At 39.1% G+C, this 141,766-nt stretch overlaps 16 protein-coding genes, 2 long non-coding RNA genes and 4 pseudogenes across 23 annotated transcripts; 2 read left to right on the forward strand and 20 right to left on the reverse strand.

Annotated features, from left to right (window-relative positions):
• Positions 1-2,677: 2,677 nt before the first annotated feature.
• LOC113057382 (uncharacterized) lies at positions 2,678-4,542 on the reverse strand. Of its 5 annotated transcripts, XR_003277813.1 has the most exons (5): positions 4,519-4,538; positions 4,250-4,340; positions 3,201-3,248; positions 3,016-3,108; positions 2,678-2,903 (listed from the first exon to the last, which is right to left on the reverse strand). It is a non-coding gene; the product is annotated as an uncharacterized LOC113057382 (long non-coding RNA). The 5 variants fall into 5 exon arrangements; XR_003277811.1 differs by having other exon boundaries at positions 2,680-2,903; positions 4,250-4,542; XR_003277815.1 differs by lacking the exon at positions 3,201-3,248 and having other exon boundaries at positions 2,680-2,903; positions 4,519-4,537.
• A 10,033-nt stretch (positions 4,543-14,575) lies between these two features.
• Positions 14,576-16,539, reverse strand: LOC113057384 (uncharacterized). The gene is made up of 2 exons (XR_003277816.1): positions 15,434-16,539; positions 14,576-14,824 (listed from the first exon to the last, which is right to left on the reverse strand). It is a non-coding gene; the product is annotated as an uncharacterized LOC113057384 (long non-coding RNA).
• A 7,062-nt stretch (positions 16,540-23,601) lies between these two features.
• On the reverse strand, positions 23,602-28,674 carry LOC113057385 (p53 apoptosis effector related to PMP-22-like). The gene is made up of 3 exons (XM_026224765.1): positions 28,374-28,674; positions 26,411-26,551; positions 23,602-24,839 (listed from the first exon to the last, which is right to left on the reverse strand). The coding sequence occupies exons 1-3, from the start codon at positions 28,576-28,578 to the stop codon at positions 24,628-24,630; spliced, it is 558 nt and encodes a 185-aa protein (XP_026080550.1). The 5' UTR covers positions 28,579-28,674; the 3' UTR covers positions 23,602-24,627.
• Positions 28,675-48,478: 19,804 nt separating this feature from the next.
• On the forward strand, positions 48,479-51,671 carry LOC113057386 (proteasome subunit beta type-1-A-like). The gene is made up of 6 exons (XM_026224766.1): positions 48,479-48,678; positions 49,142-49,249; positions 49,836-49,917; positions 49,998-50,127; positions 50,234-50,340; positions 51,377-51,671. Exons 1-6 carry the CDS (start codon positions 48,575-48,577, stop codon positions 51,560-51,562), a joined length of 717 nt encoding a protein of 238 aa, XP_026080551.1. The 5' UTR covers positions 48,479-48,574; the 3' UTR covers positions 51,563-51,671.
• Positions 51,672-52,795: 1,124 nt separating this feature from the next.
• Positions 52,796-53,598, reverse strand: LOC113057387 (heat shock protein 30-like). Its single transcript, XM_026224767.1, has one exon. It carries the CDS (start codon positions 53,512-53,514, stop codon positions 52,879-52,881), a length of 636 nt encoding a protein of 211 aa, XP_026080552.1. The 5' UTR covers positions 53,515-53,598; the 3' UTR covers positions 52,796-52,878.
• Positions 53,599-54,605: 1,007 nt separating this feature from the next.
• LOC113057388 (heat shock protein 30-like) lies at positions 54,606-55,492 on the reverse strand (annotated as a pseudogene).
• Positions 55,493-56,472: 980 nt separating this feature from the next.
• On the reverse strand, positions 56,473-57,387 carry LOC113057389 (heat shock protein 30). The gene has a single exon (XM_026224769.1). The coding sequence runs from the start codon at positions 57,247-57,249 to the stop codon at positions 56,614-56,616; it is 636 nt and encodes a 211-aa protein (XP_026080554.1). The 5' UTR covers positions 57,250-57,387; the 3' UTR covers positions 56,473-56,613.
• A 933-nt stretch (positions 57,388-58,320) lies between these two features.
• On the reverse strand, positions 58,321-59,605 carry LOC113057391 (heat shock protein 30-like). The gene has a single exon (XM_026224771.1). It carries the CDS (start codon positions 59,115-59,117, stop codon positions 58,482-58,484), a length of 636 nt encoding a protein of 211 aa, XP_026080556.1. The 5' UTR covers positions 59,118-59,605; the 3' UTR covers positions 58,321-58,481.
• A 606-nt stretch (positions 59,606-60,211) lies between these two features.
• On the reverse strand, positions 60,212-61,109 carry LOC113057390 (heat shock protein 30-like). The gene has a single exon (XM_026224770.1). It carries the CDS (start codon positions 60,990-60,992, stop codon positions 60,357-60,359), a length of 636 nt encoding a protein of 211 aa, XP_026080555.1. The 5' UTR covers positions 60,993-61,109; the 3' UTR covers positions 60,212-60,356.
• An 881-nt stretch (positions 61,110-61,990) lies between these two features.
• On the reverse strand, positions 61,991-62,962 carry LOC113057392 (heat shock protein 30-like). The gene has a single exon (XM_026224772.1). The coding sequence runs from the start codon at positions 62,853-62,855 to the stop codon at positions 62,220-62,222; it is 636 nt and encodes a 211-aa protein (XP_026080557.1). The 5' UTR covers positions 62,856-62,962; the 3' UTR covers positions 61,991-62,219.
• Positions 62,963-63,161: 199 nt separating this feature from the next.
• On the reverse strand, positions 63,162-65,165 carry LOC113057393 (heat shock protein 30-like). The gene has a single exon (XM_026224773.1). It carries the CDS (start codon positions 64,717-64,719, stop codon positions 64,084-64,086), a length of 636 nt encoding a protein of 211 aa, XP_026080558.1. The 5' UTR covers positions 64,720-65,165; the 3' UTR covers positions 63,162-64,083.
• A 644-nt stretch (positions 65,166-65,809) lies between these two features.
• Positions 65,810-67,031, reverse strand: LOC113057394 (heat shock protein 30-like; annotated as a pseudogene).
• Positions 67,032-68,890: 1,859 nt separating this feature from the next.
• LOC113057395 (heat shock protein 30-like) lies at positions 68,891-70,663 on the reverse strand (annotated as a pseudogene).
• A 574-nt stretch (positions 70,664-71,237) lies between these two features.
• On the reverse strand, positions 71,238-72,452 carry LOC113057397 (heat shock protein 30-like). The gene has a single exon (XM_026224776.1). It carries the CDS (start codon positions 72,015-72,017, stop codon positions 71,382-71,384), a length of 636 nt encoding a protein of 211 aa, XP_026080561.1. The 5' UTR covers positions 72,018-72,452; the 3' UTR covers positions 71,238-71,381.
• A 654-nt stretch (positions 72,453-73,106) lies between these two features.
• Positions 73,107-74,321, reverse strand: LOC113057396 (heat shock protein 30-like). Its single transcript, XM_026224775.1, has one exon. The coding sequence runs from the start codon at positions 73,884-73,886 to the stop codon at positions 73,251-73,253; it is 636 nt and encodes a 211-aa protein (XP_026080560.1). The 5' UTR covers positions 73,887-74,321; the 3' UTR covers positions 73,107-73,250.
• Positions 74,322-74,977: 656 nt separating this feature from the next.
• On the reverse strand, positions 74,978-76,052 carry LOC113057398 (heat shock protein 30-like). The gene has a single exon (XM_026224777.1). It carries the CDS (start codon positions 75,755-75,757, stop codon positions 75,122-75,124), a length of 636 nt encoding a protein of 211 aa, XP_026080562.1. The 5' UTR covers positions 75,758-76,052; the 3' UTR covers positions 74,978-75,121.
• Positions 76,053-76,849: 797 nt separating this feature from the next.
• LOC113057399 (heat shock protein 30-like) lies at positions 76,850-77,933 on the reverse strand (annotated as a pseudogene).
• A 784-nt stretch (positions 77,934-78,717) lies between these two features.
• On the reverse strand, positions 78,718-79,792 carry LOC113057400 (heat shock protein 30-like). The gene has a single exon (XM_026224778.1). The coding sequence runs from the start codon at positions 79,495-79,497 to the stop codon at positions 78,862-78,864; it is 636 nt and encodes a 211-aa protein (XP_026080563.1). The 5' UTR covers positions 79,498-79,792; the 3' UTR covers positions 78,718-78,861.
• Positions 79,793-80,605: 813 nt separating this feature from the next.
• Positions 80,606-81,477, reverse strand: LOC113057402 (heat shock protein 30-like). Its single transcript, XM_026224779.1, has one exon. The coding sequence runs from the start codon at positions 81,365-81,367 to the stop codon at positions 80,732-80,734; it is 636 nt and encodes a 211-aa protein (XP_026080564.1). The 5' UTR covers positions 81,368-81,477; the 3' UTR covers positions 80,606-80,731.
• A 4,745-nt stretch (positions 81,478-86,222) lies between these two features.
• On the reverse strand, positions 86,223-89,772 carry LOC113057403 (glutathione S-transferase 3). 2 transcript variants are annotated; one of them, XM_026224781.1, is made up of 7 exons: positions 89,418-89,772; positions 88,067-88,180; positions 87,791-87,842; positions 87,571-87,703; positions 87,340-87,481; positions 87,134-87,259; positions 86,223-86,745 (listed from the first exon to the last, which is right to left on the reverse strand). In XM_026224781.1, the coding sequence occupies exons 2-7, from the start codon at positions 88,151-88,153 to the stop codon at positions 86,614-86,616; spliced, it is 672 nt and encodes a 223-aa protein (XP_026080566.1). In that variant the 5' UTR covers positions 88,154-88,180; positions 89,418-89,772; the 3' UTR covers positions 86,223-86,613. The 2 variants fall into 2 exon arrangements, with proteins under 2 accessions (XP_026080566.1, XP_026080565.1); XM_026224780.1 differs by lacking the exon at positions 89,418-89,772 and adding an exon at positions 88,982-89,122.
• Positions 89,773-90,383: 611 nt separating this feature from the next.
• Positions 90,384-102,813, forward strand: polh (polymerase (DNA directed), eta). Its single transcript, XM_026224782.1, has 10 exons — positions 90,384-90,613; positions 90,836-90,970; positions 91,676-91,902; positions 93,697-93,869; positions 94,658-94,761; positions 94,849-94,968; positions 95,093-95,216; positions 96,746-96,811; positions 97,628-97,791; positions 100,261-102,813. The coding sequence occupies exons 1-10, from the start codon at positions 90,477-90,479 to the stop codon at positions 100,877-100,879; spliced, it is 1,869 nt and encodes a 622-aa protein (XP_026080567.1). The 5' UTR covers positions 90,384-90,476; the 3' UTR covers positions 100,880-102,813.
• A 941-nt stretch (positions 102,814-103,754) lies between these two features.
• Positions 103,755-115,185, reverse strand: LOC113057405 (GTP-binding protein 2). Its single transcript, XM_026224784.1, has 12 exons — positions 114,862-115,185; positions 113,903-113,929; positions 113,428-113,612; positions 112,411-112,519; positions 112,122-112,319; positions 111,142-111,316; positions 106,880-107,099; positions 106,666-106,801; positions 106,192-106,250; positions 105,771-105,942; positions 105,488-105,652; positions 103,755-104,672 (listed from the first exon to the last, which is right to left on the reverse strand). Exons 1-12 carry the CDS (start codon positions 114,997-114,999, stop codon positions 104,484-104,486), a joined length of 1,773 nt encoding a protein of 590 aa, XP_026080569.1. The 5' UTR covers positions 115,000-115,185; the 3' UTR covers positions 103,755-104,483.
• Positions 115,186-141,766: the final 26,581 nt, after the last annotated feature.

Genomic DNA, 141,766 nt, shown 5'->3' on the forward strand with positions numbered 1-141,766 from the left:
ACACCTGTCTTTGTTGAATGTTGTGTTTGCTCAGTTATTGTATAGTTCAGTGTTCAACCATGAGTGTAATAAAGAATTCACTGCGTATGATCAGAGTTTCAGTTTACAGGCTTCTCTAGCATCTGTCTCTCTGGAGTGAGCGGGTCAGAAAGCCTCGGTCTAGTGGTGTGATGTCAAAACTGAAAGTGTCTCACGTGTCTAGCGCCCGAGAGGCTGATACTGGGAAGCGGTGTGATTTGCATGGTCACGTCATGCTGCGAGCCCTTCAGTGCCCTGACTCATCCTCCAGCAGCGATCTATAGGATGGATCCCGTAAATTTCATCATCACGTAGTTCTGATCTCAGCAGCTCCACAGAGTCGCTGCTCAGGGGGTGCCCCGAAAAAACTACAGTCTTGAGTCGGAGTCAAGTCAGTTAAAACTACAAGTGTGTGTGGACTCAGAGAAGCTATAGGAAACATTCAAGGGGAAATCTCTTTTTCAGGTGTTTTTTTTTTTTTTTTTTACTTTTCAGTAAGTTATTATTTTGACTCATGATTAAAAACCCACTCATCCTTCGCACTGAAAAGCTAGACAATGTTCAAATGGCAACAATGGTGAAAATTTAATATTATAGACGTGAATGGAATTACCTGACAGATTATTCTGAACATTTAAAGCCATTTTATTTCATGGAATCTCTATAGATGTTGACATGTCTGTGACCTGCTGTAACTCAGGAACAGCTGAAAACCCCTGCTCTGTCTGAAGACCCTTCAATAGCTCAGATAACCACTAACTGGATCTTGATCAGCTCAGAGTAAGAGACTTTGAGAGGAAAATGATAGGTGAATTTTGAAAGGGATTTTTTTTTTATATTCTGTAAAAGTGATATATTTATAGATGAATGACATATCGCAAGTCCTCTTTATTGGTTTATCTAAAATCTTAGATTGAGACAGGATGTGCACTACAGCTCAACTGAAGTGTGTTCTTCCTCGGTCACAGTGTGAAGATGAACTCAGATACAGATATATTACCGATCTCACACTCATTTGATCTGTTTATTTATTATTTTTTTATCTAGTTTTAAGGTAAGTTATGGCCACTTTCTGAGTAAACTGGAATTCATATCATCTGTATTTACCTTAAAAATGTTTGTGTTTTGTTCGTTTATTGGCACAAACACCAAATCGCAAATCATCTTTGTGCTCGCAGCAGCAGTTTTGCTTGTCCATTGACGTAAGTAAAGGGAAAATAAAAGTGGCGTGTTTTCAGCAAGTCAACAGGTAGATCACATGATCAACAGATGATGCAGAGAGCCAGGACTGGAGATGTCTGCCATCTAGTGTTCAATGTGTTCAGGACATTCATCCCTTCCTTCAGACTGATGGATCCATCTCCTCTTGTAAAACTCTACAATATCTAGATTTGTTTTAAATTTTTATCAAAAAAATTATATTCTTCTGCGTTTGATAATCTTGCGGCTGATTTCTTTTTGATAAAGTAGCTCCCTTGATTTCTCAAATTTCGGAACACAATAAAACAGTTTGTGATGTGCCACTCACAATGAGAGAATTGGATGATGATGAAGTCCCCTGTAAATAAATCTCTGGCCCTGATGACCTACCTTTTGAATCTTATAAAGTCTTCTGGGGTCACATTAAAGGGTTAGTTCACCCAATTATACAAATTATGTCATTAATAACTCACCCTCATGTCGTTCCAAACCAGTAAGACTGTTCATCTGTTTATCTTCAGAACACAGTTTAAGATATTTTAGATTTAGTCCGAGAGCTCTCAGTCCCTCCATTGAAGCTGTGTGTACGGTCTACTGTTCATGTCCAGAAAGGTAAGAAAAACATCACAAAGGAGTCCATGTGAATGAATCCATCTCTGATAATATGGGGTTGCTATTGTTTATGCATTAAACTTGTGGTCACAAGAAAAACATGTCATTCCCTCAGCACTGCGTCTCGAGGCCACGACATACCATAACGTTCCTACAAATTAATATCCAGAGGTGGGTAGTAACGAGTTACATTTACTTCGTTACATTTAGGCCTACTTGAGTAATGTTTTGGGAAAAATCTGTACTTTTACTTCGTTATTGTGGGCGACGCTCCTCTCGTTACTTTATCTTAATGCTATAAATGTCAGTGAAAATGTTCTATAATAATGTAAATGTTATTTGCTCTTTTTCTGAACAATGAAAGATTAGTGGCAATATTTATATCACATTAACTTTCAATGTTAAATTCACATTTAATATAAAGTCAGTCGTATTAAAAAATATGTTATGGCATGACACCTATATTTGTTACTTAAGTAAACAGACAGGGTTTTATAATAAATTACATAAATTGGAGTAAAGGCTGATGAAATATATACATTTATACACTGTAAAAAAAAATATGCCTCTCCAACATAAAAATTTCTAGTGACCCGTTGCACCTAAAATTTTTAGTTGGCCCAATTTAAGTTGCGGAAACCAACTTTTTTGTGTTGTGCTGACTACCCCTGCATGTAGACTGAACTTGAAATAGAATGTTGTGTCAATTAAATATTTTCTGTTGACTAAACATAGCTTGTTGGGCCAACAAGCAGACTCAAATTGAAATAAAATGTTGTATTAAATATTTATTCTTGGTCAAAATAGTCTATTTTTCATTATTTCAAATAAATTACACACTAGGCTTTGATAAAAAAAAACATTTTATTTATTTATTTAAATACATATGAATTTGCCTGTTAGGCTCAAGTAAAATATTACACAAGTATTCAACCAGTGCCGAAACAAACATCATGAGGGAATTTGTGAAGTCTCCCAGATTGTCCATGACAACTTCCTCCTCCACTAGTTGGTAGAACTGTCAGTCACTTCATTTTCATGGCCTTTGTGTGTGGCCCCAGTGCCTCAGTATCCTGTGAAACACAATAAATGTCTTTTAGTGTCAGACTGAAAGCATAATGTCTTATGCAATCACTACTGCATCACAAACAGTAATACCATAATAAAGATATTCAAATTAATTACCTTAATAGTCTTTGAAATTGAAGCTGGCTCTCTCAAGTACAGGGGAAGACCACTAAGAACAGCAGACCTTCAATGAGTAGTTAGATCTGTGGTCTGCCAAAAAGACCATCAATAAGACATTATTAAGTCGCTTAATTAACAAAGGGGTTACACATATACTCTACCAACAGTTTAGGATCACCTACTCTTTTCACCATTGGGCGTCATTTCAACCAACTTCATGAAATAGTTTCCTGAAATACAATCAAGATTACAATCTGAGAGGGATAATCAGCTAACAAGTGCAGCAAGTCTACAGATCCCTTAAAGAGATACTCCACCGAAAAATGTAAGTTCTGTCATCATATGTTGTTTCAAACCTGTATGAATTTCTTTCTTCTGCTGAACAGAAAGGAAGATATTTAGAAGAATGTCAGTGGGGTATCCCTTTAAGACTGTTTGAATAACATTACCAGAGTCTACTTAGGTTAGATACTGAGAGTGGTTTTCTAACAGTCCTAAAATAGGTCTCAAACATGCTGTGCGCACGATGGCTGTTTTTTGTTCAGTCATATTGACCAAAAGCATGTCAGGTGACTTTCATGAGGCTGATCAAGATTAACCAATGGTGAAATGAGTCAATTCTGCCCAGTATGTAGGTGCTGGTCAAACGGAGCTATATGATAGGAGAAAAACAGCTTAATACTACACCAAAATATTTCTCTCTAATGCATACATGTTGATCTCAAGGTCTTAATCAGGGAAGTTGACTGCTTTGCCCATTTTGTTATCCATACCAATTGAAACAATAAAATAGCACCATAATCAAAATCTCAACCAAGGTTCCATGTACACTCCATGTAAATAAGATAACGTAAACAATACGTGTGGCATCCCACAAGCAAAAAAATAAGCCATCATCTCTGAACGCCATTTATGGCATACATTATATTATGTATTTGCGGGATTTGTACATGTATTGTAGATCATCAAAATCAAGTATACATTGAACCTTTTTGACAAATTCTGATCATATAATATAATTCTATTGTTTACATAATGAGCAATGGATAAATGTCACAAGACAATTATCAACTCAACTGCCAGAGACCTTGAAATTAAAATGTTGAGTTTTGCAGTTAAGTTTTTGTGGATCAGTGAGCTGTTGGCAGTTTGTTCTCTTAAACAGGTATCAGTAAATTATGTTACACTGTTTAACACTGTTATATCTTATACAAAGAAATGATTAATATACCTGGGCATTCAGTTGTTCCAGAAGTTCATCCAAGTTGTTCCACCTTCCCAGTCTTGCTTTTGGCTCTGTACATCTTTAGCAACCCCTGGGACTTGGGTAAAGTTGGTTTTATATTCAGACATTCGGACTTCCGCGTTCAATAACTTTGTTAATATGCACTTGAAAAAGACACTTTCGGTCAAGTATCATTACCGACCATGATGAGTACATATCAGAACACATTTTTATGTCGAACTCGACGTTTTAAAGACGCTGATAAACACGCTTACCTCTATGGAGTGTCGTGACGTCATCTCCTATCTGAGGGACTATCTACAAATTACGTGTTTCTATTAAAAATAAATAAAAACACAACTGTTTTTATTTATTTGCCTGCAAATGAATAAGAACTGTGTTGATTTGTTGGTTTTAACAATGATATGATTTATTTCAATAGGTTTTGAAAGCATGGGTCAACTTCTCTGAAGCAAGTTGGAACATCTAGTCTGGACACTACAGAACATACTAAAGCCCATGTCTTGCTGTTTTATTCACCTCTGTTTTTCTGATTTTAAGTATGATAAAGACTTAACAGTGTAACAGTGTTCTCCAGGTGTTGAATGAAAATGCAAAAAGGCTGAACTCTTTTATGTTTTTCTGTTTTATGACATCTTTGTTTAACATTAAACTCACAATTCATGTGCATTGATTGATGTTTACATTCCTGCAGAAATGTCACTTTGCCTGGTACTGAATCCATCAGATTATTGACAAGTACTCAGAAATCATGACAGCAAACACGATGTTGATTTTGGATAAACATTTCTAAAACTATGGCAAAACTTTCCTCAAGATGGTTTATAAGAATTTGTGCTTCACCTATATATTAAATTTGTACCATCACTGTTTTTATGGGTTTCCACAATGACTTTTCCACAATCCACTTCAACAGCTTTTGAAAGAAGGAACCTAGTGCTAAGTTGCAAAATATTTATTTGACTCTCAATTACATACATTAAGTCTTTAATGTACAAGTATTTAATATATATGTTCAAAAAGTACAGTACCATCACTGTATTCAGTTTCTCTATTTACACACCTTCAGTTCAATAACTTTTTAAAGGAGTCTCAAAACAAAACAAGCTGCTAAATAATTATCTGACCCTCTTCGTCATATCAGGAGTACTGAAAGTACAATTATTTGCTCTAAAAGATACATTTGCAGCGTCCCTGTATTATACTGTATGTTTTTCTTCATAGAGACACCCCCTTCAGTTCAATAACTTTTTTAAAGAGGCTCACACTGTTACAAAACAAGTAGCTAAATAATTATCTGACCCTCTATAACATATCAGAAGTCTTGAAAGTAAAAGTTTTTTCTCTAAAAGATACATTTACAGCATCTCTGTATTATACAGGTCCATCACAATACATTAGAATTTCGTGGAAAAGTTCATTTGTTTCAGTAATTCAACTCAAATTGTGAAACTCGTGTATTAAATAAATTCAATGCAGACAGACTGAAGTAGTCTTTGGTTCTTTTAATTGTGATGATTTTGGCTCACATTTAACAAAAACCCACCAATTCACTATCTTAACAAATTAGAATACTTCATAAGTACACATTTTTAGTGAATTGTTTGCCTTCTGGAAAGTATGTTCATTTACTGTACATGTACTTAAATACTTGGTAGGGGCTCCTTTTGCTTTAATTACTGCCTCAATTGGCGGGGCATGGAGGTGATCAGTTTTTGGCACTGCTGAGGTGATATGGAAGCCCAGGTTTCTTTGACAGTGGCCTTCAGCTCATTTGCAATTTTTGGTCTCTTGTTTCTCATCTTCCTCTTGACAATAGCCCATAGATTCTCTATATGGTTCAGGTCTGGTGAGTTTGCTGGCCAGTCAAGCACACCAACACCATTGTCATTTAACCAACTTTTGGTGCTTTTGGCAGTGCAGGCAGGGGCCAAAAATGATTGTGTATCCTAGTGAACCAAACTGAGAGACCATTTTGAAGGCTCAGGAAACCTTTCCAGGTGTTTTGAGTTGATTAACTGATTAGCATGTCACCATATTCCAATTTGTTGAGATGAAACAAGACCAAACAATGCAGATGAGGTGAAGGCCACTGCCAAAGAAACCTAGGCTTCCATATCACCTCAGCAGTGCCACAAACTATTCACCTCCATGCCACACCGAACTGAGGCAGAAATTAAAGCAAAAGGAACCGCTCCCAAATATTGAGTACATGTACAGTAAATGAACATACTTGTTGTACTAATTTATTATTATTATTATTGGTCCTATTAAGAATTCTAATTTGTAAAGCTAGTGAATTGGTGGGTATTTGTAAAATGTGAGCCCAAATCATCACAATTAAAAGATCCAAAGACTTAAACTACTTTTATTTTATTTATAAATGTAATCAATACACAAGTTTCACAATTTGAGTTGAATTACTGAAATAAATGGACTTTTCCACGACATTCTAATTATTGAGATGCACCTGCATGTTGTGCCTTTAGATAGACACCTTCCAGTTCAATAACTTTCTACAAGAGGCTTAGACGGTTACAAATTCTTGAAATACAAGTATTGGTCATAAAACATACATTTGCAGCATACCTGTTTCTTCATAGACACACCATAACTTCAATTCCAGTTCAATACCTTTCCAAAGAGTTTTTACATGGTTACACCACAAGCTGCTAGATAATTATGTGACAATCTTCAACATATCAGAAGTCAGGAAATACAAGTATTGGCCATAAAACATATATTTGCAGAATCCCTTTGTTTCTTCATAGACACACCATAACTTCAATTCCAGTTCAATACCTTTCCAAAGAGGCTCACACGGTTACACCACAAGCTGCTAAATAATTATGTGACAATCTTCAACATATCAGAAGTCAGGAAATACAAGTATTGGCCATAAAACATACATTTGTTGCATCCCTGTGTTGCTTCATAGACACACCATAACTTCACTTCCAGTACAATATCTTTTTCAAAGAGGCTCACACGGTTACAAAACAAGCTGCTAAATAATTATGTGACAATCTTCAACATATAAGAATCAGGAAATACAAGTATTGGCCATAAAACATATATTTGCAGAATCCCTTTGTTTCTTCATAGACACACCATAACTTCACTTCCAGTTCAATACCTTGTTAAAAGAGACTCAAACCATTACAAAACAAGCTGCTACATAATTATGTGACCCTCTTCAACATATCAGAAGTCAGGAAATACAAGTATTGGCCATAAAACATACATTTTCAGCTTCCTTGTGTTTCTTCATAGACACACTATAACTTCACTTTCAGTACAATTTCTCTTTCAAAGCGGCTCACACGGTTACAAATCAAGCTGCTAAATAATTATGTGACCTTGTAGAACATATCAGAAGTCTTGAAATACAAGTATTGGCCATAAAACATACATTTGTAGCATCCCTGTGTTGCTTCATAGACACACCATAACTTCACTTCCAGTTCAATACCTTTCCAAAGAAGGCTCACACGGGTACAACACAAGCTGCTAACTAATTACGTGACCCTCTTCAACATATCAGAAGTCTTGAAATACAAGTATTGGCCATAAAACATACATTTGCAGCATCCCTGCTTCATAGACACACCATAACTTCACTTCTAGTACAATATCATTTTAAAAGAGGCTCACACGGTTACAGAACAAGCTGCTACATAATTATGTGACCCTGAGAAACATATCAGAAGTCAGGAAATACAAGTATTGGCCGTAAAACATACATTTGCAGCATCCCTTTGTTGCTTCATAGACACACCATAACTTCACTTCCAGTACAATACCTTTTTAAAAGAGGCTCACACTGTTACAAAACAAGCTGCTACATAATGATGTGGTGATCTGGTGACTGTGGAGGCCATTACAGTTAAGTGAACTTATTTTCATGTTCAATAAACCAGTATGAGATAATTTGAGCTTTGTGACATAGTGCATTATCAGAAGATGGGTACACTGTTATCATAAAGGGATGGACATGGTCAGCAACAGTAATCAGGTATGGCATTTAAACAATGCTCATTTGGTACTAAGGGGCCCAAAGTGTGCCAAGAAAATATCTCTCTCACCATTACACCACCACAGTGTATTTTCGTCCACACAGCTGCCGCTCAATGGACAATCTCTGTAAACTCTAGAGAAGGTTTCACGTGAAAATCCTAGTAGATCCACCTTTTTTTTTAAATACTCAGACCAGCCCATCTATCACCAACAACAAAGCAAGTCGTCTTCACCTCATCTAGATTCCTAAATCTATTGAGTTGCTGCCATGTGATTGGCTGATTAGCAATTTGTGTTACCATGCAATTGAACAGTTGTACCCAATAGAGTGGCCTGTATATGTACTGAATGTGTGTGCTGTCTTGCATGGAGATTATGTGCCACTACTGGAAAAGGTTGGCCATAGACATTTTGCTGGCATCAGGTATAAAGCACTTTGAACAAACAGTTTATTTCCATGTTAGACACACAGAGATTAATTATAATCCTATCTACCTTCTAATAATTGCAGTGTCAAAACAGGTGTTTTGCTCTGTATGTGGAAAATCAGAAAAAGGCCAAACAGAGGAGCAAAGCACCAGGGTATTCACTATGCCATTTCTGCCTGTTGACTTCATATGTAAATTGAAAACAAGCGTTTTTTGGTAAGCTCTTATAGGAGCTTATGCTGAAAGTGTGTTTAAACAGCAATAAAGGTGTCTTGCGTATTCGATATGTTATGGAATTATTTATATTCTTCAGTTGACACATAAAAGGTACATTTTCTTATCATTAAGTAATGTTTCAACAGGATGTAGGATAAGAAACCACAGTTGCATCTGTATTTTTAACTGAGCTTATCTGTATCACCTCATTGTCATGTCATATCAACCCTGCGCTGACCTTTACGGGTGGGGGGGGGTGGAATTGTTGACTTAGTAGGACATAAGATATAAAAACATTTTACATGTACCAATCAGACAAAAATTGTGTGGTGTATTCAGATGATGTAACCCCGAGTCTGTTTTCCTGTTCCTTTTATTTTAATATTTCATTCTTATCAATTATAATTATTACTTATGATTCAGGTAAACCGGAACCGGGAACACTTCCCATAACACCCGATGTATTTGCTACATCGGTAGAAGAATGGCATCTATGCTAATCTTAGTCAGTTTATCTCTTATTCCGAGGTCACCGTAGCCACCAGATCCAGTCTGTATCCAGATCAGAGGGTCACTGCAGTCACCCTGATCCAGTACGTATCCAGACCAGATGGTGGATCAGCACCTAGAAAGGACCTCTACAGCCCTGAAAGACAGCGGAGACCAGGACAACTAGAGCCCCAGATACAGATCCCCTGTAAAGACCTTGTCTCAGAGGAGCACCAGGACAAGACCACAGGAAACAGATGATTCTTCTTCCAATCTGGCTTTGCTGCAACCTGACATTGAACTGCTGGTTTTGTCTGGTCAGATGAGAACTGGCCCCCCGACTGAGCCTGGCCTCTCCCAAGGTCTTTTCTCCATTCTGTCACCGATGGAGGTTTGGTTCCTTGCCGCTGTCGCCTCTGGCTTGCTTAGTTGGGGACACTTCATTTAAAACAATATCGTTGACTTGATTGCAAATGATTGCACAGATACTATTTAAACTGAACTGAGATGATGACATCACTGAATTTAAAAAAAAAAACATCACTGTCTGGGCCAACCAGAAACCGTGGATGACAGGTGAAGTCTACAGACTCCTGAAGACATGGAACACTGCCTTCAGAGCAGGAGATGAGGCGGGCTTGAGAACAGCCAGGGCCAACCTGTCCTGCGGCATCAGAGAGGCTAAGAGACAGTACTCCAGGAAGTTAGCCCATCAATTCAGTGATAGCAGAGACACTCAGAGCCTGTGTCAGGGGATATAGACCATAATGGTCTACGAGCCCCCACCACAGACCTGTGACAACAGCACCTCTCTGCTGAATGAGCTGAACACCTTCTTCCCTCGCTTTGAGCAACAAAACAGCACCACTGCACAGAAGACTCCACCTCCTCCCGGTGACCAGGTGATAACGCAGACCCCAGACAACGTGAGGAGATCCTTCAGCAGGATCAATGCACGCAAAGCTCCGGGTCCAGACAACATTCCTGGGCATGTACTGAGAGACTGTGCAGCAGAACTCACTGATGTCTTCACAGACATTTTCAACATCTCACTTAGTCAGGCTGTTGTTCCCACAAGCTTCAAAATTACCATCCTTAATTCCAGTCATGAAGAAGCCATCTCCATCCTGCTTCAATGACTACCATCCTGTTGCACTTACTCCCATCCTCATGAAGTGCTTTAAAAGGCTAGTCATGCACCACATCAAGTCTGCCCTCCCCCCTCCCTGGACCCTTTCCAGTTTGCATATCGGTTCAACCTGTCTACCGATAATGCCATCGTCACTGAGTCCACTCAGCACTCACACATATAGACAAAAAGGACTCATACGTCAGAATGCTGTTCATAAACTTCAGTTCAGCTTTCATCACAATCATCCCTCAACAGCTCATTTACAGTACAAACTGGTCCAGCTTAGGCTTAACACTTTGCGGTGCAACTGTCTGATGGACTTTCTGACTGGAAGGCCTCAGGCAGTACGGGTCGGCAGTAACACATCCAGCACCATCACACTAGATACTGGGGCCCCCCAAGGATGTGTGTTGAGCCCCCTCCTCTTCAAGCTGCTGACCCACGACTGCATAACATCATACAACTACAACCTCTTTATTAAATTTGCAGATGACACGACTGTGGTGGGTCCCATTAGACAACAATCTCTCTCTGAATGTGGAGAAGACAAAGGAGATTGTTGTTGACTTCAGGAGAGCACACACTCAGCATGTTCCTCTGACCATCAATGGTGTGACTGTGGAGAGAGTGAGCAGCACCAAGTTCCCGGGTGTGCACATCACAGAGGACCTCTCCTGGACTGAAAACACAGAAGCACTGGCCAAGAAATCACAGCAGCGTCTCTACTTCCTCTGCAAACTGAGAAGAGCCAGAGCCCCACCCCCGATCATGTACAACTTCTACAGAGGCACCGTCGAGACCATCCTGTCGAGCTGCATCAGACTCTGCAACGCAAGTGAGAGCAGCTGAGAAGTTCATTGGTGTCTCTCTCCCCTCCATCCAATATATATATATGCATAGCTGCTTTTCAAAGTCAACTAAATGTAATACATAAGCCAATCCCCATGGTATAGTGTGCCCTTTGGAGTGTGCTTAATAACAAAGTGATTTGGGGTTAACTTGGGCAAATACTGCAAAATTATGGAAATGTTGAGGTAGAGGTAGCATCAGGACCATGGACAGTGGCATAAAATAAAACATAGCCTAGTTTTCCTTTAAATTTAAAAATTTCTAGTTTGTTTCAGGTTTAATGCTTAGTACAATATTCTGTATGGCTTATATATATATATATATATATATATATATATATATATATATATATATATATATATATATATATATATATATTACATGAATGTTGTAATGTATCTTTTAGAGCAAATACTTGTACTTTTAAGACTTTTGATATGATGTAGAGGGTCACATAATTATGTAGCAGCTTGTTTTGTAACAGTGTGAGCCTCTTAAAAAGTTATTGAACTGGAAGTGAGGGTAAGTGTCTCTATAAAGAAATACAGAGATGCTGTAAATGTATCATTAAGAGCAAATACTTGTTCTTGTAAGACTTTTGATATGATGAAGAAGGTCAGATAAATATTTAGCAACTTGATTGGTAACAGTGATAGCCTTCTTTGGAAAGGTATTGACTTGGAAGTGATGTTATGGTGTGTCTATGAAGAAGCACAGGGATGCTGCAAATGTATGTTTTATGGCCAATACTTGTATTTCAGGACTTCTGATATGTTCTCCAAGGTCAAATAATTATTTAGCAACTTGATTGGTAACAGTGTGAGCCTTCTTTGGAAAGGTATTGAACTGGAAGTGAAGTAATGCTGTGTCTATGAAGAATCACAGGTATGCTGCAAATGTAGGTTTTATGGCCAATACTTGTATTTCAAGACTTCTGATATGTTCTACAAGGTCACATAATTATTTAGCAACTTGATTGGTAACAGTGATAGCCTTCTTTGGAAAGGTATTGAACTGGAAGTGAAGTTATGGTGTGTCTATGAAGAAAAACAGGGATGCTGCAAATGTAGGTTTTATGGCCAATACTTGTATTTCAAGACTTCTGATATGTTCTACAAGGTCACATAATTATTTAGCAGCTTGTTTTGTAACATTGTGGGCCTCTTTTAAAAAGTTATTGAACTGGAAGTGAGGGTCAGTGTCTCTATACAGAAATACAAAGATGCTGTAAATGTATCATTAAGAGCAAATACTTGTTGTTTTAAGACTTTTGATATGATGAAGAAGGTCAGATAAATATTTAGCAACTTGATTGGTAACAGTGATAGCCTTCTTTGGAAAGGTATTGAACTGGAAGTGAAGTAATGGTGTGTCTATGAAGAATCACATGGATACTGCAAATGTAAGTTTCATGGGCAATACTTGTATTTCCAGACTTCTGGGATGCTCTACCAGGTCAGATAATTATTTAGCAATTTGATTGGTAACAGAGTTAGCCTTCTTTGGAAAGCTATTACCCTGGAAGTGAAATAATAGTGTGTCTATGAAGAAACACAAGGTTGCTGCAAATGTAGGTTTTATGGGCAAAACTTGTATTTCAAGACTTCTGGGATGCTCTACCAGGTCAGATAATTATTTAGCAGCTTGTTTTGTAACTGTGTGAGCTTCTTTTAAGAAGGTATTGAATTGCAAGTGAAGTAATGGTGTGTCTATGAAGAAACACAAGGTTGCTGCAAATGTAGGTTTCATGGGCCATACTTGTATTTCCAGACTTCTGGGATGCTCTACCAGGTCAGATAATTATTTAGCAACTTGTTTTGTAACTGTGTGAGCCTCTTTTAAGAAGGTATTGAACTGCAAGTGAAGTCATGGTGTGTCTATGAAGCAATAGAGAGATGCGGTAAATGTATAATTTAGAGCAAATCCTTGTTCTTTTATGACTTCTGGTATGATGAAGAAGGTCAGATTAATAGCAACTTCATTGTTAACAGTGTGAGCCTTTTTTGCAGACGTATTGAACTGGAAGTGATGTTATGGTGTGTCTATAAAGAAACACAGTGATGCTGAATATGCATGTTTTATGGCCAATACTTGTATTTCAAGACTTCTGATATGTTCTACAAGGTCACATAATTATTTAGCAACTTGATTGGTAACAGTGTGAGCCTTCTTTGGAAAGGTATTGAACTGGAAGTGAAGTAATGCTGTGTCTATGAAGAATCACAGGTATGCTGCAAATGTAGGTTTTAATGGCCAATACTTGTATTTCAAGACTTCTGATATGTTCTACAAGGTCACATAATTATTTAGCAACTTGATTGGTAACAGTGATAGCCTTCTTTGGAAAGGTATTGAACTGGAAGTGAAGTTATGGTGTGTCTATGAAGAAAAACAGGGATGCTGCAAATGTAGGTTTTATGGCCAATACTTGTATTTCAAGACTTCTGATATGTTCTACAAGGTCACATAATTATTTAGCAGCTTGTTTTGTAACAGTGTGGGCCTCTTTTAAAAAGTTATTGAACTGGAAGTGAGGGTCAGTGTCTCTATACAGAAATACAAAGATGCTGTAAATGTATCATTAAGAGCAAATACTTGTTGTTTTAAGACTTTTGATATGATGAAGAAGGTCAGATAAATATTTAGCAACTTGATTGGTAACAGTGATAGCCTTCTTTGGACAGGTATGCTGCAAATGTAGGTTTTAATGGCCAATACTTGTATTTCAAGACTTCTGATATGTTCTACAAGGTCACATAAATATTTAGCAGCCTGTTTTGCATCAATGTTAGCCTTTTTTTAAGTTATTGAACTGGAATTTGTGTCAATGCAGGACAAGTGCATAGGTATGGATCTTTTTCAATGTCTACGCTACATACATCTACAATACAAGACTGGATTTATGTTAACTTGGGTCACATAAATATATCGCTACTTTAGCATGTTGAAGTGGGTGACTTGTCATTGAGGAATCCCATAAAAACAGTGATGGTCAAATTAAATATGTGAAGCACAAATTCTTTATAATCCATCTTGAAGAAAGTTTTGCCATAGTTTTTGAAATGTTCACCCAAAATCAACATTGTGTTTGCTGTCATGATTTCTGAATACTTGTCAATAATATGATGGATTCAGTACCAGGCAAAGTAAAATTTTTGCAGGATTGCAGACATTAATCAATGCACATGAATTGTGAGAGTTTAATGTTAAACAAAGATTTCATAAAACAGAAAAACATCAAAGAGTTCAGCCATTTTTTCCAATCAACACCTGGTGAACACTGTTACACTGTTATGTCTTTATTATACTTAAAATCAGAAAAAAACAACAAAGGTGAATAAAATGCAAGACACGGCTGTAGTATGTTCTGTATGATCCAGACAAGATGTTCCAACTTGCTTCGGAGAAGTTGACCCATGCTTTTAAAACCTATTAAAAGAAATCATATGTCATTGTTAAAACCAACACATCAACACAGTTCATGTTAATTTTGAGGTAACTAAATATATACACATGTTGTTTTAACTATGCCATTAACTATGTTCAGGAGATTACACTTTATTTTCCACTTGTCTGAATTGTTAAATTATACAATAAATTATACTTTATGTACGATTATTATTTTTTAATTCTTAAACATATCTTCAAACACCATCTGTATAATTTCTATTGTTGCTCAAGGAAAACCTATAGCATTAGAAGACATCATGTAAGTGATATTTGCTGGCACATTTGTGGTTGGCTCAAGAATACTTGTCTGTTCGCACACAATGAAAAAAAAAAACATCGAACTTTTTAGACGGTCCCTAACGAATATCCAGCACTACGTTGGACATTCAGCGGACATTCGCTTCTAAATATGCCATAAAAACAATATTTGGCCATTTTGATCGATTTTGAAACCATTCTGTTTGGTTCACAATGATGTCGCTGATCAGAATATGCCAAGAAAAACTTTCTTGCACATATAATTTGAAAGTTATTGAACGCGGAAATGTGGGAAAAGTGGCGAATGTGCGAATATAAAACCAACTTTACCCAAGTACCCCTGGGTGTGATTGTCCAGCGATGCCAGGAATGCTGACTTCAGGTCAATACGGTAGATGCGGAAGAATTCAGCACAAACCCGTGGGTAATGAAAGATTCAGAAGCAAACAATTAAAAGCAAAGCAAATTATTTCTTAGCCTAAATTATCAGTCACTCTGTGATAGCAAAAGCACAAGTTGTCAAGACTAGCTGTCTGTTACAATCAATTATCATATATATCATAAGCCAAAATGCAAATGGAATTTTAAAATATTGACCATTAAAAATATTAAACGGAAACATGTAACCGTTTGGAAAACTGATAACGTTAAACAGCTTACAAATCTGATAACATTAGCAGCTATTAATTTTCGTGTTAGCACAACTCTTTATTTATTTTTATCAGACTGAAATGTTATTTCACTCTTGCAAATTGAGGCTTTGTGCAAAGTACTAGCTGCTAACACAAAGGCACATGTGCTTTGAATGCCACTAACAGTTAGAACTAACGTTAGCCTAAATTATCAGTCACTCTGTGATAGCAATAGCACAAGTTGTCAAGACTAGCTGTCTGTTACAGTCAATTTGAAAATATTGACCATTAAATATATTAAACGGGAACATGTCATGCTTAATAACCGTTAGGGTCGACTTTAAATCACATGCCAGTTGGAAAGGAATGCTAAGCTTTATGAGTTAAACGTTATTTTCCAGCACTGCTAATCACTGTAGGTACTCACAATAAAGCTATTTCAAACTTTGTTGATAGACAATCTATATATTATTAACCTAAATTTGCTCATTAACTCGCAGCACAAAGTACTCACCAATGCAATGTCGTGACTCCAGCCTGCTGCAGCGCTGCCTGGTAGAACTCCTTTGCGCATGCTCAGACGATTGACGCTGTTCTCTCTTGCTCGGCCAACATAATATTTTTTGTGCAACGTTAAAAGTTATCTCAACATAATTATTTATTTTCTCTTGATGAACATTTTGTAGTACAATCATGGAAATCATGCAATCATTGACCAAACATATTTTTCTTTTTTGACACAACCATTATGTTGAGCCAACATGTATTTCCTCATTTGTACAACTTTTTGCATCAGTAATTTTTTACAGTGTACACACACACATACATAACATACATTTAATCTATATATCTAAATAGAAATAGACTCAGTATATATGAACCAAAGTAACTAGTAACTAACTACTTGAATAGATTTTTTATCTGATACTCTTTTACTCTTACTCAAGTAACTATTCAAGACAAGTACTTTTACTTGAGTAAAGTTTTTGGGTACTCTACCCACCTCTGTTAATATCTCATGGCCACTACATATTATCACAATCCCAAGAGTTATTCTGTCATGGCCTCCACAAAACTCTCTTTACAGTGGCACTTCTCCAAGATGTTGTGTTAGCAGAGGTTTTAGACAGGGATGTCCCATCTCTCCCTCTTTGTTTTTACTCGCTGCAGAATTAGTCAATTATGATGTAGTTAATGGCACTGGTATCAAAGGAATTCAGATTGGAGAGAATGAATTAATCATAAGTCAACTGGCCGATGATACATGCATTTGAACGTCAAGTAAATTTTATAATTCAAAGTCTAAATAATTTTTCCAAAGCCTCTGGATTAGTAGTTAATAGTAAAAAAAAAAAGTCAAATAATGCTTATCCATGATTCTGATTTGGATTGTTGTTAAATATCTTGGTACTTATATCTGTAAATCAGCCCAAGAAAGAATCTCTTTAAATGTCCATCATAAATGTCCTAAATTAATTAAACGTACATTCAGTTTGTGGTTACAAAGAGATCCTACAATTTATGGCAGATTTTTTTTTATCTAAAGCCGAAAGTGTTTCACACTTTATTTATCCTTCTATACCCCTTTATATTGATTATAACACTTGTAAATCTATTGACTCTTTTAATCTTAAATTCATATAAAGATAAGGTGGAACACATCAATAGAAAATCTTTAACACAGCCATATTCAAAGAGAGGGTTGAATGTCTTAGTTTTTTTTTAGTTTTTTTTTTTTATTCATTTATAATATATATATATATATATATATATATATATATATATATATATATATATATATATATATATATATATATATATATATATATATTGTTTGAAGGGGAATTCAGTTTGGTTCAGGATTCCTAATATGATTTTCAAGAGATGTGGAGATGTACAGTTTTGGCTTTCTCTCCTATGAAGCGTTCAGACTTCCTGAAGCTAATCTTTAAACATCTTTTTCTCCTCATATTATCTGGAATAATCGATATGTTTTATTAGCACATAAAAATCTGTTTTCTTCTCTGATTGGTTCTCCAAGAGCATTGTGTTTATCCCAGATTTAATAAGCAACAGTGGAGATTTTTATGCTTATGTTGATTTTATTAATGAATATAGAATAAATGCTAAATGCTTAAATATATTGTGATTTTAGTTTAATTATCCCTCACTTATTTATTCAAGAGGTTAATTATGTATAATAAGTTTAAGTTTTTATATGTTTATTATAAGAAAAAATATATATAAATAAATTGTAACTTTTCAGATTGTTAAATTATTGTATATTTATTTGATTACCTTTTAAATGTTATTGCATCCCCCCATATGTTCTTGTTCTAATGTTTATCTGTTTCCTTTTGATATTGTTAATAAATATATATATATATATATATATATAAGTACCGTTTAGTAGAAGTTTATTTCTTTATTATTATTTTTTTAAGTGTCACTTCCATAATTGTTTTGCTTTCTAAAAATGATAAAGTCTCGTGCATGATTGTTCATTAGTTGTAAGACATGATCTCAACGAGTCGTAGCATTCGATTGAATATCATGTGACACTGAAGACTGGAGTAATGAAGCTGAAAATTCAGCTTTGATCTCAGGAATAAATTACATTTTCAAGTTTAGTAAAGAACAATTAGGCTTTGTGTTCTTCATGAACTATTCAAATCAGTCCAGCTTCTTTACCAAATACAGCTTCAAACCAGTCAAGCAACGCGAGAGGACGAGAGTAAACCCTCCATTTAAGTCAAAAAAAGTTCATCATTGATTCAGTGTTGTCATCATCCAACTCAGCTCAGTTCAGACAGTATTTGTGAAATCAAGTCGGCAATCTTGACCGAAATGACGTGTTTGGACTGGAAAAATAACCCAGCTCCCTTATTTTGCTAATATTTTATTTGACTGACATTTGTAACAGAAATAAATAAATATGCATGTTGTGTCAAGAAGTTCCTGCAGAGGGCAGTGTGGCTACTGAGATGGATCCTGTAAGGGTGTGTGTGTGTGTGTGTGTGTGTGTGTGTGTTTGTGTGTGTGTGTGTGTGTGTGTGCATGTGTGTTGAGCTATTCTGCTCAAATTCAAAACTGGTTAATCAGCCTTCTACTACTGCTATTACAGCTGCTGTGCTGCTTTTACTATCGCTTTGCTAAGCTTTTGTAAGCAGAAGAAAAATAAAAACAGTAAAGATGAGTGGTCCTTTTGTGTCCTTCAGAACTTAAAGGGATCATATGAAGTTGGTAAAAGAACATTATTTGGTGTATTTGGTGTAATGCAATGTGTTTATGTGGTTTAAAGAAAAAACATTATTGTTGCTCCTCTTATCCTTTCTGAAACAAGCAAAGCTCATGCTCTGATTGGCCAGCTGTCATTGTGATCGGCTGAATGCTAAGCAAGCGACAGAAATGTTACATACTGTATTTTTACGCATTGTGTTGAGTATGCATTTGTGATTGGAGAAACTACAAACGACAAGCTCTGCTCTACACTGCTCTAAACTGCGCTTGGATCATCAGTGGCAAATACTTTAAATATGGAAATGTACCTGTAAGTCAGAACAGCCGGCATTGTAGGTTCAGGAATCAGTCCTCCGTTAAATGCGTTTCACACACACTGAAACAGTGTGTTCTGGAAAGGTTTTGTAAATACAACTTATCCACTGATTTCTAGTTGTGTGTTGAGCATTTGGAAGATAAAAACAAAGTAGTTTCACTTTCACAATGAAACAGCATCTCCACAACATGGCAGCGAGAATAAAAGTCACTCCTTCTTTCTTTGCATGAACATTTGGTCGGTGTTATGCAAATCTTCCCACATCATGATGTAGACATGTGGGGCGTGTTTAAACGAGACGTTTTTAGGAGGGTGTGGACAACTCTTAACTTTTATAAAGAATATCTCTTTGGGTTTGAGACTTTAGTCTTTGCAACTTTATGGATCTTGTCTATTTACAAACAGCTTGTAACACGCCAAAGAGAAAGAAAATATTGAAATCGCAACATATGACCCCTTGAAAAGCCATTTATCAAGTTTGGGCAGAGCTGAATGGAAAAACCTAAACAACTTGACCAGAGGTGGTAACGAGTAACCAGTTACATTTACTTCATAACTTATAGTTTTGGGGTATATTTAAAAATCAGTAATTTTACTCTTACTTAAGTACATTTGGGGGAAAATCTGTGCTTTTACTTTGTTACTGTTGGCGACACTCCTCTCGTTACTTTATCTTAATGCAATAAAAGTAATAAATGCTTAAGCTTATTCCAAAACAAGCTTCCTACTTTTCTCTTGGCAATGAGGAATGCCCATTCGCAATTGATTAATTCTTTGAGTCAGTTTTGTTCAAAGCCTTGATCAAACCAGCTGGCAAACCAGTGAATTGGTTCGTGAATCAGTTTGAATGATTCGTTCAGTTTCCGTCGCGCGCTGAGCTTCTGAAGCAGTGCGCTCAGAGTTGTAACAGAAAGTTTAAGAACATCAAGAGCATTGAAGACGTGGCCTTGGATCTACACTCAGTTGAAATAAAATGTTCAAAGGCTATTGTTTGTTAGCGATGAAGATTTTTATTAGATGAATACCGCGCGTGCTGTCTACAGTTCAACAGGTATAGACAGGCTACTTTCGATTACAGTGCAAGTCAAGATACCACTATATGACATTACAAGTTTGTTGTACGTGTAACTTATACATTAAATACAATGTATAATTTTTACAATAAATAAGCTGACACAGAGTATGAAATGAATACCCTCCAAACAGCGTTAGCTCTGTTCCAGGAGGAATGTCTTTGCCTAGACACAATTAATATTGATATTTATTTATTTGTTTACATTGTGCAGAACAGACGTAAGAAGATCCATCAATGTGCATTTGGTTTGTTATGTTCAGATGTTCGGTAACAGCAGTTATGTGAGGAGTTTTCACTCTTCTCCATGTCATAGGATATTTATACATACAGGTGCATCTCAATAAACATGAAACGTGCTCCAAGATTTCTTGGAAAAAAGGTGCAGTGAAAAAACACAATGGACCAACACCAGCAGATAAAAATTAACTCCAAATTGTCACAGACTGTGGAAAGTTAACACAAATAATTACCGTATAATATATTGATTTATTACCAGTTTATTAGCAGTTTTTTATGCTTAATATCTTTTGGAACCTGTGACATTTTGTTAAGGATTCTTTGATGAATAGAAAGATAAAAAGAACATCACTGATAGTAAATCAACATATTGGAATGATTTCTGAAGGATTATGTGACACAGAAGACTTGAATAAAGGCTGAGAAAAACAAACAAAAAAATAAAACAATTCTCTCTCTCTCTCTCTCTCTCTATATATATATATATATATACACATACATTACATAAAATACATTGTATCTATATATCTAAATAAAAACAGACTATAGATATTCAGTATATAGCCCAAAGTAGCTAGTAACTAACTACTTGAGTAGTTTTTTTTTTTTATCCAATACTTTTTTACTCTTTCTCAAGTAACTATTCAGACTATAACTTTTAGTTTTACTTGAGTAAATATTTCTATAAGTACTTTTACTTTTACTTGAGTCCAGTTTTTGGGGTACTCTACCCACCTCTGAACTTGACAATACAACTTCCTTGTGATGTACCTATGTTCATGAATAGTTTATCTCCTTTAGCTCACTGGTGTTTTGTGATGCACTCTTCTCTGTAAAACTGCTCATATTAATAATAACAGAGTGTTATAGAAACAAGTCTGAAGTGAAATTTAAAGTGCCTATTTTCAGGCTTATACATAAAACATTATTCCAATATCAGGATGAAAGACAAGATACTGCATAAAAGTACAAATTTCCTAAAATATATTTTAGCTTTTTTTCCCCACAGCCTCATGAGCTGCTCATGAGTGAAACAAAAGACTTAACCTGTACGATCTGAGTTAAGGTTTGTCCAAATGCAGAAGTGTTTGAAATTTGATGATGCTTCAATAAATAAATCTCCTCAGTGCTATGTTAGGGATAATCCCCGTTGGGGTATTTTAACCCCTAATGTTAGAAACATTCAGACAGGAGAGAAGCTGTGCTGTTCTGTCCTCAGTTAACCTGTTCCCTTCAGTACTGCACGTACCAGATGTTGTCAGTGTTTCATCAGAAGGGCGCATGTGTAACTCACAGAGCAGGTGTGTCTCGTTAGGTGTGTCCTGCACATACTTGTCACCCTGGTGACTCACCTTCAGCAGAAACAATACATGTCTCATATTGTGTGGATGCGTCATATTTCACAGTATTTACACTGTAATCTTGGAATCGGAAAAGAACATTTCAGACTGAACTGTGAAATGACAGTTACAGCTGCTAGCAGCAACTGGATTCAATTACACCAAAGACGAGTTTTAATAATTACCAGTTTTGACGGCTTATTATATCCACTCTCAAAAATAAAGCTACAAAAGTCATCTTTGGGGCATGTACCTTATTAAATGTAGGCCTACTAATATATTTCATTTAGGTATATGTACATTTTATGTACTAATTTGCACCATTTAAGGTTAAGGTACAAAGGTGTACCTTTTAAAAAAAACTACAGCCCCAGTGAGCTTTTGCACATTTGTTTTCTGAAAATGCCGTGGTAAATTCATGAAAAGCATTTGTTTGTCATCATTTGAATCCGTTTAACTTCTGGTCAGTAGAAGACACTGCAAACATATGCACTGTTTATGCACATATTATTCTCAGAACGATGTTTTTTTATGGTGTCTGAAAGGTGACATGTCCGGTTCACTTAGTGTTGTCGTGGCCATGACATAATAACTCAACGTGATAATATGTTGTAGCTATGAAATGCTATGTTGAGGATTTTTATTGACATTACATTTCATATTTATTATTATTATTATTATTATTATTGTTGTTGTTGTTAAATTAACTTATTAGGGCTTTTTTATATTTGTTACATATGCTTATTTCCTCTTTCAATTTGGGTATCGCTTTACCAAGATATAATTTTGTACATTTGCTAGCTTACAATATTTTGTAAATAAACACCTGACAATTATGCCAATAAAGTTTTGTATTTATGATTGTATTTATGTTCTTCTGTGATGATAAATGAATGTGTTTTGTTTTCATTTACGTAATAATTAATTTCATTAATGTAATAATTCTATAACAAATAATATAATAATTTCTTAATTCAAAATAAGATATTAATGAATCCCTCTCTGATAATCCTGTGTTGCTCTGGTCTCGCAGGTTTGTTTACACATTAAACTCGTAGCCACAAGAAAAGGATGATGTTCCCTCAAATTAATATCTTGTGGCCCCAAAAACACTTTGTGAACTGGACATGTCACCTTATGGGCACCATACCCTTTCACCAAACATGTCTGTCTTTCTTTTTTTTTTCTGGAGAAGCAAGCAACTTACTGTAGATTAGCTGCCATGCTCTGAATGTGATGGTTGATTTGGGACAGAACAGGATAGATAGGTTAGATAAATTCTGCATAATTCTTCCAGCAATACAGGCTTGCCTTAATCAATATCAGTATTACAGCATCAATATTGTACAATTTATTTGCAACATTTGACCTTTAATTTAATTAAAAATGGCTGCTTTGATGCAGCCATCCTCTTCTCAAGGCATAAACAGGAAATAAACTGCTCTGGACATGTGACTATTTGCACTAATCATATGAAACTGCACATATTTAATTGAGACGCTTTATTTGTTCCATATTTGCAGGAAGTGCACTAAAACATCAGTCGGTAAGGATTTAAAAGCTTTATAAATTAAAACCTTTATGACAGTCACTATTGTGAACTGTGGGATTTAATTAATAGAGTAGCAAAAAAAAAAAAAAAAAAAAAAACCTTCAGATTGGTGTCTTAACAGCAAGGCTCCCTTTTATTGAAGATTGGTATTCATATTCATATCACAAAAAGAACCACAAATGGGAGAGTGAAAAAACTAACACAAAAAACTAAGCAAAAACAAACAATATAATCTAGTAAAATACACAAAAAAACCCTATGATTTTGCAAAGTTTACAAGCCAAGTACTTTTTATACAATTTTTTTTCCACATACACATCAGTCTAATTGAAATTAAATGATGACAGCGTGAATGCAACAAGATTTTTCAATATCTGAAAACAGAAAAACATCAGGTTGCTGTGTTTTGTGTTTTTATCCACTTGCTCACCAATTTTACTATAAAACCATGCTCACGATTAGAAAAAATAAAAATAAAAACCTTTCTAATCTTAGTTCACTTCACTTTGGTCAGCCAAACACAAAGCACACTCTTTTTTAATATTTCGCTGACAGTAAGAGCACTTTAGGGAAGTGTGCAATCAAGCATGCACAGTCACTACAGACTGACATGGAATGACACATCCATGTAAAAAAAAAGATTTTCTTTATGTTGATATGTAGAGATGTTCAAGAAATATACAAATAACAAAACTTTTTAAAATGGCAGGTCATGTTACAGTGTAAATTCTAAAGCAAACTACATGCACCTAATGTTTTCTGAGTTGTATTAATGAAATTACTTAATGGAATTAATTATATGTACATGTAATATGTGAAGGACGCTATAATGTAAAATGTGCAATATGAAGATTCAGAATAATGCTCTGTGGAGTTCAATCTGTGCTCAGTGACTTAAAAAAATAAACTTTCTGTTTGTGAACAGTCTGTTTGTGGATGATTATTAATTAAATATTAATTGCATTAGTTCCAAAAGTTAGATAAAAGGGCAAGGACAGTCCTCATCAAAGTCAGTGTGGTCCTATGTTTGGTTTGGGAAGATGATGATGCTTTTGGAGATTGGCGAGCACAGACTTTTAGGGCTTGGGCGGGTTAACATTGTCCTTTCTAAAAGAAAGAAGTATTTGGGGTTTCAGGCAGAGGTGTAGATGTATTTGGTCTTGGCCAAGCCAGCAAGCTCATCTTCGTAGCGAGGAAGACAGTAGAAGAGGATCCCGCAGCCCAGCATCAAGATGGTCGCCCCCCAGCCGAAACCATACGCCCAGGTGTAGTCGTAATACCCTTCATAGATCTGCTCATTGAACTTGACAGGGTAGATGATCAGAGCGATTATCTGGATGATTACTGGAACGAGAGAAAGCAGGCACACTTTATAGCACAACACAAGCTAATTCTAAAGTAACCCTAAAAGTATTTGATCACTGAACCAGGTGGCATTTATTTGAAAGACAGATGGAGTAAGCACACTATTAGGTTTCAGTTGATAAAACAATAGACTCTCTGTTCAGAAACAAACCATTAGAGGAACACAGCCAAAGGTAAAAGCTAGAACACCCGAGGGGAACTGACGTCGTTTACATTTGGCAGAAGCAACTTCACTAGAAATCAAACCCATTAATGCCAGCATCTTGCTCTCAAACATCCATAGCTTAGAAAGTCACACTAGTTCTGAAATAAAATGATTTTATGATTCATATAATAACCTATGCTTAAAAATATGTGTCCTAATACTTTTATTTGTATTACACATTTCGTCTGTGAACACAGTTGTATCATTTCAGAGCAATCTATCCTATTTTATGAAATGTCCTGTTTGAGGCATCTGAAAAAAAATGTAGCCCTGCAGTTTGATATATTTTCTTGTCTTATGTGTTGACATTCACACATTTAATGTGGATGAAATGCATTTTTGGCCAACAAAAATTGCTCTGAAAAAGTCAGGTGAATGGCTATTCAAAGTAAAGTATTCCTGTGGTGTCCAACAGGTTTTATCGTAAGTGTTTTATGAACAGCACCTAAAACAAACTTTTTTTTTACCAATTTGTGTTGGTATATAAAAATGTTTAATGAGTAGCTGACAGCTGTGTTGGCGAGCCAGCCAGGAGCATCAGCGAGTGTTGCACAGACGTGCGAGCGAAGGCCAAGCCCTGTTTGGGTGTGTAGGATCTTTCACAAAGAGCTGCGTCTGACACTTCCAGCAACAGCGCCGTCATAGACCCCACCCCAAACTGAAGCACTATTGCTGATACAGAGGGAGCAGGATATCAGATAGTCATCAGAGAGTTATCAGATCAGACATTTCAGAACGAAACTGAAAAAAGATAGAGTGGATTTAAAGAACAAAAATTTAGTAATAGTGAAAATATTAAAAGACAAATTTAAAAGAAGAGGCTATGCTTCAGTCTGGCAATGAACAAGCGACGGAGAACAAAACAGCTGTTCTTAACTTTCACCTGAATACAAGTGAAGAGGACAGGGAGGGGTGAGAGCGACAGCAGAACAAAAGCAGGGTGGAAAGACCAAAAGCACGGTCTGTATATATCTGTAAACTCTGCGTCACACTCCACCTTCAAAAGAAGTCTTTCCTTCTTAACTTGTTTAGGGAGTGTTCAGGCATGTAATTTTTATAAACGCTGTATTAATAACCTAAAGCCGTCCTGGCAACTGATACACCAATCCCAGTACAGCCAAATATCACTCTTCGTCACACGTTTTTATCCCATCACACCGCCCAGCCCAGCATCCATGTATTATTTAGAAAGCATTCAATAGACAAGGTGTAGGAAATGCTTTTGTTGTGAAACTTCCTCAGAAGCACTGGACTCCTTATATTTTGCATTTTGGCCAATTTGAATGTGACAACAGCCCCGATTCCCTGATATCCCACAAACTGATAGGTTAACTGAGTGTCTTACCAGCCACAATTAGTAAGCATCCGACTACAGGCAGCAGAGTGACGTTGAGGGAACAGCAGAGAGCCACAAATGAGACGATGAAGGCGAAGATGAGGATGATGAGGCCTATGATCATCAGAGCAGCGACTGCCTGGGCCCAAGCTGGAAGAAGAACGGAGAAGAAGACCTTCAATGATATGTTACGTACTTGTTTCATCACACTAATGTATTTCAATGCGGTAAAGAAACAACAGCTGAAATTCGGGAAGCACAGTCTCTTGGCATTTTTAAAACTCATTGCTGTCTCTTGTTTATTTGATCTTCCTGTGCTCTTGTTTATCCTGTATTACCGTTTTAATTTTACATGTGTACTTTAACATTGTAAAGTGCTTTTGAGAAGCTCCTTCAAGGGCGTTATAGAAGCACCATATAAAATAAAGATAATATCAAGTCATAAGTTTGGTTTTAAAATTTGTAGGGACTCTTTAAAAACAAACTGTACAATAAACAGGGTACAGTGAATGCAATGACTGTGTATCTCATTTCTCTTTAACGAATCAACTTGAACTTTAGGGAAGCAGAACAAATACAAGAGGTGAGTTTCTACACTGGCTTGTAACACGGATGGTTACACATTAACAGATCGACGGCAATGTTTAACTAGTTTCACTCAGGCTTGACTCAGTGCTGCTGAGGACTTGTAGAGACAATGCTTGGCTTCCTAACACTCACTAGAGGAATGTGGTTTTGCTCCAAGAAGTCTGTGAATACGGTCACACCCAATGTGCTTGAGGTGGAGAGTGTGGGGGAGGAAGGGTGTGGTAGAGGGTGAAAAAAATAAAAAACAAAAAACAATATGTATGATTTATGGAGTCTAATTTGCTCTAACTCTATTTCAAGTCAATTCATCACTCAAGACATGAATGATCGTTGGTAACTGCTTGATCGACACTCCTCAGATATACTGTATATCACTCTATTTTCCACGCCAGTTACTAACACATAACACAAGAGAATTAAAGAAATATTACATGCTAACCAAACAAACCTCAGCTTCACCATATAGTATCCCTTTATAATTCAATTAAATGCACTACTGTGTATAAAGAGCATGTCACTGCATCTTATTTCTACAAGAATAAAGTTTACAGAAATGGACAGATCTCTAGTGATAGGCCTCAGTTTAAACTTATTCTATTGGCAAACTAATGGAAAGAACAGCTAAGATAAGGGGAAGAAAAATAACAGGTTTTGCCTTGGGCTTAAAAGTGTCTGCAAAGCTGTCAACGTCTCCTCCGATTTATTTAACTGGTTCCACTGGTTATATGTGATGTAAACTTTGAAAACTGTTAACTGACATCAATCAGCATTTAATAATTCTAGATGTTATTGTATTATTTGTGTGTGATAATTTAATGTATTTTAGATTTTTAGGTTGCTTTTTTTTTAAATGCCGAGGGACAACATGAAAATTAGCCATTGGGCCTAACTCTGGCTTATTTACAGTATTTTACTGCTGATTAATGTTTGAGGAATGTCCCTATAAAAAAAGCCCCAATGGCTAATTTTCATGTTGCCCCCTGTGAATTTTCTTATTCTGAAAGCTAATCGTAACAAAACCTGGCTTTATTAAGAATTTATAAGCTTTCAGAATAAGAAAATTCACACAATAGAAGTTTATTAAACTAACACAGACATGATGCAAACATTTTATATAACATATTGTGACATAGCTACTAATTAGCTCAAGTTAAGCAGTCTATCCCCGTGAACTGAGCAGGAAACTGATTATTTATTTATTTATTATTTATTTTTTGTATAATTGTTTATTTAAAAATACATTTTTTTTTTACAAATTTAAAATTAATACAGAAAAGGCCACTTAAACAAAGTAACACTTTTTACGTTTCATTTGGATCGCTTTGATTTTTGCTGTTTTATAATGCCTTCACACTCGTTCTCAGGACTCTCGGTCAGTACTCACGGAGCTCCATGAGGGATTTACAGTCCCACTGATCGTTGCGGCCTCGGCACTGCTTCCACATGCTGGCGTAGTGCGTCTTCGCGTTCTCGTCCTCCACCCATCCGGACTGCGCTGCGATGGCGATGAAGTCGAAAATAATCGCGAACAGCAGGAGCAGAGGCAGGATCCACCTGCACCTCGGATACGAGATTCCACAGCGAAACATTCTGGATAATAACGCTGTTTCGTGTCTCCTGCGCGAGTGTGAAGAAGCTCTCCGAATGTTTTCCGGCCAGTCTTTATCTGAAACTTTCCCTGAGCTCCACCCCGCAGTGAAACCCGACCTGGAGAGGCTCGACCTGTTTGAATGGGCTGAACACTGCTCAAGTGACGCACGTTTACTTTCTGTAACACTGCACAATTCTGCTGCAGAATTGACAATCAACTTTTATAATAACTTTAGTTACACAGTTACTATTAATAACATAAGAAGTTTCTGAGCTGGAGAATGCCAATGATTACTGTCCCTGCTGAAATAATAATAATAATAATACATCTAGAACCATCAAAGAATTCATTACAAACCATGAAACATTTTGGAAAAGTTTCTGTAGTGTGTTTTGGGACATATTTCATTAAGATGGATTTGTTTTAACAAGCCACCAATAGAAAGTGACCATATACCAGTACAGACCCACAGGGACCATTACAGTTTCCAGTAAAACTAATGAAAGTCCTATTAGTAAAACCAATACATATTTGTTGATGATGTCTATTGTTTTGTTTTTCAGCAGGGGTGTTATATAAACAGATTATTCTAGATTATATTTACATGTGCCTATATGCCTTTTGGGCAATTATTTATAGAATCTTATAATTCCGCTTATTTACATATTTTCAGCAGTAATTTTTTGTGATATAGAAATAAAACGACCCAACCTACAGTCATTATACAGTGAACTTCTGAATACAGTGTATTATTTTATAAAACAGCAACGCACAGACTTTATGTACAGACATGTACTTTATATATTCTTGCAATTAAGAAGATGAAGCTTCATCCCATGCTTTCTTGGGTCTGTTTCTACAGGCCTACTTGTCCTCTTTTTTTTTGTGTGTATCTGGGCCATCCACTATTTCTGTCGCGATTAGATCCAGTTTGCTTTCATCTTATAAGACAGTTAAAACATAAACTAAACAGTTATTTACAATAGTAATATACAAATGCAATATAACTGTTGTGAATGTATTTTTGATCAATATGAGCTTCACTGAGTGAAAGGAATTGTGCTTTTGTTTGTGTGAGAGACAGAAAGTGTGTCCTCTAAAACTATTTTTTTTAACTTTAATTTGAATTTATTATAAAACTAGTCTGGAACTAAATTAAGAGTACTTTAATAATAATAATAATATAGGGGAAATTTTATTGATTATGGGGAAATTTAAGCATCCCCTGCATGGAAATGTCTATTATCAGTATTCAGTTAATTTCTATATTTCAAAGGGTCGTGTTTCAAATCCAGCACAGATAACCTGGTGTTGGTCGCAAGACTACAGGTTTTTCCCGAATGTATGTCATATAGCTGCCCCTAAAAGAAATAAAAAGAAGTGTACTGTGTACAGAATGAAAAAGGTGTCATGATTCTGTCCTCGTGTCCTTGATTTTTCTCTAGTCTTGAGGCAGGATCATGACAGACCCGTGTTTTGTGTGCAAGCACATGGCCTGGTCGTTGGGCCATGTGCTTGTGTTGTCTCGTTTCCCTTGCCCCGCCCCCTTGTTATCCTAGTTTATATCCCCTTGTGTTCACTGTCTTGTGCGGTTCATTGTTACACTTTGCTACTTATTATGATATATTGTTACTCATTGTTGCACTTCGAAGAAGACGTTGTGAGTCCTGTGATTGTTTATCTGTAGTTAGTGTTCTTGTGTTAAGAGTCTTTGTTTATCGTATCAACCAAGCCTTGTTAAGTCACTTAGTCTCTGCCCTAATTGTTGTTTTTCCCCTCGTGGGTTTTGTTTTTCCCTTTTTGTCTTTAATAAACCCCGTTGTGTTGTGCATCCTGTCTGCGATTGAGTTCATCCCAACCTGCCCCATGACAACAGGACTATGGCCTTGAAAATCCAAACTTTATAGCTCTTAAAATCTTGTGCGTGCTTTCTGAGACATCATTTGTCTAATAATCTGGTCATTTTTGCATGAATCAAAGGGCATAATCATTTTAATAGCTCTGAAATGGCCTAATCAGAATAATTCAAGGGAAATCATATGTCCACCCTTTGAATACGCCCATGAAGAAAGTACAGTGCTCTCTGATTCCCGTGCACATGATTTGCATTGGTGGGTGTTGTTTTTCTGTATATCGTGGCATCTCATGAGACATCTATTAGTTTACAGACTGAATGTTGCCATGACTCAATAAACACTTCCATCTCAGCAAAGAGGGTGGAGAAAGCGCTGTCTTCACACTGGATGGACAGGTTCTGAAACCACAGGTGCCTGTAGGTGTCTTTCACACCCAAAGTTCAACCTCACGTTGTAGCTAAATATGCACATTTTAACAATACATGCAATCCACAAGAACTGCTGAGAAATCACAGATGACAAAGAGTGAGAGCACTTCAGCATTCTGTGCATTTGTCTTTTCAGTTAAATTAAGGATTGAGGGTCTCTCGTCTGTATTATTTGCTTCTGCTTGTATTCATTGTTTTTAAAGTGATGTGAAATGTTGTTTCTGTGTGACAATCACTTGACGTGATTCCACATCAGTATGTTTGACTGGTTCAATAATTTTTCTCTGTTTATTATTCTCGTTTGGTATTTTCATTTATCAGTAATCCTGGTTGAAAAAAAAAAAAACAACAACAAAAAAAAACAATAGAAACCAACACAGAAAATCTAATGGTCTTCAATACAAATACCATTACAAACATTAATACCATTAATCATTTCAACTATTAACCAGTAAAGCCATTTAAATAATAATGGTTTCCTGTAGTGTGTTTTGGGAAATATGTCATTAGGATTTATTGGTTTTAACAAGCCACCAATAGAAGGTCACCAATTACCAGTGAAGACCATCAGTCATCATTACAGTTTCCATTAAAACCAATTTAACTCCCATTATAACCTGTAAAACCATTACAATTAATGTGATGGTTTGTATTTATTTATTTATTTTTAATCAGGGAAATAGATAAACTAGTAATAAATAAATGTGGATGGGTAAGTGGAATATATATAAATATATATGGATAATTCAATTCAAGTTTATTTGTATAGCACTTTTTACAATACAAATAATTACAAAGCAACTTTAAAGAATATTACGTTTCTACAATATTTAGCAGTAGCTTATAAGTGGTGATTGTCAGTTTGTGTGCACATGACAGGATTTTTCAGAAAAATTAATACAAGACGTAGTCAGCCAGGCGATGAACATTATCAACAGCAATTATTATATGATGCAGTCACACTTGTAGAAATATTTGTTAGTTCTGTTTGTTGATTCAGGGTTAGCAACATCTGGGGTCCTCTGAGAGGGTTGGCATCATCTCTTCTCAGGTGTTCTGGATCCAGACTGGAGCTTGTGTAAATTGGCAAAACATAGAAACAAATAGAGACATCATTAGCATAGCTGCTTTTCCAACAAAGAAAAATTAATTCGTTTAACCCAAGCTAAAGAATAATAATGCACATTTGAGCGTGATGGTAGAAGGCTAGTTAGGTATGCAGGATCTAAACCATTTAGGGCCTTATAGGTAAGTAATGATAATTTGTAACTGATACGGAACTTAATAGGTGTAACGACAAGGTGAAGAAGTGCAAATTGTAATCTACAAGATTCTGTGTACTGTTTTTTGTTCCAATAATTAATATCTCTCTCTTACCCAAATTTAATAAGACAAAATTATTCGTCATGCAATCTTTTACATTTTTAACACACTCTGTTAGCTTAAATAATTTAGAAGTTTCATCTGGTCTTGTTAAGATATATAGCTGAGTATCATCAGCATAACTGTGGAAACTAATCCCGTATTTTCTAATAATATTACCAAGGGCCAACATGTATATTGAAAATAGAAGGGGACCTATGACAGATCCTTGTGGCACTCCATATTTTACTATTGATAAATGAGATCCCCATTTAAATAAACAAAATGGTAGCGATCAGACAGGTAGGATCTAAACCATCTCAGAGCCTGCCCTTGAATACCTGTATAGGTTCGTAATCGATTTATGAGTATGTCATGATCTATGGTGTCGAGCGCAGCACTAAGATCAAGTAAAACTAGCAATGAGATGCAGCCTTGATCTGATGCAAGAAGCAGGTCATTTGTAATTTTAGCAAGTGCAGTTTCTGTGCTATGGTGGTGAAATTCTTCATACAGATATTTTTTTGCAGGAAGGAGCTCAATTGAGCAGACACAACATTTTAAAAAATTTGAGACATAAATGAACATGTTGTTGGTTTAGATACAGTGATAAGTTTATTTAGCTCTTCCTGTGCTATAGTTGTGAAGCACTGCAGTTTATCTTTGGGTGCGATGGATGAAACTGAAGTGTTAGACGCTGTAGAATCTACGTTCACTATTGTATTTCTAATGTTATCTATTTTATCAGTGAAGAAATTCATAAAGTCATTATTATTAAATGTTGATGGAATATTTAAATCAGGTGGTGTCTGGTTATTTGTTAGTTGAGCCACTGTGCTAAATAAAAACCTTGGATTGTTTTGGTTTTTTCTATGATTTTGTGGATATGCTTGGCACTATCAGTTTTTAGAGCCTGTCAGAAACAGGTAACATGTTTCGTAGCTTGGCAATGTTCCTTAGATGGATGAATATAGCTGGACATAACTCTTTTTCCATGCAATTCTAAAAACTTAAAGTTACTTTTTCTCCATTTCCATTCAAGACTATGAGTTTCTTTCTTGAGAGAGTGAGTATTACTGTTATACCATGGCACAGTACATTTGTTATCTAATCTTTTTCAGTTTGATGAGGGCAACAGCTTCTAATGTATTAGAGAAAATAGTGTCCATGTTGCTGGTCATTTAATCTAATTCATGTGTATTTTTGGGTACAAATAGCAGTTGAGATAGATCAGGCAGGTTATTTGAGAATCTGCCTTTGGTGACTGGAACAATAGTTCTGCCCAGACGGTAACGCTGAGACATATAGTTAATGTCAGTGATATGTAGCATGCACGATATAAGGAAATGGTCTGTAACATCATCGCTTTGAGGCACGATATCTATATCAGTAAGATAGATTCCATGCGATATAGTTAAATCTAGTGCATGATTAAAACGATGGGTGGGCCCGGTGACATTTTCCTTGAGTCCAAAAGAGTTTATTAGGTCAGTAAACGCAAGTCCTAGTGCATCATTTGTATTATCAATGTGAATATTAAAATCTCCCATGATTAGCACTCTATCAACTGTAACCAGAAGGTCTGAGAGGAAATCTGCTAATTATTTTAAGAATTCTGTATACGGCCCTGGTGGTCTATACACAGTAGCCAGAGCAAGACATTAGATTTCTTTTGCATGTCTGACAGTGTAACATTAAGCAGAAGTATTTCAGAATGAATTAAACCTGTATCCTGTTTTCTGGGTAACATTGAGAATATCACTATATATTGTTGACCAGTCTGATGGGGCTCATGCTTATTACAGTAGTTTGGTGGAGTAGACTCATTTAGACCAATATAATCATTTGGTTTTAGCCAGGTTTCAGTCAAGCAGAGTACATCAAAATTATTATCTGTGATCATTTAATTTACAATAACTGCTTTGGCTGTGAGTGATCTAATATTTATGAGCCCAAACTTTAAAAAATGTTTTTGTTCATTTACTTTACATTTTTCTGGTTTAATCATGATAAGATTTTTTCTATATCCTATGTTAAATTTGTATTTTGACCTCAATATTCGGGGAACAGACACAGTCTTAATGGATTTTACAGCGCAAGTACTTTTAGCATTTAAGCGGGTGGAACAAAAGTCATCATAATAGTTATTTGAGAATTGGTTTACTAGTCAAATGGAGCGAAGTGTCCTTGAGATGATGTCAGAGAGCAGCTCCGCTCCGACTCTGCTGGGGTGCAGGCCATCAGCGCGAAAAAGCCTAGGACGCTTCTAGAAAAGATTCCAATTATTAACAAATAGCATAACAAATAGGATAATATGGATAATATAAATAAAGAATTAATTTTAAAATATTTGGATTACACAAATTTGAATAACTACAGATAATCTACATTTCTCTTATTTCTTGAAACATATAGATTTTTTAAAAGTAGATTTAATATAATTGGTTCGTTTCTCGACTACATATTAGTCATATTACAACAGTTGCTTTACTGTAGCCTATATGATTAAGTATGCTATTAATAGCAGTTGTGTCATGTTACTTTATATAAAGTCTTCACATTAAACGGGTCATATGATGCAATTTCAAATTTTCCTTTCTCTTTGGAGTCTTACAAGTTGTTTGTGCTTAGATCTTGTCCACGCCATCCTAGCATGTCTCGTTTAAACATGTCCCCAACATGTGTGTGTCACTGTGTGGGAAGATTTACATAACACCTCCCAAATGTTCATGCAAAGAAAGAAGGGGTAAGTTTGATTCTCGTTGTAGTATTGTTGCCGCAGCCGTCATGTTGTGGAGACGCTAGGTTTCATTGTGAAGTGAAAGGTTACTATCGTAACCTTGGTTCCCAGAGAGTGGGAATGAGATATAACGGAGACATTTCTCCATTTTGGGGACTTCTTCCCTTCCAACCTTTCCTGAAGTCCTATTGGCTCATGCCAGTCCAAATGACTGGCCAATTGTCGAAAATTATGGAAATCGCATGCAAATACTGGTGCGTTCGAGAGGCAGTATAAAATGCATTGCACGAGCCAATTACATCAGAATCTAACACTGAACGCTGCTTAGCTGGTCGAACAGCGGACATGGCGACCCCTGTGATGTCTCGTTCCCACTCTCAGGGAACCTAGGTTATGAGAGGTTCCCTCTCAAGCTTTCACAAGATATCTCAGTGACATTATTCCATTATGGGAACAATATTCAATCCCGCTTTGAGAGAGGCCATGACAAGGATCTCCAACCCTGCTCCTGGAGAGCTACCATCCTGCAGACTTCAGTTCCAACCCTGCTCCAACACACCTGTCTGTAATTATCAAGTAGGCCCAAACACCTTGATTAGATGGTTCAGGTGTGTCTGATTGGGGTTAGATCTAAAATCTACAGGACAGTAGCTCTCCAGGAGTAGGGTTAGAGATCCCTGGGCTATGAGCAGCCTGTACAAGTCACATACTCGTGAAATAGAGCACACAGTTCCCACAACCTTTAAAGACACTTGTTAGGAAGGCATGCAGCTGATAGGTAGAGATTGGCCAATGAATATCTAAAGTCCAGGTATATGAATTTTGCATATCTGATCTGAATTAATGGATGCTGCCCTGAGAAACAAGGCAGGAGATACTGCACAGAAATAACTGTGTTAAGCAGCAATATAACACATAACATGATGATGGTACACCAATCGAATTAAACATTGAATAACAGGAGCTGCACCAAGTACATGGCAGATAACAGCAACAATAGCAGATATGGCTGCACAGAGTAATTACTGTGCAAGGCAGCAAACATACATGAATAGAGAGGGCATAAATGTGAATCAGTCAGTCAACCACAGCACTTGGGAGGCTAAGTACTGAATATTCAGCTTGTAAAACCTGGCAAAGGTATTCTGAGAAGAACAGTTGGCTGCAAAGCACATATCCTGAATAGACATACCTCTCGACCATGCCCAGGAGGAGGCGATTGCCCTTGTTGAGTGGGCCCAAATGCGCAAAGGAAATTTAAAGCCCTGGCTCGTATAACACAGTGTTGTGCCTGAACGCGTTCATTGAACGATCGTTCATGAACTTGTTCATATTTTGGGCGAAGGTGAACTGAACGTGCTGTATTAATGCCTGATGAACGTTACTGTGAACTCGTTCATTCTGGTGTCTGTGAACTGCATGCTCTCTCAGGTTAACTTTGTTCAATAGGGTGCCAGATTTCTATAGAGCCTTCCAGGCGAAAACCCGGCTAAAACACACCGTAAACGGGTTTTAGATGTAGCGGAAAAACACCCAATCTGGCAACACCAGCCACCAGTGTCGCACCGCCGTCCGCCACATGCGTGACGCGTCATTAAAAAAAAAAAAAAAAACATGCAGGCGACATCAGCATGTAGCAAGAAGGCGTATCATCATTTAAAATAATTTTAAGATGTTTATGACAAGGTCGGTGAGAATGGGAGACAAAGCATTAAAGCAACAATGGGGAAATGCTGTCCCCTCAATGCTAAAACCCTGGATGGATAAGGATTCAAAATTGGATATGAAGATGAAATCTGACGCATAGCTTCATTGTTAAAACTGATAAAATAATTGCTGTCTGTGATTCTATATGGACTGTGGCAATAATTTTGAAAAATAATAGCTCGCAGCAACATATGGAAAAAAAGAACTATGAACTAGTTCATTTTTGGAACTTAGTGAACTTAGTTCAAAATTTTGTAGTTTGAACTAAGAACTGAACTAGTTCATTTTAAAATTTGTGAATTGAACTTTGAACTAGTTCATGTAGAAAGTGAACTTTCCCAACACTGTTATAACAGCCATGATAGTGTCCACAATCCAGTGGGAAAGCTTCCTTTTTGACATGGCCTGGCCCTGCAGTATATACTGTAAATATACTATACATAAATGTTAACCTATACGTAAACTAAAAAAGATGTTTGCACCATGGCTTCAGGTCTTCGATGCAGATGCGGGAGACCGTGATGTGCAAAAGGTCTGAATCAGAATCAGAATCAGAAAGAGCTTTATTGCCAAGTATGCTTACGCATACAAGGAATTTGTTTTAGTGACATAAGCTTCCAGTACACAGAGACAACAACACACAGGAAAATAAAAAATAAAAAAAGATTTACAAATTGACAAATAAATAAGTGTATAAACAATTGTGCTATAAATGATAATGGAATAGGATTGAGTGAGATGCAGGAATGTTCTAGGATGGAGGATTAACAAATAAATATAAGGATATTGCACATTTATAAGCATAAGTAAGGAACATTTAACTGTTCATGAGGTAGATTGCCTGGGGGAAGAAACTGTTCTTGTGCCTTGCTGTTGTGGTGTTTGCGGCTCTGAGGCGCCGGCCAGATGGCAAAAGTTCAAAGATGGGGTGACTTGGATGTGAGGGATCCAGAGTGATTTTCTGAGCCCTTTTCCTCACTCTGGATGTATACAGTTCTTGAAGGGTGGGCAGGGGAGCACCAATAATCCTTTCAGCAGTCCGAACAGTTCTCTGTAGTCTTCTGATGTCTGATTTTGTTGCTGAACCAAACCAGACAGTTATTGAAGTACAGAGGACAGACTCAATGACGGCCGAGTAGAACTGTTTTAGCAGCTCCTGTGGCAGGTTAAACTTCCTCAGCTGGCGAAGGAAATACAACCTTTGCTGGGCCTTTTTAACAATGGAGTCAATGTGATTGTCCCACTTCAGGTCCTGAGAGATGGTGGTTCCCAGGAATCTGAATGACTCCACTGCAGTCACAGTGCTCTCCATGATGGTGAGTGGGGAAAGTGCAGGTGGGTTTCTCCTAAAGTTCACGATCATCTCCACTGTTTTGAGCATGTTCAGCTCCAGGTTGTTCAGACTGCACCAGACAGCCAGCTGCTCAACCTCTTGTCTGTAAGCAGACTCATCACAGCCCTGGATGAGGCCGATGACTGTAGTGTCATCTGCAAACTTTAGGAGCATGACAGAGGGGTCTTTAGAGGTGCAGTCGTTGGTGTACAGGGAGAAGAGCAGAGGGGAGAGAACACATCCCTGAGGGGCGCCAGTGTTGGTGGAGCAGCTGCTTGATGTGAATTTCCCCAGTCTCACTAACTGTTGCCTATCAGTCAGAAAGCTGGTGATCCACTGACAGATAGAGCTAGGAACAGAGAGGTCAGTTTGGTCTGAAGGGCTGTTGGGATGATGGTGTTGAATTCCGAACTAAAGTCCACAAATAGGATCCTCACATAAGTCCCTGTTTTGTCCAGATGTTGCAGGATGAAGTGCAATCCCATGTTGATTGCATCATCCACGGACCTGTTTGCTCGGTAAGCAAACTGGAGGGGGTCCAGTAAGGGTCCAGTGATGGACTTCAGATAAGCCAGAACCAGTTTTTTCAAATGACTTCATGACGACAGACGTTAGAGCCACAGGTCTGTAGTCGTTAAGTTCTGCTATCTTGGGTTTCTTTGGGATGGGGATGATGGTGAAGCATTTGAAGCAGGAAGGCACTTCACACAACTCCAGAGATCTGTTGAAGATTTGTGAAAAGATGGGGGCCAGCTGCTCGTGGAACAGAGTGATATGCATCCTTTATTGTGGTGTAACAGTGATCCAATATATTACTGTCTCTGGTGGGACATGTAACATGCTGTCTGTATTTTGGCAGTTCACGGGAGAGATTGGCTTTGTTAAAGTCCCCAAGAATGATTAAAACAGAGTCCGGGTGTTGTTGTTCTGTGTCTGTGATCTGATCAGCAAGTTTCTGTAAAGCTGAGCTCACATGCGCTTGTGGAGGGATGTAAACACTGACCAGAATGAACGAGTGAAACCCCGCGGCAAATAGAATGGCTTGCAGTTGACAAACTGCATTTCTAAATCAGGACAGCACATCTTCTTTAACACAGTTACATCTGTACACCACCGTTCATTGATGTAAAAGCATGTCCCGCCACCGCGCGATTTCCCAGTTGATTCTGATTCGCGATCCGCTCTGAACAGCTGAAAGCCCGGCAGATGGAGCGCGCTGTCCGGTATGGCGTCATTCAGCCAGGTTTCCGTGAAACACAGAGCAGCAGATTGAGAGAAATCCTTATTTGTCTGAGAGAGCAGAAGGAGTTCGTCTGTTTTGTTGGGTAGAGAGCGGAGATTTGCGAGATGGATGCTAGGCAACGGCGTTCGAAATCCGCGCTTCCTGAGTCTGACGAGTGCTCCCGCTCGCTTTCCCCGTCTGCACGTCCTGAAGCGCTTGATCAGCGCCGCGATATCCAAGGTACACAAGATTTCAGCCATAACCGAAGCAGGCGCATGTGTTGTAAACCCAGAAGACACCAGGTTATCATGTCAGGATATGTTTTAGCATTGTCATCCTGTATGCATGCTTGCATGCAGAGCGATCTGTTATATCTAGATATAGATATAGATATGTAGATGCGCCTGAGATATACAATCGGGCGGAGTCCTCCACCTCTCTTGGGAACCACAAATTGGCAGTTGTAAAACCAACTCTCCAGCTCTCTACTTTTCTGAGCAGGTTGCATAACTCTCAGAACCAGGGCATTTCGAGGTAATGTTAGAGACAGCACATTCAGTTCAACTGCAGCATTAGGTGACTCACTGCTGCTCTGTGGTGGAGGCCATTTTTGTACTGGTGAGTCGGTAAGCGACTGAAGTTCTTGTCGCCATACTAAAGCAGAGCCTAGATATCGCCCTGAATGAGTGAGAGACCGGAATTCCTCTTTATTGGTTTATGGGTTAAAGCGGGCATACACTGTACGATTTCAGTGCGATTTCGGCAAGGTACCAACTCACACTGTTCGGGTAGATCACATGCGATGTAAAGCCAAAGCTCACGATTTTTGTGCACTCACTGTACGGTCCCATTGCTGAGTTGCGATTTGACTGCTCACACTATACGTGGGGAATCAACCGAATCAACATGTAGGATCCCTCAGAACCCGGATGTTTGTGGCTGTTTCTGAATAAACATGCTTTCCCGGGATAAACAAACTCCTTTGGTGATATGCGCAATTCTGTGTGCTGAAACGTCCAAAAAAAACGCGAACTGGAGGTAAGCAGCCGTTTTTTCCCCTTTTATTTTTATTTTTCTTTGCCATGACTCAAGTTATCCCTCCATCACTTCAGTCCACCATACACGCCGTGTCAGGTGTCACCATGGTTTGGTTTATGGTTTCACACAGTGAGGGAAACGCGGGAAATCGGTTCGTAACCCTGCTTCAATAGTGCGATACCTCACGAGAGGCGACCAAAATTTCTGACATGTCAGAAATCCATCCGACCATCCGATTGCCGGTCGGGAGAGGCTTATCGCCTCTCGTTTCCCCTTGTACACTGCACGAACACTGCATGACAAACGACGCACGAAAATGCTGAAATTCGGCCCGACCCGAAAAAGAGTCGCACGAGTCAGAATTCGGCTCAAAATCGGATGAAAATCGCACAGTGTATGCCCGGCCTTAGTTGTGATACAGCTGTGGCTACTGCTCATACCCACATCGATATTGCATCATATTTGTAAGGAAGATTAGGGATATTTCCCCCTTTCCCCCCCTAAATTTGGAATCATATAACTGCAAACAATTTTGGGTGAAATGCCCAGTTTGTCCTGTAATCTTTATGTATATAAAAATGGGAAGCACTTTACCAGCTGCCAAATTCAAATCTGCATTTGCTGGCTGGCACAGAGCCAGAGACACAATTTTTTTAAGCAATTATAACCAATCACATAGGATTCTGTTGAGCTTATGAATGCAAGAACCAGTCAGAGGCGTTCAGATGAGTCACTGCTGAAACACGCTGTTTCGTCACCGTGCACGATGGCTGACGAATGGTCTGACTAAATCTCTCATCAGAAACAACCTTCTTTATAATGTGCTATTGGTTAGCTGACGGGAGTGTGTGATTTAGCTTTTCTTCTTTTTTTGATCTTCCATTCTTCTCAAAATTAATTTATTATAATGTATATATTTCCCCTGGCTTAATGTAGTGGTGATGTTTTGTGTGTGTATGTGTGTTCAATTAAAAAAAAAAAAAACTGTCATCAGAATCAACAAGTGAAGATGTACGAATGAGTGGGGCGGGGCTGAGAGCCGTGGGAACAGGAGCGAGGCCGGTGGAGTGATTGGAAATGAGCGGCACCTGCTCAGAATTTGAATCAGTGTTGACTTTAGTTCTGTATTTCTCCAATGGTGGAATTTAGACTGTCACTCCCTCATTCAATGCTTTGATGCAAATACAAATTAATTTGGAACATTTTTGTGAAATGTAGTCAGCACATGATCATCAGAGGATGAATCACTATTAGCACCAAAATAAATAAGTACAAATCTTCCAGCTGAGTGTGTGGGTTAATAAAAAAAAAAAAAGTGTGACCAGTAAGATGAACCAGCTGGACAGTATTATCAGGGCCTTGAACAGACATTTTGAGGGGCAGTGGCCCAAACCAAAAAAGGGGCACAAGGAGGGTGGGTGCTTGTTAATACAAATGATCAAGTTATTAAAAAATATACTGGTGTTTTAAATTAGAATGTTGTGAAAAAGTTAATTTATTTCAGTAATTCAACTCAAATTGTTAAACTTGTGTATTAAATAAATTAAATGTACACGAACTGAAGTAGTTTAAGTCTTTGATTATTTGAATTGTGATGATTTTTGTTCACATTTAAAAAAGACCCACCAATTCACTTTCACAACAAATTAGAATATGGTGACATGCTAATCAGCTAATCAACTCAAAACACCTGCAAAGGTTCCCTGAACCTTCAAAATGGTCTCAGTTTTGTTCACTAGACTACACAATCATGAGGAAGACTGCTGATCTGATAGTTGTCCAGAAGACAATCATTGACACCCTTCACAAGGAGCCACAAACATGTATTGCCAAAGAAGCTGGCTGTTCACCGAGTGCTGTATCCAAACATGCTAAAAGAAAGTTGAGTGGAACGAAAAAGTGTGGAAGAAAAAGATGCACATCCAACTGAGAGAACCGCAGCCTTATGAGGATTGTCAAGCAAAATCGATTAAAATTTTTTAGTGAACTTCACAAGGAATGGACTGACGCTGGGGTCAAGGCATCAAGAGCACCACACACAGACGTGTCAAGGAATTTGCTGAACCACAGACAACGTCAGAGGTGTCTTACCTGGGCTAAGGAGAAGAAGAACTATACTGTTGCCCAGTGGTCCAAAGTCCTTTTTTCAGATGAGAGCAAGTTTTGTATTTAATTTGGAAACCAAGGTCCCAGAGTCTGGAGTAAGGGTGGAGAAGCTCATAGCCCAAGTTGCTTGAAGTCCAGCGTTGAGTTTCCACAGTCTGTAATGATTTGGGGTTCAATGTCATCTGCTGGTGTTGGTCCCTTGTGTTTTTTGAAAACCAAAGTCACTGCACCCATTTACCAAGAAATCTTGGAGCACTACATGCTTCCCTCCAACTTTCTGAAGATGCTGATATCATTTTCCAGCAGGATTTGGCACCTGCCCACACTGCCAAAAGCACCAAAAGTTGGTTAAATGACCATGGTGTTGTGCTTGACTGGCCAGCAAACTCACAAGACCTGAACCCCAGAGAGAATCTTTGGGCTATTGTCAAGAAGAAGATGAGAAACAAGAGACCAAACAATGCAGATGAGCTGAAGGCCACTGTGAAAGAAACCTTGGCTTCCAGACCACCTCAGTAGTGCCACAAACTGATCACCTCCATGCCACACTGAATTGAAGCAGTAGAAAAAGGAGCCCCTTCCAAGTATAAGTTGTTGAGATAGGTAATTTGTGGGTTTTACTCTGTTTTGGAGGAATGAGGATTGATTATATCACATTGCACCATTACTTTAGGTTAGAGCTATATAATCAGTTGTTTATTATTTATTTAGCAATACGTAAGCCTATACAATTATAGTTTTCATTAATAACCATTGCTTTATAGATGATAACTTTGTCTAGTGCCCTTATGAATGTTGTTGGCAAGACTGAAAATGTAACTACGATATGAAATAGCATAGACGTAATATACTTGTTCAACAGATATTTGCACTAGTTTTATATGCTACTGTTTTGATAGTGTTGATAACATTTCTGATAGATAACATCATGATTTTTTTTTACGTTTGCCTTACCTTATGTGGTATCCTGTCAGCATTAACATGTCTGTGGGCTCTTTTGATTACTATCAGTTTAAGTTAAGTGTTGCCAGATATTGCTTTTTTTGTCTTCAAATTGTGCCAACAACAGCAAATTTGGTGTTATCTAAATTAGATCTGATCTGATCAGGTACAATAATTTGATTAGACATTCTAATTCTAAGAACATGGATATTTTGTACAACACTTTTACAATGCCGAGTCATTAGCAACAAAAACAAACAAACTACCAACTAATTACTAATTCAGCATTTCAACCTCTGACTATCGTAATGAATCTGCCTGTTAATGCAACGACCTTCAGCCATAAAAACTAAAACATTATTGACTGAATCTGATTCAAACCCATGTGAAATAAATATTATTTTAAAAACGAATTAATAATTTCCTTTTACAGACAGACATATTTCTTTTCTTAAAGTTAATTTTAACAAGATAGAAGCAACCAAATGAAGTTTACATTTCAATACTTAATTGTTTGTTTGTGAAACAATATGTTGAACTCCAAAGTTGTAGCCTTCCTAAAAACAGACTAAACAGAGAGTTTGTTGGCCATTAGTGACTATAGATGGAAATATATTCTTATTTATTTTTACACCAATATCTGGCAACACTGCCAGAACTTAAACTGATGGTAATCAAAAGAGCCCACAGACATGTTAATGCTGACAGGATACCACATACGGTAAGACAAATGCAAAAAATCATGTCATCTGTCAGAAATGTTATCAACACTATGAAAAAACAGTAGCATAACACTAGTGCAAAGATCTGTTGAAGTATGTTAAGTCTAAGCTATTTCATATTGTAGTTAAATTTTCAGTCGTGCCAACAACATTCATAAGGGCACTAGACAGTTCTCATCTATATAGCAATGTACGTATGTAACAGAGGCCACTGAGTAGTGTAGTGTGTGGGGGTGAGGACCTGGGAGAGAGGGGTTACATTGGTGCCGTGACCCGGATGGGAGTGAGGTTTAGGGGGGTGAGTGTAACGGAGGCCAGCGAGTAGGTGCTGTGCAGCCAGTGCAGGTAAACCTCACTCCCCGATCTCAAGAGACCCATTAGCGACAGATGCTAGTGGCTGCAGTCATTTAGCCTCCTTGTTAGTGCGTCTACCTCCCATGCAGGAGACCCAGGTTCAAGACCTACTCGTCGAGAGTGTGAGGTGTGGCAGTCAGGACCCGGGAGAGAGGGGTTACATACATGTATACATATATATATATATATATATATATATATATATATATATACACACACACACACTTTTACCTTTACCAGATTTACCCGTATTTACTTTACTTTTTCTTCATATTTGGCGACTTTTTCTGAAAAATGTAGACTTTTGAGGGTATAGTTCTAGAGATTTTCTGAGGGAGGGGTTTGGCAACGCTGGTAGTGACAAAGTGGTTTTTAGAGGTAAGTAATAAAATATTACTATAAAAAAGCGGCATAAATATATAAGGCCTTATTATAATAATAATAATAATAATAATAATAATAATATGAAAATCTGTGCATTTTCAGCACAGAGAGTTCCCTTTATTTGATGACAGTTGACAGATGTTAATTCTTTTCGAAGCGACTAACATTACAGATTCAGAGAAAAGAAGCACATCGATTGTATTTCATTATTCATCTTCCTTACAACTTATGTGTTTTTTTTTTTTTTTTTTTTGAGAAATCTGAGTGATCAGCAAAGCAAAGAGTCACATGAACATGCGCCGCACAGACCAACGGCCAAGGTAAGTACTTTCTTTAAATATAATACATCTTGGTTTGTTTTTCCACCAAGCCCCTAACAGATATGATCGTGAGAGTGTAATGTCTGTATTTTTCCTAAAAAAACAAAAGCATTGAAAATAATATACAATAATATTTGTAAAAAAAATTATTATTATTATGCGTGTTCCTACTTTGAGTTTGATAATAAGGGAAAACCTACCCTTACGAAAAAGTAGTATACTTCAAGTCTATTTTACTAAGTATAGTTAAGTAGAGTTCAAGTATATTTTTAAGTATAGAAAGTATACAAATATCAGTGTTCTAGTAGTATACTTGTAAGTGTACCGTTTCAATACTCGGTGGGACAAAATTGGCCTACTTTCTAGTGTATATATAAGTATACTTTTAAGTACCCTTTAAGTATAACAGCAGCAAACTTTGAGTACACAACTAGTTTACCTCTATGTTTGTAAATTAAATTAAATTAAATTAAACATCAAATGTAAAATGTATTAAATTTTTGTATTGCAATTATATATATAAAAAAATGAACTTACAGGTTTACTGATAGTTTACTAATTAAATACTGTGTACACTTTGAAGTATAGTCTTAAACTACTAATCTAGTAGTTTTATACTGCAAGTTAGCCCTCTGGAGTCTAAGGGTATTTTTGGGGCCTGGAGAAGTTTTGTCATGCCCTGACATTTGTGCTTTTTTCAGTTTCTAAATGGCTAAGGTCTAATCTGACTGTATTCAGCACATACTTGGCTATAATATTATGTAAGAAGAGATATGTACATGACTGTATTTTTGAGAAACAAAATGTTTATGCATGGTTAGTGAAAAACTAAAAATGTTAAAACACTTGAATAAGGCCATAAAACACATACATAACATTGGTTCCCGGGACTGTTGAGAACTGGAACTTGTAGCCTGGAACTTTTCTTTCTAAATTATGTGAAAACCATATTGTTTACTCACTTACAAAAAACAATATATTGATTTAAATTTTCTAAGACACTTTTTGTTGGTAAAAGTCATATGCGAGTAGGCGTCAGCTTTCATGAATATCATTGTGATTTACACCTGAGAAGACAAAGACCCACATAATGAGCGGCATAATGAAAGTTTTCTTTAAGTGAACTGTGCATCATACTTTAAGTATACTACTATGTCCCTATTAAGGTTTTAATGTCTTTGTTTTTGTCTTGTTTTTATACTTTAGATGCCTTACAACAATAACAAGGTGAAAGCTGAGAACCAGGAGTCCTCAGAGATCGGATGAACAGCTCGGGGCATGGCCTTGTTCTGGAAAGCCCTGAGTTCATCAGACTGTCTGTTTAATGAGGACTAAGGACATCCTTTTTGAACTAGAAAAGTAGCTTCAAGTCCTGCACAACAAACTGTGATAATGTGCCAGTCTGATGTACTTTGGTGTTTCTGCCGTTGTTGGTGAGTTTCCATTTGCATTTATTTCCATTTGACAGATGCAGTTTGTGTTTGTTATATAGCGTCAGTTTTACCAGATCCTCCCCTGGCATTTGGTTAAATTCAGAATTAATTATTCTATGTCACTTTGCCATCATTTTATCATATTACATGCCTATGTTGTATTTTAAGTTCTGCCTCCTGGATTCACAGACAAGCCTAGTCCCAGACTCAAATAAAAGTTTGAGCTGTCTTAACTGAAAATAACTTGCTCTGACAGATCTTAAAATATGTCAGTGTCAGTGTTTTGTCTCAAAATGCACACCAGTAATGTGTTTTTCCCCTGGCATTTTTATAAGAAACTTGAAATATACTAAGGCCTCATCCTTTATTAAAAGCTCCTCCCGGCCTGAGAATCAGGGCCTATATGTGTTGAGAGAACCACAAAGTGTGTTTGTTTGTGTTTTAAATAAAATAATTGTTTTACTTAAATGTGATGCTATTTTCCTGTTCAGTTAGTTTGATTAAATCGTATGGGGCGAAAAATAAATATCTGCATGTAAACTGAAGGATTTTGTAAACTGAAGTCACCTTTTGATTCCAATCTATATTAATTGCATGCCTGCAGTTTCTCTGATTGAAAAGATTAAAAATCAAGAGGGCTTTGTCATATTTCAATATAGATTCAATGTTAAATAAGTGGTTTAGTTTAAGTTGAATATATGTTGATTTTTATGACCAGCTTGATGTATTTTTCATCATTGAAATATCATTATTTGAGGGTGCAACCCTAATCAATGTGCAACTTCAACAGGGATTCAATGATAATTTGGTTGATGCATTAAGATTGATTCAGTGTTGATTCAGTGTTGATCTGTGATCTGGGGTGTAACCCATATCTGGGACTGAAGCAAGGAGACGGCGTTAATGCAAAGTAAATAGACTACAGTACCAGGCTATTTTCCCATCGCAAATTATAGATCAACTTACATAATATATAATGGTGCAAAATGCATTTACTTACACATATTTTAGAATCAAGATATTTCATGAAATATTTTAGGGATATACCAAATTTAAAATAAATAAATAATAATAATAAAATAAATAAATAAAACAATATACACCATTACACAATTAGTAATGGTTTTACTGGTTATAATGGGACTTGTATTGGTTTTACTTGAAACTGTCTATTAGTCTCTAGTTGTAATTTACTGATTTCTATTGGTGGCTTAAACCAATCAAGCATGTAATATGTCCCAAAACACACTACAGAAAACTATTTTTAATTGTTAAAAGTTGATGGTTTGTAATGTTTGTAATGGTATTTCTCCTGGAAACCATTAAAATGTTCTTTCATGGTTTTATTTAAAATAATAATAATAATAATAAGTTCAGTAGGGACATAAATCTATATCAGTTTATTATTATTATTATTATTATTATTATTATTGAACAAACATAACAGCAAATATAGTTTCATCTACAAAAACAACAATAATATCGTTATAAACAGTAGAAAAAGTGCAAGTACAGTAAAAGCAAGTACAATAAACAGACAAAAGTAAAACAATATAATACAAAATAAAGTAATAAAAAATAATACATTTAAAAAAATAATAATAATTGAGCCAGGGGTAACATATAATTAAAATAAATTCAAGAGAGATAGAAATGCCTCGAGTCCCTTTTGTTTCCATTATTTTAAAAAAGCATTAATATTATACTTTGTGCACAATGTAACTGACTTTAAAGCTTTTGCATTGTTGGAAGAAGAGATAGCACCCCAAATATTATTTCAGGTCATGCCAAAAAATAAGAAAGTCTATATCAGTGATACAGAGGTATTTTGGCTGCCTATGTGTCATACATATGTGTCACATGACAAGCATGAGAAGCCCCGCCCCCTGGTAGGTTGACGCTTCACGGTACCCGGCTGTGAATAAGTGACGCTTCCAGCAGACGGCAGAGTGAGCTGCTTTCTAACGTGAGCGCACAGGAAACAAAGGATCTATCAACTTCCGGCGGCCATATTGCGGTGATACAGCGAGTTTTGGTGAGACAGCTCATGATGATTTCTGCTCAGGCTTGTGGAGCTAACGGAAGGATGAAGGACTATCACTACACAGGGCCAGTGGAGCACAAGTTCTCTCCTTATGCCTTCAACGGAGGGTAAGAAGCGTCTTCTTCTTCTCCCTTCAGTCAGCACAGGAGCCGGAGAACAACAGAAACTCTTCATAAACTCTGTTCAGTGAATCACTAACTTACTTCACTACTAACAGTATAAAAACAGGTTACTACTGATGTCCAGTTCAGTTCAGTCGCAGTAGTAAAGTCACAAGTGCGCGCTTCATGTCAACTGCGCGCTGGTTTTACTTTCACTATCAGAAATACAGCATTTAGCCGGAAAATCATAGACTGGTTTATTCTTTCCCAATAATGTCAAAAACTAGTCAAAACGGCTGATATTTGAAGTATCAATAAGCCATTATATTTTATGGCGTGTTAATGATTTCTGCAGATTCATTGTTGAGCTGAAACCTGTCTGTCATTCAGAGAGGGCAGATCAGGTTTATTTGTAAGGATCTGAACTGAAGTAATGGATGTGTTGTCCTCATCTCTCTCATCATGTCAGGACTGTGCTGGCGGTGGCTGGAGAAGACTTCGCTCTCGTGGCCTCAGACACACGCTTGAGTGAAGGATACAGCATCCACAGCAGAGACTCCCCCAAGTGTTACAAACTGTGAGTGTGTGAGTGTGTGTGTGTGAGTGAGAGAGACAGAGTCTGAGTCTGTGAGTGTGTCTCTGTGAGTGTGTGTGCGGTCACATGGGTCAAACAGACACAAACTGACATCTGGGTTTTTATTTTTTTAATATTTCATGTGCGTGTAATCAGTCAGAGGGGTCATTTTTAAATAAATAATAAAATAAAATACAGTTGTCTAGATAAATACTCAAAATGTACATGTTCTTTGAAACGTTCGAACTGATTCAGATTCTCAAAATTTAAATCAGAGGCATTTTTTAAACCATCACTGTTTCAGTGTTCTTGTACTCAAGAGATGAAAGATAAGAAAGTATCATTAAATCACTGACTGTCTTCAGGCAACAGTTGAAATATGAGCACTTGTTGCTTCAGCCCTCTTGTCCATCACAGGGGACGAATACATGTTAATTTCTACAGTAAAGGAGAACCAATATCAAGTGGGGATTTTTCCTTCCTTTCAGTGGGAAAGGTTGAGGTCTGAAGGGGTTAATGTGAGTCTGTGCGTTCTGTGCTGCTTTGATTGATCTGTAGCTGTATCTCTCTGACTCATATTCCCACACAGGACAGACACTACAGTGATTGGCTGCAGTGGTTTCCACGGCGACTGCTTGACGCTAACCAAAATCATCGAGGCGAGACTGAAGGTGGGTTTGAGGAAACGGTCAGATCATGTTCAGTCAGCACAGACATGTTTTCTGAGCAGTGTGATTCCCTTCTCTCACAGATGTACAAGCATTCGAACAACAAGAGCATGACGAGCGGAGCTATCGCAGCCATGCTGTCCACCATCCTCTACGGCAGACGCTTCTTCCCCTACTACGTCTACAACATCATCGGGGGGCTCGACGAGGAGGGTGAGTTTCTCAGAAGAACAGGATTCAAAATCTCTAGCTCAGAAATGTATAAACGGGTAATTTACAGAATTGTCCATTAAAATAGTTTTTCTTCTTCTTCTTCGAGGTCGAGGTGCCGTCTATAGCTTCGATCCCGTTGGCTCTTACCAGAGAGACACTTATAAAGCGGGCGGCTCTGCGAGCGCAATGCTGCAGCCTCTTCTGGACAACCAGGTGAGAGTACAGCCTCACATATTTATACTCCGAATCAGAAGAAAGAGACTAGATTTCACTTCAAGACAGTAAAGAATGTTTTCAGGACTATTTAGGGAAGGCAAGGCAAGTTTATTTATCTAGCACATTTCATACACAATGGTAATTCAAAGTGCTCCACATAAAAGCAAGTAGAATAATCATGAAGTAAAATACATAAAACAAGCAATTTAAAACTTTGATTTTATTTTTATTATTTAAAATGAATTTAAAACATTTAAAACTGTAAAATGATCTGACCTAAAATACGAAAAATTCGTAGAATAGTGCGATCACTTCAGACATCGCACCGCGCTCATTCAATAAATGCACAGCTAAACAGATGAGTTTTGAGTCTGTGTGACTAATGTAGCTAATGTAATTTAGCATTCTTTTCCCTCCCTAAATTCATTGCATAATAACATTGTTTTTTGTTAATTGTGATTAATTGTCATGTAAATGTCACCATTGAAAAAGTCTTCATGGGAGGGTTCATTATTATTTTAATATGTCACTTGAGGTTTACTTATAATGTTAATAAAGATTTTAGCAGAAGAAAAAGGGAATAAATATAAGGGAAATAATTATTTCCGACCATCTCTGTAAAACAGCCTATTTTAACCAGTTAATAACCTGTTTTCACGGTTATTAAAGTATGCAATTCCAGCAATAAAAATCAGTTGTTTATTTTAAGAGACCTATCTTATTTTCTTTTGTGTATTTAGAATTGATATTCAATAAAGAAAAATGAATTCTTATCCGATTACTCGATTAATCGATTGAATAATCGGTAGAATACTCGATTACTAAAATAATCGCAGGCTCCAGCCCTAATTTTGAGACAAAGCCGTTGTGAAATCAAATGCATACGCTGACATACACATACAAAAACAAAGAATACTTTGGGCTTAATGTTCGAACGCTATTATCACATAACCAGAGCTGAATTTGAAAGGTTGGATCTGTGTTGTCAAACCTTTTCTTCTTGAAGTCTTAAATTAGTTTCTGTTGTGCTCAGATTGGATTCAAGAACATGGAGAACGTGGAGCAGGTTCCTCTGTCCCAGGAGAAGGCCGTGCAGCTGGTGAAGGATGTGTTCATCTCGGCCGCTGAGAGGGACGTCTACACAGGAGATGCTCTCAAGATCTGCATCATCACCAAGGAAGGCATTCGAGAGGAGATCGTGCCCCTCAGGAAAGACTGAGACGTCTTCTCTGTCATGCCAAAATTAGCCTGTTTTTGTTTTCTCCAGTTGCATCCTTCATTCTGCTGTTCTTTTTATATTCCTTCGCAAGAATAAATATGTTAACCCTGTCAGTGTTGTCTTTCATAGTGTTTTGTCAGTTTGAGAACTGCAGGTTGTCCTTCTGGGACACTGTTGAGCAAAATAAATTTTCTTGAAAATCCACATTTGATAGTACAAATGGTGAATGACTAGATGCACAGAAAAAAAATAGGCATGATGAGTTGGTTTGCATATTTAAATGTTCTATGAGTGCCTTTCTTTTCTATATTAAAAACCATAGGGTTATATTCAGCTCTGATTTCAACCCTTGTAAGTCAACTTCAGCAAAAAGCTCATGATTTTAGAGTGTGTTCTTAAATACTAGTGATGTACAAATATTATGTTCCTGACCCCCAACAAAAAAAAAATATATATATTATTATAATGATGCATTGTTTGCCAAGAAAACATAAATTTTCTAATAAAAACAGCATCTTTTTTCAGAGTTGCTATATGCAGAAGCATTTACTGGTATAGCATTTTTTGCAAGTAAATATTATTTCAAAGCAGACTGAGAACAGTACCCTGCAAACCCCAGTGAGCTAAATCCAAATGCTTGAGTGCACTTTCATTTCATACTGACTCCATTGTTAAGTGGCTTCATGATTTTTTTAATCCGTGCAACCAAAGTGTAGTCTAAAACTCAAGTCTTAAAAGATGTTGTGAAAGGAAACAGCTTGATTCAAATAGATTTCCTACAATATCCTTATGAATTTTTATGTGGTAGTTTTGGTTGCAATTCTCACTTTATCAACTTCATGTGATCACTATAAACATTGTTGCTGAACACATATATTTTGCTGATCATTTAACATTTGACTCTCAAACCTAATGTAAAAGGTGATTTGACAAGGCCTATCAAATACTTATCAGCTGCACACACACAGTGCTGATTGATTCACATGCTGGTAACATAACTGCTCAGACCAGTTATGAAAAGTTAATAATCTTATTTTTTTCTACTTAATACCTGGTTGTAACTTTTTTGAAATTTTCATTTAGAAATTGAGAATTGTTAGAATAAAAGAAAAAAGATGAGGTAAATGTCATTTTATGCAAAACTTATTTTTATTTATTACGATTGAAAAAAAAAAAAAAAAAAATATATATATATATATATATATATATATATATATATATATATATATCCATCTTTTTGTTCATTTGTATTACTTAAAGACTAGAAAACAATTAAGTACAACACAATGTTTTTAAATAAAACAAAACATCATTATTTAAGATTGTCCAGCAGAGGGTTGTACTCTGTGCTCAGTGCTTTCAGGATTGTTGAGTGTCGTCTGGGTGGTGCTGGTGTCGGCTGTCTCCGGCTGCGTTGTCTTCACAGTTTGACAGTCAATGGGCAGCATCTTCTCAGCCGCATCTGACGGCTGATTTACTGGTGCCTGTATATAGAGCTTTCCATCAGCCATGGAGCAGGTCACCGCCTCAGGATTCACTCCTTGAGGAAGATCAAACACCCGCCTGAACTCTTGGGTTCTGAAAGAGTACGAGCCCTTCCCATCCTCCTGCTTCTTCTCACTCTTTCCGCTGACATGCAGCTTCCTGCCCACCTGTCTGACTGACAGTTCTTCTGGGGAAAAGTCTTTAGTGTCCAGCGTCAAAGCAAAGCCGCTTCCTTCTTTCTCCATTGTGCAGGCCACTGGGTAGATCTCCTGTGAGGGTGGCATCAGCTGGATCTCCTCAAGGATCTTATCCTGAAATTTCCCCAGCTGCTCTAGGCTTCTCTTCAGCTCCTGCAGTTCTTTTCCATGTCTGTAAAGAGATGTGATCTCCGGCCAGAGACTGCGCACTGGCCAGTCCATTCCCATGAATGAGCTGAGGGAAGGCTGGAATCCATGCAGGCTCATCATTTTCAATGGCTTTTAGTTTTGCTCCTCAGTCGAGTTGTCTCTCTGGTGGCGCGTCGTAAGGCTTTTAGATTTGACTCCAGTTCTGGGAGTCTCTCAGCTTTATACTGTGTGTCATCAGCACCAGCAAGTTCATGAACTTTCCAGGTAGTTCCGGATTCGTCCATTGGGGGGCAGCATAGAGAGAACTGATGATGCCTCACCAGTCACAATCTCAGTTTGGAAGATGACCAACATACATTTTAATTTTGAAACATCTGCAAGTGCAGATAGTGTGCGGAATTTATTCTTTTTTCTTTTAAAATCAGTTACAAAAAAAGTAAATTGGTCTCATTTGAATCTGAAAAGACAGACTGAGCCCTTGGCTAACTGCTAGTTGGTCAAACTAGTTTGTAAGACTAGTTATAGCTACTGGGGTCCCTCAGGGCTCAGTTCTCTGACTACTTCTCTTCTCTGTCTACATGACATCATGAGGTTCTGTCACTCAGAAACATGGCTTTTCATATCACTGCTATGCTGATTTCCATCCTAAAGACCTGACGACAGCTGCTCACATCTCAGCATGTCTAACAGACATTTCTTGCTGTATGAAGAAACATCAACGTCAACTTCAAACTTGCCAAGACAGGATATTCTTTTGACTTGTTTTCTTTTCCTTTTTTTAAAAATAAATAAATCTTTGCTATGTGTACTTTGTAAGAATAAGCAAGACTTGTCATAAACTTACATGTATCATTGCTTTTTGTCGGTTTTGATTGCTTCTGTTGTACTCATCTGTACAGTAAGTCACTTTGAATAAAAGCGTCTGCTAAAAGACGACATGCAAATGTAAATGTAAGACAGTCTTAATAAAGTGGCTATGTTTATGCAACTGGCCTCAGAGCTGCTGGTGTTTGATATTTTTTCCTATCTTCCAAATGTTAGCAAGTTCATGAACATTTTATGGTGACATTTGTAAATTGTCTTTGTAGCTCTTATACTTGTTTCAAGTCAGTATTTACTCTTTTTTTTTTTTTTTTTTTTTTGAAGAATTCTGGAGATTTTATTCTACAATACTTAATTACAATTTAGAGAGGACAGAAAAAATGGAAAATGTCATTTTTTGCTGTTCTTATTTTATTTAATTCCATGTATATATTCAATATAAAAAATCCATCTTTTTGTTAATTTGTATTACTTAAAGACTAGAAAACAATTAAGTACAACACAATGTTTTTAAATAAAACAAAACATCATTATTTAAGATTGTCCAGCAGAGGGTTGTACTCTGTGCTCAGTGCTTTCAGGATTGTTTAGTGTCGTCTGGGTGGTGCTGGTGTCGGCTGTCTCCGGCTGCGTTGTCTTCACAGTTTGACAGTCAATGGGCAGCATCCTCTCAGCGGCATCTGACGGCTGATTTACTGGTGCCTGTATATAGAGCTTTCCATCAGCCATGGAGCAGGTCACTGCCTCAGGATTCACTCCTTGAGGAAGATCAAACACCCGCCTGAACTCTTGGGTTCTGAAAGAGTACGAGCCCTTCCCATCCTCCTGCTTCTTCTCATTCTTTCCGCTGACATGCAGCTTCCTGCCCACCTGTCTGACTGACAGTTCTTCTGGGGAAACGTCTTTAGTGTCCAGCGTCAAAGCAAAGCCGCTTCCCTATTTCTCCATTGTGCAGGCCACTGGGTAGATCTCCTGTGAGGGTGGCATCAGTTGGATCTCCTCAAGGATCTTATCCTGAAGTTTCTCCAGCTGCTCCAGGCTTCTCTTCAGCTCCTGCAGTTCCTCTCCGTGTCTGTAAAGAGATGTGATCTCCGGCCAGAGACTGCGCACTGGCCAGTCCATTCCCATGAATGAGCTGAGGGAAGGCTGGAATCCATGCAGGCTCAACATTTTCAATGGCTTTTAGTTTTGCTCCTCAGTCGAGTTGTCTCTCTGGTGGCGTCGTAAGGCTTTTAGATTTGACTCCAGTTCTGGGAGTCTCTCAGCTTTATACTGTGTGTCATCAGCACCAGCAAATTCATGAACTTTCCAGGTAGTTCCGGATTCGTCCATTGGGGGGCAGCATAGAGAGAACTGATGATGCCTCACCAGTCACAATCTCAGTTTGGAAGATGACCAACATACATTTTAATTTTGAAACATCTGCAAGTGCAGATAGTGTGCGGAATTTATTCTTTTTTCTTTTAAAATCAGTTACAAAAAAAGTAAATTGGTCTCATTTGAATCTGAAAAGACAGACTGAGCCCTTGGCTAACTGCTAGTTGGTCAAACTAGTTCGTAAGACTAGTTATAGCTACTGGGGTCCCTCAGGGCTCAGTTCTCTGACTACTTCTCTTCTCTGTCTACATGACATCATGAGGTTCTGTCACTCAGAAACATGGCTTTTCATATCACTGCTATGCTGATTTCCATCCTAATGACCTGACGACAGCTGCTCACATCTCAGCATGTCTAACAGACATTTCTTGCTGGATGAAGAAACATCAACGTCAACTTCAAACTTGCCAAGACAGGATATTCTTTTGACTTGTTTTCTTTTCCTTTTTTTAAAAATAAATAAATCTTTGCTATGTATACTTTGTAAGAATAAGCAAGACTTGTCATAAACTTACATGTATCATTGCTTTTTGTCGGTTTTGATTGCTTCTGTTGTACTCATCTGTACAGTAAGTCACTTTGAATAAAAGCGTCTGCTAAAAGACGACATGCAAATGTAAATGTAAGACAGTCTTAATAAAGTGGCTATGTTTATGCAACTGGCCTCAGAGCTGCTGGTGTTTGATATTTTTTCCTATCTTCCAAATGTTAGCAAGTTCATGAACATTTTATGGTGACATTTGTAAATTGTCTTTGTAGCTCTTATACTTGTTTCAAGTCAGTATTTACTCTTTTTTTTTTTTTTTGAAGAATTCTGGAGATTTTATTCTACAATACTTAATTACAATTTAGAGAGGACAGAAAAAATGGAAAATGTCATTTTTTGCTGTTCTTATTTTATTTAATTCCATGTATATATTCAATATAAAAAATCCATCTTTTTGTTCATTTGTAGTACTTAAAGACTAGAAAACAATTAAGTACAACACAATGTTTTTAAATGAAACAAAACATCATTATTTAAGATTGTCCAGCAGAGGGTTGTACTCTGTGCTCAGTGCTTTCAGGATTGTTGAGTGTCGTCTGGGTGGTGCTGGTGTCGGCTGTCTCCGGCTGCGTTGTCTTCACAGTTTGACAGTCAATGGGCAGCATCCTCTCAGCGGCATCTGACGGCTGATTTACTGGTGCCTGTATATAGAGCTTTCCATCAGCCATGGAGCAGGTCACCGCCTCAGGATTCACTCCTTGAGGAAGATCAAACACCCGCCTGAACTCTTGGGTTCTGAAAGAGTACGAGCCCTTCCCATCCTCCTGCTTCTTCTCACTCTTTCCGCTGACATGCAGCTTCCTGCCCACCTGTCTGACTGACAGTTCTTCTGGGGAAAAGTCTTTAGTGTCCAGTGTCAAAGCAAAGCCGCTTCCCTCTTTCTCCATTGTGCAGGCCACTGGGTAGATCTCCTGTGAGGGTGGCATCAGCTGGATCTCCTCAAGGATCTTATCCTGAAATTTCCCCAGCTGCTCTAGGCTTCTCTTCAGCTCCTGCAGTTCCTCTCCGTGTCTGTAAAGAGATGTGATCTCCGGCCAGAGACTGCGCACTGGCCAGTCCATTCCCATGAATGAGCTGAGGGAAGGCTGGAATCCATGCAGGCTCAACATTTTCAATGGCTTTTAGTTTTGCTCCTCAGTCGAGTTGTCTCTCTGGTGGCGTCGTAAGGCTTTTAGATTTGACTCCAGTTCTGGGAGTCTCTCAGCTTTATACTGTGTGTCATCAGCACCAGCAAGTTCATGAACTTTCCAGGTAGTTCCGGATTCGTCCATTGGGGGGCAGCATAGAGAGGACTGATGATGCCTCACCAGTCACAATCTCAGTTTGGAAGATGACCAACATACATTTTAATTTTGAAACATCTGCAAGTGCAGATAGTGTGCGGAATTTATTCTTTTTTCTTTTAAAATGAGTTACAAAAAAAGTAAATTGGTCTCATTTGAATCTGAAAAGACCGACTGAGCCCTTGGCTAACTGCTAGTTGGTCAAACTAGTTCGTAAGACTAGTTATAGCTACTGGGGTCCCTCAGGGCTCAGTTCTCTGACTACTTCTCTTCTCTGTCTACATGACATCATGAGGTTCTGTCACTCAGAAACATGGCTTTTCATATCACTGCTATGCTGATTTCCATCCTAATGACCTGACGACAGCTGCTCACATCTCAGCATGTCTAACAGACATTTCTTGCTGGATGAAAAAGCATCAACGTCAACTTCAAACTTGCCAAGACAGGATATTCTTTTGACTTGTTTTCTTTTCCTTTTTTAAAAAATAAATACATCTTTGCTATGTATACTTTGTAAGAATAAGCAAGACTTGTCATAAACTTACATGTATCATTGCTTTTTGTCGGTTTTGATTGCTTCTGTTGTACTCATCTGTACAGTAAGTCACTTTGAATAAAAGCGTCTGCTAAAAGACGACATGCAAATGTAAATGTAAGACAGTCTTAATAAAGTGGCTATGTTTATGCAACTGGCCTCAGAGCTGCTTGTGTTTGATATTTTTTCCTGTCTTCCAAATGTTAGCAAGTTCATGAACATTTTATGGTGACATTTGTAAATTGTCTTTGTAGCTCTTATACTTGTTTCAAGCCAGTTTTTACTCTTTTTTTTTTTTTTTTTTTTGAAGAATTCTGGAGATTTTATTCTACAATACTTAATTACAATTTAGAGAGGACAGAAAAAATGGAAAATGTCATTTTTTGCTGTTCTTATTTTATTTAATTCCATGTATATATTCAATATAAAAAATCCATCTTTTTGTTCATTTGTATTACTTAAAGACTAGAAAACAATTAAGTACAACACAGTGTTTTTAAATAAAACAAAACATCATTATTTAAGATTGTCCAGCAGAGGGTTGTACTCTGTGCTCAGTGCTTTCAGGATTGTTGAGTGTCGTCTGGGTGGTGCTGGTGTCGGCTGTCTCCGGCTGCGTTGTCTTCACAGTTTGACAGTCAATGGGCAGCATCCTCTCAGCGGCATCTGATGGCTGATTTACTGGTGCCTGTATATAGAGCTTTCCATCAGCCATGGAGCAGGTCACCGCCTCAGGATTCACTCCTTGAGGAAGATCAAACACCCGCCTGAACTCTTGGGTTCTGAAAGAGTACGAGGCCTTCCCATCCTCCTGCTTCTTCTCACTCTTTCCGCTGACATGCAGCTTCCTGCCCACCTGTCTGACTGACAGTTCTTCTGGGGAAAAGTCTTTAGTGTCCAGCGTCAAAGCAAAGCCGCTTCCTTCTTTCTCCATTGTGCAGGCCACTGGGTAGATCTCCTGTGAGGGTGGCATCAGTTGGATCTCCTCAAGGATCTTATCCTGAAGTTTCTCAAGCTGCTCCAGGCTTCTCTTCAGCTCCTGCAGTTCCTCTCCGTGTCTGTAAAGAGATGTGATCTCCGGCCAGAGACTGCGCACTGGCCAGTCCATTCCCATGAATGAGCTGAGGGAAGGCTGGAATCCATGCAGGCTCAACATTTTCAATGGCTTTTAGTTTTGCTCCTCAGTCGAGTTGTCTCTCTGGTGGCGTCGTAAGGCTTTTAGATTTGACTCCAGTTCTGGGAGTCTCTCAGCTTTATACTGTGTGTCATCAGCACCAGCAAGTTCATGAACTTTCCAGGTAGTTCCGGATTCGTCCATTGGGGGGCAGCATAGAGAGAACTGATGATGCCTCACCAGTCACAATCTCAGTTTGGAAGATGACCAACATACATTTTAATTTTGAAACATCTGCAAGTGCAGATAGTGTGCGGAATTTATTCTTTTTTCTTTTAAAATCAGTTACAAAAAAAGTAAATTGGTCTCATTTGAATCTGAAAAGACAGACTGAGCCCTTGGCTAACTGCTAGTTGGTCAAACTAGTTCGTAAGACTAGTTATAGCTACTGGGGTCCCTCAGGGCTCAGTTCTCTGACTACTTCTCTTCTCTGTCTACATGACATCATGAGGTTCTGTCACTCAGAAACATGGCTTTTCATATCACTGCTATGCTGATTTCCATCCTAATGACCTGAAGACAGCTGCTCACATCTCAGCATGTCTAACAGACATTTCTTGCTGGATGAAGAAGCATCAACGTCAACTTCAAACTTGCCAAGACAGGATATTCTTTTGACTTGTTTTCTTTTCCTTTTTTAAAAAATAAATAAATCTTTGCTATGTGTACTTTGTAAGAATAAGCAAGACTTGTCATAAACTTACATGTATCATTGCTTTTTGTCGGTTTTGATTGCTTCTGTTGTACTCATCTGTACAGTAAGTCACTTTGAATAAAAGCGTCTGCTAAAAGACGACATGCAAATGTAAATGTAAGACAGTCTTAATAAAGTGGCTATGTTTATGCAACTGGCCTCAGAGCTGCTGGTGTTTGATATTTTTTCCTATCTTCCAAATGTTAGCAAGTTCATGAACATTTTATGGTGACATTTGTAAATTGTCTTTGTAGCTCTTATACTTGTTTCAAGTCAGTATTTACTCTTTTTTTTTTTTTTTTTTTTTTTTTTTGAAGAATTCTGGAGATTTTATTCTACAATACTTAATTACAATTTAGAGAGGACAGAAAAAATGGAAAATGTCATTTTTTGCTGTTCTTATTTTATTTAATTCCATGTATATATTCAATATAAAAAATCCATCTTTTTGTTAATTTGTATTACTTAAAGACTAGAAAACAATTAAGTACAACACAATGTTTTTAAATAAAACAAAACATCATTATTTAAGATTGTCCAGCAGAGGGTTGTACTCTGTGCTCAGTGCTTTCAGGATTGTTGAGTGTCGTCTGGGTGGTGCTGGTGTCGGCTGTCTCCGGCTGCTTTGTCTTCACAGTTTGACAGTCAATGGGCAGCATCCTCTCAGCGGCATCTGACGGCTGATTTACTGGTGCCTGTATATAGAGCTTTCCATCAGCCATGGAGCAGGTCACCGCCTCAGGATTCACTCCTTGAGGAAGATCAAACACCCGCCTGAACTCTTGGGTTCTGAAAGAGTACGAGCCCTTCCCATCCTCCTGCTTCTTCTCACTCTTTCCGCTGACATGCAGCTTCCTGCCCACCTGTCTGACTGACAGTTCTTCTGGGGAAAAGTCTTTAGTGTCCAGCGTCAAAGCAAAGCCGCTTCCCTCTTTCTCCATTGTGCAGGCCACTGGGTAGATCTCCTGTGCGGGTGGCATCAGTTGGATCTCCTCAAGGATCTTATCCTGAAGTTTCTCCAGCTGCTCCAGGCTTCTCTTCAGCTCCTGCAGTTCCTCTCCGTGTCTGTAAAGAGATGTGATCTCCGGCCAGAGACTGCGCACTGGCCAGTCCATTCCCATGAATGAGCTGAGGGAAGGCTGGAATCCATGCAGGCTCAACATTTTCAATGGCTTTTAGTTTTGCTCCTCAGTCGAGTTGTCTCTCTGGTGGCGTCGTAAGGCTTTTAGATTTGACTCCAGTTCTGGGAGTCTCTCAGCTTTATACTGTGTGTCATCAGCACCAGCAAGTTCATGAACTTTCCAGGTAGTTCCGGATTCGTCCATGGGGGGCAGCATAGAGAGGAACTGATGATGCCTCACCAGTCACAATCTCAGTTTGGAAGATGACCAACATACATTTTAATTTTGAAACATCTGCAAGTGCAGATAGTGTGCGGAATTTATTCTTTTTTCTTTTAAAATGAGTTACAAAAAAAGTAAATTGGTCTCATTTGAATCTGAAAAGACCGACTGAGCCCTTGGCTAACTGCTAGTTGGTCAAACTAGTTCGTAAGACTAGTTATAGCTACTGGGGTCCCTCAGGGCTCAGTTCTCTGACTACTTCTCTTCTCTGTCTACATGACATCATGAGGTTCTGTCACTCAGAAACATGGCTTTTCATATCACTGCTATGCTGATTTCCATCCTAATGACCTGAAGACAGCTGCTCACATCTCAGCATGTCTAACAGACATTTCTTGCTGGATGAAAAAGCATCAACGTCAACTTCAAACTTGCCAAGACAGAATATTCTTTTGACTTGTTTTCTTTTCCTTTTTTAAAAATAAATACATCTTTGCTATGTATACTTTGTAAGAATAAGCAAGACTTGTCATAAACTTACATGTATCATTGCTTTTTGTCGGTTTTGATTGCTTCTGTTGTACTCATCTGTACAGTAAGTCACTTTGAATAAAAGCGTCTGCTAAAAGACGACATGCAAATGTAAATGTAAGACAGTCTTAATAAAGTGGCTATGTTTATGCAACTGGCCTCAGAGCTGCTTGGTGTTTGATATTTTTTCCTGTCTTCCAAATGTTAGCAAGTTCATGAACATTTTATGGTGACATTTGTAAATTGTCTTTGTAGCTCTTATACTTGTTTCAAGTCAGTTTTTACTCTTTTTTTTTTTTTTTGAAGAATTCTGGAGATTTTATTCTACAATACTTAATTACAATTTAGAGAGGACAGAAAAAATGGAAAATGTCATTTTTTGCTGTTCTTATTTTATTTAATTCCATGTATATATTCAATATAAAAAATCCATCTTTTTGTTCATTTGTATTACTTAAAGACTAGAAAACAATTAAGTACAACACAATGTTTTTAAATAAAACAAAACATCATTATTTAAGATTGTCCAGCAGAGGGTTGTACTCTGTGCTCAGTGCTTTCAGGATTGTTGAGTGTCGTCTGGGTGGTGCTGGTGTCGGCTGTCTCCGGCTGCGTTGTCTTCACAGTTTGACAGTCAATGGGCAGCATCCTCTCAGCGGCATCTGACGGCTGATTTACTGGTGCCTGTATATAGAGCTTTCCATCAGCCATGGAGCAGGTCACCGCCTCAGGATTCACTCCTTGAGGAAGATCAAACACCCGCCTGAACTCTTGGGTTCTGAAAGAGTACGAGCCCTTCCCATCCTCCTGCTTCTTCTCACTCTTTCCGCTGACATGCAGCTTCCTGCCCACCTGTCTGACTGACAGTTCTTCTGGGGAAAAGTCTTTAGTGTCCAGCGTCAAAGCAAAGCCGCTTCCCTCTTTCTCCATTGTGCAGGCCACTGGGTAGATCTCCTGTGAGGGTGGCATCAGTTGGATCTCCTCAAGGATCTTATCCTGAAGTTTCTCAAGCTGCTCCAGGCTTCTCTTCAGCTCCTGCAGTTCCTCTCCGTGTCTGTAAAGAGATGTGATCTCCGGCCAGAGACTGCGCACTGGCCAGTCCATTCCCATGAATGAGCTGAGGGAAGGCTGGAATCCATGCAGGCTCAACATTTTCAATGGCTTTTAGTTTTGCTCCTCAGTCGAGTTGTCTCTCTGGTGGCGTCGTAAGGCTTTTAGATTTGACTCCAGTTCTGGGAGTCTCTCAGCTTTATACTGTGTGTCATCAGCACCAGCAAGTTCATGAACTTTCCAGGTAGTTCCGGATTCGTCCATTGGGGGCAGCATAGAGAGAACTGATGATGCCTCACCAGTCACAATCTCAGTTTGGAAGATGACCAACATACATTTTAATTTTGAAACATCTGCAAGTGCAGATAGTGTGCGGAATTTATTCTTTTTTCTTTTAAAATCAGTTACAAAAAAAGTAAATTGGTCTCATTTGAATCTGAAAAGACAGACTGAGCCCTTGGCTAACTGCTAGTTGGTCAAACTAGTTCGTAAGACTAGTTATAGCTACTGGGGTCCCTCAGGGCTCAGTTCTCTGACTACTTCTCTTCTCTGTCTACATGACATCATGAGGTTCTGTCACTCAGAAACATGGCTTTTCATATCACTGCTATGCTGATTTCCATCCTAATGACCTGAAGACAGCTGCTCACATCTCAGCATGTCTAACAGACATTTCTTGCTGGATGAAGAAGCATCAACGTCAACTTCAAACTTGCCAAGACAGGATATTCTTTTGACTTGTTTTCTTTTCCTTTTTTTAAAAAATAAATAAATCTTTGCTATGTATACTTTGTAAGAATAAGCAAGACTTGTCATAAACTTACATGTATCATTGCTTTTTGTCGGTTTTGATTGCTTCTGTTGTACTCATCTGTACAGTAAGTCACTTTGAATAAAAGCGTCTGCTAAAAGACGACATGCAAATGTAAATGTAAGACAGTCTTAATAAAGTGGCTATGTTTATGCAACTGGCCTCAGAGCTGCTGGTGTTTGATATTTTTTCCTGTCTTCCAAATGTTAGCAAGTTCATGAACATTTTATGGTGACATTTGTAAATTGTCTTTGTAGCTCTTATACTTGTTTCAAATCAGTATTTACTCTTTTTTTTTTTTTTTTGAAGAATTCTGGAGATTTTATTCTACAATACTTAATTACAATTTAGAGAGGACAGAAAAAATGGAAAATGTCATTTTTTGCTGTTCTTATTTTATTTAATTCCATGTATATATTCAATATAAAAAATCCATCTTTTTGTTCATTTGTATTACTTAAAGACTAGAAAACAATTAAGTACAACACAATGTTTTTAAATAAAACAAAACATCATTATTTAAGATTGTCCAGCAGAGGGTTGTACTCTGTGCTCAGTGCTTTCAGGATTGTTGAGTGTCGTCTGGGTGGTGCTGGTGTCGGCTGTCTCCGGCTGCGTTGTCTTCACAGTTTGACAGTCAATGGGCAGCATCCTCTCAGCGGCATCTGACGGCTGATTTACTGGTGCCTGTATATAGAGCTTTCCATCAGCCATGGAGCAGGTCACCGCCTCAGGATTCACTCCTTGAGGAAGATCAAACACCCGCCTGAACTCTTGGGTTCTGAAAGAGTACGAGCCCTTCCCATCCTCCTGCTTCTTCTCACTCTTTCCGCTGACATGCAGCTTCCTGCCCACCTGTCTGACTGACAGTTCTTCTGGGGAAAAGTCTTTAGTGTCCAGCGTCAAAGCAAAGCCGCTTCCCTCTTTCTCCATTGTGCAGGCCACTGGGTAGATCTCCCGTGAGGGTGGCATCAGTTGGATCTCCTCAAGGATCTTATCCTGAAGTTTCTCCAGCTGCTCCAGGCTTCTCTTCAGCTCCTGCAGTTCCTCTCCGTGTCTGTAAAGAGATGTGATCTCCGGCCAGAGACTGCGCACTGGCCAGTCCATTCCCATGAATGAGCTGAGGGAAGGCTGGAATCCATGCAGGCTCAACATTTTCAATGGCTTTTAGTTTTGCTCCTCAGTCGAGTTGTCTCTCTGGTGGCGTCGTAAGGCTTTTAGATTTGACTCCAGTTCTGGGAGTCTCTCAGCTTTATACTGTGTGTCATCAGCACCAGCAAGTTCATGAACTTTCCAGGTAGTTCCGGATTCGTCCATTGGGGGGCAGCATAGAGAGAACTGATGATGCCTCACCAGTCACAATCTCAGTTTGGAAGATGACCAACATACATTTTAATTTTGAAACATCTGCAAGTGCAGATAGTGTGCGGAATTTATTCTTTTTTCTTTTAAAATCAGTTACAAAAAAAGTAAATTGGTCTCATTTGAATCTGAAAAGACAGACTGAGCCCTTGGCTAACTGCTAGTTGGTCAAACTAGTTCGTAAGACTAGTTATAGCTACTGGGGTCCCTCAGGGCTCAGTTCTCTGACTACTTCTCTTCTCTGTCTACATGACATCATGAGGTTCTGTCACTCAGAAACATGGCTTTTCATATCACTGCTATGCTGATTTCCATCCTAATGACCTGACGACAGCTGCTCACATCTCAGCATGTCTAACAGACATTTCTTGCTGGATGAAGAAACATCAACGTCAACTTCAAACTTGCCAAGACAGGATATTCTTTTGACTTGTTTTCTTTTCCTTTTTTTAAAAATAAATAAATCTTTGCTATGTGTACTTTGTAAGAATAAGCAAGACTTGTCATAAACTTACATGTATCATTGCTTTTTGTCGGTTTTGATTGCTTCTGTTGTACTCATCTGTACAGTAAGTCACTTTGAATGAAAGCGTCTGCTAAAAGACGACATGCAAATGTAAATGTAAGACAGTCTTAATAAAGTGGCTATGTTTATGCAACTGGCCTCAGAGCTGCTGGTGTTTGATATTTTTTCCTATCTTCCAAATGTTAGCAAGTTCATGAACATTTTATGGTGACATTTGTAAATTGTCTTTGTAGCTCTTATACTTGTTTCAAGTCAGTATTTACTCTTTTTTTTTTTTTTTTTTTTTTGAAGAATTCTGGAGATTTTATTCTACAATACTTAATTACAATTTAGAGAGGACAGAAAAAATGGAAAATGTCATTTTTTGCTGTTCTTATTTTATTTAATTCCATGTATATATTCAATATAAAAAATCCATCTTTTTGTTCATTTGTAGTACTTAAAGACTAGAAAACAATTAAGTACAACACAATGTTTTTAAATAAAACAAAACATCATTATTTAAGATTGTCCAGCAGAGGGTTGTACTCTGTGCTCAGTGCTTTCAGGATTGTTGAGTGTCGTCTGGGTGGTGCTGGTGTCGGCTGTCTCCGGCTGCGTTGTCTTCACAGTTTGACAGTCAATGGGCAGCATCCTCTCAGCCGCATCTGACGGCTGATTTACTGGTGCCTGTATATAGAGCTTTCCATCAGCCATGGAGCAGGTCACCGCCTCAGGATTCACTCCTTGAGGAAGATCAAACACCCGCCTGAACTCTTGGGTTCTGAAAGAGTACGAGCCCTTCCCATCCTCCTGCTTCTTCTCACTCTTTCCGCTGACATGCAGCTTCCTGCCCACCTGTCTGACTGACAGTTCTTCTGGGGAAAAGTCTTTAGTGTCCAGCGTCAAAGCAAAGCCGCTTCCCTCTTTCTCCATTGTGCAGGCCACTGGGTAGATCTCCTGTGAGGGTGGCATCAGTTGGATCTCCTCAAGGATCTTATCCTGAAGTTTCTCCAAGCTGCTCCAGGCTTCTCTTCAGCTCCTGCAGTTCCTCTCCGTGTCTGTAAAGAGATGTGATCTCCGGCCAGAGACTGCGCACTGGCCAGTCCATTCCCATGAATGAGCTGAGGGAAGGCTGGAATCCATGCAGGCTCAACATTTTCAATGGCTTTTAGTTTTGCTCCTCAGTCGAGTTGTCTCTCTGGTGGCGTCGTAAGGCTTTTAGATTTGACTCCAGTTCTGGGAGTCTCTCAGCTTTATACTGTGTGTCATCAGCACCAGCAAGTTCATGAACTTTCCAGGTAGTTCCGGATTCGTCCATTGGGGGGCAGCATAGAGAGAACTGATGATGCCTCACCAGTCACAATCTCAGTTTGGAAGATGACCAACATACATTTTAATTTTGAAACATCTGCAAGTGCAGATAGTGTGCGGAATTTATTCTTTTTTCTTTTAAAATCAGTTACAAAAAAAGTAAATTGGTCTCATTTGAATCTGAAAAGACAGACTGAGCCCTTGGCTAACTGCTAGTTGGTCAAACTAGTTCGTAAGACTAGTTATAGCTACTGGGGTCCCTCAGGGCTCAGTTCTCTGACTACTTCTCTTCTCTGTCTACATGACATCATGAGGTTCTGTCACTCAGAAACATGGCTTTTCATATCACTGCTATGCTGATTTCCATCCTAATGACCTGAAGACAGCTGCTCACATCTCAGCATGTCTAACAGACATTTCTTGCTGGATGAAGAAACATCAACGTCAACTTCAAACTTGCCAAGACAGGATATTCTTTTGACTTGTTTTCTTTTCCTTTTTTTAAAAATAAATAAATCTTTGCTATGTGTACTTTGTAAGAATAAGCAAGACTTGTCATAAACTTACATGTATCATTGCTTTTTGTCGGTTTTGATTGCTTCTGTTGTACTCATCTGTACAGTAAGTCACTTTGAATGAAAGCGTCTGCTAAAAGACGACATGCAAATGTAAATGTAAGACAGTCTTAATAAAGTGGCTATGTTTATGCAACTGGCCTCAGAGCTGCTGGTGTTTGATATTTTTTCCTATCTTCCAAATGTTAGCAAGTTCATGAACATTTTATGGTGACATTTGTAAATTGTCTTTGTAGCTCTTATACTTGTTTCAAGTCAGTATTTACTCTTTTTTTTTTTTTTTGAAGAATTCTGTTTATTCTACAATCTTTTACATTGAGAGGACAGATGGATGTCAGTTGGATCTCCTCAAGGATCTTATCCTGAAGTTTCTCCAGCTGCTCCAGGCTTCTCTCAGCTCCTGCAGTTCCTCTCCGTGTCTGTAAAGAGATGTGATCTCCGGCCAGAGACTGCGCACTGGCCAGTCCATTCCCATGAATGAGCTGAGGGAAGGCTGGAATCCATGCAGGCTCAACATTTTCAATGGCTTTTAGTTTTGCTCCTCAGTCGAGTTGTCTCTCTGGTGGCGTCGTAAGGCTTTTAGATTTGACTCCAGTTCTGGGAGTCTCTCAGCTTTATACTGTGTGTCATCAGCACCAGCAAGTTCATGAACTTTCCAGGTAGTTCCGGATTCGTCCATTGGGGGCAGCATAGAGAGAACTGATGATGCCTCACCAGTCACAATCTCAGTTTGGAAGATGACCAACATACATTTTAATTTTGAAACATCTGCAAGTGCAGATAGTGTGCGGAATTTATTCTTTTTCTTTTAAAAATCAGTTAACAAAAAAGTAAATTGGTCTCATTTGAATCTGAAAGACAGACTGAGCCCTTGGGCTAACTGCTAGTGGGTCAAACTAGTTCGTAAAGACTAGTTATAGCTACTGGGGTCCCTCAGGGGCTCAGTTCTCTGACTACTTCTTTCTCTGTCTACATGGACATCATGAGTTCTGTCACTCAGAACATGGCTTTTATATCACTGGCTATGCTGATTTCCATCCTAAATGACCTGAAGACAGCTGCTCACATCTCAGCATGTCTAACAGACATTTCTTGCTGGATGAAGAACATCAACGTCAACTTCAAACTTGCCAGACAGGATATTCTTTTGACTTGTTTTCTTTTCCTTTTTATAAAAATAAATAATCTTTGCTTGTGTACTTTGTAAGAATAAGCAAGACTTGTCATAAACTTACATGTATCATTGCTTTTTGTCGGTTTTGATTGCTTCTGTTGTACTCATCTGTACAGTAAGTCACTTTGAATAAAGCGTCTGCTAAAAGACGACATGCAAATGTAAATGTAAGACAGTCTTAATAAAGTGGCTATGTTTATGCAACTGGCCTCAGAGCTGCTGGTGTTTGATATTTTTTCCTATCTTCCAAATGTTAGCAAGTTCATGAACATTTTATGGTGACATTTGTAAATTGTCTTTGTAGCTCTTATACTTGTTTCAAGTCAGTATTTACTCTTTTTTTTTTTTTTTTTGAAGAATTCTGGAGATTTTATTCTACAATACTTAATTACAATTTAGAGAGGACAGAAAAAATGGAAAATGTCATTTTTTGCTGTTCTTATTTTATTTAATTCCATGTATATATTCAATATAAAAAATCCATCTTTTTGTTCATTTGTATTACTTAAAGACTAGAAAACAATTAAGTACAACACAATGTTTTTAAATAAAACAAAACATCATTATTTAAGATTGTCCAGCAGAGGGTTGTACTCTGTGCTCAGTGCTTTCAGGATTGTTGAGTGTCGTCTGGGTGGTGCTGGTGTCGGCTGTGGCTTGTTTATGCAATGGCCTCAGAGCTCTGGGTTTGATTTTTCCTATCTTCCAAATGAGCAGTCATGATTTTTGGGAAGTAAATTGTCTTTGTAGCCTTATACTTGCTCTTTCAGCACAGCATTTACCTTTTTTTTTTTTTTTTTTTTGAAGAATTCTGGAGATTTTATTCTACAATACTTAATTACAATTTAGAGAGGACAGAAAAAATGGAAAATGTCATTTTTTTGCTGTTCTTATTTTATTTAATTCCATGTATATATTCAATATAAAAAATCCATCTTTTTGTTCATTTGTATTACTTAAAGACTAGAAAACAATTAAGTACAACACACATGTTTTTAAATAAAACAAAACATCATTATTTAAGATTGTCCAGCAGAGGGTTGTACTCTGTGCTCAGTGCTTTCAGGATTGTTGAGTGTCGTCTGGGTGGTGCTGGTGTCGGCTGTCTCCGGCTGCGTTGTCTTCACAGTTTGACAGTCAATGGGCAGCATCCTCTCAGCCGGCATCTGACGGCTGATTTACTGGTGCCTGTATATAGAGCTTTCCATCAGCCATGGAGCAGGTCACCGCCTCAGGATTCACTCCTTGAGGAAGATCAAACACCCGCCTGAACTCTTGGGTTCTGAAAGAGTACGAGCCCTTCCCATCCTCCTGCTTCTTCTCACTCTTTCCGCTGACATGCAGCTTCCTGCCCACCTGTCTGACTGACAGTTCTTCTGGGGAAAGTCTTTAGTGTCCAGCGTCAAAGCAAAGCCGCTTCCCTCTTTCTCCATTGTGCAGGCCACTGGGTAGATCTCCCTGTGAGGGTGGCATCAGTTGGATCTCCTCAAGGATCTTATCCTGAAGTTTCTCCAGCTGCTCCAGGCTTCTCTTCAGCTCCTGCAGTTCCTCTCCGTGTCTGTAAAGAGATGTGATCTCCGGCCAGAGACTGCGCACTGGCCAGTCCATTCCCATGAATGAGCTGAGGGAAGGCTGGAATCCATGCAGGCTCAACATTTTCAATGGCTTTTAGTTTTGCTCCTCAGTCGAGTTGTCTCTCTGGTGGCGTCGTAAGGCTTTTAGATTTGACTCCAGTTCTGGGAGTCTCTCAGCTTTATACTGTGTGTCATCAGCACCAGCAAGTTCATGAACTTTCCAGGTAGTTCCGGATTCGTCCATTGGGGGGCAGCATAGAGAGAACTGATGATGCCTCACCAGTCACAATCTCAGTTTGGAAGATGACCAACATACATTTTAATTTTGAAACATCTGCAAGTGCAGATAGTGTGCGGAATTTATTCTTTTTTCTTTTAAAATCAGTTACAAAAAAAGTAAATTGGTCTCATTTGAATCTGAAAAGACAGACTGAGCCCTTGGCTAACTGCTAGTTGGTCAAACTAGTTCGTAAGACTAGTTATAGCTACTGGGGTCCCTCAGGGCTCAGTTCTCTGACTACTTCTCTTCTCTGTCTACATGACATCATGAGGTTCTGTCACTCAGAAACATGGCTTTTCATATCACTGCTATGCTGATTTCCATCCTAATGACCTGAAGACAGCTGCTCACATCTCAGCATGTCTAACAGACATTTCTTGCTGGATGAAGAAACATCAACGTCAACTTCAAACTTGCCAAGACAGGATATTCTTTTGACTTGTTTTCTTTTCCTTTTTTTAAAAATAAATAAATCTTTGCTATGTGTACTTTGTAAGAATAAGCAAGACTTGTCATAAACTTACATGTATCATTGCTTTTTGTCGGTTTTGATTGCTTCTGTTGTACTCATCTGTACAGTAAGTCACTTTGAATGAAAGCGTCTGCTAAAAGACGACATGCAAATGTAAATGTAAGACAGTCTTAATAAAGTGGCTATGTTTATGCAACTGGCCTCAGAGCTGCTGGTGTTTGATATTTTTTCCTATCTTCCAAATGTTAGCAAGTTCATGAACATTTTATGGTGACATTTGTAAATTGTCTTTGTAGCTCTTATACTTGTTTCAAGTCAGTATTTACTCTTTTTTTTTTTTTTTTTTTGAAGAATTCTGGAGATTTTATTCTACAATACTTAATTACAATTTAGAGAGGACAGAAAAAATGGAAAATGTCATTTTTTGCTGTTCTTATTTTATTTAATTCCATGTATATATTCAATATAAAAAATCCATCTTTTTGTTCATTTGTAGTACTTAAAGACTAGAAAACAATTAAGTACAACACAATGTTTTTAAATAAAACAAAACATCATTATTTAAGATTGTCCAGCAGAGGGTTGTACTCTGTGCTCAGTGCTTTCAGGATTGTTGAGTGTCGTCTGGGTGGTGCTGGTGTCGGCTGTCTCCGGCTGCGTTGTCTTCACAGTTTGACAGTCAATGGGCAGCATCCTCTCAGCCGCATCTGACGGCTGATTTACTGGTGCCTGTATATAGAGCTTTCCATCAGCCATGGAGCAGGTCACCGCCTCAGGATTCACTCCTTGAGGAAGATCAAACACCCGCCTGAACTCTTGGGTTCTGAAAGAGTACGAGCCCTTCCCATCCTCCTGCTTCTTCTCACTCTTTCCGCTGACATGCAGCTTCCTGCCCACCTGTCTGACTGACAGTTCTTCTGGGGAAAAGTCTTTAGTGTCCAGCGTCAAAGCAAAGCCGCTTCCCTCTTTCTCCATTGTGCAGGCCACTGGGTAGATCTCCTGTGAGGGTGGCATCAGTTGGATCTCCTCAAGGATCTTATCCTGAAGTTTCTCCAGCTGCTCCAGGCTTCTCTTCAGCTCCTGCAGTTCCTCTCCGTGTCTGTAAAGAGATGTGATCTCCGGCCAGAGACTGCGCACTGGCCAGTCCATTCCCATGAATGAGCTGAGGGAAGGCTGGAATCCATGCAGGCTCAACATTTTCAATGGCTTTTAGTTTTGCTCCTCAGTCGAGTTGTCTCTCTGGTGGCGTCGTAAGGCTTTTAGATTTGACTCCAGTTCTGGGAGTCTCTCAGCTTTATACTGTGTGTCATCAGCACCAGCAAGTTCATGAACTTTCCAGGTAGTTCCGGATTCGTCCATTGGGGGGCAGCATAGAGAGAACTGATGATGCCTCACCAGTCACAATCTCAGTTTGGAAGATGACCAACATACATTTTAATTTTGAAACATCTGCAAGTGCAGATAGTGTGCGGAATTTATTCTTTTTTCTTTTAAAATCAGTTACAAAAAAAGTAAATTGGTCTCATTTGAATCTGAAAAGACAGACTGAGCCCTTGGCTAACTGCTAGTTGGTCAAACTAGTTCGTAAGACTAGTTATAGCTACTGGGGTCCCTCAGGGCTCAGTTCTCTGACTACTTCTCTTCTCTGTCTACATGACATCATGAGGTTCTGTCACTCAGAAACATGGCTTTTCATATCACTGCTATGCTGATTTCCATCCTAAAGACCTGACGACAGCTGCTCACATCTCAGCATGTCTAACAGACATTTCTTGCTGTATGAAGAAACATCAACGTCAACTTCAAACTTGCCAAGACAGGATATTCTTTTGACTTGTTTTCTTTTCCTTTTTTTAAAAATAAATAAATCTTTGCTATGTGTACTTTGTAAGAATAAGCAAGACTTGTCATAAACTTACATGTATCATTGCTTTTTGTCGGTTTTGATTGCTTCTGTTGTACTCATCTGTACAGTAAGTCACTTTGAATAAAAGCGTCTGCTAAAAGACGACATGCAAATGTAAATGTAAGACAGTCTTAATAAAGTGGCTATGTTTATGCAACTGGCCTCAGAGCTGCTGGTGTTTGATATTTTTTCCTATCTTCCAAATGTTAGCAAGTTCATGAACATTTTATGGTGACATTTGTAAATTGTCTTTGTAGCTCTTATACTTGTTTCAAGTCAGTATTTACTCTTTTTTTTTTTTTTTTTTTTTGAAGAATTCTGGAGATTTTATTCTACAATACTTAATTACAATTTAGAGAGGACAGAAAAAATGGAAAATGTCATTTTTTGCTGTTCTTATTTTATTTAATTCCATGTATATATTCAATATAAAAAATCCATCTTTTTGTTCATTTGTAGTACTTAAAGACTAGAAAACAATTAAGTACAACACAATGTTTTTAAATAAAACAAAACATCATTATTTAAGATTGTCCAGCAGAGGGTTGTACTCTGTGCTCAGTGCTTTCAGGATTGTTGAGTGTCGTCTGGGTGGTGCTGGTGTCGGCTGTCTCCGGCTGCGTTGTCTTCACAGTTTGACAGTCAATGGGCAGCATCCTCTCAGCCGCATCTGACGGCTGATTTACTGGTGCCTGTATATAGAGCTTTCCATCAGCCATGGAGCAGGTCACCGCCTCAGGATTCACTCCTTGAGGAAGATCAAACACCCGCCTGAACTCTTGGGTTCTGAAAGAGTACGAGCCCTTCCCATCCTCCTGCTTCTTCTCACTCTTTCCGCTGACATGCAGCTTCCTGCCCACCTGTCTGACTGACAGTTCTTCTGGGGAAAAGTCTTTAGTGTCCAGCGTCAAAGCAAAGCCGCTTCCCTCTTTCTCCATTGTGCAGGCCACTGGGTAGATCTCCTGTGAGGGTGGCATCAGTTGGATCTCCTCAAGGATCTTATCCTGAAGTTTCTCCAGCTGCTCCAGGCTTCTCTTCAGCTCCTGCAGTTCCTCTCCGTGTCTGTAAAGAGATGTGATCTCCGGCCAGAGACTGCGCACTGGCCAGTCCATTCCCATGAATGAGCTGAGGGAAGGCTGGAATCCATGCAGGCTCAACATTTTCAATGGCTTTTAGTTTTGCTCCTCAGTCGAGTTGTCTCTCTGGTGGCGTCGTAAGGCTTTTAGATTTGACTCCAGTTCTGGGAGTCTCTCAGCTTTATACTGTGTGTCATCAGCACCAGCAAGTTCATGAACTTTCCAGGTAGTTCCGGATTCGTCCATTGGGGGGCAGCATAGAGAGAACTGATGATGCCTCACCAGTCACAATCTCAGTTTGGAAGATGACCAACATACATTTTAATTTTGAAACATCTGCAAGTGCAGATAGTGTGCGGAATTTATTCTTTTTTCTTTTAAAATCAGTTACAAAAAAAGTAAATTGGTCTCATTTGAATCTGAAAAGACAGACTGAGCCCTTGGCTAACTGCTAGTTGGTCAAACTAGTTCGTAAGACTAGTTATAGCTACTGGGGTCCCTCAGGGCTCAGTTCTCTGACTACTTCTCTTCTCTGTCTACATGACATCATGAGGTTCTGTCACTCAGAAACATGGCTTTTCATATCACTGCTATGCTGATTTCCATCCTAAAGACCTGACGACAGCTGCTCACATCTCAGCATGTCTAACAGACATTTCTTGCTGTATGAAGAAACATCAACGTCAACTTCAAACTTGCCAAGACAGGATATTCTTTTGACTTGTTTTCTTTTCCTTTTTTTAAAAATAAATAAATCTTTGCTATGTGTACTTTGTAAGAATAAGCAAGACTTGTCATAAACTTACATGTATCATTGCTTTTTGTCGGTTTTGATTGCTTCTGTTGTACTCATCTGTACAGTAAGTCACTTTGAATAAAAGCGTCTGCTAAAAGACGACATGCAAATGTAAATGTAAGACAGTCTTAATAAAGTGGCTATGTTTATGCAACTGGCCTCAGAGCTGCTGGTGTTTGATATTTTTTCCTATCTTCCAAATGTTAGCAAGTTCATGAACATTTTATGGTGACATTTGTAAATTGTCTTTGTAGCTCTTATACTTGTTTCAAGTCAGTATTTACTCTTTTTTTTTTTTTTTTTTTTTTTGAAGAATTCTGGAGATTTTATTCTACAATACTTAATTACAATTTAGAGAGGACAGAAAAAATGGAAAATGTCATTTTTTGCTGTTCTTATTTTATTTAATTCCATGTATATATTCAATATAAAAAATCCATCTTTTTGTTCATTTGTAGTACTTAAAGACTAGAAAACAATTAAGTACAACACAATGTTTTTAAATAAAACAAAACATCATTATTTAAGATTGTCCAGCAGAGGGTTGTACTCTGTGCTCAGTGCTTTCAGGATTGTTGAGTGTCGTCTGGGTGGTGCTGGTGTCGGCTGTCTCCGGCTGCGTTGTCTTCACAGTTTGACAGTCAATGGGCAGCATCCTCTCAGCCGCATCTGACGGCTGATTTACTGGTGCCTGTATATAGAGCTTTCCATCAGCCATGGAGCAGGTCACCGCCTCAGGATTCACTCCTTGAGGAAGATCAAACACCCGCCTGAACTCTTGGGTTCTGAAAGAGTACGAGCCCTTCCCATCCTCCTGCTTCTTCTCACTCTTTCCGCTGACATGCAGCTTCCTGCCCACCTGTCTGACTGACAGTTCTTCTGGGGAAAAGTCTTTAGTGTCCAGCGTCAAAGCAAAGCCGCTTCCCTCTTTCTCCATTGTGCAGGCCACTGGGTAGATCTCCTGTGAGGGTGGCATCAGTTGGATCTCCTCAAGGATCTTATCCTGAAGTTTCTCCAGCTGCTCCAGGCTTCTCTTCAGCTCCTGCAGTTCCTCTCCGTGTCTGTAAAGAGATGTGATCTCCGGCCAGAGACTGCGCACTGGCCAGTCCATTCCCATGAATGAGCTGAGGGAAGGCTGGAATCCATGCAGGCTCAACATTTTCAATGGCTTTTAGTTTTGCTCCTCAGTCGAGTTGTCTCTCTGGTGGCGTCGTAAGGCTTTTAGATTTGACTCCAGTTCTGGGAGTCTCTCAGCTTTATACTGTGTGTCATCAGCACCAGCAAGTTCATGAACTTTCCAGGTAGTTCCGGATTCGTCCATTGGGGGGCAGCATAGAGAGAACTGATGATGCCTCACCAGTCACAATCTCAGTTTGGAAGATGACCAACATACATTTTAATTTTGAAACATCTGCAAGTGCAGATAGTGTGCGGAATTTATTCTTTTTTCTTTTAGAATCAGTTACAAAAAAAAGTAAATTGGTCTCATTTGAATCTGAAAAGACAGACTGAGCCCTTGGCTAACTGCTAGTTGGTCAAACTAGTTCGTAAGACTAGTTATAGCTACTGGGGTCCCTCAGGGCTCAGTTCTCTGACTACTTCTCTTCTCTGTCTACATGACATCATGAGGTTCTGTCACTCAGAAACATGGCTTTTCATATCACTGCTATGCTGATTTCCATCCTAAAGACCTGACGACAGCTGCTCACATCTCAGCATGTCTAACAGACATTTCTTGCTGGATGAAGAAACATCAACGTCAACTTCAAACTTGCCAAGACAGGATATTCTTTTGACTTGTTTTCTTTTCCTTTTCATAAAAACAAATAAATCTTTGCTATGTGTACTTTGTAAGAATAAGCAAGACTTGTCATAAACTTACATGTATCATTGCTTTTTGTCGGTTTTGATTGCTTCTGTTGTACTCATCTGTACAGTAAGTCACTTTGAATAAAAGCGTCTGCTAAAAGACGACATGCAAATGTAAATGTAAGACAGTCTTAATAAAGTGGCTATGTTTATGCAACTGGCCTCAGAGCTGCTGGTGTTTGATATTTTTCCTATCTTCCAAATGTTAGCAAGTTCATGAACATTTTATGGTGACATTTGTAAATTGTCTTTGTAGCTCTTATACTTGTTTCAAGTCAGTATTTACTTTTTTTTTTTTTTTTTTTTTTGAAGAATTCTGGAGATTTTATTCTACAATACTTAATTACAATTTAGAGAGGACAGAAAAAAATGGAAAATGTCATTTTTTGCTGTTCTTATTTTATTTAATTCCATGTATATATTCAATATAAAAAATCCATCTTTTTGTTCATTTGTAGTACTTAAAGACTAGAAAACAATTAAGTACAACACAATGTTTTTAAATAAAACAAAACATCATTATTTAAGATTGTCCAGCAGAGGGTTGTACTCTGTGCTCAGTGCTTTCAGGATTGTTGAGTGTCGTCTGGGTGGTGCTGGTGTCGGCTGTCTCCGGCTGCGTTGTCTTCACAGTTTGACAGTCAATGGGCAGCATCCTCTCAGCCGGCATCTGACGGCTGATTTACTGGTGCCTGTATATAGAGCTTTCCATCAGCCATGGAGCAGGTCACCGCCTCAGGATTCACTCCTTGAGGAAGATCAAACACCCGCCTGAACTCTTGGGTTCTGAAAGAGTACGAGCCCTTCCCATCCTCCTGCTTCTTCTCACTCTTTCCGCTGACATGCAGCTTCCTGCCCACCTGTCTGACTGACAGTTCTTCTGGGGAAAAGTCTTTAGTGTCCAGCGTCAAAGCAAAGCCGCTTCCCTCTTTCTCCATTGTGCAGGCCACTGGGTAGATCTCCTGTGAGGGTGGCATCAGTTGGATCTCCTCAAGGATCTTATCCTGAAGTTTCTCCAGCTGCTCCAGGCTTCTCTTCAGCTCCTGCAGTTCCTCTCCGTGTCTGTAAAGAGATGTGATCTCCGGCCAGAGACTGCGCACTGGCCAGTCCATTCCCATGAATGAGCTGAGGGAAGGCTGGAATCCATGCAGGCTCAACATTTTCAATGGCTTTTAGTTTTGCTCCTCAGTCGAGTTGTCTCTCTGGTGGCGTCGTAAGGCTTTTAGATTTGACTCCAGTTCTGGGAGTCTCTCAGCTTTATACTGTGTGTCATCAGCACCAGCAAGTTCATGAACTTTCCAGGTAGTTCCGGATTCGTCCATTGGGGGGCAGCATAGAGAGAACTGATGATGCCTCACCAGTCACAATCTCAGTTTGGAAGATGACCAACATACATTTTAATTTTGAAACATCTGCAAGTGCAGATAGTGTGCGGAATTTATTCTTTTTTCTTTTAGAATCAGTTACAAAAAAAAGTAAATTGGTCTCATTTGAATCTGAAAAGACAGACTGAGCCCTTGGCTAACTGCTAGTTGGTCAAACTAGTTCGTAAGACTAGTTATAGCTACTGGGGTCCCTCAGGGCTCAGTTCTCTGACTACTTCTCTTCTCTGTCTACATGACATCATGAGGTTCTGTCACTCAGAAACATGGCTTTTCATATCACTGCTATGCTGATTTCCATCCTAATGACCTGACGACAGCTGCTCACATCTCAGCATGTCTAACAGACATTTCTTGCTGGATGAAGAAAGATCAACGTCAACTTTAAACTTGTCAAGACAGGATATTCTTTTGACTTGTTTTCTTTTCCTTTCATAAAAACAAATAAATCTTTGCTATGTGTACTTTGTAAGAATAACCAAGACTTGTCATAAACTTACATGTATCATTGCTTTTTGTCGGTTTTGATTGCTTCTGTTGTACTCATCTGTACAGTAAGTCACTTTGAATAAAAGCGTCTGCTAAAAGACGACATGCAAATGTAAATGTAAGACAGTCTTAATAAAGTGGCTATGTTTATGCAACTGGCCTCAGAGCTGCTGGTGTTTGATATTTTTTCCTATCTTCCAAATGTTAGCAAGTTCATGAACATTTTATGGTGACATTTGTAAATTGTCTTTGTAGCTCTTATACTTGTTTCAAGTCAGTATTTACTCTTTTTTTTTTTTTTTTTTTTTTGAAGAATTCTGGAGATTTTATTCTACAATACTTAATTACAATTTAGAGAGGACAGAAAAAATGGAAAATGTCATTTTTTGCTGTTCTTATTTTATTTAATTCCATGTATATATTCAATATAAAAAATCCATCTTTTTGTTCATTTGTAGTACTTAAAGACTAGAAAACAATTAAGTACAACACAATGTTTTTAAATAAAACAAAACATCATTATTTAAGATTGTCCAGCAGAGGGTTGTACTCTGTGCTCAGTGCTTTCAGGATTGTTGAGTGTCGTCTGGGTGGTGCTGGTGTCGGCTGTCTCCGGCTGCGTTGTCTTCACAGTTTGACAGTCAATGGGCAGCATCCTCTCAGCCGCATCTGACGGCTGATTTACTGGTGCCTGTATATAGAGCTTTCCATCAGCCATGGAGCAGGTCACCGCCTCAGGATTCACTCCTTGAGGAAGATCAAACACCCGCCTGAACTCTTGGGTTCTGAAAGAGTACGAGCCCTTCCCATCCTCCTGCTTCTTCTCACTCTTTCCGCTGACATGCAGCTTCCTGCCCACCTGTCTGACTGACAGTTCTTCTGGGGAAAAGTCTTTAGTGTCCAGCGTCAAAGCAAAGCCGCTTCCCTCTTTCTCCATTGTGCAGGCCACTGGGTAGATCTCCTGTGAGGGTGGCATCAGTTGGATCTCCTCAAGGATCTTATCCTGAAGTTTCTCCAGCTGCTCCAGGCTTCTCTTCAGCTCCTGCAGTTCCTCTCCGTGTCTGTAAAGAGATGTGATCTCCGGCCAGAGACTGCGCACTGGCCAGTCCATTCCCATGAATGAGCTGAGGGAAGGCTGGAATCCATGCAGGCTCAACATTTTCAATGGCTTTTAGTTTTGCTCCTCAGTCGAGTTGTCTCTCTGGTGGCGTCGTAAGGCTTTTAGATTTGACTCCAGTTCTGGGAGTCTCTCAGCTTTATACTGTGTGTCATCAGCACCAGCAAGTTCATGAACTTTCCAGGTAGTTCCGGATTCGTCCATTGGGGGGCAGCATAGAGAGAACTGATGATGCCTCACCAGTCACAATCTCAGTTTGGAAGATGACCAACATACATTTTAATTTTGAAACATCTGCAAGTGCAGATAGTGTGCGGAATTTATTCTTTTTTCTTTTAGAATCAGTTACAAAAAAAAGTAAATTGGTCTCATTTGAATCTGAAAAGACAGACTGAGCCCTTGGCTAACTGCTAGTTGGTCAAACTAGTTCGTAAGACTAGTTATAGCTACTGGGGTCCCTCAGGGCTCAGTTCTCTGACTACTTCTCTTCTCTGTCTACATGACATCATGAGGTTCTGTCACTCAGAAACATGGCTTTTCATATCACTGCTATGCTGATTTCCATCCTAATGACCTGACGACAGCTGCTCACATCTCAGCATGTCTAACAGACATTTCTTGCTGGATGAAGAAACATCAACGTCAACTTCAAACTTGCCAAGACAGGATATTCTTTTGACTTGTTTTCTTTTCCTTTCATAAAAACAAATAAATCTTTGCTATGTGTACTTTGTAAGAATAACCAAGACTTGTCATAAACTTACATGTATCATTGCTTTTTGTCGGTTTTGATTGCTTCTGTTGTACTCATCTGTACAGTAAGTCACTTTGAATAAAAGCGTCTGCTAAAAGACGACATGCAAATGTAAATGTAAGACAGTCTTAATAAAGTGGCTATGTTTATGCAACTGGCCTCAGAGCTGCTGGTGTTTGATATTTTCTCCTATCTTCCAAATGTTAGCAAGTTCATGAACATTTTATGGTGACATTTGTAAATTGTGTTTGTAGCTCTTATACTTTTTTCAAGTCAGTATTTATTTTTATTTATTTTTTATTTTTTTACGAATTCTGGAGATTTTATTCTACAATATTTCATTACAATTTAGAGAAGTAACAAAAAAAATGGAAAATGTCATTTTTTGCAGTTCTTATTTTATTTAATTCCATGTATATATTCAATATAAAAAATCCATCTTTTTGTTCATTTGTAGTACTTAAAGACTAGAAAACAATTAAGTACAACACAATGTTTTTAAATAAAACAAAACATCATTATTTAAGATTGTCCAGCAGAGGGTTGTACTCTGTGCTCAGTGCTTTCAGGATTGTTGAGTGTCGTCTGGGTGGTGCTGGTGTCGGCTGTCTCTGGCTGCGTTGTCTTCACAGTTTGACAGTCAATGGGCAGCATCCTCTCAGCGGCATCTGACGGCTGATTTACTGGTGCCTGTATATAGAGCTTTCCATCAGCCATGGAGCAGGTCACCGCCTCAGGATTCACTCCTTGAGGAAGATCAAACACCCGCCTGAACTCTTGGGTTCTGAAAGAGTACGAGCCCTTCCCATCCTCCTGCTTCTTCTCACTCTTTCCGCTGACATGCAGCTTCCTGCCCACCTGTCTGACTGACAGTTCTTCTGGGGAAAAGTCTTTAGTGTCCAGCGTCAAAGCAAAGCCGCTTCCCTCTTTCTCCATTGTGCAGGCCACTGGGTAGATCTCCTGTGAGGGTGGCATCAGTTGGATCTCCTCAAGGATCTTATCCTGAAGTTTCTCCAGCTGCTCCAGGCTTCTCTTCAGCTCCTGCAGTTCCTCTCCGTGTCTGTAAAGAGATGTGATCTCCGGCCAGAGACTGCGCACTGGCCAGTCCATTCCCATGAATGAGCTGAGGGAAGGCTGGAATCCATGCAGGCTCAACATTTTCAATGGCTTTTAGTTTTGCTCCTCAGTCGAGTTGTCTCTCTGGTGGCGTCGTAAGGCTTTTAGATTTGACTCCAGTTCTGGGAGTCTCTCAGCTTTATACTGTGTGTCATCAGCACCAGCAAGTTCATGAACTTTCCAGGTAGTTCCGGATTCGTCCAATTGGGGGGCAGCATAGAGAGAACTGATGATGCCTCACCAGTCACAGTCTCAGTTTGGAAGATGACCAGTAGACCTATATTAAACTGGGAATTAATGCTATACTGATGTATTAAATGACGTACTTAAAGTTACAGATAAATACAGAGTTTACCAGAATCTTTTTTTTTTTTTTTGGTTATTCACAAGCGCTCCATTCAATTTGAAAAGATAACAGCTTTTATAAAGTCTGAAACCCAGGCCCGTCGCGACAAGGCAGGCAAACCAAGCAATTGCCTGGGGCCCCAAGACAACGACTGGTTAAGAATAAAATGCAACGACACTGTGTGCGCCCCTTTGATCGTCAATGCAGTAACGTATAATGACAGTTATTGGGATCCCCCTCAAGGGGTCCCCTCTCAGTAGTCGCTGACAGCAGCCAGCCAACCACGTGATCTCACGTGATGGACTAATATCTGTAAATATTAAGCCGGAACAGTCTATTTAAATATGAATCCTGCATGTTCTGCGTGTCTCTGTTAATGAATGGAGCAGAAAAGCGACTTCCTTTATTAACACACACTAAAGCGCATGCGTGCTATACTATTCCACCGTGATAAAATTTACCAAATGGGGGTTATGAAAACCACACAATAAATTCCGTGCATCAAACATTAGCTTGGGATGTTTTTGAGCATAGGTAGTGAAAGCAGCTGCCTGCATCCCTTCCCTTCTAATATCAAAATATGGAAATGCTAACATATCTTAAATTTTTCTTTAAACTTTATAATAAGCAAAAAAATACTGTTTGCTAACAGTTAAATTACAAAGATTAAAGATTAATTAACTATCAATTTACCATCTATTAATGATTGTTATTACAAAGTGTCTACCATCTAACTTATCAACTATGGTTTTGGGAAACGCACCCCTGAGCTGTTAATAGTGACCTCTGTCAATATGCTAACAGTGAAATGGTAAAACGTACTTCACAGGTAATTTTTCAATTATTTTCCCAGCTACACCATCAACTTCATCCTCAACATTAACAGATGCATCACTTCTCAGTGCTGATGTTTCCTCTATAGCACAAGGAACCACAAGCTCTATAATTATAGCTGATATCCTGCACAGCCCAGAGTTTAAACTGTGTGCTGTCATATTATTAGAAAACAAAAACAGTGCAAATCACTATTGAATTCCCAACAAACTATTTTTTTCAAGTAGTATTTGCACTGTAAACCTTTTTTATTTATATAAAGTGTGGGTGAACTTAAACTGAATGGCTATGCTGTGGTTCCTGTAGGCTTTGCGTGTTTGCGGGGGTCGGGGGGCCTCTATGTCCATTTTGCTTGAGGCCCCCAAATTCCTTCAAACGGCCCTGCTGAAACCTGAGGGGCTACAGCTGATAAATGTTTTCTTCACTCTACAGGGTATTTGCGATAGCTATGACTTCTAGTTGTATAGATCATTTATTGCTTGGAAAATTGATACAATAGAGTTTATCAGGTTGACAATATGGGAGAGGCTTTTAGGGACTGTTATCGAGGAAAAGAGTGAGCTAAATATTATGTTTTATGTCATAGTTTCCTGACAAAGTTGTGTTGTTCATGAACTATATGACAATTTATTGATTATTGTTATCGGGGAAATTGGACATATTGATGATTTTAAACTCTAAAATTTGGCACTTGTTTCTGAATAAAGTGACTGAAGCCAGCCAATTGTTGCCATCTACTGGTTCGATATATCACCTGAAGAAAGAGTTATTGCCCTTCCCACTAGGGGTGTGCACGGATAGTCGAACATTTGAATATTCGTTTTGCTCTAATTATTTGATAAATAAAAATTATATTCGAATTTCAAAACAAAAAAAACTAAAAGAAAATTCACAATAAAACCTAATTTGGTCACTTTCTGTGATTCTCCACGGCATATTTGAAGATGTATGCAAGCAAAAAATAATTAATGAATGAATAAGGGGCCGTTAACATATTGCGCCTAAAATGCATGGAAAATGCTAGGCGCGCCGCTTTCACCTTCTTTCCAAAGCGCTTGGGCAGAAGCCCTCCTGAGGCGTCTACCGTTGCTAAGCAACAATGACGCGCTCTCTCCAAGAAGACAAGGAAATTTCAGCAAAGGATAAATGGACGTATTAAAAACGTATTTCTTAACAAGAACATGTAAAACAATAGAAAAAAAAAAAAAGATTTGCTGACAGTTTAAAAGTTTAAAAGTTAAGTGTAGGCTATAGCCTAATTGCTGCAGGCTGCTTTACGTTTTTTCTTTGTTCACTTTTTCTTTTTTCTTTTTTCTTTTAATTTGTACTTTTGTTTGTTTGCACGCATTGTTAAAGGTTTTCAGCTACAAAACACGATGTGTAATGTTCAAGCTTATTGTGTGTAAGCTTGTTCAAAATGACGGAAACAATAAATGTTGCTGAAAAATAACGTGTCTCATTAAACTTAATTTAAATTAACGAATATTCATTTTTTGTGAGCTCAAACATTCAAATGTGATATTTGCGGAAAACGCCCATCCCTACTTCCCACCCCTTAAAACTGTATATCTGATCGGTTGCAAATATGGCATTCATTGGTGTACGTGAAAAATAATTGGTCTAAGAAGGTAGATTGCAGTAGACATTGGTGAAATTCTTTCCTATTCATTACTTAAAACATAAATCCAACTCACACAAAAATATCCTGTACAATTCTATCAAAATACAAACCCGATTCCAAATGAGTTGCGACACTGTACAAATTGTAAGTAGAAAAGGAATGGAATAATTTACAAATCTCATTTTATTCACAATAGAATATAGATAACATATCAAATGTTGAAAGTCAGACATTTTGAAATGTCTTGCCAAACATTGGCTCATTTTGAATTTCATGAAATTTCCAAAAAAGTTGGGACAGGTAGAAATAGAGCTCAGATGTAGACCTTATGGAATGGTGCATTGTGGGTAACGGCAGCCATTTTAGAGGCATCGCAAAGCAGGTTTGTATATGGACAAACTTAATAATGAAGCCAAACAATGCTACTTATTAAAAAAAAAAGATGTTGTAGGCGGAATCGATCCCTATGAACACATGAAAGTTTCCCTGATAATTTCTCCTACCGGGTCTGTGGAGTGAGCGCTTACACCTCCGATCAATTAAAAAATGTAAAGTCACTGGAGGCTCACCTGCAGATCACAAATGTATCTGCAAATTAAACGTGGAGAAAACAATCGTTCTCACTAATGAAATGTTAACATTAACCAAGCGTCAGTGGTGACACACACACACACTTCTCAGATTCTGCGAGCTATGAAGCTTGTCTATGCGGGTTTGTTACACCTCAGGAGTAATTACTCACCTATCATACTTGCAAAAATCCACTGTTTTCATCCGGTAGTTCTGTAATCCGGTATAATATTGACGAACATTCACCTCAGACACAACCCACCATTCACCAAAACAAGACGCTTAACTTCCTATTTTGAAGTTCTTTCCAGTTTTTTTATTTATTATTTTATAAACAAGCTGTTCAAATTTGTTAAATACAGTCAGCACAAAAATATCAAAAAGCTAAGTAAGTTCAGGATTGGGTCAAAAGAAAATGTTTAAACAAAAAATACAGACACTAAACTTACTCCCTTACTGGCCAAAAACTAGAGAAAGCGTAATGTGTCTGTGTCTGAGTTTGTGTGTGTGTGTGTGAGAGAGAGAGAGAGAGAGAGACCATACACAACATGTCTCACCATAACTATGTATTATAATATTATCGAAGGTGATGGTTTCCCTCCGTACAGCGGCGACCCAAGCCATCTGACGCCTCTTGGTGATTTCAGACACCTTGTTTTTTTTCCAAGTAGGAAAATGTTGAAAACTAATATGATTCACAAGGCGTTTGCCCTGTCGATCATGAAACCGATTACAGCAGTTCACAATACAACAATACTGAACCATTTTCCAAAAATAGTCAAAATTAATGACCAAATGACCAACGTTACCTAATGCCTACTATACAGTACATCTACTTCTGTACCGCGATTCCCACAATGCATTGCGACCTGACGCAACGATCCCGACCTCTATAAGAGGCCAGAAAGTTAAATGTACATATAAGGAACAGCTGGAGGACCAATTTACAACTTATTAGGTCAACAGGCAACATGATTGGGTATAAAAAGTAACACAGTTACAGTGTCTCTCAGAAGTCAAGATATGCAGAGGATCACCAATTCTCCCAATGCTGCGGCGAAAAATAGTGGAGCAATATTAGAAAGGAGTTTCTCAGAGAAAAATTGCAAAGAGTTTGAAGTTATCAGCATGGGCAGCTTACACATCTGGAAAGGTTATACATATTTTTCTGGTCCTTTATTTATGATATTTATTTATGCAGAGCATGTACATTTCACATTTGTATTGAATAGCAAAAAAATTACTATGCTATTGCTGTATTTTCCAACATGCTACCATGGTCATATAATCGCTAAATCATAATATTTAAATGCTTTGATGTACTTTGTCTGCAATCTATATTCATCCCATAACATAGCTGTACTTTATTTGAAGGGACTGGTGGAGATATTTAATATAATATAAATATGGTGTCATTGATTGCCGGACTCTTCTTTGGAAGTGTGTCTGCATATGGAGCATATAGAATATCACATGATCCACACGATTTTCACAGATTGCTTTTCACGACATCAACACAAGGAGGGTTATATTAAATCATTTTATTGATCTGCTCCAATAAAGCTATTCATAGAAAGAAGCATCAGTGTTATTACTGGAGCAAACACATGGCAATTCACAAATGTGGCAAAGCACCGAGAGCTGGTATTCTGATGGTCTGTCTTGTTTTCAGCCTCCTCATGGTTCTGCGACTTTTGATCTTCTAAGAGCTCGGGGACAGAGTACACTAGGAGCTTTCTCACTAACATCTCCTGGACAGCTTGCATCAGCATGACCACTTTATATCACCAATTTGACTCTTGTATGTTCCTAATAAATCTGTCTCAGCTTCAATCTCGTAACAATAATGGAGTTTGGTCTGTAAATTAATTTGTTAATCTGTTAATGAACTCAAATCAGTGTAAAGCCATGAGCGTGCTATTTGAAAAGGTGGCTCAACACCTCCTTCACGGTTTTCACATACGCTTCATCAGGTGGAGGTTTTCTAGCGCTGCCAGGCTGGAGGAACTTGCTGATTGTTGGTAAGGCCTTTATTTTCTCCTGAAAAGCCTGCGAAACAAACGAAACGTTATACAAGATTCAAAATCACAATGTACAGGTAATACAGCAGCAAAGCAAAGAGTACCGCTTGTTTGGGATCACATCGCTTTGAATCGTGGTCTGAACTCTCTGCTTCACTAAACCAGACCAGACTACTCTCTATCACTGTATATCTGACCACCAGCACAGTTTTACTTAATTGAATCATCAAATACACTCATCTGTATGGCCAGTGACTCTTGACTCAATCATTGCTGTTGTTGTTTTTTTTAATTTGCCAATATTTAAGGATGCTATTGTAATAAACTAACTCTACTACATCATACAGTATGTTGAAAGAAATGGTTTGATTGGGGTATTTTGGGGTTGGGAGTCTGTGTGAGGAACTGTGAAGCACCTGGATTTTAGGAAAGCTTGAAAGTATTGTAGGGAGTTTCTCCTGCAGCATCAGAGTGACTTCAAGAAGGTGAACGTCAGCACGGCTCAACTGTTTTCCCACAAGGAACTGAGAGTTTGCAAGAGCCTAAAAACACAAAGCGTGGATAATTATGCCTGAAACTGGGAGAATGAATAGTGTTGCTTTTAAAGAGTCACTGTCTGTACCTTTTCAAAGACAGGAAGAAAGCGGTCTTTGGCCTTTTGCTCTAGATTACTGAGCAGTTGCGGTTTGTTTTCAGCTGGTGTGAAAGGATACATGGTAAGCAAATCCATGAGATCACCGATTCCCTCTGAATACATGTCGATCCTTCAAAAACACACACTCATTCAGTTAGATTCGCTTAGGAGCAAGGCCACACGGCCTCATAACACTTTCAATAAAAAGATGACACTTACATTGCCCGTTCTTTAAGGTCTTTTCCATATAGATTGTATTTTCCAGCGATGTAGTTCAAGATGGCTTTTGACTGAACGAGCTGCATCCCGTCGATTTCAACCAAAGGCACCTGCTGAAACATCAGGTCTCCATCTACAATTAAAAATGTGATTATTTTTATTATTATAAAGGACTATAAAGCAATAAGAAACAAGGAAGTTGCTGAATATTTAATATTACCATTCAGCAGTTTGTCATACTGCTCCTTTTTGGTCAGAAAAACTTCTTCAAACTGTAAAGACCACACATAAATTAAAACTCATTTGTCTCGAGATAACATTATGGTGTACACATTTAATTCCTAAAGTAACAGTGGTAAGTTATCATGCATACTATTTGCAATTAAACATCTTCATAAATAAGTTGCATGTAAATCCCATTGAATTGCATCGCCGCGTATAACTCTTCCAGACTTCATGCCATATGTTGAAACGGCTTGCCATACACGCCACAAACCTGGACTCCAGCTGCAGCCAGCAGCCATCGCACCGACTCCATCTTCCCTCTGCCATTGAAGTAATGCAGCACGACCTTCTCAGACATCTTCACCACCTTTCAAACGTGTTCTTGCTGTGAAAGACAGAGTGTGCAGCAGGGCGTTTTATGTTTTCAGGTGTTACGTAACTCGTAGTAAAGTGTAATGCAGACTGGGCCTGAGATAAATGACCCCTGTCCCAGTGAGACTCAAGTCTGCGATTTCCGCCTGCTCCGAAAAACCAAAGCAAGAAACCTTGCTGATTATCAATAATAATCCCGACTCGAGGTGTTCATTAACACATCATTACACTGTTTCATTGATCAGTTTTAAACAGCTCGAGCTTTTCAGACGAGCTTCAGCTGAGTGAATGATGAAAATGAAAATCAAAACAGTAAAATTGCACGCGTGCAGAGTCAATGTAATTTAGATAAAAAAATTGCCAAGTCATGATGATATGCTGTAACGATGAGTATCGTAAGCCGTTTTATTACTCTATGATCAAGCATCACTCTGACTAGTCAAGTAATAATATTGACTCGTCAAAATAGACTCGTAAATATAATTTGCCACTCCAACAACAACAAAAAAAAAAAAAAAAAAAAAATCTTGGTCCAGTTGCACTTTTTTTTTATCACTTCACATTCAATATCTTACAGTCGCCCGGAGGTGAAAACAATGGGAAAATAATATAAAATTACAATGAAAAAGAAAAAAAGTACAAACATGGAATAATAAATAATAATAATATTTTGAAAAAAAGTTGAAAGCTGGGCATATTATAATGTGTGACAAATGAGTAGAAATCTAACCAAAAACAACTCTGAGAAACAAATGAAAAAAAAAATGTACAAAATGTAAAAGAATTGCTGTTAAATCTTTCCATGCAAATTTACCTTTTAGTTTACATGGCAGCAAAGCATTGTGGGAAATTCCAACTGTTTTAGTTTTAAAAGAGTATAAATTAATTAATACCACTGATCTATAATATTGAACATATTACATTACATTATAATACATATATAGAGAGAGAGAGAGATCAGTGATTAATACACAATTCGTATTCGTGTCGTGTTTCAAACAAATATTTGATCGGGTAAGTTAAATAACGTTTTGTAATGGTGGCGTTCGGTTAACGTCACCAATACATGCGCCAATGGCAGTGCTGCGCATGACTGCAAAGCATTGTGGGAAATACCAACTGTTTACATTATAAAATACTATGTTAAACGAATTAATACACAATTCGTATTGGTTTTGTATTTCTTAAATCTGTATTCGAGCGAGTAAGTACAGCGAACGCGTAGAACCAGTACGTGAATGTGAACTCACCGTCAAAGAGAAGCACCGATTGGCTCCGAGGTATATAGACCTCGTGAACGCGCATCGGTTTTTGGATGTGAGGGCGATCTGGCTGCGACATCTGTCACCCCATTGATCGCTAGGGTTGATTCGGCTGATCTGGCTGGCTAGGCGGGTGTCCCCTTTCCTCCCTCACCGCTCCACGTGTGTCCCTCCCGAAGCCCCGCGCTCGGTGGAAGAGGACGAGCCCCGCGGACCACCGTTGGTATAGAAGTAGCTGCGCTCCCCTGCTAGAACCTCCAAACAAGCTCAAGGCCCATTTGTAGGAGAAACGTAGGGAAGTCAAGCTCCAAGACTTCAAACACATCCAAATGAGGCACTGCATGTGGCAGTCTGCCTTTCTTTTGACATACAAGTACATTTAAAGCAGTGTTTATCTTATATAGCATTTTTGTGTTAGAGATAATTAAATGAACAATTATAAAACAGTAACTGTAATCAGTTAATGGTAATGACTGAAAAATAGAAAAAATAATGGCCCAGGTTTGTTTTCCATAGAAACCTTAATGTCACTCTGTCATCAAACCAATTTTTTTTTGACATTTATTTTTGAGTGATTTGTTGCTCAACCACAGTATGCAGTATTTTTTTCCCCCCAGCAGTGTCAGTGGTTTATTTCCTGAGTTAAATTATATTGATGTTGATCGAACTATCCAGCCATACATGCTTCATAATAATAATTATAATAATAACAATAATAAAGAAATGCAGCAACAAACATGGATTTTATATTTAGTTTTTTTATTTATATTTTATTCTGTACAAGGTCTAACTATTATATATATGCACATGTATATAATGCAATAATATTATAAAACATACAGGGATACAATAATAATTAAACAAGTAACAAAATTAAACAAAACAAAGTAGGAAGCAAGGTCTTGGTTATTGTGCTGAAGTCCACTAGAGGGCAGTGCACAGACTCAGAGTCAGCGCGCGGTACTCGACGAGCAGAAGAAGAGCGCGTGGAGCCCGCGGTTACGTTGAGCTACTGAGTGTTTGTGTTGAAGACTGTGTGTGTGTGTGATGGATCTGGGGAAGGAGAGAGTGGTCGCGCTGGTGGACATGGACTGCTTCTATGTGCAGGTGGAGCAGAGAATCAACCCCGAGCTCAAGAACAAACCCTGCGTGGTGGCGCAGTACAAGACCTGGAGAGGCGGAGGGTGAGACCGCACTTCTGATCTCTCGTTTAGACGTACTTACACAAATATATATGTTTCCAGTGGTTGCCCTTTAAATACAACCAATGGAATGTTAATTTTGTGCTTAAATGTCAAGAAAACAGTCATGATCCGGGTTCCTTTATTAAACCGAGCGGATGTGTGTGTCCTGAAGTCTCTTGTTAAACCGCAGAGGTGTGTGTGTAACTTGTGTTGTGTTGTCAGCATCATCGCAGTGAGTTACGAGGCCAGAGGTCACGGGGTCACCAGGAACATGTGGGCAGATGATGCCAGAAAGCTGTGTCCTGACCTACAGGTGGCCCGAGTCAGAGAGGCTCATGGGAAGGCTGATCTCACCCCGTAAGTGCACCTTTCTTGTTAAGATACATGTGAAGATATGTTTTTATTCATGTTGAGTTCATGCATTCATCACCTCCAGCAGACATCTTTGTCTTTTATAGACGAGGTGTATTCAGATCATCTCTCTTTAATGGAAGAGTTCACTCAAAAATCAACATCTGAGATCTATATTTAGTTTGTTTCTTCATCAGATTTGGAGAAATGTGTCACTCGGTCACTGTCTCTGTCTGCAGTGAATGGGTGCCGTCAGAATGATAGTTCAAACAGCTGATGGGAGCATCACATTAAATCACAGCACTCCAGTCCATCAGTTAACATCTGAAGAAGACAAAAGATGAAACAAATCCATCATGTCCATAACAATGCTTTCTTCAGTTAAATAATTGTCTTGTCTGAATCAGGAGAGAGCTCTGCATACAAATTAATAAACAAACAAACAAACATGTGGGTGGATTTTGGTTTGAGAGTGCTATGGCTTCTGATTTTAAACAGAAGTGAGATGGATTTGTTTCAGTTCAGATGTTCACTGATGGACTGGAGTGCTGTGGATTATTGTGATGTTTTTATCAGCTCTCGTTCTGACGGCACCCATTCACTGCAGAGCATCTGTTGATGAGACACTGATGCAATGCTACATTTCTCCAAACCTGATGATGGAACATAATATCATGTGTTTTGGTTGAGTGTGTTTGGGCTGTGCTTCAGTTACAGAGAGGCCAGTGTGGAGGTGATCGAGGTGATGTCCCGCTTCGCTGTCGTAGAGAGGGCCAGCATCGATGAGGCATACATGGACCTCACGGCCAGCGTGCAGGACAAACTGAAGCACATGAGCGTCCAGGACATCACGCCGCAGCAGCTGAGGAGCACCTACGTCCAGGGCTTCCCACAAACCAGCAGCAGCGGATGGAGCGAGCCTGCGGGGACAGATAAAGGTGTGCTTAAATCACTTCAGGTCACTTGTTACTTTCATTGGAAAAGGCAGCAAGCATTAGAGCCCTCGACAAACTTTAAACTCATCCTTTCGAACTATGCTGTGCTTTATCCATTTGCACACTGTCATGTCCATGTCATTTCCACTGTGTGCTGTATGCAAAACCAGTGCTACCTTGACATTTACAAAATGGGGTGTCTATTACCACTAAGTGCGCACAGACCGCCTTGATGACTGAAGCTATTTACACTAAACACTGCAAAAGACAACCAACAGAGTGATGTCGATGGTAACACGTGTGACGTACTCATTTTGACGCGATCCACTTGGGGTCGAAAACCGCCTTTTGGTGAATTATTTTAAAATTTAAAATCGCATCAGAAAAGCATTTCTTTTAAATGAAAATGAAGAATATAATCAAAAAACTGAAAGTAAAGCATCGGGTAGGGTTAGGATAGGTTTAGGGAGGTCTTTATTTTCCCAATAAGGTGGGATTCATTTAATAATTTGAATTAAAATTACAATTTAAACTCCATATGTTAATATTGTATACTGTTTTGCAATGCACAAAAAATACTGAGGTGCAGATAAGTGCTACTATTTGCAGTAAGTACAGTTTTAACAGTGTAAATAAAATCTGTAGCCTGGATATCTAAACAGAACAACACCATGTTTAGGCAGCTTGAGAAACTTCAGTGTTTTGCCATAAAACTGAAAGTTGTTGTAACTTAGCCATACAGTGTCTGATCTGCCCCAAACTTAACATGTTTGGTAAGAGTCCTGTCCTGCATCATGTTTTATACTAACTCAAAAATACCATGTTCAGTCTGCACTAACTTCATATGTTTGATCAGAGTCCATCAACATGCCAATAATCAGTTATAGTTATGACTTCGGTACCCCCGAAGCAATCTAAAATAGTCCGAATATAAACACTTATTATAGGTGCACCCTAGTGATTCAGGACAAGCTAAAAACACGGTTTGGAAAATGGATTCATGGTGTACTCGCTTATTATATACATTCAGTACATTTTGAAGACAAACAAAGTCAAGGACCGCAGCTCTGATTGGTTGTTTCTTACCGGGAGCGGTGCATTTCTGCAAATGGCAATAGGACACTGGGAGGAGCCAGAGGAGCTTGATTTTTTTTTACACAGATTATCTGTCTCATATTCTACTGTCAGGACATAATGACAGGTTTAACAAATATGTAAAAAATACATTTTTACAAAAGTTACCTACTGCAGCTTTAAATGCACATTGCTCTCCTCTCGCTGTTTCCCTAAAGCGGTGAGCCTTGGTGCGAGGGCACTTTAAACGCTGCTTGGAGTTTGAATTTTAAATATTTCTTTATTTGCAAAAAATACTGTAATAGGATTACAGAATCAAGTAGCTGAGTATGGTTGCACGGTGCACCGATACTTCAAAAGTATCGCGATTCTCGGAAATTAAAAACGTTACGATTACTACATTTTATTAGTATCGATACTTCAAAGAATGACCACGATCCAGATCTATAAGAGACTTACAAGAGGCAGCTCACATATTTTCCCTTTTCAGAAAAAGTATCGAAAAAGCATCGAGATCGTAATTCTTGACTTTGGTATCGGTATCGAAACAATAATTTTGGTATCGTGACAACACTAATCCAGAGTATGTTTACACATTTGTAGTTTTTTAATTATTTCAAGTTTCTTAAATGTTAATAAGAATAAATAAACCTGGTATATACGGGCCCCTGCTCTGTAAGATATCGGCTGTGTAGAAGCTGATGCTTGTGTTGGTGTGTGCAGAGGAGACGCGGCTCCGAGGTCTGCAGCAGTGGCTGGAGCATCTGTCGTCCAGCGATCTGCCCTCGAGTGCGGAGCTGCATCTGACCGTCGGCGCTCTGATCGTGGAGGAGATGAGGGCCGCTGTGGAGGAACACACCGGATTTCGTTGCTCCGCCGGCGTCTCACACAACAAGGTCTGCTTCGTCTCGCATTGACACGGGTTACTCCTGGTGTTCACGCTTCATTCAGATCATGATCTGTTCAGTAGCTAGGACACAGACTTCAAATCTCAGATGCTATATCGGTTCATGGATATATGTCAGGTACAAAATATTCCAAAAAATCTTCCGTCAAAAATACACTAGTTCATTTAATACATTAATACAATATATTAAAGGTTAAAATAAACATCACGGGCAAATGTTCGAATCCAATTGGTATTAGATATAATAATCAACACTCAAAAACAGTTGTATAACAAACATTTAAATTGTGCAAAATGTATGTAATTATATAATTATGTCTTACTACATATTGAAATATAAACATGCAAACCGTGACTGTTATAACTTCTTTTCATGAGAGATTTATTCAAAGATACATTCAACTGGTTAAAAGTTTGAGGAATATGAATGTAATACATATTTACCAAAATGCTACTTTTTTTAGAATGTCTTCAGTATTATAGAATGTTCTTTTCTTCATAGAATGTCTTTTCAGAGATAAATGTGATGTTACGTGACACGTTGTTTACAAATAATTGTCGAAATGGTTTAGTGCTAGTGCTATAAACACGTATGATAACAGGGAAACACTAATGTGTCCCAGAATGCATCAGTGACGAATTTCTCCAAATCATGGTCTGTGTTCTTGTTTGGTGAACTGTCGCTGGATTTAACATTAATCAGATCCTCACATGAATCTGAGCAGGGCATCTTCAACACAAGTAAGGGGAATCAAAATTGTGTTTTTTTCCCCATAGGTGTTAGCCAAACTAGCATGTGGCTTAAACAAGCCTAATCGCCAAACAGTTTTGCCTCTGGGATCGGTTCCAGAACTCTTTAGCACTCTTGCCATCAGTAAAATGTAAGTAGATCACTTGTACTATGATATTACACTTGATACTCATAGTGTCCCATAACTTTTTTAAATGCATGTGTGGATGCTCTTCAGTCGTAATCTGGGCGGGAAGCTGGGGACGTCCATCATGGAGACTCTGCGAGTGGAAAACATGGGAGACCTCACTCAGTTCAGCAAGACCCAGCTGGAGCAGCACTTCGGAGAGAAGACCGGGTGAGAAGCAGAGAAACCTCCCTGAGAAAGATTCAGACCTGAAAAACTCATCAAAATCAGTACAATCCTAAAAGGTCTTGGGAAGTTCTGTTAGGTGGAGCTGCTCATTTCGTCTGTTCCTCAGGTCGTGGCTGTATGATTTGTGCCGAGGGATCGAGTTCGAGCCCGTGAAGCCTCGACAGCTTCCCAAATCCATCGGCTGCAGCAAGAACTTCCCAGGAAAAACCTGTTTGGCTACACTGCAGCAGGTACGTGGTAGGGCTGTCAAAAAAAAAAAGATATTAAAATATTTGCAGAATTTAAGATTAAAATCCACATTTGAATGCAAAATGTTGCATTTGAATTTAAGCCTGCATCAGGCAGCTTGATCTGTGAGATGCGATCATGTAGTTGTCGCTGCATTTTAATTAATGGTCGACCGATATATCGGCACTGATATTTGCCATTTTTTAAATATCGTCATCGGCCGATAAGTTTTTCTGCTTGGCCGATGTGTGCACACTCTCTCTCTCTTGTTCGTCTTCGTCATTAACAGTTCTGTCTAATACAGATTGAAGTCTGTCTAATAATCAGATAGAACGGTAAAACAAAGGAATTAATGTGTACAGAAAGTATTACAATGAGTGCTTATATAGTATTGGTAATAGAAAGGTAAACATTATAATACTTTCTCATTTGTCGTCAACTTTAAGCAAATATGCATTAGATAATTTAAACAAATATTTGAATGACTACTGAACATTCAAACATTGCAAACTTAGTCTCATCCAGCGGTGAGATCTTGTGAAGTGTGTATCCAGCATGATCACGTGTGATGGTAGGTATGTGTGCATTGAATGCTTTAAGCTTTAAACTCATGATTTCAAGTTACGCTGCGCTTATGCATTTGCCCACTGTCATATTCATGTCATTTCTCTGTGTGCTGTATGTACAATTAGTATTATCCTTGCTTTATTTGAAAATAAGATTCCCAATGCACACAAACTTCCCAGAATCTGAGAGCCCTGTTGGCTACAGTGGTTACTTCCTCTTTAATTATATTTTTATTAAATATTTATTTGTGAAAATACTATGTCATCTAAAGTATGTTTATTTTACACATAATGTTCAAATTATTAAAATTTCTTAAATATTAATGATAAAAACAATTATAATGATATCAGCTTTATAAAGACCCCTGCTTTCCAAGGTATTGGCATCGGATCGGCTGTCAAAATAACAATATCAGTCGACCACTAATTTGCTAGTTATTCATATTACTAATTTGTTTTGTTATGAGTTGAAGCCACTGGACACTGCTACGTTGTTCACTCACAATACTGCAGATAAAGAGAACTTCAATGCAGAGAAGAGGATGTTTACTTCACTGTTGCACTTGCGTCTCACACAGACTCATGTTTAGGAAGCATTACAAAAAAAAATTCTTGAGACTTTATGGCAGTTTTTCAATGAAAAAAGTATTCTTTGTGATTTTGTTCTCTTTGTATTAAAGTATGCATACATATATATATTTTTTTTTAGAACCTTATGCACTTTTTTCAAAGATAGTCCTGCTATTGTATTGTTTTGAAGAAACGTGCGTTAGTAATATTCTGTTCGATGTGGCCTCAGGAGAGAAGCCAAAAGTTTTTCCCCCAACTGAAATGATGCCTTTTAAATGTGAATATTGACCACATTTCAGTAAAAGATTCGGTGCAGTTGTTGAGCTGTTTTTCAGCCCTAGTCCACGTCAGATTTGAGCCTGGTGTGACTCTGGTGTAACCGCTCTCTCGTTCAGGTGCAGCACTGGCTTCATCAGCTGTCCCTCGAGTTACAGGAGCGACTCTACAAAGACCGAGAGATGGTGAGTCTGTTATCAGTGAAGTAACTAATACATCATTCTGAGTGACTGAGCCACATTCAGAGATCTAAAATACAGTGAAATGAGATTTTCTTACTCAGATTTTTACAGTAACCATCATTCACGTTTAGAAATGTTAAGAGCAGAAAGTACAATTCTAGATGAAAATACTGATATTACAGACTGTGATATCAGAGCGCCCTCTCGCAGCTGGAGACGGTAATGTTTTCTCCTGGTTCTTGGTTCTAAATAAATGCAACTTATAGTCCAGTGCGACTTATGTATGTTTTTTTTCCTCATCATGAAGTATTTTTGGACTGATGCGACTTATACTCAGGTGCGAATTATAGTCCGAAAAATACTTGGGTTGTTATCGACATCTGGTAAAAATGTCATGTCAACCGCATCTTTAGAAATACATTTACTTGGAAAAATGGTGAAGTGTTCTGTACTTATTTTACCCGGTGTATCACAGCAATAATGATGTGAAACGTGGAGCTTTTTCTTGTCTAAAGTGAATAAACTGGCTCACCTTTTCCCAATAGCAATGAGAAACCATAAACGCTTTTATTTGTGTTCAGTTTGTATATCTGTCTGAGTCTGACTGTGACTGTCGGAGGAACTGGAACTCTGAATGAACATGATTGTTTTTGGCTCATTTCGAGTCGCAGTGACTGTCAGGCGTCTGAAAGTGTGTTTTGATGAAGAACCTGGAGATCTGTTCTGCTCCAGCCCGAGCTGTTTCAGACGGTTCACTCCGGTTTGGTGAACTGGACATCACTAGTATGTTTCTCTTCATATGTGGTGTTTTGTCTTCAGAACGGGCGGCTGGCCAAACAGCTGACGGTGGGCATCAGGCAGGCTGGAGGAGAGAGTTTCTCTCGCTGCTGTGCTCTTGTTCGCTACGATGCTGTGAAGATGACCTCAGACAGCCTGGCCATCATCAAGAGCCTCAACACCGCAGGAAGCCACCAGGAGGCGTGGTGAGTGATCATAATGAACTAGACACTGATCTAGATCCAAATATTAAAGGGATCATATGATTAAATTTCCAGTTTTCCTTTCTCTTTGGTGTGTTACAAGCTGTTCGTGAACAGATGAGATCCCTAAAGTAACCTGAAGAGATATTCGCCCTCCTAAAATGCCTTGTTTAATAGGGGTGTAAGAAATTATCGATACATGTATCGCAATATTTTGTTTACCAATACTGTATCGATTATCAAAAACGTGATATCGATATAAAAATTTAAAAAAGATTCATCGCCGTTGTTTCGTTTTCAGTTTATTTCCCGACCACTAGATGGCAGTCTCTGAACAAATCCTGAGTGACAGGAAGTGCTAGCAATAGAGCAAGCCACTGATGTTAGCATTAATGTAGTTCGCAGCTAGTAATGGAGGGTGAAAGATTTGTCCCAGTTCATGTTTCTGTGTACAAAGCCGTAATGTGGGCGCTACTATACATTTAACTAAAGGATCCTGCAAGCACTCCTGCAATTTTTCCCCCTTTAACGTTACTCATACTGCACAAAAAGTGGTTCAATAACGTTGAATGTTTAAAGGACTGATTATTGCAAATGCAGATCCCACTGTGTTCTGGTTAAATTATTATTATTTTTTTTTGCTAAGGTTTGCATATGGTGCATATGACCGCTTTCCAATATATACTATTCCTAATATAAGAAATAACCCAATATATCGCCTTCCTGACAGTATCGCTATGTACTGCAACCCCAGTATCGTGATGCATATTGTATCTCCAGATTATTGGCAATATACAGCCCTAATGTTTAAACACACCCCCACATCTCCACACCCACAAGATTTGCATAACGTCGCCCAGATGTTCACGCAAGGAAAGAAGGTGTAACTTTTATTCTGCTGTAGTATTGTTGCTGTCCCTGCCATGTTGTGGCCTTGTGAAAGTGAAACTACTTTGTTTGGTCTTCCAAAAGAGGACACGACTAGAAATCAGTGGTTAAGTTGTATTAACAACACTGTCCCAGAACAGTTCAACCCAAATATTCAGATGTGTGCAACGCATTTTATGGAGCACTGTTTCCTGGGAGAGTAGCTAACTTTGTAAGGACAGTCTGGCGCTTCTGACTCCCAGTCTGTAAGTATGTTTACATATTTAAAGAATTTGCCACTGATGATTCAAACGTGAATTTTGATCAAGTGTGAGTAATGCTTGTTGTTTCTCCGATCACAAACGCACACAGTTTTATGTTTACCCGGTGCAATACGCAATGCAGCGCAGAAAAAGAAAAAAAAAACACAGTATAAGTCAATATAATCAGTAATTATGTCCCCACTGGATGCAACAAATGCCTCGTTTGTAATGGGACACAAGGCATCACAGTTTGGATAGCTGGCCAATCAGAGCACTTCAGGCTGGGCATAGAGGAGCAACAATAATGTACAGTATGTGGAAAATAATGTTTTTTTGAACATTTAACCAAATAAACACATTGCATTACACCAAATACACCAAATAATGCACATTTTAGTAACATCATATGACCACATTAACGTCTTTATTTTGCCTTTTCCTTTTACATTTACATAAAAATTATCTTTAAAGGTATCATGAACTGCACCTGTTTTTATTTTCTACTGTTCTCTGAGGTCCACTTGTAATGTTATCAAGATTTCAGTTTAAAAACGGTTTCAGTGTTTCTGAAAATCCTGCATCAAAATATACCTAGTTTATAAATAAATCTGTGGTAAAATGAAGTAAATAAAGGACAGAGTTCTTACTACCGCAGTCTGGAACTATAAAGTTCAGAAAATAGAGTTAATCCACTCTTTCCTCTTTTCCCTTAATGTTGGGATCACAACAAAGGCAATGCAAACACTGTCTGACAATAAACAGCGTCTTGTCTTTGGAGTCTTGAATCTTTATCGTTTGGTTTCTGCGTAAACCTGTGTGTTTGCGCCCCTCGTAAAAATTACATGCACGAATCTGTGGGCGGGGCTAAACAGGCAGAGCTGTAGGATCTGTGGGCGGGGCTAAACAGGCAGAGCTGTAGGATCTGTGGGCGGGGCTAAACAGGCAGAGCTGTAGGATCTGTGGGCGGGGCTAAACAGGCAGAGCTGTAGGAACTGTGGGCGGGGCTAAACAGGCAGCGCTGTAGGATCTGTGGGCGGGGCTAAACAGGCAGAGCTGTAGGAACTGTGGGCGGGGCTAAACAGGCAGCGCTGTAGGATCTGTGGGCGGAGCTAAACAGGCAGAGCTGTAGGAACTGTGGGTGTAATGAAATTAGGTTTATTTTCCCCTAAATTAAGTTTTCCATCTCAAGATTGAATATCTATGTCACAAAAAAAATTGTCTAGTTAAATGAGTTGCAGAACATTCAAGAGTTAGTCTATCATTGACATGGATTTTATCGTTTTATCAGCCACCCCCAGTCGAGTGAGCTATTTCTGTAAGGCTGATTATGTTTCTCTCTTAGGTCTCCTGCTTTGACTTGTCTTCATCTGTCAGCCAGTAAGTTCAGCGATGTTCCCTCGTCCTCGTCCGGAGGAATAGCAGGCTTCCTGTCCAGTGACGCACCTTCAACACAATCGCGTTTAGCCTCTACACAAACCCCCAAAACAGAGCCGAGCCCCAAGCGGCCGGGGGCCATCCAGTCTCTGTTTGAGAAGGCTGCTGAGAAGAAGAAACAGCAAGGGGAGGAAGCTCATAAAGATGAACATGGTTCACCCAGTCTCAGTCCTCAGAAAGCCCCTGGCATCTCCTCTTTCTTCCACAGAAAGGGTCTGGAGAAGACGCTCCAGCTGTCCGCTCTGCCTGAGGACCGGAGCGCCGCGGCTGCAGTCGAGTCGCTCGCTGAGGATCTTCACGTGTGCGAGCGCTGTGGACAGAAGGTGCTGGTCTGGGAAATGCCTGAGCACATGGACTATCATCTGGCTCTGGACTTGCAGAGGTCGTTCTCCTCGGCGTCCAGCGATGGGCCGGTGCAGTCGTCCCGCGGGAAGAGCCAGGCGAAGACTCGGAGCGGCCCGCAGGCCAAGAGAGCGCGAGTGCAGGGAAACCGCGGCACGCTGGACTCCTTCTTCAGAAAGACATGACCGCAGTCTCAGACAGCTTTTCATATCTTTGGGTTTTTAATGAGAAATATTTGTCTTTTCAAATTTGTGTATATTTTATTTAAATAATAAATACAATCTGAGAATCTGATGGGTGTGATGAAACTTTAGGACATAACCTGGCTGTTTGAGGGAGGAACATTTGTTTTACTAATAGTTTTGTGTAGAAACCCTTGCTTTCATTTGAACTGAATCTCAACATTTTGCAATAACTGAAAAGCTATAGCATGACCCACGTGAGAAATATCCTTCTGGTGCCATATATTAAGACACCCCTTTTGTCTTCTCAGGACATTAACTGATGGACTGGAGTGCTGTGGATTTATTGTGATGGTTTTTAATCAGCTGTTTGGACTCTCATTCAGATGGCACCCATTCACTGCAGAGCATCCATTGATGAAACTGATGCAATTATACATTTCTACAAATCTGTTGGTAAAGTGCCTTATGAAAGTATTCATACCCCCGAATATTTTTTTTTTCTTCATGTTTTTTAATGTTGCAGCCCTATGTTAAACTACAACCCCCCCACACACACACATTAATCTACACTCCATACACCATTATGGTAAAACAAATAACACGTTTTCAGCATTTTTGCTAATTTCCTAAAAATAATAAAAAAAGCTTAAATGATTTCACTACACAAGTATTCATACCCTGATCTGGGACAGTTGAAATTTAGCTCAGGGACATTCATATTGCATTTAGATCTTATTAGACTTCGGGTGAAGTTAACGTGTGGCAAATTCAGTCAAATGGGTATGATGTGGAAAGGCAAACGTCTTAATAATCATTCTAACAGTAAAAACCAAGCCCTGAGGTCATAAGAACTGCCTGTAGAGCTCAGAAACAGGTTTGTTTCAGGCCACACATCTGGGGAAGACTTCAGAAAAGCATTCTGCTTCATTGAAGGCTCACAGAAGCATGTAGTCTCTGTTACCTTTAACAGGAGAAGTTTGAAACAACCAACTCTTGCTAGAGCTGTCCTGGACAAACTGAGCGACTGATGGAGAAGGGCTTTGGTTCGAGTGGTGACCGAGAGCCTGATGATCGCTCTAGTTGAGCTCTATGATCATACGTGTAGAGAAACCTACAGAAGGACAAACATCACTGCAACACTCCACCAGTCTGAGCTTTGTGTGGCCAGACTCAATCCTCTCCTCAGTGAAGACACAAGAAAAAACACCTAAATGACCCTCAGACTCTGAGAAACAAGATTCTCTGGTCTGATGAACCTCATTATTTTGAAGGAAATCATCTCTGACTGAGAGACTTGTCAGAGTAGAAGAAAAGCTCAGTGCACAGAAATATAAGATAGCCTTAGTTAAACCCAGTCCAGAAGCTCAGACTAGGCCGAAGGTTTCCCTTTCAACAGGACAGTGACCCTAAACACACAGCAAGGGTGGCTTAGACCCAGACACAGCCTGTGATTGAACCCAATCAAATATTTCTGGAGAAACCTGAAAATGTGTGTCTGCTCTCCTCCAACCTGACAGAGCTTGAGAGGTGAAGAGGTGAGAAGAGTGACAGATCAGTATAACTATCATAATACTCATGAGCAAAGATTGTTGCAGCAAACAATTAAGACTTGAGGCTGTTAAGTTAAGGCGCTTCAGCTAAATATTGAATACTTATGCAATGTACTTCAGATTTATTTATTTATTTTAATAAATTTACGAAGTAGTGACAATTATGTTTTTGCTTTGTCAGTATGGTGTATGGAGTGTAGATTGATGTGGTGAAAAATAATTCAAACAGTTTAACAAAAGGGAGCAACAAAACAAAAAATGTGAAAAAAATGAAGTTGTATGAATACGTTTGCAAGGCACTGTATGAGTGTGAGAACACTTTCAGCAAATGTAATTTTTTTGGGGTCAACTGTTCCTTATAAAAGGCTCTTGTAACATCTTGAATAGTTTTTTCATTATTTCATTCACATCACTAGGGGGCAACACATCATGACTGAAACACTGCAATCTTCCCAGCGGCGTGAAACTGGGATGTCATGATGTCTTTGGAAATGTTTTGTCATTTTGAACTACAGATCACATTCAAGATCTTTCTGAGAGATGGACAGTTGAGCTCAGGAGTACTGCTCCCCTTGGTACATATGAGCAAAGACATCTGGTAAAAGTGGATTTGCATGGTTTTTCACTTTTATCACTTTATTTGGAGAACACCTGGCAAGAGAGTGGTGCTTCTCTTCAGTTCATCTTCTGTAGGGTTCATGGCACAGTCTTGTGTTGATTTTGATGTTTGTTTTGGATCAAGCCATTTATCTGAACAGGAGGACCTCCGTCAGAAAAATAGTTTAATTGTACACATGCTTGTGTTTTGTGTATGAGGGCAAACATCACGTGCTGATGAAGGTGCATGCACTGGAGCGGAGCTGCGTTTTCCTATTAACTGTGTGCCACAGTGAAAAAAAACATTTCCCCCCACACTTTGAATTATTTTATACAAATTTAAATCATTCTGAAGTGAGGTCGATGTAGCAGAAAAACTGATGTGACACAGATGTAAATCATCAGTTGTCCTGTTTCATTTCAGCCCAAATCAACAGAAAACCGGCTCAAGAGACCAGCTCAAATAATGAGATCACTGTCAGGAGTAAACCTTAATAAACTTTATTTATGTACATCACAATATACAAACAAATTTGTACATAAATATTCAAATTCACCAAAAAAATAAGGCTAAAATATTTTAAAAATTCTAAAAAAAAAAAAAACATTAGCATGAAAAGCCAGAAAAAAGTGACATTCGGTGTAAAATGAGACGTCACTCAAAAAATGCATAAGAAATCTAAGGAACTAAAACATCCAGAATTCCCGAACATTCTATATAAATTTACTCTTTTTTTTTTTTTTTTTTGGTTCAAATACATTTTTTACTTCTAAAATTGCACACAGAACAGTGATATAGTAGAAACTGGAGCGTGAACGTGTCCTGATATGTGTTTCAGTACTGAGACCAACATGCATGCGATGGTTACAGGACAGCGCTAGCTAACAAACATCTAAAAACAACCAATCACAAGCCTTAGCACCAGTGTAGCTCACTATACTAGTGACCCAAGAGAGAAAGCGCGATAGAGCAGGAATACAGACTGCTTTGCATAATCAGTGATGTGTGAACGTAATGCTTTCCTGAGCTACTGGAGTGCAGGCGGAAACAGACGCCGACTTCTGAAGCGTCACAAGGAACGCAGGAACACTTGGTGACTTCTAGCAGAGACCGAAAGCCTGTGCTGTTAAAGCTGGAGTAAAAAACCTCGTTAGAAAACGCTAAAATAAATCAAAAGACATCAGCGAGGCGGCTTTCTGGCGTTTGGTACAGCAGAGCGATGATTTGACTCACGACTGTAGCTGCCACGAGATTCTTCATTGACATCGGTAATAAAAACGACCAAACTAGCTAAACGGATGTCTTTAAGCTTGATCTCTGTCCTTTGGTTAGTGAATAACTGTGATTATAAAGGCAGACAGTGTTATTCAGTGCTGTCTGGATGACTGTAAACCGAGTTAAAGGCACGACGAGTGGACGTCTGTGCGACGGAGCTCCTCTGAAGTGGCGGCCGTGTTCAAGCTTCACAGGACTGACTCGGGGCTGTTTTGGATGGGTGCTGTGACGCAGGCTGGAGTTTGGTGACCTGGCCGATGCCTTTGGTGACTCCCTCTCTGAAGAGCAGCTTGGCGCCCACCTTCAGATACTCGGGGTGTTTGATGAACCTGAAGCGCACCACGGCCTTCTCTCCGGTGCGCAGCTCGTCCTGAAGAGACAGATGGGAGGACACAGATCTCTCACTGATACAGACAGACTCTTTCTGGAGGAGGGGGACTGATTTAATAAGTGAAGAATATCATTACCAGCAATAGCACACAAAAGACACAATAAAGCACTATTTCAGGCGTATCTGTTCGAAGGCTTCGGGTCTAACATATTAACAAGAAACAGCTTACTACAGATACTGTAATTAAATGTAAATATATATTGATTTAGATTTAAGCTACTAAAATGACTCAGTCAGAAGCAGTCAGTGATTTTCTCTGTCTTTTGCTGTTTGATCAACATTAAGGACACAGAAGCAGCTGTTATATCAGGCTGCTGTAAGAGCTAATGCACGGATCCAACGAAGACTGTATTCACAATTTTTTAATTTAAAGTTAACAATATGATATTAATAAACAACTGCAAAAGCATATTAAGGCCAAGAAATCCAATTTGCAGCACCTTGTTAAACTGAATAGCAACATAAGAAAAAAAAATTATCTCATAAAAACAAAATAAAAACTTTTAATTTTATGTAGAAAAGGTACATCTCCATCTTGCTCTGACCAAATGAAACACAGCAGATTTCATAAAAATGAGCCAGATGATAGTCCATGTGCTCAGGCTTCACTACTCATTAAATGCACTTCCCAAGAAGACTGGATCCTACACCTCCAAGTGTTTGGACAAACCAACGACAGACAGCTAACGAGCTGTTTAACTATCTACAGAAGCTAGAAAGATACACAAACATCTAGTACTGACAGACACAGTTTATCCAGTCCTCTATCAGTCAGACAGATGGAGAAGTCTCACCTTTCCCTGCAGAGCCTCCACCGTGGCCGTCTGTCTAACGTTGCCCACATGCACCGTCACCTGGAAGCCCTTGTGGAAAGTTTTGGCGTGGAAGAGTAAAACGATCTCAGCCTCAAAGCGCCAGCAGATAGTGGGGTTCATCTCTGGGCTGACCATCACCATTCCCTGCCAGAAAACAACAGCTTTATACGCTTTACACAAGTCATTCTCTATGGACACTCAATGATTGTAGAGTAACAGCTCACTGTTGAACCCAGTCCGTCTCATTGGCCTCTAAGCTCACCTTTCGTAATAGTGACCGGTCGAAATCTCCCAGCGCCAGAGTGGCGGCCTGTCCAGCTCTCAGCACCCTGCACCCGGAGCGATTCCTCTGGATACTGCACACGGTCAGCTCACGAAACTCTCCGTCGTCTGTGGGTCCCACCACCAGCTGCTCGCCCTCGCGGCAGATCCCGCTGCACACACAGAGAGTCACACATATCCTGTGTGTTTTAAACACTGCACGGGCCAAAGACTTAATAAATAAATGTGACTTTGGCACTCTTTGACAGTTTTTCCTCCTGCTGTACCGAAGCCATACCAAACAGTGATTTCAAACCGAGGTGCGTGCCAAACCATCATGTTTGTGTAGTGTCCCACCTCTATTAGACACTAACATCGTCTCACTGGACGCCAGAGACAAGAGGAAAGAGACGAGGACGCACCTGTAAAGAGTCCCACCAACTACTGTCCCCACATCTGGCACGGTGTAGATCTCGTCAACCTACAGGATCACGACACACACACACACACACACACACTTCATGAACGAGACGGACACTGAAAACACAATGCTTTTGTTTGATTGGTAAAGAAGTTGGGATTATTTTACCCAATTTGGGTTGATAATCATTCATAATCAGTCACACAATAGTGCTGGGTTAGAAACATGGAAATAAAAGAGTAAGTTCTAGTTAATTCCAGCTATTATCTGAGTCCTGGAAATCCTTTGCACTCAGGGATGCACAGCATCATCAGAACATCATCAGAATCAGCCATTAAAGACTTCAAACACAAACAAATAACTGGTTTCAAATGTAAGTTCTTCAATATTCAATCAATGTTCAGAGAGCTTTCAAAGAGCAGCTTTGTTGCTGGATATGGTTAATGAGGGCCTTGTATGAAGTGCACAGCTGTACCTGAAACTCGGTGAGCTGCTGCATGAGCTCCTCCTGCTCTTTGCTGTTGCTGAGGGGAGGTAGAATATTAAAGAAGACCTTCAGCAGATCCAGACTCTCCCCTGATACACTGGACAGGGTGAAGATGGGGGTGATGCTGCAGGAGGACGAGGAAGACGACTTTAGAGCCAAATCAGTAAAACATCACGGCTGTGTCCTCTGTCTAACTCTGTACCTGGGTGACTGTGCAAACTTCTGTGCGGCCGTGACGGCGTCGTCTGTGGAGGACACCAGCATGGGCACCTTGTTGCAGCCCGGCTGCTTGAGGATGCGCTCCAGCTGTCGGACGGTGCGCTCCACCGTGCCTTTGGTGCACAGGTCCACCTTACTCACCACGATGAAGATGGGCACCTTCAGAGCCATGGCCAGACCCAGGTGCTCTCGGGTCGTCCCCGCTGAGAGAAGAGAGACAGTGTCTTACATGGAGACATGAGGCAGAGCAACCAGAACAACAAATGTCCAAATGCATGCTTCATTTCCGTTATAAACTCTGATCTGGTCTGAAATGAACTTCCAGGAATCAAAACCAGGTTTGTGGCAGCACTTCTTTAAAGATATTGAGTTTTAGTTTGAGATATTAATAGCAAGCAAGCTAGAGAACCACACACAGAACAGTGTAGTCCACTGGAAACGTCTGTGACTGCTAACTCTGAACGGCTGCATTACACCGCAGAGGTGTCCCTGATTTGCAAAATGATGAGCAGATACTAGTTTCTGAATATCAGAGCCAGTCTGCAGAGAAAAACACACAGACTCAGATTTGTTGTTGTCATTTAAGAATATGATTCCATGCAGTCGGAGAAAATCAGACAATATTTGATATTTTGAATCAATTATATAACAGTGTTTTCAGATGTCTCTTTCTGTGCAAGTTTGTTGTGTTCGGTGTTATCCTCAATCTACAAGTATATGATAACGGTCTACAAAATTGGCAATAGTTTTAAAATCCAGGTATTAATGATCGCTACATTCAGAGGAGTTTCCTGTTAGAACTTATGTGGATCAACATTATCTTTTTCCAAGACAGTTTTTTTTTTACTGTGGTTTGATAAATTACATATTTCCCCAATCCTGAAAAGTAGGTAAACGGAATAAACTTGTTTTAGCCAGACGGTATTTTCTGAATCCTTAAGCTATCCCATAGTTATTAATAGACACACACAATAAGTGATTATAACATGATAGTCAAATGTGTGGGTTACATATAAATGAATATGGAGTGAAGCGTTGGACTGATATTCATTTATAAGCGTTTTTGAATTCATTTTGGTCCGTATATATCTAGAAAAGACAGTTTCTGTGTCATTCCTTGACATTAGGATGTTCTGTGGAGACCAGAGGTTAAAAGGCCCCCTTCAGGAATCTCAGTCTGGTTCTGCTGGGTGCGAGAAGCGTTTAAGGATATGGTGTATGATTTATTTTCTGTCAGCTGTTATGCTGGTTGTAGGTGGTGGTATGTATCTTTAAGTGGGGTTGCCTATAGCCATTAAAACCAAATAAAGTCCCAGGGAACACACAAACTGTTAAAAACAAATATGTATAGCCTGAATGCACTGTAAATCGCTTTGGATAAAAGCGTCTGCTAAATGCATAGATGTTATATTTAATATATAAAAATAGCATATTTTCTTAAATGTGCACACATGCATGTGTTAGTATTTATCTATACATAATAAAAAAATACTCAGTACATGCTCATATATCATGTATTAACTTTATTTTGGATGCGATTAATCGTTTGACAGCACTAATTATTATTAATATTTAGGCAGTGCTGTATTCTATAGTTCTGTTTTGCATGTACGTACCATGCACTGGGTTCAGTTTAATGATTTCTCAAGCTGAATAACACCACTCTCTCACTACAGCTGCTTACTTTGTCTCGCCTCGTCTTAGAAGCTTACAATCTGTATTGTATTAAGCACTATAGAAATAAAGGAGACTCGACTATATACTATTGCAATTACATTACTAGGTAATATCTATATTACTCTGAACCTACTCCTAGATGCCGTCTATTACACAGTACTTTAAAATCAAATGCATCCAACATTTTAATTCCGTTTAGAGTCAGTATTTGAGAATTGACCCCTTTACAGAGACATAACATCTGAGCGTAATTAATCAAGCTTCACTGAGCCAGGGATCCCAGCGATACGCTCAAGTGAAACACTCATATCTGAGATAAGGATTACGTCCAGTGTTCAGTAACAGAGTGTGTTTGTGTGTGTGTGTGTGTTTGATCAGCCTGACTGACACAGCAGCATCAGCTCAGTCAGCCGTGTTGGTCTCTAATGGGACTCGGTCAGTCAGGAGTGTTTATGTTTGCTGTGTCTCGTCCAGCTGATGGCCTCGGCCGGCGAATCCCTTATCAGAATGAGACTCATGTGGCGTGTGATAAGCCTTAGCAAGTCATCTGACAGCTCAAGGCGTCGAGTGTCACTGACATGCCTTCCTCAAACTCCCAGCTGTCTGTGTGGCAGAGCAGTCAAATCTGTCCAAAGTCCAGCCGTCTTCTGAGGTTAATGATTGGAGAGCTGGACGTGCCTGTGTTTGCCTGGATTTGTTTATGGAAAGTCAAACTCTGAGAGGCGCAGCAGACACTGTACACCGCCGCCTCCGTCTGCTCTTGCATAATTTAAGCACGCTGGAGTCGTGTTGCAGACGGGGCATCATGTTCTCCTTCAAAGATGTGCATGAAGGACTAATGCCTGTGAAGTGTGGCGTTGCACAGAGGACAAAAACATTCAGCCTCGACTCTTTATCGTCGTATGTGTTTGAATTTGTGAAGAGTAACAAATTGAATGCAAAATTTGAATTCATAATGGTACAGCAACATTTATTTCACACAGAGGGCCAGAGGTGTATTTGATTTGAACGCAGAGCGATGGACGTATAACTTCACAGTACTGCGAGAGATTAGAAGCATGCGGGCCATCTGCTCTCTGTAGCTCTCGCGGTGCTTTGATATAAAACAATGATCGCGATTCAACAATGATTGAAGTCGAACCAAGAAAGGTACTTCGGTTAAACACACGTATGGTCTTACTCCAGTCTGTGAGTGTGTGATTTCTCTCTTTCCCTCTGCCCTGAACGCCTGAACGTTTCTGCCTTACAGACATAAAAAATCGATCTATACATAGAGAGTGAAATGTGTCCTTTCAAATGAACCAATTTAAATGGAAGACAAAGATCCTCAGATTATGTAATCCATGTGAAACACATCCACTACTGCAGAGAGGACGAGACAGTGTCGCTGAGTTCATCTCTTCAACCGAAACCAAAAACACTAGTTTATCAGTGAATCATTAAAATGTTAATGCAGCCTTGTTAATGTCTTTCCCTGACTCATTCATAATCATTATCTTCTGCTGGAGCGCTGTGGGAAGTGTTACGAGTGTGCTTGAGCGCTTATTAGGCTTCGTAGGCAATTAAAGGCTCATTATAATCATTTAAATAGATTATTAATAAACGTGTGATTAGTCGACTAATGCTTCAAATGATCCGACTACTAGTCGACCAGAAAAATACTTAGTCGAGGACGGACCTATTTTTTTTGTAGTAAACTCTAAAGTTAAATCCAAAAGTATTGTTTAGTGTAAAACATGTTGGACATTAGCAGATAGGCTGTTGATTCATTAAATGATAAGCTGTCTCCTCTAAAAAGCGGTTTATTCAGTCAACATGATAAATATAATGATACCCGATAGAAGATTTAACAAAGACAAACGTTTTTTTTTCTTTTTTTAATTTTAACAAACAGGTATCACTAGACAGGTAATGAAGACATCTAATTCAGTCAGGAAACTTACCAGTGACCGAATTACTGTACACAATCTACTGATTCACAAGCTCTCTGTGTGTGTGTGTGTGTGTGCATCAGTTAAAGCAGTGCATTCATACAGAACGGAGATTAAACGGACTTCGAACTATATACAGTGCAATAAACAGTTTTACTGTATGATACCTGCCAGCCAATCAGAATCCAGTATTCAGACAGAGTATGGGATAAGTGTAATTAACCTACAGATGGCCTGCTTACAGCTGTCTCTTCATATTAAACCAGGACAGGAGTAAATTACAGGCTGTAGATGGGCGGCCCTGTGGCCTGCAGTCACAACTAGACTGCCACGTCTCTAGTTTCCCTAAACTTTCATTCAAGACTCACTGTGGTCCAGGACCAGAGCAGCCCGGAGGTATTCTGGGGTATGGAAGAGCGAAGGAATGGGGGCGACGCTCTGCATTACATAAGATCATATGCTAGGATCACTGAGTATCCAGGAGAACAGCTGATTTGACAAAACAGGATTGACGTGTCAGAACATCATGAGGTCTATTTGTGACCTGACATTTATCAGACTGTCACTATCTGAGATAAACAGGCTCAAGCAAACAGCAGCGTACTGGCACCGCGTCAGACGAGCTGGAAGATCTTACCGATGCCGGTGTTGGCGCTGACCACCAGCATGGCAAAGTCTGGACAGTAGCTGGTCAGGCCAAAGATGGTGGTCTTGAGATACTTGTGGTGTCCCGCCAGGTCTATGAAGGTGATCATTTTAGAGGCACTCTCGCAGATTTCCTCCGCCGTTCGGGACTCGCTGTAGTTCACCACCTACATGAGAACAGACAGACGTTCACGTTTAATGCAGATGATAACCTACAGCTGCGTGAAATGCTTACAAACTTTACATTTAATCTGAATTATTGCAATTTCACATTAGCACAAATTAAAAGCAGGTCAACTCACATGGTTTGTCCGCAAATTTAGTAAATGACTTATAAGTTTGACATGTATTGTAAGCTCATGAGCTCTTTTTCCTAATGTAGAGAGAGTGTGTGTGTGTGTGTGTGTGTGTGTGTGTGTGTGTGTGTAATACATGTGCAATACGTTTTGATTTATGAAAATAACTCCAAATGGGGATTTAATCTCTTGACATCTGGCAACCGCAACCATGAATCCATCATACACTTTTGGGGTGAAGTTAGTGGGCAGTTCATAGTGAAAGGATACTCAAAAATACAAATCGGGACACGTCCCAAACTAGTCCAGGCAAGTAAGGACTTGTTATAAACGGGGTTAGGCACATTTTGAGCTCAGATTGTTTACAGCAGCCAAGCAACAATGAAACGTGTCACCACTGGGGTGGTGTTAGCGCAGTGGATAAGACACACGTCTGTGGTGTGGGAGACCCGGGTTCGAATCCACTGTGAGACACCAATGTGTCCCTGAGCAAGACACTTAACCCCTAGTTGCTCCAGAGGCGTGCGACCTCTGACATATATATAGCAATTGTAAGTCGCTTTGGATAAAAGCGTCAGCTAAATGAATAAATGTAAATGTAAATGTAAATGTTATTGTAGAAATGAGCACAAACAACTCTTCAGTCGTCTGAGGCACACAGCTGGTCAGCCCTCACCTCTCCTCTGCTGTCGAAGCCCAGGATCTCGATGCTGATGCTGGAGGTGCGTCCGGTCTGGATCTCATGAAGGTGTCTGAAGAGGTTGAGTCGTGCTCTTCCTCTCCCGTTGTCCAGCTCTCCTTGTGTGAGCACACCGAGCAGAGTGGACTTCCCTGAGTCCACGTTACCCAGCACTGCTACCCGCAGGTCCAGGAACTGCAGACGCGTCACGTAACACCATTAACACACACCTGAGAGCATCTGACACATCAGAGGAACACAACACACTCAACACACGATCACTTACCTGCTGGTCATCTGGCACTTTCCTGATGAGCACCTCAGCGATCCTGTGAGACTCGTCCGACTCGTAATCCACCTCCCGCTCTCGGAGAACTGTGATGTCTGCCCCCACCCTGAACACACACACACACACACACACACACACACACACACACATCACCGAACCGGACACAAACACAGCAGCCTTCTCATCACAACAAGCACACTTCAGAAGATAATGACTGAAATAACACTCTTTAAAGGAACAGACTTCAGTGAAAACTCAACTGCAATTCAATTAAACGCATGTAAAATGCAATTAGATGAACTTCAGAGGGCTTTTGACACACTTAAGTACATCTTTTATGTAATTTCATATTATTTTTGAAATATGGTTAAAGTACTGCTGAAAGTACTGACAGGCATTTATTATAAACTATAATATCTCTTAATATCTTTTCACTGAAACATGCATTATCATGTATTTAACACATCTGTAATTACACAATTATTTGCAATTTAGTACAGTTCAAATATATTATTTTCAATGAAAAATAACACACTATGTTTAAAATTAATATGATTACAACAAATATTATTACAACAAAGACTTAAAATGTACTTTATATAAAAAAAAAAACATGTTTGTGCACTTTTTAAATGTGTATTTAGTGCATTAAGGCAGTAATGAAGTGAACTTATTTCTTATATTCAAATGTAACTACATGTGCACAATCAATAGAATTAAGTGGACTACTTTTTGAGGTCACATTTCAATCTCTTTGGATTTTTAATATATATGCACATCAGATATCAGATGTATATGCATCACAATTAATACTACTCAGATGGACACACATTTCACAAGTTCATGATTATGACTGCATGAGAACGTTCTCTTGTAACTGTTTTGAGGCCAGAATGCATGCTCCTGTGATATCTGATTTGACAACTATGAGACCAGATGAGTTTGTCAGGTTAATATTAGCATGCAGAATGAGTGTGAGCTGAGCTGTGTGTGTGTGTGTGTGTGTGTGTGTACCTCTCAGCCATCCTGCGCAGGGTTTGGAGCGAGGCCTTCATGTCCTCCTCCGTCAGGCCCACCAGCAGCCCGTTGTCCTCCACCCCGATCTGATACACGGCCTCGCCGCGGCCCTCCTGCAGACGCCACTTCATCTGTGTGGCCAGGTGCTCGAAGCGGTACTGCGTGGGGTCCACCAGCTTCAGCTAAACACACACAACACACACAGCTATTACACCGCCGCTGCTGTAATGATGGGAGTGTCGGCGCGGTTTGTTTGCTGCCAGCAGCTGTAGTGTATAAAAAGCTCTGCTAATCTTCTGCTGCATGCATTAACACTGGAGACACTCAGACTGCTGGCTACTTACAGTGCATTATGGGTAACCTATGCATCAATAAAAAGCAATGCAAGATATCCTATTCTTTCAACAAACATTCATGTCCAAATCTGAGGCGCTCGTTGATATATTTGGTGAATATCTGTGCAGGGGTTTACCTTGTACTCAATGTTTCCCTCTTCAGCCTGAAACAAAAGACAGGACAGGGTTAATGCTGAACCGAGCTCAAAGTCACACAGGTCAGGATTCAACACACAAAGAAGAGAAAGAGCTGCGCTGACGCCGCTAACAAAGTCAACACATTCGTTGGCTCATTCAGAATAGACTCTTACTATACACGTCTTACTACTCGAACCGTCGTTTGAGATCAGACACACTGCGTTACATCACATTTGAAAAGCACAGGCAACATGAACAAGGAAAACAAACAAAAGCGTGGTGTTGGACACAGCCCTAGACATGACTCATTTGTTTTGAATCAAATACTAAAGATCGAGATCAACAAGTTTAGCTACTGACTGAATCAGCATTCATCAGTCCACAAACACAATAATGATTCATCACACTCCTCTCTCATCTCTGGAGGAACACGTCTTGTTCCTTCTTTCTATTCTATTTTATAAGTAAATAACATGACTTTGAATGAGGTGCATTTCCAACATTTTTGTGTTACATTTCCTTATATTTATATATTTTGTGCTATCAAACATGCATTATGCTGCAGTTTCTGTTATCCAGTTCATGTTAATTATAATGTTTACAGGGTAGAAATGAGCTCAGCTATTTTTGAGTTGCTAGAGAGGCTACTTTTAACATGTTCCAGCTGTCTTATTATTAGCACATTTACAGTAATAACCCCAACCCGTATCTTCAAACCTCCAAGAGGTTACTACATTGACATTATACAACATAATGACCTTTACAGTTTGTTATCAACATTTCATCGCACAATGCTTAACCCACCATCACTGTATTTACAGTTACAAGCCCTGACATATAAACAATATATAATCGTGTCGGAAGGAGATCTAAATAAAGAAGTTAGTAAACGCGGTAAACGGAAACGGAGAGTCGACGGCTTGATGTAAAACAGACAGATGTGTTTGAGCAAACTCACCTCTGGAGGTAGATAAGGCGGATTATTGCTTGCTTTTGGATATCTGGCTGAGCGGTTTTTGCACTTTTTGCTGCCGCTTTTGGCGGTTTTTCTGCCGGAGGCTCCGTTGTTCGCCGCGGTCCCAAAGAGCGAGTCCATCCCTGCCCAAACCCTGAAATAACGACATGCGACGAAAAAACACTGCGTCTGACTACGCCATCCAGCCCGCCACTTCACACAGAATATAAACACAAAGACAGCGAGCGAGGCATCATAAATAGCTCGAACCGGCGGGCTCAACCCCCACGACACAACAACAACACAACTTCCGCTCCAAGTTTGCGGAAGTGCGTCATGCAAACTTTACACGCATTACGTCAGGCGAAAGAGAACGAAATATATTTTCTTGTTTGGTACTGTATTGTCTAATGTTACTGCTCTTCGAGACGCTGTCATAAGTGGCGAATAGAATAGAATAGAATAGAATAGAATAGAATAGAATAGAATAGAATAGAATAGAATAGATCCCGTGAGAAGACCAGAAGTGGATCCACAACATTCCACCCAAGTGTTGAGTGACTGATGAATATTCATCATTTCGGTATACTGCAATCATCACATAACCTTGCATCAAGTGCCTGTATTGTGTCACACAACAAAAAGTAAAAAAAAAAAAAAGGTTCTGCACTGCTTTTACATCATTTTTTTATATTTTCGTTTTCTTTTTCTAAACTTTAATTTTATATGTATATATATATATATATATATATATATATATATATATATATATATATATATATATATATATATATATATATTGTCTTTATATTACATTAAAAATTAATATATTTGTTTACTGCCGATTAAAGGGTAGAATAATTAATTTAGATCTGAGGTATATATATATATATATATATATATATATATATATATATATATATATATATATATATATATATACAATTATTATTATTATTATTACTACTATTTATTTATTTATTTATTTATTTATTTTTCCTGTACATTTATTAAGTGTACAGGTAAAGTTGTACCCTTGAGGTAAGATGGCTTACTTAATATTCGGCAAAAGGCCCCCAAAATATTAGAGTTGAGTGAGAGTAAATTGGTGGCATTAGCTTCAGCTTACCTCCACGTCAGATGAAATAGTCTGAAAAAAAAAGAAGAGTATTACTGGTGTGTGTCTGTGTGTGTGTCAGGTAAACATGAAAAAAAAAATCCTAGGGACATTCAGATGACCATTTTGAGCAATTGAGTTGGCTTTTACAAAATTAAAATAGTTAAGATTAATTTGTCCTTTAATGTTTTGTGAAGGTCAGATGCCCCTGGGCGCTTCTCTCCCAGGTAATGATGGGGGTCATGATGGCCTCCTGTCATCATTTTCATTTTCGTGCCATTGCATCTAAATTGTTAATTGTTTCTATCTGATTCTCAAAATAGTATGTTGGTTATTGCATAAAGCTAAATTCATGTATAAATGTGTTACAGTTTATAACTGCAGATTTCTCACTGCGGACTGCGCAACTGCGCCACCTGTCTGCAATAAGAGTAATAGAAAAACTACTACTGACAAATTTGACAAAGAAACTAGTAAAACAGACTGAACCCAGAATTTGAGTTAAAAAAATAAAAAAATAAAAATAAACATTTTTGCCTTACGGAAGTAATACAAGTGTCATGACCTGATAAATTATCTTTAAACAAACAAATAAATAAATAAACAGAGTAATTGATTAGGCGAGCGTCACAGCTGCCATGGGTCTGACTGTGACATCCACAGTATATACTGTCATTAATCAGAAAGAAAAACATTATTTCTTAATTACAATTTACTTCAGTGCATTCACACCACAAGAAATTACAAGGGTTTATGCGGTTAATAATCATTCTTGGAGGGCACTTTTTCTGTGGATTAAATTTCAGATATAAAAAATTTAATGTTTTGTGAATGTGGTCATAAAGCTGTATTGCCTTCATTTATTTTCATAAATATTCATTATTGTTATGTATGCAACAGGGGTGTAGATTACGTGGGGGACGCACGAGACGTGCCCCCCCCCCCACTTTTATCATCATGGAAATTCATCCCCCGCACTTTTTCAGTGTTCGCATAGACGTTTTCAAGAGCTGGTGAATAAATATAGATTTAAACTCAAAGAGACAGGACAGTCTCCTCATACCAGGAAACTCCTAATATGGACAGAAGCGTCCAGCTATACATACAGTCGGCATTTAGTCATAGCTGGGGGCGTGGCGAGGGCGGAGCCGGAGTGGGGGAAAACACTGCGAACATGTGTATATGTATGACAAAAATGCACATATTGAGCGCTCATTCCCAGAGACACGTAGAAAAATTGTAGTATCTTTTAACTTTTATATTCATATACACAAGTCCATATCGATATTTGATTAATTTTACAGCCCTAATATAGATGTTTTCATTCAAAAATAGCCAAATTCGGTGTCGTTCTGCTTTATACATATATATTTTTGACTGGATTCCGCGATTCAATCGTTTCTCAAACACAGACGGGGTGAATTTATGAATGAAAGTGTAAAAGTTCTGACACAAAACTAAGTTGTTACCTGTCCACATGCTTTTTTAAAGGGGGGGGGGGGGGTGAAATGCTCATTTTCACTCAATATCCTGTTAATCTTGAGTACCTATAGAGTGGTACTGCATCCTTCATAACTCCAAAAAGTATTTAGTTTTATTATATTTATAAGAGAAAGTTAGTCTGTACCGTTTTTTTCCCGGAAAAACACGAGTGGCTGGAGGCGTGACGTGTGGGCGGAGCTAAAAAAAAATCACAAACGCGCGTAAGCTTTTGAGTTGAGAGCGTCTGGAAGCTGTGACATTACCGTGAGGAAAAAAAAACATGACATTACGTCAAGAAAAAAACATCATCCAAAACAAACCATGGCTAACAGTCAGATTCAGCCATACATTTATGATCCAGAATCAGATCCAGAGGCTGAAATTGAACAAGAGCAGCAGCAGCAACGACTACAGCAACGACGTCTCTATGTGGTATGTATTGAAACTGTAAATATTTGCTTAGCGGTTTTGGAAAATGACTAAGTACCACTTTATGTCGTCTTTTTTTTTTAAGCTGTACATGTGGAAAGTGCAGTTTGATGACAACATCGCATGTTGTTTACTTGATGTGCTTACGCGCCGATAGCTAAGTTAATAACACGGAGATATTTGAAGCAGTTTTACTCACCGCCTGTGGTTCCAACACACAATCGTGACCCTTTTTCGTTGGGACTGCATCATCCTTAAGAAATAAACGATACGCAAATCTGTCGTCAAACTGGGCTTTGTTTGTAAAACAAGCATCTTCGAACTGCAGGGAACAAACACAAACACTTGCACAACTCTGTTGATGCTCTGTAAAAATAAACTCCATCCACTGGTCCCTTAATGCTGTTTCTCTTTTGGTAATCTGTGCAGGGTTGTCTTGCCCTGGCAACCAAAAACACACTTCTTTTGTGACATTTCGCGATGCTCTCGCTCTGATCAGTGAAGTCTGTTGTGCTCTCAGTGCTCTGCTATACAGGAGCGCGCGCTCTCCCGGCAGACGTGCCCTCAGGATGAAGGACACTCGAAAAAAACTTTCCGAAACTTGTGACAAACCGGAAGAGGTATTTTTGGAACAAAAAAACTCCTTCAAACGTACAACTTAATTTTTCTAACTTTGTCCATGTTTAGCATGGGAATCCAACTTAAGTGGGTAAACAGGTTTATGTTCGACACTAGGCTAACGTTACATAGTTTTGCTTAAGGTAGAATGTTAAGGCTAATTATATATGTATGCCACTTTCTGAAACAACCTTACACAGTTTTGATAACGTTAATAATGAACACAATGTTAACGTAGCCTGCCTGGGATGAATGCCGACTGAACACATACACATAGTCTTGGGATTTCCACAACTTCCCTTGATCATCCTCACATCTTATTGCTTGTAGCCATTTTGTTATCCTTTCCAGTTCTGTATGTTTATTAGGAAGGTTGTAGAACTTCATTTCATAATTTGTTAGTTTATTGGAGGTACAGAAAATGACACAACAACTCTTCAGCATGATTGGCGCCAATGCAATGTTTTCCCCCACGGGCTAAAGTGTCTGACAGACACTTTTGGAAACATGAACACATTATTATTACAAGAAACTATTCTGCCTTATTATGTGATAAACAAGTGTTTGTAGTATATAAACAGATCATTATTATTTGTTATTGTCCAGCAGTTATAGATTTCTAAGCCAATTATTAGCCTGAAGTTAGAGAAAAATTAAAGTTGCCTATACACTACCAATCAAAAGTTTTTGAACAGTAAGCTTGTTAATGTTTTTTAAAGAAGTCTCTTCGGTTCACCAAGCCTGCATTTATTTGATCCAAAGTAAAGCGAAACATATATTTCTAAATGTCACTAATTGAGATTTCAAAGCTGAATTTTTAGCATCATTACTCCATTCACACGATCCTTCAGAAATAATTCTGATATTCTGATTTGCTGCTCAAAAAAACAAAAAAAAAAACTCTAAGCTTTTGAATGATGTAGTGTATAATGTTTCAAAAGCTTTTTATTTCACATAAATGCTGATCTTTGGATCCTTCTACTCATCAAAGAATACTGAAAAAATGTACTCATATGTTTTAAATAATGATAATCAGCAAATCAGCATATTAGAATGATTTCTGAACGATGAGACACTGAAGACTTGAGTAATGATGCTGAAAATACAGCTTGGATCACAGGAATAAATTACATTTTAAAATATATTCAAATAGAAAACAGTTATTTTAAATAGTAAAAATATTTCACAATATTACTGCTTTTGCTGTATTCTGGTTCAAATAAATGCAGGCTTGGTGAGCAGAAGAGACTTCTTTAAAAACATAAAAAATCTTATTGTTCTAAAACTGTTGACTGGTAGGCTATAGATTACAGAATTTTTTTTATTGTAATGTTTTATATTATATTGTAATCGTATATATATGTAATTTCTGTCCCCCTCACTTCTGAAAAGATGGGTAGCCTACGCCCCTGGTATGTAGCATTATGTGATGTTTGTTAAGAGGCAGGTAAGTGTTTGTCTGGTTGGTGAGTGTTTGTCTTATGGGTCAGTGTTTGTCTGGTAGTTGAGTGTTTGTCTTGCGGGTCAGTATTTGTCTTGCTGGTCAGTGTTTGTCTGGTGGGCGAGTGTTTGTCTGGCGGGTCAGTGTTTGTCTGGTGGGCGAGTGTTTGTCTGGCAGGTCAGTGTTTGTCTGGTGGGCGAGTGTTTGTCTGGCGGGTCAGTGTTTGTCTGACGGGCGAGTGTTTGTCTGATGGGTGAGTGTTTGTCTGGTGGGTCAGTGTTTGTCTGGTGGGTCAGTGTTTGTCTGACGGGCGAGTGTTTGTCTGATGGGTGAGTGTTTGTCTGGTGGGTCAGTGTTTGTCTGGCGGGTCAGTGTTTGCCTGATGGGTGAGTGTTTGTCTGGCGGGTCAGTGTTTGTCTGGCGGGCGAGTGTTTGTCTGGCGGGTCAGTGTTTGCCTGATGGGTGAGTGTTTGTCTGGCGGGTCAGTGTTTGTCTGGCGGGTCAGTGTTTGTCTGGTGGGCTAGTGTTTGTCTGATGGGTGAGTGTTTGTCTGGCGGGTCAGTGTTTGTCTGACGGGCGAGTGTTTGTCTGATGGGTGAGTGTTTGTCTGGTGGGTCAGTGTTTGTCTGGTGGGTCAGTGTTTGTCTGATGGGCGAGTGTTTGTCTGGCGGGTCAGTGTTTGTCTGGCGGGTCAGTGTTTGTCTGGTGGGCTAGTGTTTGTCTGATGGGTGAGTGTTTGTCTGGCGGGTCAGTGTTTGTCTGGCGGGTCAGTGTTTGTCTGACGGGCGAGTGTTTGTCTGATGGGTGAGTGTTTGTCTGGTGGGTCAGTGTTTGTCTGGTGGGTCAGTGTTTGTCTGACGGGCGAGTGTTTGTCTGATGGGTGAGTGTTTGTCTGGTGGGTCAGTGTTTGTCTGGCGGGTCAGTGTTTGTCTGATGGGTGAGTGTTTGTCTGGCGGGTCAGTGTTTGTCTGGCGGGCTAGTGTTTGTCTGATGGGTGAGTGTTTGTCTGGCGGGCGAGTGTTTGTCTGATGGGTGAGTGTTTGTCTGGCGGGTCAGTGTTTGTCTGGTGGGCGAGTGTTTGTCTGGCGGGTCAGTGTTTGTCTGGCGGGCGAGTTTTTGTCTGATGGGTGAGTGTTTGTCTGGTGGGTCAGTGTTTGTCTGGTGGGTCAGTGTTTGTCTGATGGGCGAGTGTTTGTCTGGCGGGTCAGTGTTTGTCTGGCGGGTCAGTGTTTGTCTGGTGGGCTAGTGTTTGTCTGATGGGTGAGTGTTTGTCTGGCGGGTCAGTGTTTGTCTGGCGGGTCAGTGTTTGTCTGACGGGCGAGTGTTTGTCTGATGGGTGAGTGTTTGTCTGGTGGGTCAGTGTTTGTCTGGTGGGTCAGTGTTTGTCTGACGGGCGAGTGTTTGTCTGATGGGTGAGTGTTTGTCTGGTGGGTCAGTGTTTGTCTGGCGGGTCAGTGTTTGTCTGATGGGTGAGTGTTTGTCTGGCGGGTCAGTGTTTGTCTGGTGGGCTAGTGTTTGTCTGATGGGTGAGTGTTTGTCTGGCGGGCGAGTGTTTGTCTGATGGGTGAGTGTTTGTCTGGCGGGTCAGTGTTTGTCTGGTGGGCGAGTGTTTGTCTGGCGGGTCAGTGTTTGTCTGGCGGGCGAGTTTTTGTCTGATGGGTGAGTGTTTGTCTGGCGGGTCAGTGTTTGTCTGGCGGGCGAGTGTTTGTCTGATGGGTGAGTGTTTGTCTGATGGGTTAAAGTGTCCCACGGGCTAAAGTGTCTGACAGACACTTTTGGAAACACGAACACATTATTATTACAAGAAACTATTCTGCCTTATTATGTGATAAACAAGTGTTTGTAGTATATAAACAGATCATTATTATTTGTTATTGTCCAGCAGTTATAGATTTCTAAGCCAATTATTAGCCTGAAGTTAGAGAGAAATTAAAGTTGCCTATACACTACCAAAAAAAAGTTTTTGAACAGTAAGCTTGTTAATGTTTTTTAAAGAAGTCTCTTCGGTTCACCAAGCCTGCATTTATTTGATCCAAAGTAAAGCAAAGCAATGACTGATTTATATTTAAATATATTTCTAAATGTCACTAATTGAGATTTCAAAGCTGAATTTTTAGCATCATTACTCCATTCACACGATCCTTCAGAAATAATTCTGATATTCTGATTTGCTGATCAAAAAAAAAAAAAACTCTAAGCTTTTGAATAATGTAGTGTATAATGTTGCAAAAGCTTTTTATTTCACATAAATGCTGATCTTTGGATCCTTCTACTCATCAAAGAATACTGAAAAAATGTACTCATATGTTTTAAATAATGATAATGATGAAACAGTACAATACATATAATATAATACAATACAATATGGGGAAGTCGTGGCCTAATGGTTAGAGGGTTGGACTCCCAATCGAAGGGTTGTGGGTTCTAGTCTCAGGCTGGAAGGAATTGTGGGTATTGTGGGTAGATAAATAGTGCTCTCTCTACCTTCAATACCACGACTTAGGTGCCCTTGAGCAAGGCATTGAACCCCCAACTGCTCCCCGGGCGCCGCAGCATAAATGGCTGCCCACTGCTCCGGGTGTGTGCTCACAGTGTGTGTGTGTGTGTGTGTGTGTTCACTGCTATGTGTGTGTGCATTTCGGATGGGTTAAATGCAGAGCACAAATTCTGAGTATGGGTCACCATACTTGGCTGAATGTCACTTCACTTCACTTCACTTCAATATACACACAATGTAGACAAATAAATCATATATCAAACAGACATGAGCAATACAATACCACACATGCTGAACACATAACAAGGCAATAAAAGATTTTAATATATGAAAAACATATACTTAACACTATACTCAGTTAACAACTTAAATGCAAGTCTCCAAGTATCCAATTTATCGACACCTTAGTTTTATGCCTTGATTCATGTTTCAAACTCAACTGCAGTCATTTTATTTCTACATGATTTTAGTTATTTTAAAGTGACTATTAATAGGTTTAACCATTGTGTTATAGATATCTTAGTTCTATCCTTCCAGCTTAATGTTTCTTTGTGTTTTTTTGCTAGTATGGATGAAGTAAAGATAAATGTTTTATTTTTATTTATTTTTTAATTAATGGAAGAAAGATCGCCCAACAGAAACATTGAGGGTGATAACAGAAGATTAACATCTAGAAGTTTATATTTAACTTTTGACCAGAATTTCTTAATGTATATATAATTCCAGAAGGAATGGATTTAATCATCTGTTCTATTTTAATAGCATGTACATGTATTAGTTGTTTCAGCAGTCAAGATAAAGGTGTTATGACTACCTCCATTATCTGTACTTGTTCTTTGTTTCTGCCTCACAGATGTGCTTTCAATGGCTTAAGCTCTTTAAAACTACACTGCTTCACACAGCAAATAAATAAACCTGAGGCTAGGCCAGTTGATCTATGAGTTTTCAAAACTCCAGCCTGTAGAGGGAGCCAGAGTCTTCTGGTCTGGAAGTGTGTTTGTCTTTATAGTTGACATTTCCCCCAGCTGATCTGACTGCAAACCCAGAACTCACACCAGCTACTTTGCTTTTGCAGGTCTATTGTGAGCGCTATGTAGATCAGATGGGTGTGATTGGATATTGTTTTGTCTTCCGTGTCAATGAGACTCACGTTTTTCAGAAGAAAACAGTTGAGATCCCAAACACTGTGAATATTTAATTTACTGCTCTTCACATTGTATTTTTTTTTATTTATTTTGATAATGCATTACAGGTTTTGCTATTAAAGACAGCAACTTACGCCAGTGCTTCTCATATATATATATATATATATATATATATATATATATATATATATATATATATATATATATATATATATATATATATAGTGTGTGTGTGTGCGTGTGCGTGTGTGTGTAATTAAAATAAGAGCTGAGAGTTCTTGAAGGATCTTACTCTTTTTAACTAATTAATTTACACAACTTCAGTCATTTATATTAAGATTTAATGATTGATATTTTATAAATATAAAATATTTATAAAATATAAAACAATTATATTCTTTATAAAAATAAAATGCCCAAAAGTTTTCCAATTGGTCTACCTCATATATCAAGGTTTTCCAAGGCATTCTTCAAAGAAAAAAGAAAAGAAAATAGGTTTAATTTGTGGACCCCAGAACCCTGGTTGCTTTATGTAATTATTGTTTTGTTGTTGTAGTTTTGTTGTTGTTCTTATTAAAAATTATTTTACCTGCATCTGAAACCAGCTAAGGACTGTTGCCTTTCTGAACCTTTCCATTTGCTGTTGACCAAATGACATCGACTGGAATAGAAAATAACAGGAAAGCATTTCAGTACTTATGTATTCTTGCCATGGTAAACAGGATGCATGAAAACTATTGAGTAGGTCTGAATGACTTCTTTAACAGACCGCTTATGAAGAGTCCACAGAGCTCCAAAATTATTCAAATTCATGTGAAACATTTTACAGTCTTAATTTACTGCTGCAGAATATTTCACAAAATTAAAAAATACACATACCAGACAATTGCATCCTTATTTTTTTCTAATTATAGACCTCATGTATTCCGGTTTCAAGTTATTCACTAGTTGGTTAGCTCAAAGGTGTCTGTATAAGTAAATATGAGTAAATAAAGGTTGTTCCCGCATGGAGGCCAGTGCTCTCTGCATGTGTGCGGATTCATCTCTGATATGTGCTCTGTCCATTCTGATGGAGTTTAATAGCAGAAAATTGAAGGTAATTACCTTGAAGAGCATTTTCTCTCTTTCTCTCTTGCTGTAGTGACATTAATGGATATGAGCAAATTCAATTTGCAGTCTTGAATATAGCTTTTGTTTTCCAGTGTCAAGCCTTTCAATTACTTACTGCTGTGTAGGCAACCATAACCTTATTTCATGTTTTGTATGTGGATCATAATTTGTCTGTAGCAAAACGAACAGAGATAAAGACCAAAAGTGACCTCTATTCCTTTGATGCACTGTATCTGACAAATGAAACTGATAGTTTGAGAAAAAATTTACATTTTGCCAACCCTCATGTTACTGATCTCTGTAACACGCTACATTAAGGTTGCCTTTATAAAGGGTTCATTATAATGGTGTTCAATCATAAATGACTAATAATAATACAAATAACAAATGCATTATAAATAATTGATAAGCAGTAATAAACACATAAAAAAGTTATTTTAACTCAATACCTGGCAAATAGTGAGCCATTTTTAACTTGCATATTATAAAATTACATTTGCATTAATATTTAGTCATTTAGCAGACACTTCTATCCAAAGCGACTTACAAATGAGGACAATGGAAGTAATCAAAATTGACAAAAGAGCAATGATACACAAGTGCTATAACAAGTCTCAGTGTTTAACGTAGTACATGGGGCAAGTTTTTTATTATTTTTTATTATTACATAATAAGTAGAAATAAACCAGATAGAATAGTTTTAAAGACATTAGGCTTGTGTTAGAGGCCTTTTTGCTTTTCTTCATTGTATAATAAATAAAAAGAAAATAGATAGATATATAGAATACAAAAAGAGAAAATAGTGTTAGTCTAACAGTAGCAGTAAATAAATTAATAGAGTGCAAGTCTTTTTTAAAAAAGAATAGAATTAGAATAGTGAGTGCTAAAGTTAGAGGGTCAAATAAAGATGGAAGAGATGTGTTTTTGGCCGATGCTTGAAGATGGCTAAGGACTCAGCTGCTCGGATTGAGTTGGGAAGGTCATTCCACCAGGAGGGAACATTTAATATAAAAGTCATTGAAAGTGATTTTGTGCCACTTTGGGAAAAACAATAAAGCCACATTCACTTGCAGAACGCAAACTTCTAGAGGGCGGAAGTAATGAATCTGAAGTAATGAATTTAGGTAAATGAGTGCAGAGCCAGTGGTGATTTTGTAGGTAAACATCAATGCCTTCAATTTTATGCGAGCAGCTATTGGTAGCCAGTGTAAACAAACAGGTGTGATGTGTATTCGTTCTGGATTAATTGTAAAGGTTTGATAGAAATGGCTGGAAGACCTGCAGAGAGGGCATTGCAATAGTCCAGCCTGGACAGAACAAGAGCTTGAACAAGGAGTTGTGCAGCATGATCCGAAAGAAAGGGCCTGATCTTCTTGATGTTGAATAAAGCAAATAAAAAATAATAAAGCAATCTGCAGGATTGGACAGTTTTAGCAATGTGGTCTGAGAAAGTCAGCTGATCATCAATCATAACTCCAAGGTTTCTGGCTGTTTTTAAAGGAATTATCGTTGATGTGTCTAACTTGATGATGAAATTGTGATGAAACGATAGGTTTGATGGAAACACAAGCAGTTCTGTCTTCAGTTCAATTCAAGTTTATTTGTATAGCACTTTTTACAATACAAATCATTACAAAGCAACTTTACAGAAAATTAAGTTTCTACAATATTTAGTAGTAGCTTAGAAGTGGTGACTGTCAGTTTGTGCATGTATGACAGGATTTTTAAGAAAAATGTATACAAGACGTAGTCAGCCAGACGATGAACACTATTAACAGCAATTATTATATGATGCAGTCACACTTGTAGCAGTATTTGTTAGTTCTGTTTGTTGATTCAGGGTAAGCATCATCTGATGTCCTCTGAGGGGTCAGCATCATCTGGGGTCATCCCATTACGAGGGAATGGAGATGTTACGTCAGTGACTGACGAAATCGGGGATCTCGCTAGAGAGATGAATCACCTTCTAGTGTTAACAAAACTAGCCAATTAATATTGGCGTGCAAGATTTGCATCGCGCACCCCGCCCCGCTGGGCGGGTAGAAAAGGAGAGAGTGTGCGATCGCTCAAACAGTTTTTAGTTGAGAAGCCGAGACGGTGTGCCCCGGCCATACAGAGGTGGTACACCAACTTTGGCAACGTAATGTAATGTCTCCATTCCCTCCATCAGGGAACGAGGGTTACATATGTAACTGGGACGTTCCCTTTCAGTCAGTCACGTTAATGTTATGTCAATGACTGATGAAATCGGGGATCCGTATAGAAAACGCCAAAATTGCTTACCCCCTCCAGTGCCCTGTGAAAGCCAGCAAGTCCCCCCACACCAGTTGGGGCGGAGGACAGGACAGGGCTTAGGCAGAACTGCTGTTCCATACAGTGACAATTGGATAACACTGGGAAAGCGTACCCAAGTAGGGGGATGCTGCGGAACCACGTCCTGCGCATAGGAGGTAACATGTGGAATTATGCATATGGACTGGCCATGGGCCAGTGATACATTTGCATGTCCCTGCGGTAGACTCAGGCCACCTGGGGTGAGATAACTACACAGCAGGGGCGGCAGAGAGACCTCTGCCAGGGAAAGACATGGGCTAACAGTGAGGGAAGCCGTACCAGGGAAGAATACACATGTGAGATCACCCCAATAAAGGGGGGATCACTACACATGGGCACCTAGCCCAGCACAAGGGCTGACCTTGGGCATACACACAAGTGCTGGACCTGGCATCTGGCACTCCGCCACGCCTGACTGCCAAAGGTGCGGGAGGAACTTCTACAGGGTTTGCCAAGAGGGAAACTGAACTGAGAAGCACTTAAGCGCACATATCTGGTCCATGGAGGGGAATGGCGTAGCAAGCGTGATTGACACCGAGCCGGTCCAGCATTGCAGGCCAGGTCTGAGGCAAGTAGGAGAGAGGACACAGGCTCTACAGAAAGATTATAGAATCTCACAAACGTGTTAGGTGTAGCCCTGTCTTCGAAGCAGACAAAGAGCTGGTCTGAGGTCCTGATGACCAGGTTGTGCTTTCTACCTGACTTGCCAACTACAGAACAGGTCTACCTGAGCGCCCCTGAAGTGTCTCCAGATCAGCAGGACAGTCTGTCAGGCTGTCGTGAGAGTGTTGTCCGTACGGATAAGTATGCAGCCTCGATCTGAAGCGAAGAGCAATTGATATGCTACTGCAAGCGAGGCCCTGTCCAGTTGCCCGACGCTGCATGCCCATTGCACATGGCACCCCAGCTGATGGCAGAGGCATCTGTTGAAACAACAACATGCCTGGACACTTGCACTAGGGGAACCTCTGCCCCTAGAAAGGAGGGGGTAACCAAGACCGATGCATAGTTGAGAATGCGAATGCCTGCTTTCCTCAAGGGAACGAGGGGGAGGACCTTGTATGATATGCCCGCCCCTTGAACGCAAAGCGGAGAAACGGCCTGTGTCGGGGGATAATCGAGACATGAAAGTATGCATCCTTCAGGTCGATCGCTGTGAACCAATCTCATGGACGAACGCATCGAAGGATAAGTCTCTGCATTTGAACGGGATCCTACATCCTCTACATCCTGAACGGGAACTTGTGAAGGGCCCGGTTCAGAATGCGCAGGTCCAGGATTGGCAGTAACCGCAACCCACCGCCTTTCTTGGGTACAATGAAGTACGGGCTGTAAAACCCCGACTTCATATAGGCTGGAGGGACCGGCTCTATTGCATCCTTCGCCAGCAGGACAGCGATTTCCGCTCGCAAGTCGGGAGCATTGTCCAGCACAGAGGTGAACTGTATGCCCCTGAACTTGGGAGGACGCCGGGCGAACTCAATTGATAGCCGAGTCTGATGGTTCTCGGCGTCCCGGGCAAGCATAGCAGTCAGCTCAGGATCTGATTCAGGCAAAGCCACTCTCCCAGAAGGAGGCAACGGAGCTGAATCCTCATCTCCAGAGCCTAGGTCATCCCCGATGCAGTGATCGACATCTGGTCATCTGCTGGTGGGGCGGATGAAGTGCTGGGTCCCCATGAACTTTTGCTGAGTGAGATACAGAGTGGCTTCTGGTAAGAAAAATGATATTAAGACAGAATTGCAAGTTGTAAACTTTGAGGAATAATGTCAGAGTTCTGAGTTTATGTTATCACAATTATGCAAAACACTGTCAGAATTATGGGAGAAAAAAAGATCATAATTACTTTTTTTATTATTAGTATTATTCTGTGGTAGAAACAGGCTTTCAAACTAATTAACAGTTATTATATGCAAAAAGCAACCAGGATATTCCTAAAACAGATTCCTTGAGGGCGAGGAAATGATGAAAGAATGTGAGCTGTAGACACATAGACCACATTGATCTGAAGTGCTTCATAATGGATGAGGGATGGAGGACTGGAGCAGTGTTTGAGGCCTGAAAGAGTTAATGGAGAGTATGGTAATGTCCTATCTTTCAACAATGACATGATATCCATGAAGCTATGCAAATCATCTCCAACAATGAATAAACAGTTTAATTGAATATAAAAACTCACAAAGCCTTATTCCAGTAAGGCAGTAAATCCATAATGGTGTCACCCATCTTTTCATGATTTATCTAGTCATTTGTGATTACCAGATGAGGATTTTTCAAAATAATATTGATAATACTGATATTTACAGAATTTTTGGAAATAATGAAAAAGAACAACCTGAAACCAATTTGAATGCTTCTTTAAGATAAATCCTATTACCAGGTTCCCTGTCTGGCTGTGTGAGAGGAGTAAACGTGGTGACGTGGTTTGTTAAAGGTTTTTGGTAGCTGATTTTATAGGTGTCAAGTGACTAAAGATATGAGTCAGAAGCCATTGTTTTCACACACAAATACACACACACACACACAGTGTGTTGTCTGCCCTCTGGGCTGGTTATACATGACCTGACATTTCCTTCTTCATTTAGGAGAGCAACTGTAGGATCATTACAGCTACACTCTTGTTGATTAATTCTCAATTTTCAATTTCCCACCCACGTCATTCATGCTGGGATAACTTTGCAGCTATGTGTCAACTAACTCTCATTAGAGTATTAGTAGCCTGTTAGGTTAGGATTAAAGGTAGGAGATTTAGTTCACATGAAGTTACTTATAGTATACAAAGTTACTTATAGTTAGTAGAATGTATAAAGTGTTGCCCATTAAAATCTACTGTTAGTTTAAGTCTGCTCAATTCTCTTGAACACATTAGTAGTTGACATAATGTTTTAAACCTTGTTAAATGTGCTTCCCTTTTCAATATGGCACAACAGAATGACCCAGCTGTGTTTTTATCTTATTGCTCTTCAGCCTCTAGATGGAGCTCACTTTAGTATTATTAATGTTTTGCATCTACGTGAGAAAAACAACCCTTTTAAAAAAAAAAGCTTTAAAGGGCTTTGCAGTAACACTTTTGCATAAATACATACTTTTAAGTATATAATTGAATACATCCATAACATGGCATGAATTGCTGCAACGATTGTAACTAACACATGTTTGGTATATGGTGCAGATGCATTGCTTCTTGTTGTGACGAGAGCATCTTTGCCTCTTGTTTTATTTGTGGATTTCTCTGAAATTCCACCCATACCCTGTTCACTTTCCGTGCTCTACAGCCCTGTCTGTCCTTGCATCCGAGATGATTTAGCCAATATCCCATCACAGCATGCCACATCCCCTCCAAGCCAAAGTAGATCACCAGTTTGCCAGCATCAGCATCGGAGCGTTTCCATGGATACGGCGAGTCCATCGGAGCAACAGAGTGACGGTGAGACCTCTGTGTGTGTGTTTGTGAAAATGAGGACAGCAGCTGCACTCCTTCAGCCCGCACAGTCAACAACTGAGGAGCTCAAAAAGAAAATCAATCTCAATCTCATCAGAAGGCATCTGAATCCATTACAGTGGGCCTGATGCAAGTATGCTGTTCACCAGACTCAGCTCTTTATGTCTTTGATTGTTTGTGGGCCAGGAAAATACTTAAATAGCAAATCCTCTGCACTGTAGGTTATGTAATCCTCAAACTCACAGCTGCAAGCACATTTCTCTTTCTGTTTTAGCGTGCATATTTATGATCTTGCATGTACAGTATACGCACCAAAGTCTGACTGACATGAACACTAATGATTAAATGGGTCAACATTTGGCCATTTTGAAATTATTGCATTGGCTAATATGTCCACTTGGCAAGTGTTTTCTTCCTTCAGTGCCACTTCCCAAATGTACTGACTCACTGTATGCAATGAAAAGTTTTTATGTGAGAAACCCATAGTCGAAGGTAACTAGAATTCAAAAGTACAGCATGCACATCCAAAACCTTAAAACTTAGTCCAAGACCATATTTTTATTTGGACTAGGTCTTATTTCGGACTCGACTGTCTTCTGATCTCAGCATGTTGGCACAATTTATAATTTACCACACATTTGCTTCATTAAAATCAAGCAGAACAAACGGTGGAAATAAATCTGACTTGCACTTAAACTTTACACAGACTTTACTTGGATATTTTGGATTTTTATTTTCCACGGAGTACAGTCGAATCATGTCATGTGTAAATTGAAAGAGAAAAATATTAACAAAATGAAATTAAAATGACAAAACATTCATAAATGTCTCTCACTCAAACTCAGTTGGTTAAGGACTTGGACTCAATTCGAAATAGAACCTTTATTTAAAGGAGTCATATGATGTGATTTCAATTTTCCTTTCTCTTTGGAGTATTACAAGCTCTTGGTGAATAAAGAAGTTCAGTGAAGTTGCAAAGACTAAAGTCTCAAATCCAAAGAGATATTCTTTATAAAAGTGAACACTTGTCCATACCCCCCCCAGAACCGGCTCATTCTAGCACACCCCCACATGTCTACGTCAGTATGTGGGAAGATTTGCATTACATCGCACATCGCATGTTCACGCAAAGAAAGAAGGCGTACCTTTAATTCTCTTTTTTTATTATTGTTGTTGCCGCCAACACCATGTCGTAAAGATGCTGTGTGTTTCACTGTGAAAGCGAAACTACTTTGTTTGGCCTTCCGAAAGAGGACGATATCTGCTTCGTCATGCCTTGAGCTGATCCCTGCTTGGTTGTTGAGGAAATACATCAACTTGCACTGTGGATCGCCAGATCAGCTTTCACCGTAGATGAAGAGGAGTCCAGCCCAGGGTTGTCATCAGCCAGGGTTGACCAAGGTATACTCCTTTGTAGAATCCGCCTGCAGCACCATTCTCAAGCTGCCCGCCTCTGCTCACTCAAGCTGGCTGCAGCTCACTCTAGACTGGGACTCACTCTAGACCTCCACCCACACATCATGGCACAAGACACACAATATGAGCAAAACGGTTAAATCTAGGATTTTTTATGCTCATGTTTGTGGTCTATCACATTGTGAAAATCTTATAAGATGTCACAATATCGGGTTCATAATTGAATGTGACTCATATGTCAAGACAAGTCAAGTCAAGTCACCTTTATTTATACAGCACTTTAAACAAAATACATTGCGTCAAAGCAACTGAACATTCATTAGCAAAACAGTGTCAATAATGCAAAGTGTCAGTTAAAGGCAGTTCATCATTGAATTCAGTGATGTCATCTCTGTTCAGTTTAAATAGTGTCAACAATATCTCTGTAGATGAAGTGACCCCAACTAAGCAAGCCAGAGGTGACAGTGGCAAGGAACCAAAACTCCATCAGTGACAGAATGGAGAAAAAAACCTTGGGAGAAACCAGGCTCAGTCGGGGGGCCAGTACTCCTCTGACCAGACGAAACCAGTAGTTCAATTCCAGGAGCAAAGTCAGATTGCGCAGAAGAATCATCCGTTTCCTGTGGTCTTGTCCTGATGGTCATCTGAGACAAGGTCTTTACAGGGGATCTGTATCTGGGGTTCTAGTTGTCCTGGTCTCCGATGTCTTTCAGGGATGTAGAGGTCCTTTGTAGGTGCTGATCCACCATCTGGTCTGGATACATACTGGATCCGGGTGACTGCATTGAGGTTATTCCAGAGTGTAGGCGCCAAATTGGAAAAGGATCTGCCGCCCACAGTTGATTCCCACTAGCCTTGTCCCTTCATCACAGTAATTGCACTCCTGTTAATTGCACCAGGCATCTTCACTTATTAGTCATTAGCCTCCCTATATTTACCCATCTTTTCCTGTTTGTCTTTATGGAGTCCTTTCCTTCCGTTTCCTTTCGTTATCCTGTTTTCTCGTCTTCCGAGATTACTTGCATTCCGAGTTCCTGTTCCCTTCCTGTTCTTTCCCTGTTTGTTTTCTTTTTTTTGATTGTTTAATGGTTTTGAACTGGCTTGTTTCGACTACGAATTGGATTACCCTAATAAACATACTTGCAATTGGATCTCTCTCTTCCTGTGTCTCACTGGGTCGTGATCGTCACAATTACATGCAGAGTTTTTAGATCCTATAATTAACACCTCTGTTTTTCAGAATATAGCAGTTACTCGCCATCCAGTTTTTTATATCGACTATACATTCCATTAGTCTTTCAAATTGGTGTGTTTCACCGGGCCGCAAAGAAATATAGAGCTGAGTATCATTAGCATAACAGTGAAAGCTAACACCATGTTACCTGATGACATCTCCCAAGGGTAACATATAAAGCGTGAAGAGTAGCGGCCCTAGTACTGAGCCTTGAGGTACTCCATACTGCACTTGTGATCAATATGATACCTCTTCATTCACTGCTACGAATTGATGGCGGTCATATAAGTACGATTTAAACCATGCTAATGCACTTCCATTATTGCCAATAAAGTGTTCAAGTCTATGCAAAAGAATGTTTTGGTCAATTGTGTCAAACGCAGCACTAAGATCCAATAAAAATAATAGTGAAAGTGAAGTGACATTCAGCCAAGTATGGTGACCCATACTCAGAATTTGTGCTCTGCATTTAACCCATCCGAAATGCACACACACAGAGCAGTGAACACACACACACACTGTGAGCACACACCCGGAGCAGTGGGCAGCCATTTATGCTGCGGCGCCCGGGGAGCAGTTGGGGGTTCAATGCCTTGCTCAAGGGCACCTAAGTCGTGGTATTGAAGGTGGAGAGAGAACTGTACATGCACTCCCCCCACCCACAATTCCGTCCAGCCCGAGACTAGAACCCACAACCCTTCAATTGGGAGTCCAACCCTCTAACCATTGGGCCATGACTTCCCCAGATAGAGATAGGGAGACACAACCACGATCAGATGATAAGAGCAGGTGATTTGTAACTCTAAGGAGAGCACTCTCAGTACTATGATACGGTCTAAATCCTGACTGGAAATCCGCACATATACCATTTTTCTCTAAGAAGGAATATAATTGTGAGGATACCATCTTTTCTAGTATCTTGGACAGAAAAGGGAGATTCGAGATTGGTCTATAATTAACTAGTTCTTTGGGGTCAAGTTGTGGTTTTTTGATGAGAGTCTTAATAACAGCCAGTTTGAAGGTTTTTGGGGACATATCCTAACGACAATGAGGAATTAATAATATTCAGAAGAGGATCTATGACTTCTGGAAGCACCTTTTTTAGGAGTTTGGATGCTATGGGGTCTAACATACTTGTTGTTGGTTAAGATGATTTAACAAATTTATACAATTCTTCCTCTCCTATAGTAGTGTTGCACGGTGCACCGATACTTCAAAAGTATTGCGATTCTCGGAAATTAAAAACGTCACGATTCCTAAATTTATTAGCATCGATACTTCAAAGAATGACCCATCCAGATTTGTAAGAGACGCATTTCATGTTGGTGTGTGCAACGCACGCTTCCAGTGCCTCCCTATGGACGTCTGTGTGTTTTTTCCTCATGTAAGCCGCAAAAAAGCACTACACCAATTTGTTTGGTCAGACAGTTCATATATAATATTCACATTAATCGGGGATTAAACGTGGAGCTATTTTCTGTATGCTAAATATGAGCGTATCTGCACAGCACCTATAACTTCGCTTTGTACCTGCTGATTGTTGATTGAGATTTACATGCTTGGCTCACTGACCCTGTATACTCATTCATTTCATTCATAAATGAGATGTATCAGTTCATTCAACTCATTCACTAATGAGAAGATCTCTCGATCTCGTTCAGTGAAAGGCGGATGGGTTCACTACATTCAACAAATCACATGCTCTGTCACATCTTGAGTAACTCTTTGACAGGATGAAACAGTTCACAGAGCTGTTCACGAGCTGCGCATGCGCTGCTAATAGCGCCGACCTCGCGCACTGCAGGGAGCTTAAGTGAACGAGAAATATGAGTCTAGTAGCAACGTATCTTCCGTGATGTCCCCGATGCGCAGGTCGCGGTGGGTAAAGAAATGTTACTTTATTTGCGGGCTGGGGTGGGCCAAATAATTTCGTAAAAGCGGGACCCGTGGGTTGAAAAAAAAAAAAACGGACCCGCGCATCACTAGGCTGCACGTGCGAGCACAAGTGATACTATGGCCGCCGGTGCACGACTGGAAGAAAAAGATGACGCCTACTAATAAAGCTCACTGGCTGAGTTTTCTCCTCTGAAAGAAAAGGTTTCACAACTGACAGAATAAGTTACAATATCTGAGATATTGCTGCTAGATTGTATTTGTTTTATTTTGTTTTTTACTTGAATGCCATTGCTTAAATTGAAAATCTTTTGACATTTAATCTTCTGAGTTCAGAAACATTGTTTAATATAATCGCTGTTCATATTTTTATTCAAAGTTCAGAATCAAGATAAATTTATTACTCTTATGTTTCTTATGATAACTGAGATAATGCTTCTAAATTTATTCTTTCTTTACCTTGAATGTCATTGCTCTATTTTATTTTTGATATTTTGATATTTCATATTTTGTTCAAATGTTTAATATATCTGCTGTCCATATGTTCATTTATTAGTACGTTATATGGTTAGAATGTTGTCCCAGTTTAAAAATAAACCACAGCAATGATATTTCAGAGTGTATTTTCCCTTTTCAGGAAAAGTATCGAAAAAGTATTGAAATCGCAGTTCTTGACTAGGTATCGGTATTGGTATCGAAACAATAATTTTGGTATCGTGACAACACTATCCTATAGTAGAGAATGAGTGGAACTGTTCCTCAGAGTGTCTATAGTGCACTGTCTGATGCAATACTGTAGCTGACGTCTGAATGGTTACAATTTTATCTCTAATAGTATCGATTTTAGAAGTAAAGTAGTTCATAAAGTCATTATTGCTGTGATGTTGGGAAATGTCAACACTTGTTGAGGCTTTATTTTTCGTTAATTTAGCCACTGTGTTGAATAAATACATAGGGTTATGTTTGTTTTCTTCTAAAAGAGAAGAAAGAACTCGGATCTAGCAGTTTTTAATGCTTTTCTGTAGGATAGGTTACTTTCATGCCAAGCAATACGAAATACCTCTAGTTTTGTTTTCCTCCAGCTGTGCTCCATTTTTTGGGCTGCTCTCTTTAGGGTGCAAGTATGCTCATTATACCATGGTGTCATACTGGTTTCCTTAACCTTCTTTAAGCGTAAAGGAGCAACCAGGGTGTGATTTGTGAAAAAAACAGAGAGGGGGATGTTTTGAAACATTTTAATTCATAAAAATAAATCATGAGAACATGAACTATATGACGTCATGCGCTAATTAGCATATTTATGACGTAAGTGCGTCGTATTGTATTGCCTCCTTATGCTCACATACTGCAATTTAATTTAGCCATTTAATTTAATTCTAAATAAATAAAACTGTTTTTGTTACTATATTTTAATGTTTCTGTTGTCAGACAACGTGAATTAATATTACAATGACTGATACGCGGTCCATTAAGACTACACAACCAGCTCTCAAACATTAATCTGCACTAATGAAATCAAATACACATACGATAAAGTCAGTGGTTGTGCTGTGACTGATGTCGGCTATACTCGCTTGCAAAATAGAGTTAAAAGCAACAGAATATCTTTTTTTTATGTGTGTGTCTTTTTTTTAACTGAAAGTACTGATCCTCTCTGCACTCGCTGAACATAGCAGATACAGAGAGAGAGGCTCGCGCTGGGAAAGAGAGACCTTGCGCTTGTGCGGAAGCACCAGAGAGTCTCAGAGACTAAATATGATTGCCCAAAAAGTCGCTTGATTTGTCGCTAGTCGCTTTATTGAAAAAAAAACCCCGCTAAATCTAGCAACAAAGTCGCCAAGTTAGCAACTCCACTGCCCAGCGGACCAAGCTTCAACCGTCTTGCAAGTGTTGATAGGCTATTACTTGTGAAGTGTAACCAATCAGATAGCGCCGTGGGTGGGACATTGAGCAAGTGTTCAGAGTGGTGAATACAGAGAGTCTGCGCGGCAGCCAAAGTAGTGCATTTTAAAATAAAATTGACTTTAATCAAACCACAGATCCGTGATAAGTTTTGTGATCCGTCTCGCCAATAGTGTAGTAGCACTGATCACTTTGAGGGTTGGATAAATTTATCTACACTGGGGATAAAAATAATTAAGCAGAGGCAGGGATACATTGACCAGAAAGGGGGAAATCCCACGCATGCCCCCCGGCAAATCACACCATGGGAGCAACTGTATTTAAAATGCTAGAAAAGATAGAATCCATAGTTTCTGTTACATCATCAAGTTGTTCTGAGGTTTTGGATATGCTAAGGAATTTGGATACATCAGGAAGATAACTTAAAAAGCAGTCTTTTGTGGTAGAAGTGATGGTTGTTCCATACTTGTAACAAGAAGTAGAATTTACAATTTTGGCTATATGAAGTTTGCACAAAACTAAATAATGATCTGAGATATCATTACTTGGATTAATAATTTCAACACTATCAACATCAATTCCATGTGACAGTATTAAATCTAGAGTATGATTTCGACAATGAATAGGCCCTGGAACATGTTGTCTAACCCCAATAGAGTTCAGAATGTCTATAAATGCTGATCCCAATGCATCTTTTTCATTATCGACATGGATATTAAAATCACCAACTATTAAAACTTTATCTGCAGCCAGAACTAACTCGGATGTAAAATCACCAAACTCTTTAATAAAGTCTGTACAAACATCACAGGGGATTTATCATTAACATGCGTTTCTCTGTATAATGTTATATGAAGCACCATTACTTCAAACGAGTTATACTTGAAGCCTGCCCTCTGAGAAATCCTGAATACGTTGTTATAAATTGAAGCAAAACCTCCCTGTTTGCCTTTTATGTTTGCTCATGTTTATAACAGTGATCTTGGGGGGGGGGGAGACTCATTTAAAATAATGTAATCATCCGGTTTTAGCCAGGTTTCTGTCAAACAGAGCACATCTAGATTATGATCAGTTATCATATTATTTACAAAAAGTGTTTTTGTAGAAATGGATCTGATATTCAAAAAGCCAAGCTTTATCATTTGTTTATCCGTATTGCATGTTTTTTTGTATTTTCTAGTTCGGGGAACAGACACAGTCTCTATAGTGTGATATCTAGGTGAAAGAGTCTCAATGTGCTGAGAATTAACTGACCTCTGTGACAGGAGGCAGCTAGCAGACGCTCGGTTTAGCCAGTCTGTCTGCTTCCTGACCTGGGCCCCAGTTAGTCAAGTATAACCACTAAGACTATGTGCCATATTTCTAGACAGAAGAGTGGCGCCACCCCAGGAGGGATGAAGACCATCTCTTTTCAACAGGTCAGGTCTGCCCCAAAAGCTCGTCCAATTGTCTATGAAACCTATGTTATTCTGTGGGCACCACTTAGACATCCAGCCATTGAGTGATGACAATCTGCTATGCATCTCGTCACCACAGTAAGCAGGGAGGGGACCAGAGCATATTACAGTGTCTGACATCATGCTTGCAAGTTCACACACCTCTTTAATGTTATTTTTAGTGATCTCCGACTGGCGAAGTCGAACATCATTAGCGCCGGCATAAATAACAATATTACTGTATTTACGTTTAGCATTAGCCAGCACTTTAAAATTTGCCAAGATGTCAGGCGCTCTGGCTCCCGGTAAACATTTGACTATGGTGGCTGGTGTCTCTATATTCACGTTCCGTACAATAGAATCGCCAATAACTAGAGCACTTTCATCAGGTTTCTCAGTGGGTGCATCACTGAGTGGGGAGAACCTGTTTAATGTTTTGATCGGAACAGAAGAGCGGTGTTTTGACCCACGACTACGCTGTCACCCTTTTGCCCTGCTGCAGGGGCTCTGTTGCCGGAACTGAAAAATGTTCAGGAATCCCTGAGCTAGACACATCCAAAGCCTTATCTAGAGCCCTAACATTCTTACTGTCCTCAATTAAAGTTTGGATGCGTGTCTCTAATTCTGAAATCTTCTCTGTCATCCTAATTATTTCCCTGAATTTATCAAATGTGAATACCTCATCTGCTTACTAGATGATTCCCACATACAGATCCCCTGTGAAGACCTTGTCCCCTAGACGGCCATTGCGACAGACCACGGAACTAGAGTCCTCTGCACAATCTTATTTTTTGTTGCAGCATGGATCAACCTGCTGATTTATCTGGCCAGAGGAGAACTGGCCCCCGACTGAGCCTGGTTTCTCCCAAGGTTTTTTCTCCATTCTGTCACCGATGGAGTTTTGGCTCCTTGCCGCTGTCACCTCTGGCTTGCTTAGTTGGGGACACTTCATTTCCAGCGAGATCGTCGACTTGATTGCACGGATACTAATTTAAACTGAACTGAGCTGGAAAATGACATCACTGAAGTCAATGATGAACTGCACTGAACTGAATATTTAGTGTTTGCTATTGTTCTTCTGCATTGACACACTATTTTCCTATTTTGATACAGTAAAGCTGCATTGACACAATCTGTAAAGCGCTATCTAAATAAAGGTGACTTGCATTGACTTGAACACTGATTCAACTCCTCAGTTTGTGATGAGCTTTGGTTTATCGTGTCTTTCTCATTAACACCTTTTTTTGTGGTTTTCATTGTGTTACAAACATTTTAAAAGGATATTTAAAAAATTATTTTAGTATTCTAACATTTATTATTTTTAGGTTCTATCTGTTTAGCATGTTCTAACACTTAGTATGATTTAGTATTTTAAACTTTTTTTTAGTTAATGAAATATATACTTCATTTACATTAAATGGAAGTACAATAAATAAAACGCTAAAATGTTGTTTTTTCTACCCATATATTTAGATTTTTTTTTTTTTTTTTTTTTTTACAGTGTAGAGTTTATCTTCAACCACCTTATCAGACTTCATGTGTGCTGCTGCTTTTCACATGCCTATTAAGGCCACAAAATAAATTAAACACATTTATGGTATGCTTGCTGTGAATAATCCAGGTGAAAAAAAAAAAAATAATAATAAACATCAGCACTCAAATTATTTTATGAGCACAAATGAGCCACCAATCGCCATTAGAAAAAGAAACAACAGTGTTTGGGTTTTGTGAAAGCCCACTAAAGCTTTTTATGACAGGAACAAGGATACAGAATAAGCATGTGTTTATAGCACAGACATATATAGACATGGAAAAAATATTTTATTGGATGTATTAATGGTGTTATTTTCTAAAACAATGTTACTTACACCCGATGAAACCCTGCCCTCATGACCATGGTTTAGCGGTAACTATAGTGATGGCTATGTTTGAGGAAGCATCACGGTCTAAATGCAGTGTGATCATTGCTTTTCCCCTAGAGAGAAATGGGCCAGAAACAGGTAATGGCAGGCTTCAGTACTTCCAAAATAGTGCAGTAATGCCACTTAACTGCTTTCTTCCTCCAATGCAAAACAGCACAGTCGTCAAGGTAAAGTAATTACAAGCAGTTTTGCGAATGAAATAATTCCTTCCGATTTCGTTAAGTCACACGTCATTTAGCTTTTGCCAAAATAAAGCATGTGACCAGTGTGCATGTGGCAGAACCTGTGAAACCTGACAGGGCTGCAAAACACTTCACACGCCACCTCAGTATTGATTTGAAGGTTTTGCCAGAGATTTGGATTGTAAACAGGACTTGATTGTTTCTCAGTGACATGAACTAAAGGCCAAAACAACCACGGTGACAAGACAGATATCTTGCGCTGCTAATGGCATAACTTATGTCTGACATTAAAAATGGCAGTAAATCATTCAAAATGTATTGATTTCACCAGTTAATTTTTTTATCTTTAAAAGTTTTATTTTCAAAAATCTGTTTCATAGCATTTAGCTTTGACTATATTCACAAAATAGAATCGCCATGTAATTGCTTCTGAATTTGCATGAAAAAACCTTTGACATAAAATATTAATATCCCTGAGGAAGTTAAGCATTTAATAATTTAACAAGACATTCACTTGTTCACAATTCTCTGATGCTGGTTAATGGTCACATTGACAAGCAGGTAAACAAACTAAAATTTTCTATCTTTGGTGTTCAAGTGTATTATTTAGTTCCCCTTCAGGAACCTGAGCTGCGTCGAACACTTTGGTAATGCTTTGGGAATGTCCTAGGTGAGACCATGTTCTGAAGCATGTGTGAAATTAGTTCAAAAGCAAAGTAAGACGTCACGAGTGGGGTGACGTGAGCAATCAGGAAGCTGTAGGCACATCCGGCAAGTGCACATTCAGCTAACGTGTCTATGGCGTGTGTGAATGCAAAAGTAAGGTAACTGAGAGACTGGGCAGAAATCCAGGTAAGTCACAAGGCAGGATACGACTTGACTATGGAGTACTAGACACAACTTCAATAATACTACTGACAGAATAGAATAGCCAAGAGACTGACATCCTCGCACAATAATACAGCAAAAGACCTGACAACAGGTGATAAAAATAGGGAGGAGAACCACTCATAAGGATTCTCCAGGTGCTCATGAAGAAGGAGACTGACAAGAGCGTCAGAAGTCCTCGATGAGTGAGTGGTCCAGAATGTCCAGGGCTGGGAACCAGTTTCTCTCCTCTGGACCATACACTTCCCAATCGACCAAGTACTGGAAACCTCTTCCCCAAGAGCGAACAGTCAACAGCTTCTCTACTCTAAAGACAGACAAACCCTCGACAGGATGGTGGGGAAGGGAGAAAAGCAGGGTTGGCCGACAATGGGCTTAATACACGAGACGTCGAAAACCGGGTGATCCTGTCTTAAAAAG

This window comes from Carassius auratus, chromosome 38 (assembly GCF_003368295.1).
Source record: "Carassius auratus strain Wakin chromosome 38, ASM336829v1, whole genome shotgun sequence".
Lineage (NCBI taxonomy): Eukaryota > Metazoa > Chordata > Actinopteri > Cypriniformes > Cyprinidae > Carassius > Carassius auratus.

Coding starts and splice junctions, on each gene's coding strand:
- LOC113057385 (XM_026224765.1), bottom strand. CDS start 28,578: ATGTTTCGCTGTGGAATCTCGTATCCGAGGTGCAGGTGGATCCTGCCT. Junction 26,552..28,373: donor TAAATCCCTCATGGAGCTCC/GTGAGTACTGAC, acceptor TTCTTCTTCCAG/CTTGGGCCCAGGCAGTCGCT. Junction 24,840..26,410: donor ATGCTTACTAATTGTGGCTG/GTAAGACACTCA, acceptor CTCTCGTTCCAG/TAATCATCCAGATAATCGCT.
- LOC113057386 (XM_026224766.1), top strand. CDS start 48,575: ATGATGATTTCTGCTCAGGCTTGTGGAGCTAACGGAAGGATGAAGGAC. Junction 49,250..49,835: donor TCCCCCAAGTGTTACAAACT/GTGAGTGTGTGA, acceptor ATTCCCACACAG/GACAGACACTACAGTGATTG. Junction 50,341..51,376: donor AGCCTCTTCTGGACAACCAG/GTGAGAGTACAG, acceptor TGTTGTGCTCAG/ATTGGATTCAAGAACATGGA.
- LOC113057387 (XM_026224767.1), bottom strand. CDS start 53,514: ATGATGAGCCTGCATGGATTCCAGCCTTCCCTCAGCTCATTCATGGGA.
- LOC113057389 (XM_026224769.1), bottom strand. CDS start 57,249: ATGTTGAGCCTGCATGGATTCCAGCCTTCCCTCAGCTCATTCATGGGA.
- LOC113057391 (XM_026224771.1), bottom strand. CDS start 59,117: ATGTTGAGCCTGCATGGATTCCAGCCTTCCCTCAGCTCATTCATGGGA.
- LOC113057390 (XM_026224770.1), bottom strand. CDS start 60,992: ATGTTGAGCCTGCATGGATTCCAGCCTTCCCTCAGCTCATTCATGGGA.
- LOC113057392 (XM_026224772.1), bottom strand. CDS start 62,855: ATGTTGAGCCTGCATGGATTCCAGCCTTCCCTCAGCTCATTCATGGGA.
- LOC113057393 (XM_026224773.1), bottom strand. CDS start 64,719: ATGTTGAGCCTGCATGGATTCCAGCCTTCCCTCAGCTCATTCATGGGA.
- LOC113057397 (XM_026224776.1), bottom strand. CDS start 72,017: ATGTTGAGCCTGCATGGATTCCAGCCTTCCCTCAGCTCATTCATGGGA.
- LOC113057396 (XM_026224775.1), bottom strand. CDS start 73,886: ATGTTGAGCCTGCATGGATTCCAGCCTTCCCTCAGCTCATTCATGGGA.
- LOC113057398 (XM_026224777.1), bottom strand. CDS start 75,757: ATGTTGAGCCTGCATGGATTCCAGCCTTCCCTCAGCTCATTCATGGGA.
- LOC113057400 (XM_026224778.1), bottom strand. CDS start 79,497: ATGTTGAGCCTGCATGGATTCCAGCCTTCCCTCAGCTCATTCATGGGA.
- LOC113057402 (XM_026224779.1), bottom strand. CDS start 81,367: ATGTTGAGCCTGCATGGATTCCAGCCTTCCCTCAGCTCATTCATGGGA.
- LOC113057403 (XM_026224781.1), bottom strand. CDS start 88,153: ATGTCTGAGAAGGTCGTGCTGCATTACTTCAATGGCAGAGGGAAGATG. Junction 87,704..87,790: donor GTATGACAAACTGCTGAATG/GTAATATTAAAT, acceptor TTTTAATTGTAG/ATGGAGACCTGATGTTTCAG. Junction 87,482..87,570: donor GACCTTAAAGAACGGGCAAT/GTAAGTGTCATC, acceptor GTGTTTTTGAAG/GATCGACATGTATTCAGAGG.
- polh (XM_026224782.1), top strand. CDS start 90,477: ATGGATCTGGGGAAGGAGAGAGTGGTCGCGCTGGTGGACATGGACTGC. Junction 90,614..90,835: donor AAGACCTGGAGAGGCGGAGG/GTGAGACCGCAC, acceptor TTGTGTTGTCAG/CATCATCGCAGTGAGTTACG. Junction 91,903..93,696: donor GCCTGCGGGGACAGATAAAG/GTGTGCTTAAAT, acceptor TGGTGTGTGCAG/AGGAGACGCGGCTCCGAGGT.
- LOC113057405 (XM_026224784.1), bottom strand. CDS start 114,999: ATGGACTCGCTCTTTGGGACCGCGGCGAACAACGGAGCCTCCGGCAGA. Junction 113,930..114,861: donor CGCCTTATCTACCTCCAGAG/GTGAGTTTGCTC, acceptor CTTTTGTTTCAG/GCTGAAGAGGGAAACATTGA. Junction 112,320..112,410: donor AAGTGCCAGATGACCAGCAG/GTAAGTGATCGT, acceptor ACGCGTCTGCAG/TTCCTGGACCTGCGGGTAGC.